At 47.5% G+C, this 144,179-nt stretch overlaps 6 protein-coding genes and 1 pseudogene across 8 annotated transcripts; 5 read left to right on the top strand and 2 right to left on the bottom strand.

Annotated features, from left to right (window-relative positions):
- The first annotated feature begins 34,190 nt into the window (after positions 1 to 34,190).
- Positions 34,191 to 35,473, top strand: LOC125521539 (putative F-box protein At2g02030; annotated as a pseudogene).
- Positions 35,474 to 36,081: 608 nt separating this feature from the next.
- LOC147991899 (uncharacterized) lies at positions 36,082 to 36,810 on the top strand. Its single transcript, XM_087538860.1, has one exon. The coding sequence runs from the start codon at positions 36,082 to 36,084 to the stop codon at positions 36,808 to 36,810; it is 729 nt and encodes a 242-aa protein (XP_087394986.1).
- A 6,569-nt stretch (positions 36,811 to 43,379) lies between these two features.
- On the bottom strand, positions 43,380 to 46,228 carry LOC125519659 (uncharacterized). Its single transcript, XM_087526521.1, has 6 exons — positions 46,172 to 46,228; positions 46,017 to 46,079; positions 45,843 to 45,935; positions 45,724 to 45,759; positions 43,517 to 43,682; positions 43,380 to 43,426 (listed from the first exon to the last, which is right to left on the bottom strand). Exons 1-6 carry the CDS (start codon positions 46,226 to 46,228, stop codon positions 43,380 to 43,382), a joined length of 462 nt encoding a protein of 153 aa, XP_087382647.1.
- A 1,681-nt stretch (positions 46,229 to 47,909) lies between these two features.
- On the top strand, positions 47,910 to 74,894 carry LOC125521549 (uncharacterized). Of its 3 annotated transcripts, XM_087526520.1 has the most exons (4): positions 47,910 to 48,637; positions 50,500 to 50,583; positions 70,113 to 70,358; positions 72,779 to 74,894. In XM_087526520.1, the coding sequence occupies exon 4, from the start codon at positions 72,935 to 72,937 to the stop codon at positions 74,621 to 74,623; it is 1,689 nt and encodes a 562-aa protein (XP_087382646.1). In that variant the 5' UTR covers positions 47,910 to 48,637; positions 50,500 to 50,583; positions 70,113 to 70,358; positions 72,779 to 72,934; the 3' UTR covers positions 74,624 to 74,894. The 3 variants fall into 3 exon arrangements, with proteins under 3 accessions (XP_087382646.1, XP_087382645.1, XP_048542571.2); XM_087526519.1 differs by lacking the exon at positions 47,910 to 48,637 and having other exon boundaries at positions 49,644 to 50,583; XM_048686614.2 differs by lacking the exons at positions 47,910 to 48,637; positions 50,500 to 50,583; positions 70,113 to 70,358 and adding an exon at positions 70,992 to 71,321.
- Positions 65,652 to 69,520, bottom strand: LOC147991898 (uncharacterized). Its single transcript, XM_087526518.1, has one exon. It carries the CDS (start codon positions 69,153 to 69,155, stop codon positions 66,132 to 66,134), a length of 3,024 nt encoding a protein of 1,007 aa, XP_087382644.1. The 5' UTR covers positions 69,156 to 69,520; the 3' UTR covers positions 65,652 to 66,131.
- Positions 74,895 to 77,480: 2,586 nt separating the features above from the next.
- On the top strand, positions 77,481 to 79,021 carry LOC125532955 (uncharacterized). Its single transcript, XM_087538859.1, has 4 exons — positions 77,481 to 77,568; positions 77,645 to 78,476; positions 78,566 to 78,692; positions 78,791 to 79,021. Exons 1-4 carry the CDS (start codon positions 77,481 to 77,483, stop codon positions 79,019 to 79,021), a joined length of 1,278 nt encoding a protein of 425 aa, XP_087394985.1.
- A 3,713-nt stretch (positions 79,022 to 82,734) lies between these two features.
- Positions 82,735 to 85,430, top strand: LOC125521534 (WRKY transcription factor WRKY24). The gene is made up of 4 exons (XM_048686592.2): positions 82,735 to 82,978; positions 83,105 to 83,314; positions 83,790 to 84,580; positions 84,682 to 85,430. Exons 1-4 carry the CDS (start codon positions 82,877 to 82,879, stop codon positions 85,106 to 85,108), a joined length of 1,530 nt encoding a protein of 509 aa, XP_048542549.2. The 5' UTR covers positions 82,735 to 82,876; the 3' UTR covers positions 85,109 to 85,430.
- The last annotated feature ends 58,749 nt before the right edge of the window (positions 85,431 to 144,179 follow it).

Below are 144,179 nucleotides of genomic sequence, written 5' to 3'. Positions count from 1 at the left end.
GAGGGAGAGGGAGGCGCCAGGGCTTAGGTGCGGCTGCCCTCCCTTTCCCCCACTATATATAGGGCCAAGGGAGAAGGGGGGGCGCAGCCTTGGCCCTTCCTCCAAGGAAGGGTGCGGCCAGGGAGGAGTCCCTCCTCCCCAAGGCACCTAGGAGGTGCCTTCCCCTTTTAGGACTCTTCCTTTCCCTTATCTCTTGGCACATGGGCCTCTTGGGGCTGGTGCCCTTGGCCCATATAGGCCAAGGCGCACACCACTACAGCCCATGTGGCCCCCCGGGGCAGGTGGACCCCCTTGGTGGACCCCCGGACCCCTTTCGGCACTCCCGGTACAATACCGATAATGCGTGAAACTTTTCCGGCGACCAAAACAAGACTTCCCATATATAAATATTTACCTTCGGACCATTTCGGAACTCCTCGTGACATCCGGGATCTCATCCGGGACTCCGAACAACTTTCGGGTTACCGCATACTAATATCTCTATAACCCTAGCGTCACCGAACCTTAAGTGTGTAGACCCTACGGGTTCGGGAGACATGCAGACATGACCGAGATGACTCTCCGGTCAATAACCAACAGCGGGATCTGGATACCCATGTTGGCTCCCACATGTTCCACGATGATCTCATCGGATGAACCACGATGTCAAGGACTTAATCAATCCCGTATACAATTCCCTTTGTCTAGCGGTACGATACTTGCCCGAGATTCGATCGTCGATATCCCGATACCTTGTTCAATCTCGTTACCGGCAAGTCTCTTTACTCGTTCTGTAACACATCATCCCGTGATAAACTCCTTGATCACATTGTGCACATTATGATGATGTCCTACCGAGTGGGCCCAGAGATACCTCTCCGTTTACACGGAGTGACAAATCCCAGTCTCGATTCGTGCCAACCCAACAGACACTTTCGGAGATACCTGTAGTGTACCTTTATAGCCACCCAGTTACGTTGTGACGTTTGGCACACCCAAAGCACTCCTACGGTATCCATGAGTTGCACAATCTCATGGTCTAAGGAAATGATACTTGACATTAGAAAAGCTTTAGCATACGAACTACATGGTCTTGTGCTAGGCTTAGGATTGGGTCTTTGTCCATCACATCATTCTCCTAATGATGTGATCCCGTTATCAATGACATCCAATGTCCATGGTCAGGAAACCGTAACCATCTATTGATCAACGAGCTAGTCAACTAGAGGCTTACTAGGGACATGGTGTTGTCTATGTATCCACACATGTATCTGAGTTTCCTATCAATACAATTCTAGCATGGATAATAAACGATTATCATGAACAAGGAAATATAATAATAACTAATTTATTATTGCCTCTAGGGCATATTTCCAACACAAGTGGACGGAGCCGAAGTGTTGCGTATTGCCGGGACCGAATATCTATCCAAAACCCCAAAGAAGACGTCCGAAGACTGGCCTTCAGAATGGTTTTATATAGAAGACGTCCCCCTCTCGGACCCTATTCGAATCGGCCTCCCTGAGTTCGACAACGCTCCTTTGAAGAAGCGCCGGAGCTGGCGTCCACGGAGCCCCTAGGAGGAAGATGACAGGGACGTTCTTTACCTGATGAGCCGGATAAGTTTGTTAGCTCGATCCGGATTGACCATGATCGAGGTCATGGCCACATGTATTATGCGGGGGGTGCAGCCGCTTTAGTATAGAGGCCACCCCATGTGGGATTTCAACGGGGAGGATGACGCCACCCGCTACGGCCGTAAAGGGCCGAATCGGTTGCTGCTCTAATAAAAATCTTATCCACTTTGTACAAGGGAGAAGAGGAGGAATTCCACCGCGTCAACCCGCAGGGCGGATTCTCTATGTACAATCCTCCGAGCTGGGTAAGCGGACACTTTTTCTCGCCCATCCATTTCATATTCCCATAGTTAAGTATTCAGTCTAGCGATTTCAACGCAGGAGCTGCGCCAGGCTGTAAGGGAGATAAACAGCCCTCCTCCACAACCCGAGGACCCGGAACGGTCCCTTGACCTGGCCTCCCAAGAGGATCCGGACATATCTGTGGAGCTGATCGATGGGGCATTTTACCAATTGAGCAATGACAACGCCTTGGTGGCCATTAGGGCCGATTACCCTGGGCTACTTCCAGCCTCACAGGTAACTGAGACCGAAGTCCCAGTACTTTGAAAAGGGATCCGTCCTTGCGTGTTTTTGATTACCGTATAACAACCGTGTTTCGCAGGGGAGGTCCTCGAGGCGGAAGGCCGAGCCTGCGGCGACTAGCCAACAAGGGGCCGCGAGGCCAGGCAGGCTAAAAAGACACGCAGTCCGGATTGAAACACCGGCGCAGCGGTACGGCGCGCCGTCTTTATTCCAAGACATTATTCTCAGAGGCATACTAATGCCCATGCCTTCTTTTTAGGAAAAAGAGCGCTCGTCGGACTATATCCGGGGAGGCTACTAATCGCGCCTCCACCAGCCAGTTTCCAAGGCCGGATTCGGAGGCGGGCATGAATACGAGGCGTGCGCCGGGCGCTCCTCCGCCAGAGGATGTGGATAGACTGTCCGCCACCAATTCCGAGGTGGAAAGTGCCATGAACCACAGGCGTCACAGGACTGTTCTTCGTGACGCTTGTTTCTCCCAAGAGGCATTGGATGCCTTCAACTCGGGAGATGCGTACCTCCGTGCCGCTCAAAATGGTCTAGCCAGAGCCACGGAGCAGTATGTAAAAGACATACGAGTGAGAAAATTTGGTGATTATATATATCAGTAGCCCCCGAGACTTGAAACAGTTAGAATAACTGATTTAAGGATCATTTGTTATGCAGGTTCTTACAGAAAAGAATACCCAACTGTCCCGGGAGCTGGAAGAGTGCAAAGCCCAACTTCAGGCCGCACTGGCCGCAGTAGGGGAGCCCAAAGAGACCCCCTCTGGTAATATATCCTTCAAATGATAAGTATCATATAAAGTGCGGCGTATATGCAGATCTGACGGTAAAATTGCAGATGACGCTGGAGTAAATCCGGAGAAGCAACAGCTCCTACGCCAGCTAAAGGCCGGTGATAGCGTGCTTACAAGGGTGAGGCGGGAGAAGAATGATCTCCTAGATGCCAACACCAAGCTGGGCGTGGAACTAAAGGATGTTTGTGCCCAACTGTCAGACTCCGTTAAGGAGAATCGGCAGCTTCGACGCGGCGTATTTAGTAAGTGCTTGAACGAACTTTGAAAAACAGTTCGGCGAGGAAGTTGGCTGACAGAATTATGTCTGTAGGTATGCTAGCAGGTCATCCTGCAGAGGAAATGCCCGGTTCTATAGGTGACCTTCTTCCCGAGCTCTCACAACTGCACGAACGAGTTCGGCAGGTGATGCAAGGCATCGCCCAGGCCTTGTGGCCATCCGTCTCCATGCCCAAAGGCCTTGGAGAGCTTGCAGAGAAGCTGAAGGGAGCGCGGCGGCGCTTCCGAATATGGAAGATATCGGCCTGCCGTCAGGGCGCCAGGGAAGCCTGGGCCATGGTGAAGATGCGGTACACGAAGGTCGACCCGATGGGAAGGAAATCCCTGTGAGCTTAGTGTACGGCCAAGTAGAATTGGCCGCAAAGTATTCCCAATAGGACTGTAAACTAGACAGCCTGTTGGATGGTATTGAAGAGGAATTTAACCAGTCGAATCGACTATGTAATTGAAGGTGACATGTATAATGCCTTCTAGCCGGATTGTAGATCGTTTGTCGTGGCGGACCTTTTCGCTTCAACCTCGGGACCCGACGGTCCAGAGTGTATCCGAATACCCTCTCAGTTATGTAAGAACCGAGGCATGCATGGAGGTCAGGCGTAGGGGTCATTAGTGCTTAAACAAACAAGTGCCCAACTAGTTATTTTATATTACATGGTTAGTAAGAAACATCTTCCAAGGACAATAGTTCTGTTAAGGGTTCCTTTCCCTCGGAGGCATGCCCTAAAGTGCATGTCCGGATTGCGAAAAGAGACGCAGAAAAAACATCTAGGGGCGCATAAGTAAATAAGTGAGAAATCATCTTTAGTTCACTGACCAAATATTCCCTTAAGAACGCTAGCTTTCGGCTTCACCCAGTCTGAGATACACATCCGGCTGACCCGGCAGTAACAATCGCAGAGGTGCTCCCTTTATGCCCTAGCCGAATTAACAGGAACGTAGGGCATAAATACAAGAGTCAGGCAACCCAGCTTGGCCAAAACTTAAGTCATATCGATGCATATAATGGTGAATAAAGGGTACATGTGGAAGGATAACACATGTGTTGGGCATAAAGCCCGTATGAATAAGCTTCTATTTAAATAAGCCCCCAGGTATGATGAGCGCGGATAGCGCGTCAGTTGCGTGCAAACAAGGCACGAATGGGCCTCTAAAGGCTGTGAGAGAAAAGAAAGGGAGAAGGAGAAAAATATAAGACAGATAGTGTATAAAATATGGACAGAGGAAGGAGACGAACACAGAGTCCGGCGTTAGGCGTAGAATCTTCGGAGTCGGGCTGCGTTCCATGGGTTCGGCTCGAGTCGATTATCCGACGCATCCCGCAGACGGTACGGTCCACCAGTCAGGACTTGGTCAATGATGAAGGGACCTTCCCATTTGGGCTTGAGTTTGTCCTTTTTCTTCTCCGACAGGCGTAGAACTAACTCGCCAACATTGTAAGTTTTGGCCCGTACTTCTCTGCTTTGGTATCTTCGAGCCTGCTATTGATAAAATGCAGAACGGGCTTTTGCCACGTCACGCTCCTCCTCCAAGGCGTCCAAACTGTCCTGCCGATCAAGCTCGGCTTCTCTTTCTTCGTACATGGGCACTCGAGGTGAGTCATGAATTATGTCGCAGGGCAGAACCGCCTCTGCGCCGTATACCATAAAGAATGGTGTGTATCCGGTAATGCGATTCGGCGTGGTCCGCAGCCCCCAGAGTACGGAGTCGAGCTCCTCTACCCAATGCGTGTTAGATTCCTTGAGGGACCACACTAATCTGGGTTTGATGCCTCTCATGATAAGACTATTTGCTCGCTCGACCTGACCGTTGGTTTGTGGGTGATAGACTGAAGCGTAATCGACTTGATGCCCATGTTTTTGCACCAGAGTTTTACCTTGTTGGCCATAAAGTTCGTGCCGTTATCAGTGATGATGCTGTGGGGGACGCTGTAACGATGTACGACCCCGGATATGAAGTCTATCACCGGTCCGGATTCGGCCGTTTTAACAGGCTTGGCCTCTATCCATTTGGTGAACTTATCCACCATGACCAGTAAGTATTTTTGCTTGTGGGTTCCTCCTTTAAGGGGTCCAACCATGTCAAGCCCCCAGACCGCGAAGGGCCAGGTGATGGGGATAGTTTGGAGGGCGGTGGGTGGCATATGGCTTTGGTTAGCAAAAAGCTGGCAACCAACGCATCGTTGGACTAAGTCCTGAGCGTCTTCCCGGGCCGTCGGCCAATAGAAGCCTGTACGGAAGGCCTTGCTTACAAGGGCCAGGGCTGCAGCGTGGTGACCGCCGAGTCCGGCATGAATTTCAGCCAGAAGATTCCGCCCTTCCTCTTCGGAGATGCACCTTTGAAGGACTCCGGTGGTGCTTTTCTTATAAAGCTCTCCCTCATGGACTTTATAGGCCTTAGATCGCCGCACTATGCAGCGTGCCTCGTTTTGGTCCATGGGGCGATGACTGCCATTATTACGTGGGCTGAAGATGTTATTTCGTTGGCAGAGCCTCCAATTATGTTAGAATGTTCGGTGTCGGGCAGTGCGGTTGGGCCCGGGCTGTTATTTCCGGGTTCCCCTTCCTATACTACGGATGGCTTGAACAGCCTCTCCAAGAAGATGTTGGGAGGGACGACATCGCGTTTTGCGCCGATGCGTGCCAGGACGTCTGCTGCCTGATTGTTTTCCCGGGCTATATGGTGAAATTTGAGCCACTCGAACCGAGCTGACATTTTTAGGACGGCGTTGCGATAAGCTGCCATTTTCGAATCCTTGGCATCAAAGTCTCCATTTATTTGAGATATCGCGAGGTTCGAATCCCCGCGCACCTCTAGGTGTTGAATGCCCATGGATACTGCCATCCGGAGACCATGTAGATGGGCCTCGTACTCGGCTGCGTTGTTGGAGTCCGTATACATTATCTGGAGTACATATTGAACTGTATATCATGTTGGGGACGTCAAAACGACGCTAGCCCCCAGACCAGCCAACATTTTGGAGCCGTCGAAGTGCATGATCCAGTTGGAATATGTGCCATACTCTTTAGGGAGTTCGGCTTCCGTCCATTCAGCGACGAAGTCGGCCAAAACTTGCGACTTAATAGCTCGCCGTGGCTTGTAAGTTATGTTGAATGGGAGGAGCTCAATGGCCCATTTGGCAATCCGGCCCATCGCGTCGCGGTTTTTTATAATATCGTTAAGTGGTACTTCCGAGGCTACCGTTATCGAACACTCTTGAAAGTAGTGTCGCAGCTTCTGGGATGCCATAAATACCGCGTACGCTATCTTTTGATAATGCGGGTACTGTGACTTGCATGGAGTAAGGACAGTGGACACATAGTAAACCGGCTTTTGAAGGGGGAATTTGTGTCTGTCCGTTTCTCGTTCGACGACGAGCACTGCGCTGACAACTTGATGAGTTGCCGCGATGTCTAATAGCATTGGTTCGCCAATGTTTGGCGCGGTCAGGACTGGGTTTGTTGCCAATATGGCTTTTTTTCGTCGAGTCCAGCCGTGGCGGCATCCGTCCACTCGAAGTGTTCGGCGTGCCGGAGGAGGCGATAAAGGGGTAATGCATTTTCTCCCAAGCGGGAGATAAAGCGTCTTAGAGCCACCACGCATCCGGTCAATTTTTGTATTTGTTTGAGGTCCTTTGGGATGTCCAATTGTGACAGAGCTCGGATCTTGGCTGGATTTGCTTCAATTCCTCTACCGGATACAATGAAGCCCAAGAGCTTTCCGGCTGGTACGCCGAGAACACATTTTTCCGGGTTGAGCTTGATGTTGTATGTTCGGAGGTTATCGAATGTGAGCCTCAAGTTGTCTACTAGATATTCGACATGCTTGGTTTTGACGACCACGTCATCTATGTATGCCTCCACTGTTTTGCCGATCTGGTTTGCTAGACATGTCTGAATCATGCGCTGATATGTTGCGCCGGCGTTTTTGAGCCCGAAGGGCATTGTGTTGAAGCAGAATGGGCCGTATGGTGTGATGAATGCCGTTGCGGCTTGGTCTAGCTCTGCCATCTTAATTTGATGGTAGCCGGAGTATGCGTCGAGGAAACACAATGAATCGTGTCATGCGGCAGCGTCGATAATTAGATCGATGCGGGGGAGGGGGAAGGGATCCTTTGGGCAAGCCTTGTTGAGGTCCTTAAAATCGACGCACAAGCGCCAGGATTTGTCCTTCTTTGGTACCATCACCAAGTTTGCTAGCCAGTCCGGATGTTTTATGTCTCTGATGAATCCGGCCTCCAATAGCTTGGCTAGTTCCTCTCCCATGGCTTGTCTCTTAGGTTCGGAGAAACGCCGAAGAGCCTGCTTGACTGGAGTGAATCCTTTCAGGATATTTAGGCTGTGCTCGGACAGCCTGCGTGGGATTCCTGGCATGTCTGAAGGGTGCCAGGCAAAAATGTCCCAGTTCTCGCGTAGGAACTCTCGTAGTGCGGCGTCTACATCAGGGTTTAATTGTGCCCCGATGGAAGCTGTTTTTGTAGGGTCCGTTGGATGGACTTGGAATTTGACTATTTCGTCCGCCGGTTTAAAGGAGGTGGACTTGGATCTTTTATCGAGTATCACGTCGTCCCTGTTCACCATGGAGCGCAGCGTAGTCAGTTCCTCGGCCGCTAGGGCTTCAGATAGTGCCTCAAGGGCCAGTGCGGGTGTCTTATTTTCCGTGCGGAGTGCTATGTCCGGATCACTAGCAAGAGTTATGATTCCGTTGGGCCCGGGCATTTTGAGCTTCATGTACCCGTAATGGGGTATGGCTTGGAAGATTGTAAATGCCTCCCGCCCTAATAGAGCGTGGTATCCGCTACTGAACGGGGCCACTTGGAACGTGACCTCTTCGGACCTGTAATTATCCGCGTGCCGAACACCACATCTAGTGTGATTTTTCCTGTACAGTGCACTTCCTGACTGGGGATTATTCCTCTAAAGGTTGTGCTGCTTCGCTCAATGCGGTTCCAGTCTATTTCCATTTTTCGAAGGGTTTCCTCGTAAATGAGGTTTAATCTGCTGCCACCGTCCATGAGTACCTTGGTGAGTCGAAAGCCGTCCACTATTGGACTGAGGACCAATGCGGCTGGTGCTCGAGCTGTTCAGAATTTAGGTTCGTCACTGGCATTAGAAGTAATAGCCGTGTCACTCCATGGGTTTATTGTTGCCATGTGGTAGACTTCGGCAAGGCTGCGGAGTGTTCGTTTTCGCATATTATTTGATGTGAAACTCTCGAAGACTGTTAATACCGTACTGGTATCCCTGGGCTGGTGCTCTGTGGCTTCTGGGGTTAGAAGATCTTCGCCACTTTTGGCTACCTGCCAGAGTATCCAACATGCTCTAAGGCTATGAGTTGGTGTGGCGCCCTCTGCACTGTGAATTTTACAGGGTCCATTGAGCCATCCCTCCAGTACGGTTCCATGCCCTGTAGAGGGTTTTTGCTTTTTGGTATTTAACCTGGGTGTCTGGCGATAATGCACCCTTTTATTTCGGACTGGGTTTGTATTCAGGGCCGGATTGTCCCAAAATTTTATTTCGGTTTTCCAGGCGCTTTCCATCGCACAGTACTTTCGTACTATGGACGCCAAGTCGGCAAAGCGTGTAATTTCACGGCGACTTATGGCGTTGAGGATTCCCTTGTCCGTGCAATTATTGCAGAAGAATGAAATTGCGTCTTCCTCGCGGTAGTCCTTTATCCTGTTCATGACCAGGAGGAATCTGGCCCAGTAATGGTGTGCTGTTTCTTCGGGCTCTTGCCTAATTTGGGATAGATCGCTTATGTTTGGGTGGGTGGGTGGGTGGAATTGAATCCGAAACCTCACCCAATCTGAGACTTAGGGGCCAAGGAGTTTCCGAACTCGGAAGTTTGGATTCTTGGATGTTTTCCACTGAATCTAGCCTGCTGCCTGACTCTAGGTTTAGGTCTTGAGTGACGTCCTCCCCTCCGCGGGTATCCGGCTTGGAGGGATTGGGAATCCGGACATAGCTAGTCCTTAAGATAGATGAAGGGTCGCCGCATTGTTCCTCCACCATCGCAACATGATGGGTGACCTGGGGACAGTTGATCTCTCTCAGATCGGGTTTAGGCCCAATCTGATTGTAGTCTGTAGCGACTCCCAGGGCAGCAATGCGATCCAAGAGCTCGTTTAGGGAAGAGAGATCCATTGGATCTAACTGCTCGGCGAGTTCCGAGTTGACGTGAAGATTGCTTTTGATGACCCGAGAAGTCATCGTCGGCGCAGCGGCCGAACAGGCGGTCATAAGAAAACCACCTAGCCGGAGAGTTTGGCCGACAACCAAAGCTCCCTTAGCAACAGTGCCGTCTTTAAAGACGGGATGAGGCATCCTTCCTGATGACGACGACACAGCGAAACTCTCAATGAAAGCACCAATGTCGGTGTCAAAACCGGCGGATCTTGGGTAGGGGGTCCCGCACTGTTCGTCTAGGCCGGATGGTAACAGGAGGCAGGGGACACAATGTTTTACCCAGGTTCGGGCCCTCTTGATGGAGGTAAAACCCTACGTCCTGCTTGATTAATTGATGATATGGGTAGTACAAGAGTAGATCTACCACGAGATCAGAGAGACTAAACCCTAGAAGCTAGCCTATGGTATGATTGTTGTTCGTCCTATGGACTAAAACCCCTCCGGTTTATATAGACACCGGAGAGGGCTAGGGTTACACAGAGTCGGTTACAATGAGAGGAGATCTACATATCCGTATTGCCAAGCTTGCCTTCCACGCCAAGGAAAGACCCATCCGGACACGGGACGAAGTATTCAATCTTGTATCTTCATAGTCCGAGAGTCCGGCCAAAGGTTATAGTCCGGCTATCCGGACACCCCCTAATCCAGGACTCCCTCACTCGGACTTCCCTGGAATACTCAAGTATTTCGCGTAAAAAAAATCAATACATACGTATATCCTAGAAGGAATAGGGCCACGGCAAAAAAGCTACGCACGGGAGCAGACACGACCGAGTCAGCATCTGGCTATAGGCGCGCGAGTGCCTCGTCTCGCTCCCTCGATTCAGTACTGTCCCGAGCGGCCGAGCCCACGATTCAATCGATCCCCTTTTCCCAAACCTAGCTCCCCCGATTCAACCTCCCTTGGAATCAGGTCCGGCTCCGGCGGCCAGGTCGGCCCTCACCTTCCTCCCCCGCCTCGCCCCTCGGTCCCCTCCCCTCCGGCGACCCTCTCCCTCTCCCTCCCCTGCTGGCCTGCCCTTGCCCTGATGCCCTCCGACCCTCTGCCGCTCGGCGTCGGCCTCTTCGGCGGAGCGGCTCCGCCAGTCGCCGGTCCGCGTCCGGCCTCCCGGCTGGCGGCTCCCCGGCCCAAGTACGCGCCCAACCCCTCCCGGCTCACCTCCACGGCTCCACCCTAGACATTCTGCATCCATCTACTGATCTACATCTAGTTTAGCATCCACCAAGGTATACTTTCTCTATGTTTTTCAAAGAAATCTGAAGATTTGCAGTGATTACATGTAAAACTGAAATTGAGTGGTCTGTTGTTTGGTTCATATACTATATTTGGAGCAAAACAAAATTTGGGTGAATACCCAACGTTCATTTCCTGGCGCCGCCACTGGCAGGAATAAAGTCTCCCACATTCTATCTCTGCCCCGATGATGCATCTAGCGTTGTCGGAGGGCGTGTGGAGGTGTGACGTCGTCGGATCTCGAGGGATTCGGTCGGTGTTGGTCTTTGGTGTCGGCGCTGCCACCGGTCTGTCCCATCTTCGTTGTCCTTTGCGGCATGGAGGTGCGAAGGACTTCGGCTCCCTGCTGGCGGGAGGGATTCTGTTTTCGTTTTTGTTAGGTTCAACGTCTTGGTTGGGGCTATATATCGAGCCCTCAGCAGGAATAATGTCTCCCACATTCTATCTCTGCCACGATGATGCATCTAGCGTTGTCGGAGGGCGTGTGGAGGTGCGACGTCATTGGATCTCTAGGGATTCGTTCGGTGTTGGTCTTTGGTGTCAGCGCTGCCACCGGTCTGCCCCATCTTCGTTGTCCTTTGCGGCATGGAGGTGTGGAGGACTTCGGCTCCCTGCTGGCGGGAGGGATTCTGTTTTCGTTTTCGTTAGGTTCAACATCTTGGTTGGGGCTATATATCGAGCCCTCAGCAGGAATAATGTCTCCCACATTCTATCTCCGCCTTGATGATGCATCTAGCGTTGCCAGAGGGCGTGTGGAGGTGCGACGTCGTCAGATCTCAAGGGATTCGGTCGTTGTTGGTCTTTGGTGTCGGCGCTGCCACTGGTCTGTCCCGTCTTCGTTGTCCTTTGCGGCATGGAGGTGCGGAGGACTTCGGCTCCCTGCTGGTGGGAGGGATTCTGTTTTCGTTTTTGTTAGGTTCAACGTCTTTGTTGGGGCTATATATCGAGCCCTCAGCAGGAATAATGTCTCCCACATTCTATCTCCGCCTCGATGCTGCATCTAGCGTTGTCGGAGGGCGTGTGGAGGTGCGACATCATCGGATCTTGAGGGATTCGGTTGGTGTTGGTCTTTGGTGTCGGCACTGCCACCGGTCTGCCCCATCTTCGTTGTCCTTTGCGGCATGGACGTGCGGAGGACTTCGGCTCTCTGCTGGTGGGAGGGATTCTGTTTTCATTTTTGTTAGGTTCAACGTCTTGGTTGGGGCTATATATCGAGCCCTCAGCTGGAATCAGTGGCGGCGCTGGGGTTATTCCTGGGACTTCCCTAGAATACTCAAGTATTTCGCGTAAAAAAAATTAATACATACGTATATCCTAGAAGGAATAGGGCCACGGCAGAAAAGCTACGCACGGGAGCAGACACGACCGACTCAGCGTCTGGCTACAGGCGCGCGAGTGACTCGTCTCCCTCCCTCGATTCAGTACTATTCCGAGCGGCCGAGCCCACGATTCAATCGATCCCCTTTTCCCAAACCTAGCTCCCCCGATTCAACCTCCCTTGGAATCAGGTCCGGCTCCGGCGGCCTGGTCGTCCCTCACCTTCCTCCCTCGCCTCGCCCCTCGGTCCCCTCCCCTCCGGCGGCCCTCTCCCTCTCCCTCCCCTGCTGGCATGCCCTTGCCCAGATGCCCTCCGACTCTCTGCCGCTCTGCGCCGGCCTCTTCGGCTGCGCGGCTCCGCCAGTCGCCGGTCCGCTTCCGGCCTCCCGGCTGGCGGCTCCCCGGCCCAAGTAGGCGCCCAACCCCTCCCGGCTCACCTCCACAGCTCCGCCCTGGACATTCTGCATCCATCTACTAATCTACATCTAGTTTAGCATCCACCAAGGTATACTTTCTCTCTGTTTTTTAAAGAAATCTGAAGATTTTGCAGTGATTACTTGTAAAACTGAAATTGAGTGGTCTGTTGTTTGGTTCATATACTATATTTGGAGCAAAAAAATTTTTGGTGAATACCCAGCGTTCATTTCCTGGCGCCGCCACTGGCAGGAATAATGTCTCCCACATTCTATCTCCTCCCCGATGATGCATCTAGCGTTGTCGGAGGGCGTGTGGAGGTGCAACGTCGTCGGATCTCGAGGGATTCGGTCGGTGTTGGTCTTTGGTGTCGGCGCTGCCACCGGTCTGTCCCATCTCCGTTGTCCTTTGCGGCATGGAGGTGTGGAGGACTTCGGCTCCCTGCTGGCGGGAGGGAGGGATTCTGTTTTCGTTTTTTTAGGTTCAACGTCTTGGTTGGGGCTATATATCGAGCCCTCAGCAGGAATAATGTCTCCCACATTCTATCTCCGCCACGATGATGCATGTAGCGTTGTCGGAGGGCGTGTGGAGGTGCGACGTCATCGGATCTCAAGGGATTCGTTCGGTGTTAGTCTTTGGTGTCGGCGCTGCCACCGGTCTGCCCCATCTTTGTTGTCCTTTGCGGCATGGAGGTGCGGAGGACTTCAGCTCCCTACTGGCGGGAGGGATTCTGTTTTTGTTTTTGTTAGGCTCAATGTCTTGGTTGGGGCTATATATCGAGCTCTCAGCAGGAATAATGTCTCCCACATTCTATCTCCGCCCTGATGATGCATCTAGCGTTGTCGGAGGGCGTGTGGAGGTGCGACGACGTCGGATCTCGATGGATTCGATCGGTGTTGGTCTTTGGTGTTGGCGCTGCCACTGGTTTGTCCCATCTTCGTTGTCCTTTGCGGCATGGAGGTGCGGAGGACTTCGGCTCCCTGCTGGCGGGAGGGATTCTGTTTTCGTTTTTGTTAGGTTCAACGTCTTTGAGGGAGTCCTAGATTAGGGGGTATCCGGACAGCCGGACTATATCCTTTGGCCGGACTGTTGGACTATGAAGATACAAGATTGAAGACTTCGTCTCGTGTCCGGATGGGACTCTACATGGTGTGGAAGGCAAGCTAGGCAATACGGATATGTATATCTCCTCCTTTGTAACCGACCTTGTGTAACCCTAGCCCCCTCCAGTGTCTATATAAACCGGAGGGTTTTAGTCCGTAGGACAACATACAATCATACCATAGGCTACCTTCTAGGGTTTAGCCTCTCCGATCTCGTGGTAGATCAACTCTTGTAATACTCATATCATCATGAATAAATCAAGCAGGACGTAGGGTTTTACCTCCATCAAGAGGGCCCGAACCTGGGTAAAACATCGTGTCCCCTGCCTCCTGTTACCATCCACCTTCGACGCACAGTTTGGGACCCCCTACTAGAGATCCGCCGGTTTTGACACCGACATTGGTGCTTTCATTGAGAGTTCCTCTATGACGTCGCCGTAAGGAAGGATGCATCATCTCGTTGTTTAAAGCAACATTACCACTGGGGGAGCTCTGGCTGTCGGGCAAACTCTCCGGCTAGGCAGTTTCGTCATGACTGCCCGTTCGGCCGCTGCACCGACGATGACTTCTCGGGTCATCAAAAACAGCCTCCACGTCGGCTCGGAAGTCGCCGAGCAGATGGATCCAATGGAGCTCTCTTCCCTAAACGAACTCTTGGATCGCATTGCCGCCTTGGGAGTCGCTGCGGACTATGATCGAATTGGGCTTAAACCCGATCAAAGGGAGATTAACTCTCCATCGATCACCCATCATGTTGCGGTGGTGGAGGAACAATGCGGCAACTCTTCCTCTGTTTTGAGGACTAATTATGTCCGGATTCCCGAGCTCTTCGAGCCGGATACCCGCTTACGGGAGGACATCACCCAAGCCCAGAACCTAGAATCAGGCAGCGGGCCAGACTTATCGGGTAACACTCCGGAACCCGAACTTCCAAGATTGGAAACTCCTCGACCCCTGGGTCTCAAATCGGGTAGGGGTTTGGACTCAAATCCACCCACCCACCCAGACATAAATGATCTTTCCCACATCAGGCAAGAGCCCCATGAAACAGTACATCATTATTGGGCCAGATTCCTCCTTGTGATGAACAAGGTTAAGGACTGTCGCGAGGAAGATGCAGTCTCACTGTTCTGCAATAATTGCACGGACAAGGGAATCCTTAACGCCTTAAGTCACCGTAACATATCACGCTTCGCTGACTTGGCGTCCATAGTATGAAAGTACTGTGCGATGGAAAACGCCTGGAAAACCGAAACAAAATTTTGGGATAATCCGGCTCCGAATACACACCCAATCCGAAGTAAAAGGGTGCACTATCGTAAGACACCCGAGCTAGTTGCAAAGAAACAAAAATCCTCTACAGGGCATGGAACCGTACTGGAGGGATGGCTTAACGGACCCTGCAAAATTCGTAGTACAATGGACACAATACCAACGCACAGCCTTAGAGCATGTTGGATACTCCGGCAGGTGGCCAAAAGTGGTGAGGATCTTCTTATCCCAAATGCCACAGAGCACCATCACATGGATAACAATACGGAGTTAACAGTCTTTGAGACCTTTGCGTCAAATAATAGGCGCAAGCAAACACTCCGCAGCATGGCCGAAATCTGCCACGTAGCAGCAATAAATCCATGGAGTGACGCGGCTATTACCTTCAATGCCAGTGATGAACCTAAATTCCGAACAGCCCGAGCACCAGTCGCACTGGTCCTCAGTCCAATTGTGGACGGCTTTCGACTCACCAAAGTACTCATGGACGGCGGCGGCGGATTAAACCTCATCTACAAGGAAACTCTTCAAAAAATGGAAATAGACTGGAACCGCATTGAGCAAAGTAGCACAACCTTCAGGGGAATCATACCCAGTCGGGAGGCACAATGCGCTGGGAAAATCACACTAGATGTGGTATTCGGTACGCCAGAGAATTATAGGTCCGAAGAAATTACATTTCAAGTGGCCCCGTTCAGCAGTGGATACCACGCCCTTTTAGGACGTGAGGCGTTCACGATCTTCCAAGTTGTACCCCATTATGGGTACATGAAGCTCAAAATGCCCGGGCCCAACAAAATCATCACCCTCGCCAGTGATCCGGACACAGCACTCCGCGCCGAAAACAAAATAGCCGCACTGGCCCTCAAGGCATTATCCGAAGCCCTCTCGGCCGAGGAATTAACCACGCTACGCTCCACAGTGGACAGGGACGACGTGATACTCGATAAGAGATCCAAGTCCACCTCTTTTAAACCAGTGGATGAAATAGTCAAATTCCAAGTCCACCCAACGGACCGTACAAAAACAGCCTCCATCGGGGCACAGTTAAACCCCACCGTGGACGCCGCACTACGAGAGTTCCTGCGCGAGAATTGGGACATATTCGCCTGGCACCCCTCAGACATGCCAGGAATCCCACGCAGGCTGGCCGAGCATAGCCTCAATATCCTAAATGGATTCAAGCCGGTCAAGCAAGCTCTTCGGCGTTTCTCCGAACCTAAGAGACAGGCCATGGGAGAGGAACTAGCCAAGTTATTGGAGGCCGGATTCATCAGAGAGATAAAACACCCGGACTGGCTAGCAAACCTGGTGATGGAACCAAAGAAGGATAAATCCTGGCGCCTTTGTGTCGATTTCAAGGACCTCAATAAAGCTTGCCCAAAGGATCCCTTCCCCCTCCCCCGCATCGATCAAATTATCGATGCTACCGGAGGACACGAGTCATTGTGTTTCCTCGACGCATACTCCGGTTACCACCAAATCAAGATGGCAGAGTCCGACCAAGCCGCAATGGCATTCATCAAACCATACGGTCCCTTCTGTTTCAACACAATGCCTTTTGGGCTCAAAAATGCTGGCGCAACATATCAGCGCATGATTCAGACATGTCTGGACAAACAAATCGGCAAAACAGTAGAGGCATACGTAGACGATGTGGTCGTCAAAACCAAGCACATCGACTCTTTGATAGACGACTTGAGGCTCACATTCGACAACCTCCGAACATACGACATCAAGTTCAATCCGGAAAAATGCGTTTTCAGCGTACCAGCCGGAAAGCTCCTGGGTTTCATTGTCTCCAGTAGAGGTATTGAAGCTAATCCGGCCAAAATCCGAGCTTTGTCACAGTTGGCTACCCCAACAGACCTCAAACAAATCCAGAAGTTAACTGGATGCGTGGCGGCTCTAAGTTGCTTTATCTCCTGCTTAGGAGAAACGGCTTTACCCCTTTATCGCCTCCTTCGGCGCACCAAACACTTTGAGTGGACGGACGCTGCCACAGCCGGATTGGAAAAAATAAAGGCCATTTTGGCAACCAACCCAATCCTGGCCGCGCCAAACATCAGCGAACCAATGATGTTGTACATTGCGGCAACTCATCAAGTTGTAAGCCCAGTGCTCGTCGTCGAACGAGAAGCTGACGAACATAAATTCCCTCTTCAAAAGCCGGTATACTATGTATCCACTGTCCTCACTCCATGCAAATCACGATACCCACATTATCAAAAGATAGCCTATGCGGTATTCATGGCATCCCGGAAGCTGCGACACTACTTTCAAGAGTGTTCGATTACAGTAGCCTCGGAAGTGCCACTTAATGATATTATAAACAACCGCGACGCTACGGGCCGGATTGCTAAATGGGCCATTGAGCTCCTCCCGTTTGACATAACATACAAACCTCGATGGGCCATTAAGTCGCAAGTATTGGCCGACTTTGTCGCCGAATGGACAGAGGCCGAACTCCCTAAAGAGTACGGCGCATACTCCAATTAGATCATGCACTTAGACGGTTCTAAAATGCTGGCTGGTCTAGGGCCTGGCGTCGTCCAGACGTCCCCAACCGGAGATACCGTTTAGTACATACTGCAAATATTGTATATAGACTCCAACAACGCAGCCGAATACGAAGCTCTGTTGCATGGTCTTCGAATGGCAGTCTCCATGGGCATTCAACGCCTGGAGGTGCGTGGGGATTCAAACCTTGCAATATCCCAAATAAATGGAGACTTTGACGCCAAGGATCCGAAAATGGTGGCCTACCAAAACGCCGTCCTAAAAATGTCAGCTCGGTTCGAGGGACTCGAATTTCACCATGTGGCTCGGGAAAACAATCAAGCGGCGGATATCCTCGCCCGCATCGGTGCAAAACACGATGCGGTCCCCCCAACATATTTTTGGAAAGGCTGTTCAAGCCATCCGTAGTATGAGAAGGGGACACCGGTAACAATAGTCCGGACCCGGCCAAAATGCCCGATATCGAACACTCTGACACAATCGGAGGCTCCGCCACCGAAATAACACCTTCAGCCCACGTAATAATGGCCATTATCGCCCTGTGGATAGAACCATTCCTGGCCTACCTAACTAGGCAGGAACTTCCGGAGGACCAAAATGAGGCATGCTGCATAGTGCGGCGATCTAAGGCCTACAGGGTCCACGAGGGAGAATTGTATAAAAAAGCACTACCGGAGTCCTTCAAAGGTGCATCTCCGAAGAGGAAGGGCGGAACCTTTTGGCAGAAATCCACGCCGGACTCGGCGGTCACCACGCAGCAGTCCAGGCTCTTGTAAGCAAGGCCTTCCGTACATGATTCTATTGGCCAACGGCCCGGGCAGATGCACAGGACTTGATCCAACGTTGCGCTGGTTGCCAGCTCTTTGCGAATCAAAGCCACATGCGACCCACCGCCCTCCAAACAATCCCCATTACATGGCCCTTTGTGGTCTGGGGGCTTGACATGGTTGGACCCCTTAAAGCGGGAACCCACAAGAAAAAATACTTACTGGTCATGGTGGATAAATTCACCAAATGGATAGAGACCAAACCTGTTAAAACAGCCGAATCCGGACCAGTGATAGACTTCATATCTGGGGTCGCACACCGTTATGGCGTCCCCCATAGCATCATCACTGACAATGGCACAAACTTCACAGCCGATGAGGTAAAACTCTGGTGCAGCAAAATGGGCATCAAGCTCGATTATGCTTCAGTCTATCACCCACAAACCAACGGCCAAGTCGAGCGAGCAAACGGTCTTATAATGAGCGGCATTAAACCCAAATTAGTGTGTTCCTTAACGGAGTCTAACACGCACTGGGTAGAGGAGCTCGACTCCATACTCTCGGGGCTGCGAACCACACCGAATCGTAGTACCGGATATACACCCTTCTTTATGGTGTACGGCGCAGAGGCAGTCTTGCCCTGTGACATAATTCATGACTCACCTCGAGTGCGCATGTACGAAGAAAGAGAAGCCGAGCTCGATCGGCAGGACAGTCTAGACACCCTAGAGGAGGAGCGCGACGTAGCCAAAGCCCGTTCCGCATTTTATCAGCAACATGCTCGAAGATACCAAAGCAGAGAAGTGTGGGCCAAAACTTATAACATTGGCAAACTAGTTCTACGCTTGCCGGATAAGAAAAAGAACAAGCTCGAGCCCAAATGGGAAGGTCCCTTCATTATTGACCAAGTTCTGACCGGTGGAGCGTACCGACTGCGGGATTGATGTCTACTACACAATCTTCTTCTTGTAGACGTTGTTGGGCCTCCAAGCGCAGAGGTTTGTAGGACAATGGAAAATTTCCCTCAAGTGGATGACCTAAGGTTTATCAATCCGTAGGAGGCGTAGGATGAAGACGGTCTCTCTCAAGCAACCCTGCAACCAAATAACAAAGAGTCTCTTGTGTCCCCAACACACCCAATACAATGGTAAATTGTATAGGTGCACTAGTTCGGCGAAGAGATGGTGATACAAGTGGTATATGGATGGTAGATAAAGGTTTTTGTAATCTGAAAATATAAAAACAGCAAGGTAACAAGTGATAAAAGTGAGCGTAAACGGTATTGCAATGCTAGGAAACAAGGCCTAGGGTTCATACTTTCACTAGTGTAAGTCCTCTCAACAATAATAACATAATTGGATCACATAACTATCCCTCAACATGCAACAAAGAGTCACTCCAAAGTCACTAATAGCGGAGAACGAACGAAGAGATTATGGTAGGGTACGAAACCACCTCAAAGTTATTCTTTCCAATCAATCCATTGGGCTATTCCTATAAGTGTCACAAACAGCCCTAGAGTTCGTACTAGAATAACACCTTAAGACACAAATCAACCAAAACCCTAATGTCACCTAGATACTCCAATGTCACCTCAAGTATCCGTGGGTATGATTATACGATATGCGTCACACAATCTCAGATTCATCTATTCAACCAACACAAAGGACCTCAAAGAGTGCCCCAAAGTTTCTACCGCAGAATCACAACGAAAACGTGTGCCAACCTCTATGCATAGGTTCATGGGCGGAACCCGCAAGTTGATCACCAAAACATACATCAAGTGAATCACGTGATATCCCATTGTCACCACAGATATCCACAGCAAGACATACATCAAGTGTTCTCAAATCTTTAAAGACTCAATCCGATAAGATAACTTCAAACGGCAAACTCAATTCATTACAAGAGAGTAGAGGGGGGAAGAAACATCATAGGATCCAACTATAACAGCAAAGCTCGCGATACATCAAGATCGTATCACCTCAAGAACATGAGAGAGAGAGATCAAACACATAGCTACTAGTACATACCCTCAGCCCCGAGGGAGAACTACTCCTTTCTCGTCATGGAGAGCACCGGGATGATGAAGATGGCCACCGGAGAAGGATTGCCCCCTCCGGCAGGGTGCCGGAACGGGTCTAGATTGGCTTTCGGTGGCTACGGAGGCTTCTGGCGGCGGAACTCCCGATCTATTGTGCTCTCGGATGTTTTTAGGGTATATGGAGATATATAGGCGGAAGAAGTACGTCAGGGGGGCCACGAGGGGCCCACGAGGGTGGAGGGCGAGCCTAGGGGGTGGGCGCGCCCCCCTTCCTCGTGGCCTCCTCGCAGGTTCCCCGTCGTGCACTCCAAGTCTTCTGGGCTTCTTTCCTTCCAAAAATGAGTTCCATGAAGTTTCAGGTCAATTGGACTCCGTTTGATTTTCCTTTTCTTCGAAACCCTAAAACAGGGTAAAAAAGAAACTGGCACTGGGCTCTGGGTTAATAGGTTAGTCCCCAAAATGATATAAAAGTGTATAATAAAGCCCATAAACATTCAAAACAGTAGATAATATAGCATGGAGCAATAAAAAATTATAGATACGTTGGAGACGTATCAGCATCCCCAAGCTTAACTCCTGCTCGTCCTCGAGTAGATAAATGATAAAAACATAATTTTTTATGCGGAGTGCTACTTGGCATAATTTCAATGTAATTCTCCTTAATTGTGGTATGAATATTCAGATCCGAAAGATTCAAGACAAAAGTTCATATTGACATAAAAATGATAATACTTCAAGCATACTAACTAAGCAATTATGTCTTCTCAAAATAACATGGCCAAAGAAAGTTCATCCCTACAAAATCATATAGTTTAGTCATGTTTCATTTTCGTCACACAAGAATGCTCTCATCATGCACAACCCCGATGATAAGCCAAGCAATTGATTCATACTTTAGTAATCTCAAACTCATAAACTCTCACGCAATACATGAGCACGAGCCATGGATATAGCACTATGGGTGGAATAGAATATAATGAGGGGGGTTATGGGGAGAAGACAAAAAGGAGAAAGTCTCACATCAACAAGGCTAATCAATGGGCTATGGAGATGCCCATCTATTGATGTTAATGCAAGGAGTAGGGATTGCCATGCAACGGATGCACTAGAGCTATAAATGTATGAAAGCTCAACAAAAGAAACTAGTGGGTGTGCATCCAACTTGCTTGCTCACGAAGACCTAGGGCACTTGAGGAGGCCCATTGTTGGAATATACAAGCCAAGTTCTATAATGAAAATTCCCACTAGTATATGAAAGTGATAACTCAAGAGACTCTCTATATAAAGAACATGGTGCAATTTGAAGCACAAGTGTGGAAAAAAGGATAGTAGCATTGCCCCTTTTTTGAGGGGGGGGCTTCTTTTTTTTCTTTGGCCTTTCTCTTTTTTGGGGGAATTTGAAGCACAAGTGTGGAAAAAAGGAAAGTTGCATGGCAATATATCTCGGAATGGCTATGGAAATGCCATAATAGGTAGGTATGGTGGCTGTTTTGAGGAAGATATAAGGAGGTTTATGTGTGAAAGAGCGTATCATATCACGGGGTTTCGATGCACCAGCGAAGTTTGCACCAACTCTCGATGTGAGAAAGGGCAATGCACGGTACCATAGAGGCTAGCTGTAACGCCCCGAGACCGTTGCGCCAGGTGTCTTCCAGTTATTCGTTGTTGTTGTCTTGTCATTTGCTTGTGTGTCGCATCTTCTCATGTCATCATGCGCATTTGCATCATCATGTTTTCTAAATTTTCATTCGTCCGGGTTCCCCCGTTCTCTCCGCTGTCCATTCTGAGCCCAGACACACTTGCACGCGCCCGCGGCACGTCCGAAATATTATTTTATAAGTGGCCGGAAAATGTTCTCGGAATGGGATGAGAGTTGGCGTGCGGTCTTGTTATAGTGTAGGTAGACCACCTGCCAAGTTTCATCGCAATCGGAGTTCGTTTGACGCCTCAACGATTAACTATAGCGGCAGTATAGCCGGTCTAACGTTGGACGTTTTCGGTCTCCGGAAACAGTCGCCGGGCCTACCTCTCTTCTCTTCTCTCAGCTCGAGACCGTCTACACAGCCCATGACCTACCGCCAGGTCCAACCTAACCTCTCTCGTCAGCCCGCGGCCCTCCTCGCGCGCGCGCCCGAAATCTGTCCCGGACCCGACCGGACTGTCGCCACTGTTGCGTCCAGATCATCCCCAAACATCTACAAAACGTCTCCGTTTTCTTTTTTGGACTCCCTAACTATTTTATTTGCGATCGTCCGATTACGGTCGGAGGGACGGATTAGCCCCTACCCAAAATTCTTATTGCTATATATAGATCAACCCCTAACCCTAGGCTTAGCCCGTCCAATCCTCCTAGCGCCGCCACCCACTGTTTTCTCCAACTAGTCTCCCCCCTTCCTCGGGATCTGTCTGATCTTTCCACACATCCCTCCTCGATTTTAGTCCCCGGCCAGTCGCCTTCGAACCTACCCAACCGGTGCCTCCCCTGGATCCCGTCGTCCACCACCGAAGCCACCAGGACCGGCCGCGTCCCTCTCCTTCCCTTCGTTCTCCTCCTCCTGTCGTCTCTCTGTCCCTCTCGCTCAATATTGCTCACTCTCTCTCTCCCAGGGACGTCCGTGCAGGAACCGCAAGGAGGAAGCCGCCATCGCCAAGTTCTTGCCGTACGCGTCTGGATCCGCCATGCCCGGCTCCTCCGCGCTCGATTTCCGCCGTCCTCTGCCCGTTCCCGCTGCTCCTTGTCGCCAGCGCGGTACCTCGCCATGGACGCCAGGTCCCAAGGTCTCCGTTGCCTCCGCTTTGATCCGGCAGGAAACGAGACCCGAAGGTTTCTCGCGCTTGGATCCGGACGCCACCGAGCTCCCACGCCGACCCCTCCTCATCCTGCATCTCGCCGGAGTCCTCAGCGCCGCCGTGCTTGCTGTTTGCTTCACCGAACCGGTCACCAAGTCCCACGCCGCTGCTTCCCATCGCCCGGATCGAGACCAGACGGGCCACCGTGCCGGATCCCTGCGCCCTAGACCTCCCCGGCTTCGCAGGGTCCAGCGCCGCCGCCGCTCGTCACGCCGCCTTCGACAAGTCCCGCCGCCGTGCCCTGCATCCTGGAAGTCGCTGCGCCAGGCCCCTCTGCCTCGCCTCTGTTTTCTTTCAAAGGAGGTAGACGACGCATCCGGCCGCCTTCGTTGACCGCCTCGTCGATTCGGCCTTCTTTGCCTCGCCAAGATCCAGCGCCCGAGTGGCCGGCCTGCCAGCGCCCGAGGCCCAGCTGCACCCCCACTATGGGCCTCACCTCACCACTGGATTGGGCTGAAGCCCGTGGTGAGCAGCCCAGTTCCATCGGTTTCGGCCGTGATGTGTTTTTTTCCACAGGACAAATTTCTCTATTTACAGTAAACTGCATATTTACAATATAGCCCCTAAACATCATGCATTTTATAACTCTCCAACCGTGCATCGGATTAAAACAAACTTAATATGAAACTTGCTTAGATTTTCATCTAGTTTAATAATATGTCACTTTCACCCATGTTCAAAATGTTTAAAATGATGTTTGTTTAAATTTGCCCCTATGCCATGCCAAAATGGTTTAATTCATAACTAAATAACCGTAACTCCGAATTTAACAAACTTTATATGTAAATGGGGTGGAATTTTGCATAGTTTAACATGGTGGCATCTCTTTGCATGTTTAACAACTCTAAAATTGTGTTTAGGGCAGAACAGTACCAAATCATTAAATTGCACATGAGGATTCTTCGAGACTTGTTGCTTGTCGTTGTTTGGGCCTCACTTAAACTTGCCTAGAAAGGTAGTTTTCATTTGCTTCACCCTCTTGCCATGTTTAACAACATTTAATATTGTTGGGTACATAAACGAGATCAAACTAAATAACTTGAACGTGGTGTTTCGTCAATATGCAGCGGAGTTGCATATTGAGCTCCACTTAATTTGTAGGATTGCTTGTGCACTTTGCCATGCCATGCCCTCTTTAAACCGGACATGCATCATACTTGGTTGTGCATCATGCCATGTTCATGTGTTGGTTGTTTATTATGCTGTGTGCTTCTTTCCGGTGTTGTTTCTTCGGGTGGATTCCGATAACGTCGCGTTTGTGAGGACCCGTTCAACTACGTCCGTTTGTCTTCTTCATGGACTCGTTCTTCTCCCTTGCGGGATCTTAGGCAAGATGACCATACCCTCGAAATCACTTCTATCTTTGCTTGCTAGCTGCTCGCTCTTTTGCTATGCCTATGCTGCGATGCCTACCACTTGCTTATCATGCCTCCCATATTGTTGAACCAAGCCTCTAACCCACCTTGTCCTAGCAAACCGTTGTTTGGCTATGTTACCGCTTTGCTCAGCCCCTCTTATAGCGTTGTTAGTTGCAGGTGAAGATTGGAGCTTGTTCCTTGTTGGAACATGGATACTTTGTTGGGATATCACAATATCTCTTATTTAATTAATGCATCTATATACTTGGTAAAGGGTGGAAGGCTCGGCCTTATGCCTGGTGTTTTGTTCCACTCTTGCCGCCCTAGTTTCCGTCATATCGGTGTTATGTTCCCAGATTTTGCGTTCCTTACGCGGTTGGGTTATAATGGGAACCCCTTGACAGTTCGCCTTGAATAAAACTCCTCCAGCAATGCCCAACATTGGTTTTACCATTCGCCACCTAGCCTTTTCTTTCCCTTGGGTTCTGCAGACTCAAGGGTCATCTTTATTTTAAACCCCCGGGCCAGTGCTCCTCTGAGTGTTGGTCCAAACTGAGCGATGTCCGAGGCTACCAGGGGCAACTCTGGGCTGGCTTACCCGATGTCTTGCTCATCCGGTGTGCCCTGAGAACGAGATATGTGCAGCTCCTATCAGGATTTGTCGGCACATCTGGGTGGCTTTGCTGGTCTTGTTTTACCATTGTGGAAATGTCTTGTAACCGGGATTTCGAGCCTGATCGGGTCTTCCCGCTAGAAGGAATATCCTTCATTGACCGTGAGAGCTTGTTATGGGCTAAGTTGGGACACCCCTGCAGGGTATTTGAACTTTCAAAAGCCGTGCCTGCGGTTATGGGCAGATGGGAATTTGTTAATGTCCGGTTGTAGAAAACCTGAAGTTGACCTTAATTAAAATACATCAACCGCGTGTGTAACCGTGATGGTCTCTTTCCGGCGGAGTCCGGGAAGTGAACACGGTGTTGGAGTTATGCTTGACGTAGGTTGTTCTAGGATCACTTCTTGATCATACTTTTATTGACCGTGCTTTGCCTTCTCTTCTCGCTCTCATTTGCGTATGTTAGCCACCATATATGCTAGTCACTTGCTGCAGCTCCACCTTATACCTTTTACCTTACCCATAAGCTTAAATAGTCTTGATCGTGAGGGTGTGAGATTGCTGAGTTCCCGTGACTCACAGATACTTCCAAAACCAGTTTGCAGGTGCCGATGATACCGTGCAGGTGACGCCACTGAGCTCAAGGAGGAGCTCGATGAAGATCTTGTCCTTTGTGTTGATTCGTTTTAGTTGATCAGTAGTGGAGCCCAGTTGGGGTCGATCGGGGATCTGTGTAGCATTTGGGGTAGTCTTCTTTTATTTTGGCTCCGTAGTCGGGCCTTGATTGTAACTGGTTGATGTAATGCATTATTCATGTAATTGTGTGAAGTGGCGATTGTAAGCCAACTATGTATCTCTTTCCCTTATGTATTACATGGGTTGTGTGAAGATTACATCACGTGCGACATTGCTTTCAATGCGGTTATGCCTCTAAGTCATGCTTCGACACGTGGGCGATATAGCCGCATCGAGGGCGTTACACTAGCAATGATGGAAGGGTGAGAGTGCGTATAATCCATGGACTCAACATTAGTCATAAAGAACTCACATACTTATTGCAAAAATCTACAAGTCATCAAAAACCTCGGCACTACGCGCATGCTCCTAGGGGGATAGATTGGTAGGAAAAGACCATCGCTCGTCCCCAACCGCCACTCATAAGGAGGACAATTAAATAACACCTCACGTTTCAAATTTGTTACACAACGTTTACCGTACGTGCATGTTGCGGGACTTGCAAACTTCAACACAAGCATTTCTCAAATTCACAACTACTCAAGTAGCACGACTTTGATATTATTACCTCCATATCTCAAAACAATCATCAAGCATCAAACTTCTCTTAGTATTCAAAACACTCATAAGAAAGATTTTACTAATCTTGGATACCTAGCATATTAGGATTTTAAGCAAATTACCATGCTATTTAAGACTCTCAAAATAATCTAAGTGAAGCATGAGATATCAATAGTTTCTTACTACCTGGAAGATGTTTCTTACTACCCATGTAATATAACATAACTAGTTGGGCACTTGTCTGTTCAAGCACTAATGACCCCTATGCCTGGTCTCCACGCATACCCCGGTCCTTATATAACTGAGCGGGTATTCGGATACACTACGGACTATCGGGTCCCGAGGTTGAAGCGAAAAGGTCCGCCAAGACAAATGATCTACAATCCGGCTAGAAGGCATTATACATGTCACTTTAATTACATAGTCATGCAGACTGACTAAATTCCTCTTCTATACCATCCAACAGGCGGTCTAGCTTACAATCTTGTTGGGAATACTTTGCGGCTAATTCTACTTGCCCATAAACTAAGCTAACAGGGATCTCTTTTCCGTCGGGCCCCACAGGTCCGACCTCGGCCATGTGATTTGGGTCTGCCTTGGTATACCGCGTCTTCACCATGGCCGAGGCTTCTCTGGCACCCTGTCGGCAGGACGATATCTTCCATAATCGGAAGCGCCGCCGTGCTCCCTTGAGCTTCTCCGTAAGCTCTGCAACGCCCTCTGGCAGTGAGACGGATGGCCACAAGGCCTGGGCAACACCTTGCATCACCTGCCGAACTTGTTCGTGCAGATGTGAGAGCTCGGATAGAAGAACACCTGCAGACCCGGGCATTTCCTCCGCGGGACGACCCGTCAGCATACCTACAGACATAACGTTGTTAGTCGGCTTCTTCGCCGAACTCCTTTAAAAGGATTCGTTCAAGCACTTATTGAAAATGCCGCTTCGAAGCCGCTTATTCTCCTTCTCGGAGTCTGCAAGCTGGGCTCGAACGTCTTTTAGTTCCACGCTCAGCTTGATATTGGCGTCTTGGAGATTGTTTTTCTCCCGCCTAACCTCAGTCAGCACGCGTTTGCCAGCCTCTAGCTGTCGCATAACATGCTGGTCCTCCGGATTTTCTCCGGATTCATCTGCAACATCTATTGTTAGATCTGCAGCCACGCCGCACACTATATGGTAACTATCATTCTTTAAAGTAAATGTTACCAACGGGTGACTTTTTCGGTTCCTGCAATGCGGCAACAGCGGCCCGCAGTTGGGTCTTGCATTCCTCTAGCTCCTGTGACAGCCTAGTATTCTTCTCTGTAAGAACCTGCACAATAAAGATGATCCATAAATCAGTTCTGCTAACTGTTTCAAGTCTCAGGGGCTACTGATACATATAAATCGTCAGATTTACTTACCCATACATCCTTTACATACTGATCTGTGGCTCTGGCTAGACCATCTTGAGCAGCTCGGAGGTACACCTCTCCAGAATTGAAGGCATCAAATGTCTCTGGTGAGAAACAAGCGTCACGGAGTATGGCCCGGCGGCGCCTATGATTCATGGCGCTTTCCACTTCTGAGTTTGTAGTGGATAATCTATCCGCATCCTCTGTAGGGGGATTATCCGGCGCCCGCCCCATATCGGTTTCCGCCTCTATGTCCGGTCCTGGCGCCCGACTGGTGGAAGCGTGAATAGTAACATCGCCGGACATATTCCAGCAAGCGTTTTTTCTGTTAAGGAAACACGGGCGTCATTATATTTCGAGAAAGACGACAACCACGGAGCGGGGTTCTTTGTCATACCTTTGCGCCGGCATCTCTGTCCTGACCGCCTTCCTTTTTGGCCTACCCGGCCTCGGTGCCTCTTGTTGGCGAGTTGCTGCGGGTTCGGTAGGGCGTCCCGAGTGCCTTCCCAGTAAAAATGCCATGTGTATATGGTGGGTGAAGTGTCTAAAAGGGGATCCTAGTTTTTGGAGTTGGGATTTTTGGTTTTTCTTACGGAGAAAGTATGTCCTGGAAACCCGAGTTTCAGTGGGAACATGGAAACCAAGACATGGGCCGTTGGATTTATGATCTGAGGGCTGTTTCTTCCACCAACCCATTGCGTGCATTTTATAGAAACACTCCGGGAATCTGTGCAAAATAATAACCAGTCCTGCAGGCAGTTTTATGTAAAAATACGAGGTTTGATCAACAACACAAGTTTCAAATCCAACAGCCCACGTTTTAGTTTCCATGTTTCCACTGAGTGAGTGGTTTCCAGGAGATACTTTCTCTTTCTTACGTGCGATGCAGGGAGCAGTCCGGGATAGTCGGCCGTAATGGCCACCATGGCATCATCGCAGCTTAACTGATAGAACTGCCGGTCTATCAGCTCCACGAATATAACCGGATCTTCTTCAAGTCCGGAGTCGAGGGCCCGGTCAGGGTCCTCTGGTTGTGGAGAAGGGCTGCCGACCTCCTTTATGGCTTTTCGCAGTTCCTGCGCAAAATGGCAAGGTGAATACTTACGACAAAGAATGTGGGAGAAATGGGAGTAGGGAGATATAACTTACCCAGCTTGGAGGATTGTACATGGAGAATCCATCCCGTGGCTTGATGCGGGTGAACTCCTCTTCCTCACCCTTGAACAATTCGGACAGAATTTTCGCTAAAGCGGCAGCATTGTCCGGACCCTTACGCCCGCAGCGGGTGGCATCATCTGCCCTATTAAAACACCACAAGGGGTGCCCATGATATTGAAGTGGTTGCACTCCCCGCATTATGCAAATCGACATAACTTCGATTACGGTCAATCTTGATCGAGCCAGTGCTTTAATCCGGTTCATCAGATAGAGGACTTCTCCATTGTCTTCCACCTGGGGGCTCCGTGGGCGCCAACTTCGGCGTTTCTTCAGAGGAGCATTGTTGAACTCAGGAAGACCCCGCCGAACAGGGTCCGGAAGGGGAGCGTCCTCCATATAAAACCATTCTGAAGGCCAGTCTTCGGACGACTTCTTCGGGGTACCGGACAGGTATCCGGTATCAGTGATGTGCCATATTTCGGCTCCGCCCACTTGATAAAGTGACCCCCTCTGTGTGCGAGGGACGAGGCAAAATAGCCTTTTCCACAGCTCGAAGTGAGCCTCGCAGCCCAGGAACAACTCGCAGAGAGCAACATAGCCGACGATATGTAGGATGGAGGCGGGGGTGAAATTGTGTAATTGGAGGCCGTAGAACTCCAGGAGCCCGCGGAGGAACGGATGAATTGGAAATCCGAGTCCTCTTAATAAATAGGGAACAAGGCAGACCCGTTCCCCCATAGAGGGGCAGGGAAAGCTCTCCGCTTGCTCCCCGCCATTGTAGGTGGCAAGCCCGGCTTGAACGGGCACCATATACGCCGGAGGGAGAAATCCCTTAGTCTGCAGTTCGACTAATCGACTGTGCGGGACTGAACACCTCTCCCAATCACCGGGCTTAGGGCTACGGGGGCGGGAGGAGGAGTTGCGGAGGTCGGCCATGCTGGAATGGATCTTTCCGAAACGCGCTCTGATGGATTCTCGCTGGGGGAGGATGGTCTGGATTGGATCTAAGGATCCCCATCCCTTTAATAGGCAATTTATTTATCTGGCTAGGGGGTGAATGTGAAAACACCCTGGCGCCTCGTATTCATTCGACGCATGGGAGATAGCCCTTATTGGGCACAAAAGCCAAGAGGTCCAAACATTTATGGGACCGGACACTGCTTTACAAACGTTCGGAAGATGGAGAAGAACCCGCCTTGCAATGCCGAAGACAACTGTGCGCCGGACTCATCGTCATTGAAGCCTGGTTCAGGGGCTACTGAGGGAGTCCTGGATTAGGGGGTATCCGGACAGCCGGACTATATCCTTTGGCCGGACTGTTGGACTATGAAGATACAAGATTGAAGACTTCGTCTCGTGTCCGGATGGGACTCTACTTGGCGTGGAAGGCAAGCTAGGCAATACGGATATGTATATCTCCTCCTTTGTAACCGACCTTGTGTAACCCTAGCCCCCTCCGGTGTCTATATAAACCGGAGGGTTTTAGTCCGTAGGACAACATACAATCATACCATAGGCTAGCTTCTAGGGTTTAGCCTCTCTGATCTCGTGGTAGATCAACTCTTGTAATACTCATATCATCAAGAATAAATTAAGCAGGACGTAGGGTTTTACCTCCATCAAGAGGGACCGAACCTGGGTAAAACATCGTGTCCCCTACCCCCTGTTACCATCCGCCTTAGACGCACAGTTTGGGACCCCCTACCCAAGATCCGCTGGTTTTGACACCGACAGTCTTGGTTGGGGCAATATATCGAGCCCTCGGCAGGAATAATGTCTCCCAAATTCTATCTCCGCCCCGATGATGCATCTAGCATTGTCGGTGGGCGTGTGGAGGTGCGACATCATCGGATCTCGAGGGATTCGGTCGGTGTTGGTCTTTGGTGTCGGCGCTGCCACCGGTCTGCCCCATCTTCGTTGTCCTTTGCGGCATGGAGGTGCGGAGGACTTCGACTCCCTGCTGGCGGGAGGGATTCTGTTTTCGTTTTTGTTAGGTTCAACGTCTTGGTTGGGGCTATATATCGAACCCTCAGCAGGAATAATGTCTCCCACATTCTATCTCCGCCCCGATGATGCATCTAGCATTGTCGGAGGGTGTGTTGAGGTACGACGTTGTCGGATCTCGAGGGATTCGGTCGGTGTTGGTCTTTGGTGTATCTGTTTGGATCCGGTCATTGTTCGCCTCCGTTTGAGTGTTTACAGGTTTGATCTTTTTGATGTACGACTTTCTTCAGCCGCGATGATTTCTGCTCAGGTGTGTTGGTCCTATGGGGCCTTAGCATTACGACTTCTCTATTGTCTACTACAAAAAGATTTGCCTGGCTCCGGCAAGGGAGGGGCGATGACGGCGGCATGCCTTAGGCTCGCTTCAGTGCTTGTAATCGTCGCTAGGTGGTCCACAGACTTGGTTGTAATTTTTATTACCTCTCATGTTCTTTGTACTACCATGATTGAAGATAAATAGACTGAAAGTTTCTTACTCGAAAAAATGATGAAAAGTATCCAATTTTAATAATAGAGGGACTAGATTTCCATGATTCCTGAGTTGAGGAACTATTTATAAACTATCGTTAAAGTTGAGGGACAAAAGATATATCTTCCTCTTTTTTGACAGTAGGAATAACAAGATCTTTATATCGCTCAAAGTAGGACTGCATTCAGCTCAACTCCCCTCCCACCACTCCTCTCCATCGATCGAGTAACCCCCATTGATGAGTAATTATGATAACGACTAGTAATTAGCAATAACAACATGTGCTAGCCCCCCTGCTCCTCAAGCAAAAGGCTCACACGAAATCCCACTCAAGTCCATAAGGAAGGCCTGCGGCCGCATCCTCCATTATTTTGGAGGAGCCGGTGTCGGCAGCCCCTCAGGTCGAGGGCCATAGTCTCCGAGGAAGAGCGGGCGCGGTACGACCGGCGTAACATCGATCGTCGCTCCTCATTCCCAAGACCGACGAGACGCCAGAATTGGTCCGCAACGACGCGGACCTCACTGCCGCGTGGGCCCTTGACCGTTTCATCACCACCAATGAGACGGATGCTAGACACTACCATCAACAGCGAGACCGCCAAGTACACTGAGGAGTGGTCTCTTATGGACACCATCGATGCCGGCAAGGGCAAGACCGCCGCCAGGGCTTCGCCCGCGCCGTCGGCACTCCACACGGCGCAGCAGGAGGCAGAGCGGCAGGCAGCAGCCCGACAAGGCTGTCGCGGCCCTCCGAAGGCCTTGCGTCACTGGAGGGACGACGATGGCAGCGGCGTGGACGGCGACGACGGTGCGGCAGGACGAGGTGACCACATGTACGAGGCTGTCGTTCGATATAGAGTTTATTTTTTTAGTTTTTAGTTAAACAGTCGAAATATCAATCCCTTTATGTAAATTATGTCTGAAATTTAATGAAATCCATCGTGTTTGCACAAATTTCATCATGTTAATTTAAAAAGTGATTGAAATATATGCGTACGGCGTTGGATGGTTGGCTCCCGCATCTGTGTCTGTGGACTGGTCCACCCTATCCGCGGACAGATGCGGAAGGAAATTGACGGATCACCGTTGAAGATGCCCTAAGCACGATCTCACGCAGACCCATACCTCTTGATCTCCCTGATGATATGACCCATGTATGAGACATCCTCGTCGATGCTACTTATTCTATTTTGTTTTGAGAATTTAGTCGATGCTACTTAGTGTGGTAATAAGAGATGCACAATCCACTGTAACACTAAGTTTCCAGGTTTTAAAGAGCCCATATTCAATTAAGGTTTCTAATTAAAATTGGGTCATCCGATTTTGAACGGATCAACAATTTCTGGAAGCCTTTTTATTCAGTTCTTTTATATACACTATGCTTCCTAATTTTCAAGGCCTCACAATTAATTGAGGTCTTCAATTTAGATTTGTGTCACCTAATTTTAACCGGGTCAACAAATTTCTCAAGGAGTTCTCCCATTCAATTTTTTAATTTCCGATGTTCCCTAATTTTGAAACTATTTCATTCAATTGAGATATTCAATTTTGAATTTGGTTTACTGTTTTAGTTGCGCCAATGATTTTTCAAATCAATCAGCAGCAGCCGGCCTATAAAAACATTATCAATACCGCACACCCTTCTACCACCTAGAAAAAAGAAGTGTCACCATGTGATACTGTAGCACCAATATAGTACATGATGCCATCGCCGCAGAAATTCCAAACATAAATATATGTTGGTTAGCAGATAACACAAATATAACCACACCGCGAAGGGCAGATCAAATCACCGCATTAATAAAAATAAAAATAAAACACGGTTCATCGTCTGCCCCACCTACCAAACTAAATATTCCAAATGTTCCAAAGTATAAAGGGTATCAGTTTTTGAAAAGTCAAAATTATTTAACTTTGACCAAGTTCACAACAAAGAATATCAAATTCTTTAACTTTGACCATGTTCACAACAAAAGATATTGACATCGATGATATTAAACAAAAGAAATATGCAAACTCATTTCATGATGAACCTAATCATAATTTCTCTATAAATTTGATCAAACTTAACAGGTTTGACTTTACAAATAAGTAATATACCTTATATTTGAAAATAGAGTGAGTGATTTTTTTAAAGAAACCCATGAACACCAACAGCGCACCATAGCGCGCCCAACTCTTCTAGTACTTTTGAAACACAACCGGTTTGTTGACCCTTTCCAAGATGTCATTTTAGCTTTTCGGCTCGAGGCGGTATACATTTTTTCTTCTAAAAACATATTTACTTCGTACTGTTTAACTTCATTTGTAAATTGTTGTGTGAATACATATAGATGTTTTCTATGTGTTCTTAATATATTATTTCTATATTTTTTGGGACTTATATATTATTTCTAAATAACATGTTGATTTGCAGGCTGCGCAAAATAACAAGTTTCTGGCCCAACGACAACAAAAGGAAACCCTGTTTTGATCCTTATAATTTTTTTGCGCACACATATAAAAATATGCTGATAAAATTCCTATTCCTATAGTAGACACCTATATCTACATGTAAAATTTTGTTTACAATACTTTTAGGGTCTACCAATTTTTTTTCTTGAGACAATTTAGGGTCTACAATTTTTTTCTTGAGACAATTTAGGGTCTACAAGTTTTTTTAGACAAGTTTAGGGTCTACAAGTAATGTTTACGATATATCTTTTTGGAAAACTAATCCTCTTTTTTTCAGATTTTTTTTGAGAAATCTCTTTTTTTTAGATAGTATACTAATCCTATCTATGGCCCAGCCATGAAGCAACAGAAGTGGGCCGGCCCGCAAGCTCGCTCGGTTTCGTAGTGTAGACTGCTTCCTCGCCCAGTTTTGTGGGGAAACCGAGCGTTTGCCTGCGCCGCCGAACACTCTTCGTCACGGAAGAATTTATCCCGTGGAGAAGATCGGAGGTTGAAGATGATGCGTAGGAGCAACCTGGAGGACATGCCTACGGAGGCCAACAAGAGGAGGATGATCAACAAGGCGGCGTCGCTTCCGGACGAGATGATCACGGAGGTGCTGCAGTGGCTCCCCGTCAAATCCGTCCTCCGCTTCCGGGCCGTCTGCCGCTCCTGGGACGCGCTACTCTCCTCCGATGAGTTCCGCAGCCTCCACATGGCCGCACGGAGGGCACCACAGAAGCTGCTCTACATCTCACCCACCGCCAGATTTCTCTCCACCGCGGTGTACGCTCGCCCCTTCACGCCGTCGTCATCAGGCGGCAGCACCGGAGATTGGGGGCACCTTTTGTTCACCATTGACGGCGCCCGTGGCAACTGTGTGGAGGTAGTGACGCCGGTGCCGTGCCGCGGCCTCACCCTTCTGTACGACGGTCTCTCCACGGCCTACTACATCTGCAACGCGGCCACACGGGCAGCCACGCGTCTGCCGCCTTCAACGGACATAGCATCAAGGTCCACTACTGGGCTGGGGTTTGATGCCCTCACGAAGGAGCACAAGGTGGTGAGGCTGATCAACGGTATGTGCCATGACAAGGTCGGGGTTAGGTGCGAGGTGTACACGCCCGGGGGTCGCCATGGCGATCGCTGGAGGCATGTCGCCGGTGGAGTGCCCTCCAGCTTACGCGAATTAGTAAGTTCCGCCGTTACCAATGCATCACTGAACAAATTACCACCTGTGTTTGCAAACGGTTGCCTGCACTGGTTGATGGATCCTACAACACCAAGAGTTGCCATCATATGCTTTTCGATCACAGGAAACCTTCACATGCGTCCGGTCACCACCCTTCTGGGCACGAGCAGCACCACGCCCGACTTCCAGGCCCTGGTCATCAGGAGAGCACCTAGTGGAGATGGATGGCCAACTGTGTATGGTCCGAGACCTTCGCAACCGAGCCCCTCATGCTTGCTCATTGGAGATTTGGAAACTGCTGGATTATGGCTCAGGCGGATGGTCACTGCATCATCAAATCGATTTCTCTGGACAGTTGGCAAGAGATTTACGTGAGCCACAAATTTTCAGAGTTATTGGGTCTTTCGGCGATTGCAGGTCATCAAGGAAGAAGATAATCATCGCTACCAGTAAGCACAAGATTGACAACAAGTATGAGAAGAAGGTTCACACCTATGACCCTAGGTCTGAAGCTCTAGAGACCATTCTTTCAGTCATGGAGACACACTCATCCCCTCGATACGAGCGCCCTAGTTCAAGATTCAGTTTATTTGAAGAGACCTTATCTCCAGTGCATAAAACAGATGAAGAGATAACCTTGTCATCCACCCAGGCTAAGGCGATCCGAGAGACACTTCTTGTTCGGTACAACCCCCTAGACACATCAACGGTTCCGATCGTCTTATACCCCTTCATGTAAAAACTTAAAAAAAAGGATAGGATGCTCATTCCCCATCACCCCCCAGCCCCGCTTTTTCTTTTACACTCGCGCAAAGACGGCGTATTTTTGTACAGTGGGGCGACGGCTTTTTTTTTACACTCGCGCAAGGACGGCATATTTTTGTACAGTGGGGCGACGTACGTACGCGCCCATCGGTGGTCAAACAGCGTCGGTGGTCAATCCGCGACGCGTCGCCCGCGGAAAACGCGTCGTGGCGCGTGGATAGCGGCCCCGCTGTCCCGTCCCGTCCGTCCCCTCGACTGCCGCAACGCCGCCCTCGACTGTCGTCCCACCGCCTGCCGCCCCGTCGTATCATGTGCGCATCAATGCCGTCGACCCACCCGCCCGCCGCCATTACTGCCCGTCCGCCCGCCGCCCCCGTCGTCTGCCCTATAAAAACCACCCCCGTCCGCCCGTCGCCGCTCACACCATTCCTTCCCCCGACCCGTCGTCACATCCACCTCTGAAAAGCTCGCCGGCGAGATGTCGTTCCACCGCGGCAGCAGCTCCGGCACCGGCGGCGGCGACGGACCGAGCGCGTGGCCGTCGAGCCTGAGCACGCCGGAGACAGAGGAGTTGTACCGGTTTGGGCTCCTCGTGCCGCCGGGTTGCCGTCTACCGCACGACTGGAAGCTCGACAAGGACGGCTACCCGAGGTGCGGGCCCGGCGCCACCGCGGAGGAGAAGCGGACCGGCGGCCGCAAAAACATCGCCGGCCGTCACGCGTTCTGGGACGGCAAAGACTACGCCGCCGTCATTCACGCGTGCCGGCTCGCGGAGTCCGGCGGCACGGCAGACCTCGTTCCGCGCCCCCGTCCAGAATCACGCGGCCGTCGGGCCCCTCCACCACCTGCGCCGGCGACCGCCGATCCCCCCGCCCCGCCGGAGGTGGAACTGCCGCCGGAGCAGTTGGTTCTTCGGGAGGACGGCGATCCCGACGATACGCCGGGTTACCTCGTCGCCCTGCGGCCGTCGGTGGCTGCAGCGGCGGCTGCGAGGGAGGCCGCCGAGCAGGCGGCAGCGATCCAGGCGGCGGCGGCGATTCCGCCGGTGGTCCCGCAGGCGGAGGTGGAGACGGCAGAGTCGTCGGACGAAGACGACATCGACTGGGAGCGGCTAGCCCAGGTCAGCGACGACGACGACGACGACGGCGGCGGTGACGGCGGTGACGATGCGGTCATCGATCTGCTAGGTAGCGACGACGAGGAGTAGTTGTATTTTTTTTAAAATGTTCTAAGTATGAACTATGAATCGTTTATGTTCAGATGAACTCGTTTTGTTTCCGTAGTGTTTAATGGACTATGTAAAATATATCTATGTTCAATCAAGTTTTTTCGAATGTTGTTTTAATTTGTCTTCAAAGTTTGTTCAAAAAATTAGCAAAATATTGAATGCTTATTTTGACAAAAATTTGAAAATTTTCCGACCCATGCATAAAAATGTTCACAATATATTTAAAAAATTTCCATCGAATATACATAGCACAAAACAAGGTATGCAATTATCTAAAAATTGTAGCAAAAAAATCGTGAAAACACATAAAATATAAAAGAAAACTGAATAAAAAGTCAAAAGTGTTTCTAAATGTTTATAAAGTGTTTTAGAAATGTTCAGATGTTGTTAAAATATGTGCATATAGTAAAGCCCGGTGGATGAAAAAATGAAAATTAAGAAATAAAAAATTTAACAAATTAAAAAATAATCAAAAAGGTGAGATATTTTAATTCATTAATTTACATTTTCTGAAATATTTTTAAATTCATTAACATTTATGAATCCGAGAATTTTTAAATTCATTAACATTATCTGAAATAGTTTTAAATTCATTAACATTTATGAATTTTCTGGAAACGCGAGACGTGATAAAATTTTAGGGGTTTTCGGCCTGGAAAATCGTAGAAAATCCATACGGACTCGAAACGCGGCAAATTTCTGCGTGCGTGCCCTGCATGGTCACTGTGGCCCGTGAAAAAAAATTGGGCACGTTTGGCGGATGCGAAGCGGAGACGTGCGACCGAGGGTCCCCTCCGGCCATACCGCAACCACCCCCTTCCACAGCAAGTACCTGAGCGGTTTCACGGAATGCACCCAACTTTTGGCAGCGCGTGTGGGGCCCCACCCGCGCACCCCACGGCCAAAATGAACGAAATCCGACAACGAACGCAAGTTGCATCACGCCCGGGCAGTATTTTAGGGGTTTTTGGTCCGGAAAATCATAGAAAATCCATACGGACTCGAAACGCGGCAAATTTTGCGTGCGTGCCCTACATGGCCACTGTGGCCCGTGAAAAAAAATTGGACACATTTGGCGGATGCGAAGCGGAGACGTGCGACCGAGGGTCCCCTCCGGCCATACCGCAACCACCCCCTTCCACAGCAAGTACCTGAGCGGTTTCACGGAATGCACCCAACTTTTGGCAGCGCGTGTGGGGCCCCACCCAGGCACCCCACGGCCAAAATGAACGAAATCCGACAACGAACGCAAGTTGCATCACGTCCGGGCAGTATTTTAGGGGTTTTCGGCCCGGAAAATCATAGAAAATCTATACGGACTCGAAACACGGCAAATTTTTGCATGCGTGCCCTGCATGGTCACTGTGGCCCATGAAAAAAAATTGGGCACGTTTGGCGGATGCGAAGCGGAGACGTGCGACCGAGGGTCCCCTCCGGCCATACCGCAATCACCCCCTTCCACAGCAAGTACCTGAGCGGTTTCACGGAATGCACCCAACTTTTGGCAGCGCGTGTGGGGCCCCACCCGGGCACCCCACGGCCAAAATGAACGAAATCCGACAACGAACGCAAGTTGCGTCACGTCCGGACAGTATTTTAGGGGTTTTCGGCCCGGAAAATCGTAGAAAATCCATACAGACTCAAAACGCGGCAAATTTTTACGTGCGTGCCCTGCATGGTCACTATGGCCTGTGAAAAAAAATTGGGCACAAAACATGTTTGTTTTTCATGCAAAGTTTATAAAAAATACACTAAATGACAAAATTATACAAATAAATAAATAAATACATATTCAATATTGTAGACTGGTCGTCGCCCACTTAATAATCGCCGCGGGCCTGACGCAGCAAAATATCTACCCAATATCTGCACGAGCCGTCGCTATCCGAGGGAATATTCCTGACAAACGCGCACGTCGCCCAATCACGTCGCCCAATCACGTCGCGCATGCCCTTTTTGCGTCGTACGTGCCGACGACACGCCCGATCTGATCCCCGTCGCCCGCCGCCCACACTGTCGTTCCCCGCCCGACAGCGTCGCGCCGCCGTCAGCCCGTACTAGTCGACGTCACCACCCGCCGTCAGTGTCGGTCGTCAACGCCCGTTGTCACCCAGCAATAGTCGATGTCAGCACCCTCCGTCAGCGCCGGTCGTCATCGGCCGACGTCACCACTCGCCGTCAGCGCCGGTTGTGAACACGCCGTCAGACGCCGCCGTCAGACGCTGTGATCGCCGTCGCCCGCTGTAGTCGCCGTCGGGCAGGTATATATTTTAAAATTTTCAACATTATATAACACATTAGCTGCGTGCAACGTCACATAGATATTTTTATATGCAGTATGGACATCGATGGTGTGATTGCATGTTCTGTAGAAAAATGGGTTACTCTTGTTAATAAATTAACATCAAGTCAGCGATTTACGTTTTACGAAACGGAGATGGAGGGCATGTTACGAATACCTTCGGTCAAGATGCGTGATAATTTGCTTGCGCTTATGATTCAAGGTTACAATCCTAGTAGTAAAAAATTCATGGTGCAAGAGGCAGCCGGAAAAAAAGGGTTGGTTTCATTGAGGCCTGATGATGTGTTTGCTATATTTGGTTTGAAGAATGAAGGAGTTGATGTTTCTAGTTTTTTGAGTATGGACCAAGGCAAAGCAATAAAAAAAATTCCAGCTAGTTTTGTTAACAAGAAGAATGGTAAAATATTGATTGATGATCTTATTGAGAAGATTGTGAGAAATAAAAATGCGGACGATGAATTTGTTCGGATGACGTTTCTCGTCCTGTTAGGGACTATAATTGCACCAGTGTCTGATGAGTACATTCCGAAGAATTATTATGCACTAGTGCAAGATGTCAGGCAAATAAAAAAGTTCAACTGGAACGCATTCACTTTGCGGTTTTGTTTGTCGGAGATTGGTACGGTCTTGCAGCCCGGTCGTGTTAGGGAATGGCCACGTGGCAACCTAGCACTTCTGCAGGTATGATTTATTTTTAAAATTGAATAGTTGTATTATGTAATAATAGTGTAACACATGCTAAATGGTTGTGTGTTTGTTTTGCAGTATCTATATTGGGAGAAGGTGCAGCCAAGCACCGGTCCAAAGTATGATCCTTTAGCGTTGTTGAGCCCCTTGATGAGGAATTGGACAGAAGCGGCAGCGGAGAAAAGAGACAAGTACGACTTTCGAAATGGTCGTGGTGTTGGAATGGTAATACGTTAAATATTTATTTTTCCATTTAAAGTCTGCAATTAATTATTAATTAAATATGATTGTATGATTCTTTATGTTGTAGATCGATGACACCATTACTGAAGAGTACCGCTTAAACAAAATAAGAATGGAACAGGCTGAAAAGAACAAGAAATCCAGTACGAGAAAGTCTAACATTACTGGAAGGAGAACAGGCGTGAGTACATCTGAGGCTTCAGCTACCCAGAACCCTATTATGGATCGGATTTTGACTGAGCTGAAGCACATTCGTAAGGATATGCTTCGTATGCCGGAGCTACGCACCCAGGTACAAGTTTTCTGATTTTGCCGTTCACAATGGTTTTCGATGTGTCACATAACTAATTACAACTAATTTTTAATCACAGAGGGTCATAGAGAAATTGAACAAAAGCGTTGTATTTTACAAAGCCGGTGATAGTGAAAAAGAAGAAGAGAATGAGTATGGTGAAAATAGTGAAAGTAGAAACTATGGTGGAAAACCTCGTAAGGAATTTGTATATAATCCTGACGTGGACAATTTCGAAACACCGGAAAAAAATAATGTGCAAGAGGATGATGAAGATGATATTAATGATTCTGAAGAGAAGACACCTTATTATTGCACACCTGAATATTTCGATAGTTTCAAGGGTGATGAAGAAGATCCTATCGAAGTTCCTGAGGTATCTGATGAGAAATCCGTTACATCTTTAGGAACAGATGAAATCACATCACGTGGATCGGTATTTGTATTGGAGAAGATGAGGTAGAGGAGAAGGGTGTAGGCAAACGGAAGCGGAGACGATCAAACCTTATAAAGTCTCCTTATATTCTCGTTATACCTACAAAGCGTGCAAAACGTTCAGCAAAAGCAAGTGAGTTTTATCATATTATTTTCGAGCTGAAATTACTACTTATCATTGAATTATTAACATATTACCGTCATGTATTGTAGAACTATTCGAGAAAGAAGTTTTTGAAGAAGAATACGGTGTGATTAAAGCTAGTGTTAAGTTTGTTCGTGCTTATCAGCGGTCAGCAAAACATAGAAAGAAGGAAATATTCAATGATGGCATGCGCGAAGGTCTGAATGCAGAGAGGGCTTGTAAGATTCTTGACCATGAATGGCTATCCGGTGATGTAAGTTATTGTTCTGTTTTCTATTAGCATTCAATGCAAATTGGAATTGTTATACATCATTTAAATTATTTTCAGGTTATCAATGCTTATTCGCCGTATTTGTTGGGAGTTGTTGGTGAAGATCGTCATATAATGCCGACCTGGCTGGTCAATTGGTTACTTGAATTTAGACCGGACACCCAGGGAGGAAAAAATAACAACGAAGTTGTGGCGAAGAAGAATGGACCCTTGAATAGATGCACCGATGAGTATTTTAAAAAAGATAAGGTAAGCTCAACTGCCTTAAAGTATGCATATATGGGATATAAATAATAAGATAGTATATGTTGATTGCATCATATTTTCGTTGTGATGCAGCTTTATATTCCTCTTAATAAGGGAAATACCCACTGGGTTTCGGTTGTCATGCATCGCCCGAAGGAAGAGTTCCAGGGTTCTTGATTCTTTGATGGGACCCGAACTTGACAGTGAAATTACAGAAAAAGTTGAGGAGCTGGTACGGCATAAATTTACACGAGCATATTGAAATTATCATTTAGTAACTGAACTATGTTAAATTCTTTTCGTGCTATTATGTATATGAACAGAAAAATCAACTTGGATATGACATACGTGATGCGAATGCGAGCGGTGCTGTGAATTTTCCGGATGTGTCTACCTGACCTATCAAAACGTATAACATCCCACAACAAGAAGACGGGTGAGTAAATACTTTCATATTGTTTTAATATCTTACCTCAAATGCGAATTTATGAACTGTTGTTTGTACGGACCAGCAATTCATGTGGAATATTTGTTCTTCGATGCTTTCAATATTGGAACGGTGAAAAATGGACAAGCCATTTTTCTTAGGTCTGGTTTTTTCAAATGCTTATATTCAATTAAATTCATTATGTAATACTATTTGAATTGTACTAATATGAAGTTCTAACAGGGGTCAATTGATAAATCGAGGGACTTAATGATTGCGCAGCTTATTTTTTCGGAGAGAAATACGCTCAACGATGTGAAGGACAAAGTTACCCGGCTTGCAAAGAAGAAATAAATGTGCCAAAATTTTTGTAAAAGAAAATTTTGTAGGCTCAAATAATGTTTACATTTATTTCGACTATCATGTCTTGTGATGAAGAAGACACTACTATTTTGAATATTTAAGTCGAGAATGACATTTGGATTATTATGTTGTCTTCATGCCGTTGTCTTTACATTTGAAATCTTCATATTTATAGTTGTGCAGTCGTCAAGTTGTTTTCCTGTACTGCTGAATGTTAAAAAAATGTACATGTATTTATTATGCACTTTAAAGCACTGTCGATGTCGCTTATGATAACACCGACGTTCTTAATTTCCTTTTCTACAAAAAAAAATTGCCGACAAGTGCACCGGCCAGTCTGATGTCAGACAGGACCGACGGCACTGTCCAACAGGGCAGCGTCGAACGATGGGTAGCATAACTAATCAAAGACGCTCGACTGCAAGTGCGCCGCCGGGTATATAAGCTGGTCGTCACGCGCTCCGTCGGGCGAGGTGGGACTAAAACTTAGCTATCGCAGCCGCCGTGCCTGCAGCGACGTGCGTGACCGCGTGGGCCGGCCCAATATCATTGTTTCCGCCCACGACGCGACGACGGCCCAAGTTCCACGCGGGGCGACTTGGGATGTTTAGTCCCACCTTGGCCGACGGAGCGCGCGACGACCGGCTTATATACCCAGCGGCACATAGGCTATCGAACTCCTTTCGTTGCCTTGTACTGCTGCCGCCGTCCGACTCTGCCCTGTGGGACAGTGCCGCCGGCCGACGCTGCCACTGTGGGACAGTGCCGCCGGCGCACTTGTCGGGTGTTTTTTTTAAATGACGGCGTTCTAAGCGATGGCGACCGTGCAATGCAGAAAATATACAGTAAACAGCGACGGCAGTACTATGCAAAAATGAGCACGTCAAAATAAACAACAGCGACTTGCACAAAATTAACAGTAAAAATTAACACATCAAAATAAACAAAGTAAAACTCCTTCTTGCATTACATAGTCTGTCATCAAAACAAAATAGTCTGACATCAACGAAGTAAAATAAGTTCATATAACATATTATAACAATTATTAAAGATCAAATGTATAGAACATTAAAAAACTGTCTTCAATAAAAGGGTGGAACGATCTTCCATAGCCATCCATAATAAAACTGTCTTCAATCAAAGGGTGAACCAAACTTCCATACTCCACAAGTTAAGCAAAGTTCCTACATAACAATAAGATATGTGTTAATTCACAATGAACAAATAAATTCGGTTTGAACAATAACATATACAATAACATAAGAAAATCATACTTAGGATTTTGAGGCCACGTGGACTTATAATGACCCGTAACACCGCACAGTCCACATTGACGTTTGCTTTTCTCATCAAAAGCTTTTGGTCGCCCATTTTTAGTGACATCAGGACCATCCTTACCGCGGCCTTTAACATTCTGTTTTGGTGCGCCTTTGGTGTTAACTTTTGCGGGATCACGAACAAGACCATGATCTTGATTAGGCTCGAATGCATCGTCGTTCACAAACTGTACCTCCGCACCAGGCTCATCCTCCTCAGTGTAATCATTATCTATTATGTCCCTCAGAGCCGCCTTCAACTTGTCGAATAAAAATGGTTTATGACATGCTTTATGAGTTGCTTCAGCAGATAAGATAGTCAACTCGTTGTACCTAGCTCTGTCCCCTGCACCTGCCCATCCCCATGCAAACAGATCGCTAGTGTGCTTCACGGGAAGTCCACCCCTTGCAACTTGGCTCAACCTTCGCAGTACTAAACACTTCGGTATCTCACGTAAGCGTAGCTGAATCAGAACGTGAAGAATATGTTTGCAAGGAAGTCCTTTGCGATACATGCTTCTGCAACTGCACTTCACAGTTTCTTCTAAGTTACCTGGGGTGTAGTCCACAGTGAATCTGATATCTCTATTTTCCTTCCATGTCAGTATGAATCTGTGAGTGTCTGCTCCTCTCAGTCTCTCAAGAACCTCTAGCTCCCGTGCCTTCTTCATATCTTCCTGCAAGATATAAAAGTTTGCCGCAGTGAACTCACGGGCAGCTGATTTCTCAATATCTTTACACTCATCCAATACTGGTACTGGAACTGTCTGTGAGTTTGTGCAATCGTCATGCGCCTCATTCTCACGGAGACGAACTATGCAGTTCTCATAGTGCACAATCATATCAACAATAGTCATACCGGAGTCTAGATGCAAGTGAAGGCATGAATTCAGACTCTCACTTCGCTGGTTACTTCGCATACCTAAGAAAAACCCACCTGACAGATATGATGCGGCCCAAAGCCTTTTCTTCTTGTACATCCTACGTAACCATGTCTTTGTTTTCTCCGACTGCCATTTGGCGGTAAACGCTGCCCATCTCTCCTCAAATACCTTTTTTGAAGTGGCATAATAAAGTAGAGACCTGAACTCCTTTAGAGACTTATGATGAAGGTGTTTCTGCATGTTCTTCTCAATATGCCACGAGCAAAGACGATGCCAAACCTCCGAAAGTACCTTTCTTATGGCCTTAATCATAGCTGCATCTCCATCAGTAATTACTGACCTGGGCCTCTTCTGACAGTGAGCCCTCAAAAACGTCTGAAGCAGCCAGACATATGTATCTTCCGTCTCGTCAGACACAAGAGCACAACCGAATACGGTGGTGCAACGGTGGTTGTTCAGACCTACAAAAGGTATAAATGGCATGCCATACCTATTCATCCTATATGTGCTGGCGAAGACTGTCACATCACCGTAGTCAACATAGTCTCGACGTGATTGAGAATCACACTAGAATATGTTTTTCAGCCTTCCTTCATCATCGACGGTGTGCTCAAAGAAGAAATCTGGATCTCTCTCTTTTCTGGTCATCATGGTCCCAATGGCAGTGTCTGCATCACCTTGTGCAAGCAACTTCATTTTTTCTCTATAACACATGTTATAAAGCTTCTTCCTCCCAAAACCAGCCTTTGCATATGACCCGGAGCGCGCAACGAGTTGATCATAAATCATATGTTTCCTGATTCCAGCACCTGCCATGGTTAAGATCTCAGCCTTCTGATATTCTTTTATCTGATTGTGAGACCGAAGAAACGTGACTTCATCCGGTCTAGCTAGAACGTGACTGTGATCATCATTGAAACTGCTGACATACCAAACGTCACGCTCTTTATCAAGTTTCAAAGTTATACGCGCATCGCAGAAGCAACGAGTCTCCCCTCTCAGCCTGCGGGTCCTGCCTTCCATTGTACAACGTTTTGCCTGTCGTTTCCCAGATCTCACACACACATACTTTCTCAAGCGCTTAGTTGCCTCAGGACCTTTCAAATATTTCAGTGAGTCCTTTCTTACGCTGAAACCACGCTCGTACGCATACTGATTATAAAAATTGTAAGCATCTCCTAGTGACTTGAACGTCTTCCTCATGACCTTCCAATGCATGTCCAATGATTCTTGCTGATATTCATCAAATCCGATGTCAAAATTAAACAGATCATCATCAACATGCTCATCATTCCCGCTTGTACCATCTACATCTCCCTGTAAATTAATGCATTAAACCATTTATGTCAGTCAGTTATAATTTTAAAATGTACTTTAGTGATGTAAGTTTCAAAACTTACTTTGCTGGAGCTGTCATCATGAGATGCATCAACGTGCGATTTGTCACTTTCATCGTCCACAATATTCCTCACAAAGTCCCCGTCCTCGTCCATCTGTGCGCATTGCAAAAAAAAACATGTAAGCGCTGATATGGTTATTATGTCATTTCTTCTCTGATTTTATTAATAACATACCCGGAGTGCACTTTCAGCAAATGAATCATCTATATCCATATCATCATCATCATCGCCATGTCGCTGCATCATGTAAAAAAATATTAAATTTTCCGTGCGGTCTATCATATTTACCCCCTCATATTTATTGTTTTATCAACATTGATCACACTTACATTGCCACTATAAGATTCATCCAAACTCATGTAGTTCTCCTCACGAGGTTCATCCATATTCCGTGACGAGGTTTCGTTGTCCTCGCCGTAATCATCGCCATCATAATCTCCCTCCTCCTCTAACTATATATAGTTAAAAAAAATTGTACGATGAATCAAACGCCGTGTAACATCATCCCTAAAACAACTATCTTATCAAGCACAACAATGTCTCAAACCAACCTCTTGCACGGCGGCGAGGATTTCAGCCGGATCCATTTCCTCCGATGACGAACGTGATGACGGCGTGACGTTGCTGGCCGGCGGAGGCAGGTGTCGACGGCGTGAGGACGATGGCTGGTCGTAGTAGGCGTAGTGCGCGGAGGGAGGCGGCGACGTAGATCGCGGGTGGGCGGCCATCTGGGCGACGGGAATGGAATGCGGCGGCGGGCACGCGCGCCGGCAGCGGTAAAGGCGCCGGGGCACGCGCGGCGGCCTGTTTGGGCCGCGACTCGGGCGACGGCGACTTCGTGCAGATGGGGGCCAACGTGGAGACGGCGTGGATGCATTAGGGTTCAGGGTTTCGACGGCGGGCGTCGACGACTACCGTGTCTTTTTTTTCCTCCAACAACTGTCCACGCCAACGTCGAGACGTGAGGGCGTACGGCGACGGGTGCGGGTACGCGGGCGGGCGGGCGTACAGCGACGGGTGCGGCATACGCGGGCGGGCGTACGACGTCACGCGCGACGTACGGCGTCGGGTGGGTATTCCTATGCGTAATGTGAAATTATCATACTACCCACTGTATGTTTTAGGGAGGGAGGGGGGGGGGGTGTTGTACCCAAGCACTCCCCTTAGAGAGATCCTACTCTGCCTCCCAGCTAAATCAGCAATACACTCTAAATTGGTCTGCAAGCAGTGGCTCAGATTGATTGAGAATGAAAATTTTATCGAGTCGTACTTTAAGCATAAGAACATCGACAGAAGGCCCAAGGTCATGCTTGTGGGCAAGGGCACTGGACAATTGGGCTTCAGTTTTGCTCCTTTGATTGGATGTCTCCCAGGAACGCCTAGTCACAGTCGATTGCTTGATACGAAGGTGGTTTGCTCCAAGCCTTGCCATGGGCTGAACCTGGTGAGCACCGAGACAAAGGACTATCTGCAACCCATGTACAGGTTTTTTCTGGTGCTACTCTAACTTGGGGCCAACTTTGGGCCTACACTGGAGGATGCTTCAAGCAGAAGAGCATGCTTTTACCGTCGGCAACAAGAATGTCGGCTTGACTTTTGACCCCTTGATTCGTGAACATGTTATTGTGGAAATCTTCTATCACCAAAAGGACTTCAAATCTCGTCAGTATCACTTGACATGCGCGCTACGGTGGTGCGGCTCCCGGGATCCTGCCCGTCAGAACTGGGTACCACCTCTACCCGTGAGTGTATGCCGCCTGCCTATCTTGATGGGGTGCTGTACTGGAGAGTAAATTACAAAAAACCATTCAATTTTTTTTCAAAAAATCATCAACATTGTGCTGATAGTTTTCAAAAAACGCTGATCGCATAGATAAACACTTGCTGACTCTAAAACTGAGATATCGGCCCGACTGTAAGCAATGATGTGGCAACCAAAACTGACGGCGTTTGACTAGAGATTAGTTGACCTTAAAATAGACATGGGCCCACATGTCGGTGTCATCTTTTTCTCCTCTAAAAAAATACAGTCATAGCCGTCCTACTCCCCCGTGATCTTTTTCTCCACACGACAGCCCTCGCAGTCCCCATCTGCACAGCCGCCGCCGCCGCCCCGATCCACTCAACAGCCGCCGCCGTCCCGATCCGTAAGGATCCCGCGCCGAACCTCCGACCGGCTCCGGCGAGGCGAGGCAAGCCGCCGGCGCCCTGTCGTTCTTTCTCCGCTCTCTGCTGCGGCAGCGGAGCAGCCGGTGGCGACGGCCGGAGGGAGCAGCGGGTGGCGGCTGGATGGAGTAGCAGGTGGCGGCGGCTTGAGAACGCTCCGCCGCCTCGTCCAGAGCGCCTCACCGCGCCTCCTCGTCTCCTCTAACTCCGACGAGATGCACCTCCACATCTCTGACATGGCGACGTCGACCATATGAGCTGAGATCAAGGAGGATGGCGACGACGACTCGGGCGACCTCCGTGACCAGCCGCGCTTCTGGTCAGCTGCGCCAGGAGCCCGTGCAGGAGCTGCCTCGCGGCCGGCTAGATGCTGCTCCGTTGCGCCACGAGCACGAGGGAGCAGCGTCGCGGGAAGAGAAGGGAGGGCCGGAGGCGGCGGCGCTGTGAGGCTCATGCGCTAGGGGTCCGGCTGGACGGAGCCAGCGCGGATCGTGCGTGTAACGGAGGTGTGAGTCGCTCCACCTCTCCTGACGACTGCAGGTGGAGAAAGGTCAGGGGAGACGTGGTTGACCAGTAGCGCCGTCTCGCCCAGGGACACGTGGCACCTCACAGCAGGCCCCAGGTGTCAGGTTTCCACTTAAACTTTCCTAATCGAGCTATCAGCGTTTTTTGAAAACTGTCAGCATAATATTGGTGGTTTTTTTAAAAAAAATTAAATGGTGATGGTTTTATGAATTAGGGTCCGTAATTGTGGTGGTTTTTTGCAATTTACTCTGTACTGGATGAGTGAACCAAGGTTGGGACAGAGCTGGGAATGGGCCGTTGTCTCTTTCGACATCACTACAAAAATGTTTCAGGTCGTCCCTTGCCCTTCATGGTTTGCGAGATGGCATAGCAGAAACCATTGCCGTGCGTTTTTGGTTGAGCTCGCCGAGTGTTGTGTGCTGTTCTAGCAGACCCGGCAGCAGACACTCTAGATGTGTGGAAGCTAGAGCATGGCCAATGGAGCAGAGCATGCATAATTCACTTGAAAGCATGTCCTGGCTACTCCCTGGAGACAAATGTTGTGGTGCCATTGGCTATTGACCCCGATGATGGGAGGATCATGCTCAACACCGGGAGGAAAATCGGTCTGTATGATCCAGTGGAGCAAACAATTGAAACTTTGCATTCTCTTGACCAGGTACCGGTTGTCAGCAATAGACCCGGTATGCTTTCAACTTCATCAGAGAATAGTTTGATATGCTCCAAAGAGCAGACAGGGGAAGAGATGGATACAGCGGACACTAGTATTATCCCTTTCGTTCCCATGTTATATGAGGAGAGCTTAGCCTTTTACCCCCGTGTGAACAAAGTAAAATTCTTGTGGTGAATTGGTGATGCATTCTCAAGGCACGTTCTTCTCTTCATAAATGTGTGCTGATAAAAGCTTGCTTCCGTGTTGGTGAACTGAAACCCGTTTTTTGATAATGTGATCGTACACCATTTTGAAAAAATAATAATGTGATAGTATGAACCATGTATCTGGTGTTCCTTGTAGTTTAGTGCTTATTTATATCTGCAAAATAGGTGTGTTCTAAACGCTCTTATATTTCTTTACAGAGGGAGTAAGAGATAACGATCACAATTATCCTTACATTAGGTGTATTTTTTCACAAATTTTTGTTATATTTTCTGTTTATCCGATCTGCTATTTTGTGTTCAGTAACCATTGCATTGCTTAACAAAACAATGGGCAGCAATTGTTGAATGTAGAACTAACTGCACAAACTCTGACAGATTTCTCGCGGTTAAGTTAGAAGTGAAGAGCAGGAGAGTCTTGGCGCAGTGGTAAAGCTGCTGCCTTGTGACCATGAGGTCACGGGTTCAAGTCCTGGAAACAGCCTCCTACCGAAACAGAAATGTAGGAAAAGTCTGCGTAATATAGACTCAAAGTGGTCGAACCCTTCCCCGGATCCTGCACAACACACACACACACACACATTATCTTTATGTAAGACGTGTCAAAAATTCAACACCTCAATCTGTTTGCTCTTAGTTGTCAAGTTAGTTACGATGACTGCAATTGTGCCGTATGACAAATATCCATGTCACCTCGAAATTTTGTAAATTATATATCTCCTATGAGGAAAGTCATCATCCAATGCTTTGAAATGCCTATTAGGGTGTGACTTAGTGAAATAATTTGACGTACAATTGCTCTTTTCCGATGAAGGTCTGTACTCCACATATCCTTCCAGTTTTTAATCTAATTTTAATTGCTAAATCTAAATTTGTTGCAGTAAATTTTTGAATGACAAAGAACTTCAGATTTGACTGAGTTAGACCATCCTATGTTAATTAATATGCAAATTTCTTGCTCCTCTGTAGATACTAAGGTGACATAGTTATTTAGTGTTTTATTTCAGATTACCTCCATTCTAAGTTTCTGTAGTAGAACAGAAATTTAATAAGATATCACGTGATGAAGATTGCTGTGTGTTGCATGAAGCTGCACCGAGGTGGGAGGTAGCACAAGTCAAGGAGCAGTACTCCGGCTGGTAGCTGCTATGAAGCTTACCATCTCATGGCTGAGGTGGGTTAGATTAAATTCATGATTTCCTTCTCTTTCTCATGCTCAGATCTGCCTTTGTGCTGTCTAATGTGGTGCGTCATTTATTTACCTTTTGAGTAAAAATAAACAACATGATAAGATTAGCAGAAGGCAGGCCAATTGATTGGTTTATGGTCAGATCTACAGAATTACCCTAGATATACAACTTAAAACAACACAAGTAGATTGGCAGAAAGCAGGCCAAAATTGATTGGTTTTATAAATAAATAAGGATTATATAGAGCTTACAACTAAAGTTACTGAACTGTATAAACTAAACATCAGGAAAGTGGTAATTTAGTGGACATGCTCCAAAGACCAGACAGGGGAAGAGATGAATATAGTGGACACTAGCATTATCCCTTTCGTTCCCATGTTATATGAGGAGAGCTTAGCCTTGTACCCCTCCCCCCCCCCCCCCCCCCCCGTTTTTTGATAATGTGATAGTTCCCCTTCGTCCCTCTCCCCCCCCCCCCCCCCCCCCGCGGGCGACCGAGGGGCTCCAACACTAGCCGCCGATTCACCGCTCCTTCCTCTTCCTCCCCTCCGTCGCCGGCGTGGTTGGCGCCGGACATAGCCTGTGCGTGCGACTGCGGCGGCGGAGGCACTCCTCCTCTCGCGGGTCATAGGGTGATGCGGGGCCCCATGGCTCAAGGGTGTGACCCCGATCTAGACTGCGGCGGCGCGGATCTGGTTCCTGACGGCCCAGATCTGGACTATGGAGGCATGGCGGCCGGCCGACGTCCTAATGGCGGCTGTGGTGGCAGTGTTGCCGACGACGATGGCTGTGGCGCGGCGGCGTCGAAGGCAGCGCAGGTTGCGGGCGCGGCGGCCTGCCCTGTTCGGGCGGCGGCGGCGCGCCATCTGCCTTTGGATTGGCGGCGACGTGGAGGGACTGGTGGTCGCGTTGGTGGCACCTCCGGTTAGATCTGTTCCGACCGATGCATCCGGCGATGGTGGTCATCTCTTTCGTCAGAGGTGGCCGGCCTGCGGCTGGGTTGTCGGATCTCGAGATTCATCATCTAGTACTGGCTACGAGTCGGGGAGACAGTTGCCGGTGAAAACCGAGCCGTTGGCGGGTGATGGCGGCGTTTTGCGTTGTTATCTTGATGAAGGCATCGTCGTGTAACTGTTGTCGACCCACTCGTGCTACTTCGGGGGAAACCCTAGGATCTGGTCTTCCAGATCGGACAATGACGGTACTACGGGGCCGTTTCTCTCTTGGAAGCATCGTTTGTGGAGCAGCGCTGGAAGACAGAGGCAGGAGGAGGAGCGGCTTCGTCTTGCACGGAGCTTCGGTGGAGATGTCAAGTCATGCTTGGCCAACAGGTGCTACCTCGGAGTCGGATTCACTTCCCGCCATGCAGAAGAAGGTTGAAGTTCACTGGACAGGAGCTTGGAAATGGAGGGGGTGAAGTGAAGTGGCTAGGGTTTGGTTGGAGGTGCAGATAGGGATGAATATATGTGAGGTCAAAATGGGCCAGAGTGGGTCGGCGTCGATGTGGCGCGCGTTCGGGCGCCCCATATCTATCCTACATATGGGGTAGATATGAGGTTGCCGGTCAGCCCAGACGTTTGGGCTGCATTTGGGGCAGACGAGTGGGTGGCTTGTTTCTATCCAGGCAGGCCGCCCGAGCGTTTCGACGGATATGGGACCTCTGGTTGTAGATTCTCTAAGGAGGAACTACTCGCTGGGTTCGCAACCGAAGGAGGCAGGAAGCAAAGCAGGTTATACTGGGAGTAGGTTAGAGTGGCACACACCAGAGAAAGAGGAGGACAAGGCGGGTTGGTGAGCTGAGCCATTGCGGGGAAGGACATCGACAATGACATCGGGAGCTATGAATGAAAAGTACACAACATGCGTGAGCAACAATGAAGGTTTGGGAAGGAAGAAATAGAGAGAGAGAATGAGAGATGGGGAGAGGGGATCTCACCGCCTCCAGCTCGAGCTTCCCGTTCAAGACTGCTCCTTCTGCAATAGACTTTCGCTCATCATGCTTCACCTGCTTTCAGCCCGGCCTTTGTTACATGTGTGTAGTCGTCGTTGTCATCACAGGTGGGGCTCTTCTTTGTATGTTTCATTTTTTTTTGAAAAAGGGGGATTCCCCGGCCTCTGCATCAAAAAGATGCATACGGCCATCTTATTAACCAAATAAAGAAGTACCAACATGGTTTCAAAGGTCTCCAAAAGTAATTAAAAAAGTACAGAAAGCTCACACAGAGCCAAATAAAGGCTAGAAACACCAACTAGCCAAGACAAGATGCCACATCCGGCCGGCTCAAACTAGATAGGGAAACTAAATACCTATCCTATTACATGACCGCCATCCAAACCGGTTGAAGATATCCCGAGCTACCATCTCCCAGCGGAAAGACCCAGTAACCAAATGCTCCCTGGCCTCCGTCTGGGTGAGTAGCGACCACGAACGGATCACTGTCGTAGTTCGGAATATGACCTGCAAAAAATGTATACATGATATTCTGTTAAAGACCAAATCATTTTTGCAAGTCCAGATGGTCCACAGCAAAGCACAAACTCCAACCCGAATATGTCTCGCTAAGCCAGGCTCAATCCCATTAAGCCAAGTCCCAAATAAAGCATTAACAGAATTCGGTGGATTGATATTAAAAGCAATGTGGACTGTCTGCCAAAGTACCTTGGCCAACGGGCAATCAAAAAAGAGGTGTTTGATAGTCTCATCCCGATCGCAGAAACTACACCTAGTAGGTCCTGTCCAATTACGCTTTATCAAGTTGTCCTTAGTTAAAATAACTTGTTTATGGACAAACCACATAAACACTTTTATTTTTAAAGAAACTTTGACATCCCAAACATGCTTAGACGTAGGAATGGAGTTCGGATTAATAACATCAATATACATTGATTTAACCGTGAATACTCCAGACTTAGTCAATTTCCAGCGTAATTCATCGGGTTGTTGTGAAAGCTGGACGTCCATCAGTCTCCTAACTAGACGGAGCCATTCTTCCCAACGATTGCCCGCTAGCGTTCGTCGGAACTGGATATTAAGGGGGGTAGATTGAAAGATCGATGCGACGGATACCTCACGTCGTTGAACAATGTGGTACAAAGACGGATATTGGATGGCCAAGGGTGTCTCGCCGAGCCAAGTATCCTCCCAGAAACGTGTACTCGAGCCGTTTCCAATAACAAACTTCGTCCTATTAAATAAGGCCTGTTTGACTTTCATCAGGCCTTTCCAGAAAGGCGAATCGGTCGGCCTGACTGTAACCTGGGACAGAGTTTTTGTCTGGAGGTACTTGCTGCGAAGGATTTGAGCCCATATAGCATCAGTCTCCGATGAGAGCTTCCACAGCCACTTGCTAAGAAGGCATTTATTCTTAACTTCTAGATTCTCAATACCTAGACCCCCTTGGTCTCTTGGTCTACAGATGATATCCCATTTAGCAAGCCGATATTTTCTTTTAAGCTCATCACCCTGCCAAAAGAAACGCGATCGATAGAAGTCCAGTCTCTTCCTAACACCAACTGGGACCTCAAAGAACAATAGGAGAAACATTGGCATACTCGTGAGCACCGAATTAATCAGGATTAATCGGCCTCCGTATGACATGAGCTTACCCTTCCAGCAGCTCAGTTTCTTCTCAAATCGGTCCTCGATGCACTTCCACTCTCTGTTTGTTAGCCTACGATGGTGGATTGGAATCCCCAGGTAGGAGAAGGGTAACTCTCCCAACTCGCACCCAAACAATTGCCTATAAGCATCCTGTTCATCTTTGGCCCTACCAAAACAGAACAGCTCGCTCTTATGAAAGTTAATCTTTAACCCGGTCAATTGTTCGAAAAGGCATAACACAAGCTTCATATTTCTAGCCTTGGCCAAGTCATGCTCCATGAAGATGATTGTATCATCAACGTACTGAAGGATGGATACACCTCCATCAATAAGATGAGGTACCAATCCACCTACTTGACCATTTTCCTTAGCCCTTCCTATCAAGATTGCTAACATATCCACCACAATGTTAAACAAGATAGGGGACATCGGATCTCCTTGTCTGAGGCCTTTATGTGTCTGGAAGTAATGACCTATGTCATCATTAACTTTAATTCCCACACTACCTTTTTGCGTAAATGATTCAACCTGTCGGCGCCAGGTTTGATCAAAACCTTTCATACGCAATGACTGTTGGAGGAATGGCCATTTGACCTTATCGTACGCTTTCTCGAAATCCACCTTAAAAATTACTCCATCTAATTTTTTGGAATGGATTTCATGGAGTGTTTCATGCAGGACGACCACCCCTTGAAGGATATTTCTGTCCGGCATGAAAGCAGTTTGGGACTGTTGCACCACAGAATGCGCAATCTGTGTGAGTCTGTTAGTCCCGACCTTGGTGAAAATTTTGAAACTAACATTGAGGAGACAGATCGGCCTGAATTGCTCAATTCTCACAGCATCCGTCTTCGTAGGAAGCAGTGTGATAGTCCCAAAATTCAAGTGAAATAATTGAAGTTGTCCAGAGAACAGATCATGGAACATAGGTAGTAAATCCCCCTTAATAATGTGCCAGCACTTTTTATAGAACTCTGCCGGGAATCCATCCGGTCCGGGAGCCTTATTGTTTTTCATCTGTGCAATAGCATCAAAAACCTCCTTCTCCGAAAACGGGGCAACCAGAATATCATTATCAGCAGCTGATAGCTGAGGCACGTCCTCAGTCCTGGACTCATTGAGGGACACACAATTATCCTCCGGAGGTCCAAATAACTGCTTATAATAGTCGGTAATGTATGTTTTTAGGTTATCCTGACCTAAAATAGTGCCCTCGTCTTGCTCAAGCTGAAAGATACGCTTCTTTCTGTGCTTGCCATTAGCTATCAAATGGAAGAACTGAGTGTTCGCATCCCCTTGGACCACTTTGTGGACTTTAGCACGCAAAGCCCACTTCAATTCTTCTTCGCAAAGCAGTTCTTTCAGCCTCTTCTTCGCCTCATTTTTAACCTGAAGCTGAGCTGGCGACAAGATATTCACTTCGGCCTGTATGTCCAGGGCCTGTATAAGAGTAAGGAGTCTATCCTTTTCAATCTTATACACACCATTGAGGTGCTTAGCCCAACCCCGTAAGAAACTTCTTAAATGCCTAATCTTATTCTGCCAACGCTCTATCGCATTCTTGCCTCCTACACCTCTATCCCATTCCCTGGCGATCAAGTCCAAGAACCCCTCACGTTCAAACCAAGACATCTCGAAGGAGAAGGTATTCTTGTTCCCCACATGGTTCGGCTCCCCTGAGTCCACGAATAATGGGGTGTGATCAGATATTCCCCTTGAAAGAGCTTGCACCGTAACCAGAGGGAACTTTTGTTCCCACTCCACGCTCGCAAGTGCTCAATCAAGTTTTTCATAGGTTGGGTTTGGTAGAGCATTAGCCCAGGTGAACTTTCTACCAGAAAGCTCTATCTCTCTCAGATCCAAGCTTTCAATAATGGTATTGAACATAAACGACCATCTGCCGTCAAAGTTATCATTGTTCTTCTCCTCTCTCCTCCTGATGATATTGAAATCACCTCCAACTAAAATTGGAAGCTGTTCTGACCCACAGATTCGAACAAGGTCCGCCAGAAACTCCGCTTTAAGCTCAGGCTGTGCGGCACCATAAACCGCCACCAAAGCCCAGTTAAAACCATCTACCCTAGACCTGACTCGAAACTTCACCGCGAAGTCTCCCATCACGACACTTCGGACTTCAAGCGAATCGCATCTCACACCTAGTAAGATACCACCCGATCTTCCTCGCGGAGGGAGGCAATGCCAATCGAAATCAATACCATCCACAAGAGAAGAGAGAAACTGGGGCGCAAAGTTATCTCTACCCATCTCCGATAGAGCAACAAAATCTAACCTCTGCTCTAGAGCTGCCTCAGCTAGGAATCTTCTTTTAGCCAAGTCCTTCAGACCTCTGCTATTCCAAAAAATTCCTCTCATAGATCATCATGGAATTTTTTAGTAACTCGAATCCTAGCACTCCTACGAACTACGGAATCGGGATAGATCTTCCGTTTCCACTTACGCTTAGGTTTACTAGGCTCAGTCGCCCGGTCCTCATAACTGGGTTCACATATATTACTAGCCTCATTCTCTAGGGGTACATCATCTTCCTCAGAGTCATGATTGGGGGGTGCTAGATCCGCACACAGATTATCGAGCACTCTAACCCCTAACGCATCAATCTCATCATCATTCATTGGTTTAACTGCTGCAAGATTACGAATAGCCTCTAAGGCACGTTCCGCCTCCAAATCTAATAGATCATTCACCGAATTGGTAATCTCACTATCCGTAGCACCTAGTGAAACCCCTAATTGGTTTGCATTATTTATAATCTCCTCATTAGAAAAATGCAATAGGGAATTAGATAAGTTGACGGACATACCAGAAGATAAAGCAGCTTCCTGAAGCTTGGCCGCCCTCATAGCGCACCGCTGCTGCATATCATCAACCTCGGGGATGTCGAGGATGCGAGCACTCATCCGTCTCCCCGCGGAGATAGGGTCCGGGATCCCGCCAAACGCGACAACCTCCTCCCTAGTGAAACCTGGCACAGAGTCCCTCAAAAGGGTCTACCGAGGTTACCAGAGAAGGCGTCGGCGGGCTCCCGATCCCCTCAGACGGGTGCCCCACACCAGGGCCCCCGGCCATGGGTGCGAGCGAAGAGGGGATAATGGGGGCCACCTGCCCGCGCCCTCCTCCCACCCCAGTCGCCGGCTCAGACGGCTGAGCCATCGGCGAGGGAGAAGCAGTCCTCCTGACCGTCGGGGAAGAAGGAGGAGCCAGGGCCTCCTGCCCCAGCACCCCCCCAACGCAGCTGCTGCCGCGGTGGTTACCGTGAAGGAAATATTCCCTAGAGGCAATAATAAAGTTATTATTTATTTCCTTATATCATGATAAATGTTTATTATTCATGCTAGAATTGTATTAACCGGAAACATAATACATGTGTGAATACATAGACAAACAGAGTGTCACTAGTATGCCTCTACTTGACTAGCTCGTTAATCAAAGATGGTTATGTTTCCTAACCATGAACAAGGAGTTGTTATTTGATTAACGGGATCACATCATTAGGTGAATGATCTGATTGACATGACCCATTCCATTAGCTTAGCACCCGATCGTTTAGTATGTTGCTATTGCTTTCTTCATGACTTATACATGTTCCTATAACTATGAGATTATGCAACTCCCGTTTGCCGGAGGAACACTTTGTGTGCTACCAAACGTCACAACGTAAATGGGTGATTATAAAGGTGCTCTAGGTGTTTCCAAAGGTACATGTTGGGTTGGCGTATTTCGAGATTAGGATTTGTCACTCCGATTGTTGGAGAGGTATCTCTGGGCCCTCTCGGTAATGCACATCACATAAGCCTTGCAAGCATTGCAACTAATGAGTTAGTTGCGAGATGATGTATTACGGAACGAGTAAAGAGACTTGCCGGTAACGAGATTGAACTAGGTATTGAGATACCGACGATCGAATCTCGGGCAAGTAACATACCGATGACAAAGGGAACAACGTATGTTGTTATGCGGTCTGACCGATAAAGATCTTCGTAGAATATGTAGGAGCCAATATGAGCATCCAACTTCCGCTATTGGTTATTGACCGGAGACATGTCTCGGTCATGTCTACATTGTTCTCGAACCCGTAGGGTCCGCACGCTTAAGGTTTCGATGACAGTTATATTATGAGTTTATGAGTTTTGATGTACCGAAGTTAGTTCGGAGTCCCGGATGTGATCACGGACATGACGAGGAGTCTCGAAATGGTCGAGACATAAAGATTGATATATTGGACGGCTTTATTCGGACACCGGAAGTGTTCCGGGTGATTTCGGAGAAAACCGGAGAGCCGGAGGGTTACCGGAACCCCCCGGGAGAAGTAATGGGCCATATGGGCCTTAGTGGAGAGAGAGAGGGGCAGCCAAAGGTGGGCCGCGCGCCTCCTCCCCCCTGGTCCGAATTGGACTAGGAGAGGGGGGGCGGCGCCCCCCTTTCCCTCTCCCTCCCCACTTCTTTCCCCCTCCTAGTAGGAGTCCTACTCCTACTAGGAGGAGGACTCCTCCTTGGCGCGCCATAGAGGGCCGGCCGGCCTCCTCCCCTTGATCCTTTATATACGGGGGCAGGGGGCACCCCTTGACACACAAGTTGATCCACGTGATCATATTCTTAGCCGTGTGCGGTGCCCCCTTCCACCATAGTCCTCGATAATATTGTAGCGGTGCTTAGGCAAAGCCCTGCGACGGTAGTGCATCAAGATCGTCACCACGCTGTCGTGCTGATGGAACTCTTCCCCGAGACTTTGCTGGATCGGAGTCCGGGGATCGTCATCGAGCTGAACGTGTGCTAAAACTCGGAGGTGCCGTAGTTTCGGTGCTTGATCGGTCGGGCCGTGAAGACGTACGACTACATCAACCAAACGCTTCCGTTGTCGATCTACAAGGGTACGTAGATCACACTCTCCCCTCTCGTTGCTATGCATCACCATGATCTTGCGTGTGCGTAGGAATTTTTTTGAAATTACTACGTTACCCTACAGTGGCATCCGAGCCTAGGTTTATATGTTGATGTTATATGCACGAGTAGAACACAAGTGAGTTGTGGGCGATATAAGTCATACTGCTTACCAGCATGTCATACTTTGGTTCGGTGGTATTGTTGGACGAAGCGGCCCGGACCGACATTACGCGTACGCTTACGCGAGACCGGTTCTCCCGACGTGCTTTGCACATAGGTGGCTTGCGGGTGACAGTTTCTCCAACTTTAGTTGAACCGAGTATGGCTACGCCCGGTCCTTGCGAAGGTTAAAACAGCACCAACTTGACAAACTATCGTTGTGGTTTTGATGCGTAGGTAAGATTGGTTCTTGCTTAAGCCCGTAGCAGCCACGTAAAACTTGCAACAACAAAGTAGAGGACGTCTAACTTGTTTTTGCAGGGCATGTTGTGATGTGATATGGTCAAGACATGATGCTAAATTTTATTGTATGAGATGATCATGTTTTGTAACCGAGTTATCGGCAACTGGCAGGAGCCATATGGTTGTCGCTTTATTGTATGCAATGCAATCGCGATGTAATGCTTTACTTTATCACTAAGTGGTAGCGATAGTCGTGGAAGCATAAGATTGGCGAGACGACAACGATGCTATGATGGAGATCAAGGTGTCGCGCCGGTGACGATGGTGATCACGACGGTGCTTCGAAGATGGAGATCACAAGCATAAGATGATGATGGCCATATCATATCACTTATATTGATTGCATGTGATGTTTATCTTTTATGCATCTTATCTTGCTTTGATTAACGGTAGCATTATAAGATGATCTCTCACTAATTATCAAGAAGTGTTCTCCCTGAGTATGCACCGTTGCGAAAGTTCTTCGTGCTGAGACACCACGTGATGATCGGGTGTGATAGGCTCTACGTTCAAATACAACGGGTGCAAAACAGTTGCACACGCGGAATACTCAGGTTATACTTGACGAGCCAAGCATATACAAATATGGCCTCGGAACACGGAGACCGAAAGGTCGAGCGTGAATCATATAGTAGATATGATCAACATAGTGATGTTCACCAATGAAACTACTCCATCTCACGTGATGATCGGACATGGTTTAGTTGATTTGGATCACGTAATCACTTAGAGGATTAGAGGGATGTCTATCTAAGTGGGAGTTCTTTAAGTAAATTAATTGAACCTAAATTTATCATGAAACTTAGTACCTGATAGTATCTTGCTTGTTTATGCTTGATTGTAGATAGATGGCTCGTGCTGTTGTTCCGTTGAATTTTAATGCGTTCCTTGAGAAAGCAAAGTTGAAAGATGATGGTAGCAATTACACGGACTGGGTCCGTAACTTGAGGATTATCCTCATTGCTGCACAGAAGAATTACGTCCTGGAAGCACCGCTGGGTGCCAGGCCTGCTGCTGGAGCAACACCAGATGTTATGAACGTATGGCAGAGCAAAGCTGATGACTACTCGATAGTTCAGTGTGCCATGCTTTACGGCTTAGAATCGGGACTTCAACGACGTTTTGAACGTCATGGAGCATATGAGATGTTTCAGGAGTTGAAATTAATATTTCAAGCAAATGCCCGGATTGAGAGATATGAAGTCTCCAATAAGTTCTATAGCTGCAAAATGGAGGAGAACAGTTCTGTCAGTGAGCATATACTCAAAATGTCTGGGTATAATAATCACTTGATTCAATTGGGAGTTAATCTTCCAGATGATTGCGTCATTGACAGAATTCTCCAATCACTGCCACCAAGCTACAAAAGCTTCGTGATGAACTATAATATGTAAGGGATGAATAAGACTATTCCCGAGCTCTTCGCAATGCTGAAAGCTGCGGAGGTAGAAATCAAGAAGGAGCATCAAGTGTTGATGGTCAACAAGACCACTAGTTTCAAGAAAAAGGGCAAAGGGAAGAAGAAGGGGAACTTCAAAAAGAACGGCAAGCAAGTTGCTGCTCAAGAGAAGAAACCCAAACCTGGACCTAAGCCTGAAACTGAGTGCTTCTACTGCAAGCAGACTGGTCACTGGAAGCGGAACTACCCCAAGTATTTGGCGGATAAGAAGGATGGCAAGGTGAACAAAGGTATATGTGATATACATGTTATTGATGTGTACCTTACTAATGCTCGCAGTAGCACCTGGGTATTTGATACTGGTTCTGTTGCTAATATTTGCAACTCGAAATAGGGACTACGGATTAAGCGAAGATTGGCTAAGGACGAGGTGATAATGCGCGTGGGAAACGGTTCCAAAGTCGATGTGATCGCGGTCGGCACGCTACCTCTACATCTACCTTCGGGATTAATATTAGACCTAAATAATTGTTATTTGGTGCCAGCGTTAAGCATGAACATTATATCTGGATCTTGTTTGATGCGAGATAGTTATTCATTTAAATCCGAGAATAATGGTTGTTCTATTTATATGAGTGATATCTTTTATGGTCATGCACCCTTAAAGAGTGGTCTATTTTTGTTGAATCTCGATAGTAGTGACACACATATTCATAGTGTTGAAGCCAAAAGATGCAGAGTTGATAATGATAGTGCAACTTATTTGTGGCACTGCCGTTTAGGTCATATCGGTGTAAAGCGCATGAAGAAACTCCATACTGATGGACTTTTGGAACCACTTGATTATGAATCACTTGGTACTTGCGAACCGTGCCTCATGGGCAAGATGACTAAAACACCATTCTCCGGTACTATGGAGAGAGCAACAGATTTGTTGGAAATCATACATATAGATGTATGTGGTCCAATGAATATTGAGGCTCGTGGCGGATATCGTTATTTTCTCACCTTCACAGATGACTTAAGCAGATATGGGTATATCTACTTAATGAAACATAAGTCTGAAACGTTTGAAAAGTTCAAAGAATTTCAGAGTGAAGTTGAAAATCATCATAACAAGAAAATAAAGTTTCTACGATCTGATCGTGGAGGAGAATATTTGAGTTACGAGTTTGGTGTACATTTGAAACAATGCGGAATAGTTTCGCAACTCACGCCACCCGGAACACCACAGCGCAATGGTGTGTCCGAACGTCGTAATCGTACTTTACTAGATATGGTGCGATCTATGATGTCTCTTACCGATTTACCGCTATCGTTTTGGGGTTATGCTTTGGAGACGGCCACATTCACGTTAAATAGGGCACCATCAAAATCCGTTGAGACGACGCCTTATGAACTATGGTTTGGCAAGAAACCAAAGTTGTTGTTTCTGAAAGTTTGGGGCTGCGATGCTTATGTGAAAAAGCTTCAACCTGATAAGCTTGAACCCAAATCGGAGAAGTGTGTCTTCATAGGATATCCAAAGGAGACTATTGGATACACCTTCTATCACAGATCCGAAGGCAAGACTGTTGTTGCTAAGTTCGGAAACTTTCTAGAGAAGGAGTTTCTCTCGAAAGAAGTGAGTGGGAGGAAAGTAGAACTTGATGAGGTAATTGTACCTGCTCCCTTATTGGAAAGTAGTGCATCACAGAAAACTGTTTCAGTGACACCTACACTAGTCAGTGAGGAAGCTAATGATAATGATCATGAAACTTCAGAACAAGATACTACTGAACCTCGTAGATCAACCAGAGTGAGATCCGCGCCAGAGTGGTACGGTAATCCTGTTCTGGAAGTCATGCTACTAGATCATGATGAACCTATGAACTATGAAGAAGCGATGGTGAGCCCAGATTCCGCAAAATGGCTTGAAGCCATGAAATCTGAGATGGGATCCATGTATGAGAACAAAGTATGGACTTTGGTTGACTTGCCCGATGATCGGCAAGCAATTGAGAATAAATGGATCTTCAAGAAGAAGACTGACGCTGACGGTAATATTACTGTCTACAAAGCTCGACTTGTCGCAAAAGGTTTTCGGCAAGTTCAAGGAATTGACTACGATGAGACCTTCTCACCTGTAGCGATGCTTAAGTCTGTCCGAATCATGTTAGCAATTGCCGCATTTTATGATTATGAAATTTGGCGGATGGATGTCAAAACTGCATTCCTGAATGGATTTCTGGAAGAAGATTTGTATATGATGCAACCAGAAGGTTTTGTCGATCCAAAGGGAGCTAACAAAGTGTGCAAGCTCCAGCGATCCATTTATGGACTGGTGCAAGCCTCTCGGAGTTGGAATAAACGCTTTGATAGTGTGATCAAAGCATTTGGTTTTATACAGACTTTTGGAGAAGCCTGTATTTACAAGAAAGTGAGTGGGAGCTCTGTAGCATTTCTGATATTATATGTGGATGACATATTACTAATTGGAAATGATATAGAATTTCTGGATAGCATAAAGGGATACTTGAATAAGAGTTTTTCAATGAAAGACCTCGGTGAAGCTGCTTACATATTAGGCATTAAGATCTATAGAGATAGATCAAGACGCTTAATTGGACTTTCACAAAGCACATACCTTGAGAAAGTTTTGAAGAAGTTCAAAATGGATCAAGCAAAGAAAGGGTTCTTGCCTGTGTTACAAGGTGTGAAGTTGAGCAAGACTCAGTGCCCGACCACTGCAGAAGATAGAGAGAAAATAAAAGATGTTCCCTATGCTTCAGCCATAGGCTCTATCATGTATGCAATGTTGTGTACCAGACCTGATGTGTGCCTTGCTATAAGTCTAGCGGGGAGGTACCAAAGTGATCCAGGAGTGGATCACTGGACAGCGGTCAAGAACATCCTGAAATACCTGAAAAGGACTAAGGATATGTTTCTCATATATGGAGGTGACAAAGAGCTCATCGTAAAATGTTACGTTGATGCAAGCTTTGACACTGATCCGGATGATTCTAAATCGCAAACCGGATACGTGTTTACATTAAACGGTGGAGCTGTCAGTTGGTGCAGTTCTAAACAAAGCGTTGTAGCGGGATCTACATGTGAAGCGGAGTACATAGCAGCTTCGGAAGCAGCAAATGAAGGAGTCTGGATGAAGGAGTTCATATCCGATCTATGTGTCATACCTAGTGCATCGGGTCCAATGAAAATCTTTTGTGACAATACTGGTGCAATTGCCTTGGCAAAGGAATCCAGATTTCACAAGAGAACCAAGCACATCAAGAGACGCTTCAATTTCATCCGGGATCTAGTCCAGGTGGGAGACATAGAGATTTGCAAGATACATACGGATCTGAATGTTGCAGACCCGTTGACTAAGCCTCTTCCACGAGCAAAACATGATCAGCACCAAGGCTCCATGGGTGTTAGAATCATTACTGTGTAATCTAGATTATTGACTCTAGTGCAAGTGGGAGACTGAAGGAAATATGCCCTAGAGGCAATAATAAAGTTATTATTTATTTCCTTATATCATGATAAATGTTTATTATTCATGCTAGAATTGTATTAACCGGAAACATAATACATGTGTGAATACATAGACAAACAGAGTGTCACTAGTATGCCTCTACTTGACTAGCTCGTTAATCAAAGATGGTTATGTTTCCTAACCATGAACAAGGAGTTGTTATTTGATTAACGGGATCACATCATTAGGTGAATGATCTGATTGACATGACCCATTCCATTAGCTTAGCACCCGATCGTTTAGTATGTTGCTATTGCTTTCTTCATGACTTATACATGTTCCTATAACTATGAGATTATGCAACTCCCGTTTGCCGGAGGAACACTTTGTGTGCTACCAAACGTCACAACGTAAATGGGTGATTATAAAGGTGCTCTAGGTGTCTCCAAAGGTACATGTTGGGTTGGCGTATTTCGAGATTAGGATTTGTCACTCCGATTGTCGGAGAGGTATCTCTGGGCCCTCTCGGTAATGCACATCACATAAGCCTTGCAAGCATTGCAACTAATGAGTTAATTGCGAGATGATGTATTACGGAACGAGTAAAGAGACTTGCCGGTAACGAGATTGAACTAGGTATTGAGATACCGACGATCGAATCTCGGGCAAGTAACATACCGATGACAAAGGGAACAACGTATGTTGTTATGCGGTCTGACCGATAAAGATCTTCGTAGAATATGTAGGAGCCAATATGAGCATCCAGGTTCCGCTATTGGTTATTGACCGGAGACGTGTCTCGGTCATGTCTACATTGTTCTCGAACCCATAGGGTCCGCACGCTTAAGGTTTCGATGACAGTTATATTATGAGTTTATGAGTTTTGATGTACCGAAGTTAGTTCGGAGTCCCGGATGTGATCACGGACATGACGAGGAGTCTCGAAATGGTCGAGACATAAAGATTGATATATTGGACGGCTTTATTCGGACACCGAAAGTGTTCCGGGTGATTTCGGAGAAAACCGGAGAGCCGGAGGGTTACCGGAACCCCCCCGGGAGAAGTAATGGGCCATATGGGCCTTAGTGGAGAGAGAGAGGGGCAGCCAAAGGTGGGCCACGCGCCTCCTCCCTCCTGGTCCGAATTGGACTAGGAGAGGGGGGGGGGGCGGCGCCCCCCTTTCCCTCTCCCTCCCCACTTCTTTCCCCCTCCTAGTAGGAGTCCTACTCCTACTAGGAGGAGGACTCCTCCTTGGCGCGCCATAGAGGGCCGGCCGGCCTCCTCCCCTTGATCCTTTATATACGGGGGCAGGGGGCACCCCTTGACACACAAGTTGATCCACGTGATCATATTCTTAGCCGTGTGCGGTGCCCCCTTCCACCATAGTCCTCGATAATATTGTAGCGGTGCTTAGGCGAAGCCTTGCGACGGTAGTGCATCAAGATCGTCACCACGCCGTCGTGCTGACGGAACTCTTCCCCGACACTTTGCTGGATCGGAGTCCGGGGATCGTCATCGAGCTGAACGTGTGCTAAAACTCGGAGGTGTCGTAGTTTCGGTGCTTGATCGGTCGGGCCGTGAAGACGTACGACTACATCAACCAAACGCTTCCGTTGTCGATCTACAAGGGTACGTAGATCACACTCTCCCCTCTCGTTGCTATGCATCACCATGATCTTGCGTGTGCGTAGGAATTTTTTTGAAATTACTACGTTACCCTACATACCGCCACCATCGGAGAAGCAGGAGCCGAGGCCGCCTGCCTCGGGCTCCCTCTCCCAGCACCGGCCGACCTCCTCGGGGCCGGCGTCACCGACGCCACCGAGGTCGGGATGGGGATGGGAGAAGACGGGGCCACCTGCCCCGAACCCCCTCCCCCACAACTCATCGCGCACGTAGTCGCCGACACCGGAGTCGCGTCCACGTGAGGCGCCAGGACAAGAGAAGCACCCACCGGCCTCCTCACCGTAGCCCCGACCAAAGTCCTTGTCGGTCGTCCAGCAGACAAGCAAGCATCCCCCTCGAACTCCAACAGAGGGAGCGTGTGCTCAAGGTAATCATCAGAATCTACCCGGTCACTCCATAGTCTGGGAGGTGCCGAGGCTGGCTCAAAGGACCCAAAACGCATAGTAGTCATGGGCACCGCTGGTGATGCTGCAGGCTCAACCCCGGTCCCATCCCCAGGCGACTGAGCTGGGTGAGAACCGTTAGACCCCTCTCGCGTGGGCTCATCTGACGGTGACCCCTTGTCCCCCGCATTGCCATCTCTGTCGTGCATGTCAACATCGTTACCATTAACCGCATCAGCAAAAAAGTCAGCGTCCTCAAACTCGATCTCAAGCGGGAACACCTCTCCCCTATAGGTCCAGTTGACCTTATCAGGCACGAACTCAATATCCAGAACACTCACTAAAATCCGGGCCACCCCCTGGGCACGTGTGAAAGCCATATCCACTTTTTCTGTCTTCCCAACCATGATGCCCATACTAGCCACCACTCGAGCATCCTGCAGAGGCTTAGATGGAGCCCCTAAAAACCGCAACCAGACCTGCGTGAGCGGCTTTCCCTTAGGCTCAACCTGCTTCCACTCGTGGAACTCCAGGATACACTTAGTACCGGGGACTCTACACAAGCCAAAGCTCAACAAAGTAGGGAAATCAACCTTGAAAACCCTATCCTCGATAGGCACCAATTCCCATCTAAAATTCCCGGGAGCCAGCTCCTGAAGCCTCCTTACAATCTGTGTCTCAGTCACCGCGCCCTGGGTCGCTTTCACAATCCCGGTAGTCAAACTCTGGGTATCTTCCGGGACCTCTCTCGCCGCCGGGGACTCAAAAAACATGAGCTCAGCACAATAGACTCCATAAATATTCAGCGTCGGGGGTAGGTCACGCAACAACGGGCACTCCCCGGAGTCATGTGCAGGCTTGCCACACGACTCACACAGCTGGGCCACACACTCAGCAATGAAGTGGCCCTTCTCACCACAATGGTAGCAAATCATCCTCTCCTTCTTACGTGCATATTTGGACGCCCTCTCGGCATCAGACCTATCGGTAGTCTCATCCACCGTCCCAGTCTCAGGAACCTCAACACTGGCCAAGGCATTCACCACCTCCATCGCCTGGGGAGGAAGCTCAGTGGCAGTATGGCCAGGCTCCACTGTAGACGCCGCAAGATCAACTGCCCGGGGCGGGGACGGTCGGCGAAATCTCCCACGGCCCCCGGCCCGACCACCACGATGGCCACGAAAGCCTCCTCTCTGACGGTGATCCGGGCCGGAGGCCCCCTCGACAAAACCACCTGCCGGGCCGAGAAACGGTCTCTCAGCCGACCCGTCTCTTTGCCAGGCATATCCACGACCTCCTCCCGTAGAAGAAGATCCTCGGTGTTGTTCGTCACCATACGCATCATACCCATCATCCCCCCACTGGCCTCGGGGCGGATCCTTGGACTCTCTATTATTTGTCTGAGACGGACCGGTCCGGTATTGCGCCGGCCTCGCAACGTAATGGGGTGGAGGAGTAGCCCGAGGTTGATTGCCCGAGGGCGCCGGCAAGCCCCCAACAGGCCGAGGCCCTCCACCGCGGCCAGCCGGAGCCACACTGGACGCGCCCGGCACAACAGGCCGAAGCCCTCCGCGACCCGCAACCGGCAGAGCAGGAAGTGCAGCGCCCGGCGCCGGGGGCCTCAAGCCGCCCCGACCAGGGGCCGACTGGACGGGCACTTGCCCCGGAGGCCTCGCGCCCACGGGGCCAGCACCTCGCCCCGGGTTGCCCTGAGTAGCGCCCTCGCCCGCCGGCGGCCTCTGGGCAGACGACGTCGGGACTCCTCGTCCAGCGGCCACCGTCGGTGGCGGAGCTGTCCCGCCCCGTCCCACAGGACCGGAAGCGGCCTTCTTGGCTGGCGGCGGCGCCGCCCCGCGGCCGGCCATGTCAGGCAGCGGGCAGATCCTCCTAGCTCGACGTAGACCAGAGGCAGGAAAACCTCTCGTGCCGTGCCTACGAACCCTAGGGCGAAGAGGCGGCTGCGCACGATCGAGAGAACAATCACGCTCGTACGTGCATGGCAACGCAATAGGTGGAGGAGAGTGGCCCGGTCCAGCATGGGCCTCATACCCATCTTTCTCCGGCCCAACATCTCGCGGACCCGGTCCACACCGAACCGGCCCAAATCCACCTAGCAGCTGAGTCAATCGCTGTGATCTCGCGAGCGAGATCATGGTCATCGTCGTTGCCGTCACGGGCGCCGCCGTTGCCGGACTACCTGCACGCCGCCTCGCGTTCTTCTTGTTCTTAACAGTGATCCAAGACTCTGGCCTGATCATATCGAATAACATGAGATTCGGAAGACTCACCTTAGGTATGGGTCCCTTCCACGGTCCGAGCGCCGACGTCGCCGTCTTCTGATGAACTACGCGTTGGATCATCTCATTCTTCTCGCCCGCGTGAAGACCGATACGTGCCGGATCGTCCAGTGGCAGAACCTGATCGATCGTCATGGCCACTTCATCTTCGCAATAACCTGCATGGAATAAATCGCAAACGAGATCTGAAGGTGTCGGTGAGGGCGGCGCCTCCGCCGGGGATGCATCCCCATCGTCGTCCGCGTCTTCTTCGTCGGACTCGGTGAGAGCCCAGAATCGCCCGCCGACGCGCCGGCGATCACCGGCGGCGGACGGCGCCATCGCGGTCGGGTGCACGGACACCTTCAGTCGCCCGCCCAGTTGCATTCGGTCACCGGCGGAAAACACCTCATGTAATGCTGCTTGGGTGGCTTAAGAACCCTTATATCGTTCGGTTGTTGTGGCCTTCTCTCTAAATATTTGCACACACACAAAAGACACGAGAAATATGGGCTCCCAACAGGGCCGGCCCTGGGGGTATGGCGGCGGGGCGACGGCCCAGGGCCCAGGCGAGGAGGGGGGCCCATGACAGAGTATATATCTGTATTATAGCCCAGCAAAAAATAGGTAAAAATAATACAAAAGAACTAGAGAAAAGAAATAAGATGGGCTAGACCCATCAGATAGCTAGCAAGCCATCGCTGATCGATTAACGAACGCGAAGTCGCGAAGCGACACCGTGACTCACGCCAGTTGGCAGACAGACGTCTGCTCGTTTTCCTTTTCCTTCGTAGGTTAGGTTCGTCAGGCGCCGTGACGCCCGTCGGCCTCCTCGCTCCGTCGCTCGGCGCCTTGCCGTGTCATCCTGGCCTCGCCTGCCGCTGGCCCGCTGCCCGCTGGAGCTGCACGCGCGGCACGCCGCACGACAGTCCAGCAACCCAGCGGCCCGGCCATCCGGCATCCGGCAAGGCGGCACCGCGGCAATACGTATACAAGTATACATCCGACTGGCGATTACAAGTCTTGAAGTCTGCAACGCGGCCGTCCCCAATCCCTAAAGTACGTTTGAATGTTTCCATCCATGTTCCTCAGTTCCAGTCCATCCCCCAAACCCTAATTTGACAATTTCAGTACTTTATTTATTCTTTATTTAGTATTTAATTACGTATTCAACTATACATCCATGATCCATCCTCCAATTTCAGTATGCATGAAGTTTTAAAATTTCTAATTCAATCAATCATTTTTTTTGTCATTCTATGTACATGTCTAGGGTTCCAATCATCCGATGTATAAATTCCTAATTCTTTGTATCCTCTTTTGATCTTTTCTTTATGATTTTAGGACATTAGCCTGCCATGTTACCTAAGAAGATGCAATTGTCGGGTGCTGAAACAAGAAGGAAAAAGAAAGAAAGTGATCCGAAAATTCTACCATTGAAGGATTCTTTGAATAAGTTCTTTACATCTTCAAGCAATGTTGATGTCATTGAAGAACAGGGGCAAGAAACTACTCCCGAAGAAACCTTTTTTGAAGCACTGAAGTATTATTGTTGTCGATGGAGTCAGTCTAATTTGGTTCTCATTTGAGGTAATTAATCATGTCATGTTAGTTTCATTTTGCGATTTTTTAGTATTATTGTTGTTGATGAAATCAGTTCGAATTTGGTTATTATTGTTCTCGATGAAGTCATTTGAATTATTATAGTCAAATTTTAAACTAAAGATGTGTGACTAAAAGTTACTCTTAATAAGTCATATATATAACAGACACGCATACATATATATGGTCTTAGGACTTAGGATATAGGGGCCCATGTTGTCGAGTTCGCCTAGGGCCTCCCAAAACATAGGGCCGGCCCTAGCTCCCAAAATTATAATTTGTACCACCTATCAAACTGATGTCGAACAGAATGTACCAATAGTTTGACCACCAAAACGCCTAGACTCGCCCGTTCGATCACCGTTCCGGTTTTTTAAACTATGCTCCCACGAGCCCTTAGCACTTTCTCCGCCATAACCTAACTTTTCCTAGCCCTAAAGAAATAACTTTTCCTCGACGTACTGCATGAGCACAGGACATCAATAACCGAAAGAAATGGAACAGCTGAACGGTTTACACCTAACCCATCGATAAAGCCTAGAGAGAGAGAGAGACAGCCGGCAAAAAAAATCCAGAGAGATAATGTGGCTTACGCGTCCCGTCGGCGTCGCTGGAGGAGCGAGTTCCCACGACAGGCGTTGAACGGCTCTTTTCTCGCCGTTACGCTCGCCGTCGCCGTGCCGCGGCTGGGCCTCAACGGCAGCCAGCGGAAAAGCGCGGGCGTAACGGCGAGTCGAACGGAGAGATGCGCCCTCCGTCCACAGCGACTCTTCCCTCCCTCCCCTCGGCGGCTACGCGTCCCTCCCCAACCTCCCTATCCCCCACGACTCCACGAGCACACCACAGGGGGCTGCACCAACCTTCCGCGCTGTCTTTTCTCCCAGCCTAGCCGACACGGCGGCGGCGGCGGCGGGAGGAAGGCAAGGATCTCGACCTTTGCTTGAGCGCCAGGTGAGCGTCCCTCCCCCCTCTCCTCTGCTCCCTGCCGCTCTCATGGATCTGGGCCAATCGGACGCGCCGTCACTCTGATTTGGCCGCGCCTGTTTGCTTGCTCCCACGGCTTCCGCTTTCGCCGTAGCAGCAACCCGGTGCTGCTCCCGCGGTCCTGCCGTCTCCCCATCCCCGCTAGGCAACCCCGAGCCGAGCACGCGGGCTGCGCCCGCTGGCGCCGCCGCGGAGCTACCCCTAGCAGCCAGCCAGGTCGGTTCGTTGGAGAAGTACTGGTGGTATTGACTTATCTGATAGTAGTGCTGTTTAGCATTCGACTTGGCGTGGTTCAGGAGCTTGCACGAGCTAGCTATTTTCCCTTTGTCAATTCAGTCATTCACTAAATAGTTAGGTTTTCTTGTGCGTTGTACTAATGTTTAGACGTCCCTGTGTTTCTGGCATGTGAGCATCTTCTGGTTGTCTGTGGTATACCAAGTTTGTATCAGTCTGCTCTTACTCATTCCGACGTTCTAATAGATCCAAGGGCCGAGTTATTTAACCCTGTTACAGCTTTCGGTTGAGTCACATAGATTTAATATGTATGAGTTTTGATAGCAACAGCTGTTTGAAACATGCGTTCTTTAAGATTTCCCCATTGTAAGCGGTACCAAAAGCATGTCAGATGTCACAAGATTAAGATGTTAGGATTCATCATAATGCATTCAACAGTATGAACTCAAAGATGTCACACATAGACACAAGCTATTGGGAGAGTTGTATCCGCACAACTACTTAAAGCATCTCGAATTCTAGATACAGCTATAAATCCGAGCCAATGGGGGTACCTACCTACTGCACTCATAAAACTGCAATATTGTAGAATGATGTGGGTGGTGTTTATAGAAAAGCTTATGCAGAGTAAGTAATGCTTCTATTGATTTTTTTTCTTCATGCTGCTTGAACTCTATCGATAGCCGATTTGTGATGTATCTGCCTAGTGCCTACTGTACTTGCTACATGTGTTTGCTGTTGCTGTTAGCAGCTGAAATTTTATATACTAGCACAAAAATCTTTTCGGAAAGCAATTCGGATTTCATGGAGGTTTCAGATGTTGATTTTTATGTGTTCGCCTTAGATAGACAATGCCAATAATGATGGACCATGGCTGTGCTGTTGGTAATCGACCCCTCTTATTCTTCCCTTCAGGGACATGTTTTCATGTTTATGCCCTTTGGTTTCACTGTATAGCTATAGCCAGTGATTGGTGGATTGTCTGATTGAGAATTTGAGATGCTTATGTACAAGTTGTCAAAAAATAATTCCCAGAATAGCTGAAAGATCGAAACAGGATAAGATGATAAGAGTCTTATACCTTTGTCTATCTTTTTGTCTAAATTTGAGATGCTTATGTACGGATGAGTTTTGCCTAAATTTGCGTAATGATCATCTGCTTTCTTTTGGACCTGTTTCTGTTTGTGCAGAATTTGGTGGCCAATGCCCAGTTCATATAAAGATTACAGTACAGCAACCGATCCTGTGGAACATGGAACTTCAAGTCCGATAGTAAAATAGCTTGCTCTTGTTTCGCGAAGGAGGTTAAGACTGCTTCTACATTCTGAAGACTCCTACTGAACAAAATGGTCCCTAATGGTAATGGAAACCTCAAAGCTGATACTCAACAAGTAGAGTCAAAGACATCAGAAAATGATCCCGGAGTCACAGATGTCAACAGTCTTTCCACTCAAAATGTTTCAAAACAGGGAAATCAACGGAGTGGGTGCCTCAACTTTGTGAATCGCTTTTCTAGTGGTGCCCACTTTAAGAAGCTGGGTCCTTCTCCTTCAGTCAAGTTTCGACAGCTTGCACTTCAGCGTGATGATTTTTCACGTTCAATCCATTCTGACAACCATGACAATCACGAACATTTTCGATTAATCAGGAAAATTAACTGGGGTCATCTGTGGGCAATGGGCAAGGATTGGATAAGGCAGCCTCTTAACATGGCCCTTTTTGTCTGGATTGCTGTTGTTTCTGTATCTGGTGCAATACTCTTCATGGTTATGACCGGGATGCTGAATCATGCTTTGCCTAGCAAATCAGAAAGAGACGCCTGGTTTGAAGTGAACAACCAAATTTTGAATGCATTATTCACACTCATGTGCCTTTACCAACACCCGATGCGGATCTATAACTTTGTGCTCTTGTGTCGATGGGACCAAAAGGACATTTTAAGGCTTAGGAAAGAATACTGCAAAAATGGGACATATAAGCCTAATGAGTGGATGCACATGATGGTGGTTGTGGTCTTTCTTAATCTGAACTGCTTCGCCCAGTATGCCTTGTGTGGTCTCAACATAGGGTACCGCAGATCTGAAAGGCCTCCCCTTGGTGTCGCCGTGACTATTTCTTTTGCATTTGGGGCTGCGTTATTCGCTAGTGTGTATAACATTGTGAGTCCTCTTGGGAAGGATTATGATGCAGAGCTGAGAGAAGGTGATCCAGAAGCACAAGCCGGGGTCACATCAACTGAAGGCGCCAGGCCAGCAACTTCAGGGAGGTCACTTGAGAGAAGATACTCTTTTCTTCAAAGCGACGAGCGCCGTTTCGTGGAGAGCAGGCCTGAGTGGGTCGGCGGGCTATCAGATTTCTGGGACAGCATAACCATTGCATACTTGTCAATTTTCTGCAGCTGCTGTGTTTTCGGGTGGAATGTTCAGAGGCTTGGGTTCGGCAACATGTACGTCCACATTGCAACATTCCTGCTCTTTTGCCTGGCTCCGTTCTTCATCTTCAACCTGGCAGCAGTCAACATCAACAACGAAACCCTGCGAGAGGCGCTGGGGCTCACCGGCATCGCGCTGTGCTTCTTCGGTTTGCTGTACGGCGGCTTCTGGAGAATACAGATGAGGAAGAGATTCAACCTCCCTGGGAACCCCTTCTGCTGCCGTAACCCCGACGTCACGGACTGCTTCCAGTGGCTGTGCTGCTGCTCGTGCTCTCTCGCTCAGGAGGTGAGGACCGCTGATTACTATGACATTGCAGAGGAGAGGTCGTACAGAGGGCAGGTAAATGGGGAGAGTCAGCGTGTGATGTCCCCATTGGCTCGTGAAGACGGTCTGCCGCTTTTCAAGTCAACTCCAGCCTCGCCGTACAGGAGCAGCGCAGGCACGGCTGGTCAGTCCATTTTCATCATGGAGAGCCCATCAGCTCCGCGGAGGTCGTCCGGTGCGACCCCTCCCGGTTCTTCTCCGGCAAACGGCGGCGACAGGGCGATGAAGGCGCCTGCTCCATCTGTCTTACACAGAGAAGGTGAAGATGAATCGTAGCATGTGGCGGCCCAACAATTGGCTTGTCATGAGGGGTCACGAATCTTGCTCAGTCCATGGAGGTGGACTTGTATATTTGTTGTAAAGAAAATTTACCACGCCTCTCTTCATCCGTGGCTGAGCTTTTCTTTTTCTTTTCGGGTGCCGATCGCTCTTCCGTGAGATGCATAGAGTATTCAGTTCTGTCCTGTTCTGTTGTGTAATTCTGTAGATTTCTGCAGTGCAAACTCTCTTTTGAGATGGAATGGCGTGGTTGGTCTCCGTGTGTTTATTACTGTATCCGGCTGGAGGCGTCATGGCTAACAGCTGAACGTGACGCTGCTATCGGTATGTTCTAGTAGAACCTTGGAAAAGAAGTTGTTTCAGCTCACTGTTTTCTTGCGCAGGAGGCTGTTGTGCTCAACCCTGCCCTCAAAGTACATACTGTATGTGTGGTGATGAGCCCATTTCTTGCTCACCAATCAGGAATCGGACGACCATTTCACGTCCATCGAACTCCTCCATCCGGCGGGACGCACGCCACGTACGTACGTACGTTTGACAGCTTCAGCACCGTCAGTCCATATCATTTCATCATCTGACGCACAGAAGAAAATCGACACATCTCCACGCCCTGCCGGGTCAACGAAAGCCACACTCCAGCATGCATCAGACCAAAGATGGCTAGCATTGCACAAGTGTGATTCACTTCACCCGGACCGGTTCCTTCTCGTTCTCGCCCTTGTCGATCGGTTCAACCGTTTTGACACGAGAGAGAGAGCAGCGTAGCGTCTCCTCCTTTCACAGTCCACCTCCAACGTGCAGTGCAGTGCAGAGCGGCCTGCTCGCTCCTCCTGCTTCCCCGCGGGAGGCAGCTTCCCAGAAAGTTTTTACCCGGTGAGGTGAGGGCCACACTGACCGGCGACCGTCGTGCTGGCACGCACCCAGGCTGGCTGGTTGATTTCTCTCCGACGACTCCTCCTCGTCGTAGAGCTCCATCTCTCGTGAACGAACCGTGCGTTGATTTTCCCTGCAATGTCTCGTCTCGTGAGGCTACACACACATCCACGGACGGAGTTTTTCTTGGACATGAAACATTCAAAGCCTCTCCGGGCACGTCAACCATGCACGTCGATCACGCGTCTATACCTACTTCGCCGTGCATCTTGGAGAGATTTGTCACGCATCACGAGTCTGACGTGGACGGGGTGTGCCGGGTAAAACCGCTGGCTTGTAAACTAAGCAGGGCCGGCCCTATGTTTTGGGAGGCCCTAGGCGAACTCGACAACATGGGCCCCTATATCCTAAGTCCTAAGACCATATATATGTATGCGTGTCTGTTATATATATGACTTATTAAGAGTAACTTTTAGTCACACATCTTTAGTTTAAAATTTGACTATAATAATTCAAATGACTTCATCGAGAACACTAATAACCAAATTCGAACTGATTCCACCAACAACAATAATACTAAAAAATCGCAAAATGAAACTAACATGACATGATTAATTACCTCAAATAAGAATCAAATTAAACCGACTCCATCGACAACAATAATACTTCAGTGCTTCAAAAAAGGTTTCTTCGGGAGTAGTTTCTTGCCCCTGTTCTTCAATGACATCAACATTGCTTGAAGATGTAAAGAACTTATTCAAAGAATCCTTCAATGGTAGAATTTTCGGATCACTTTCTTTCTTTTTCCTTCTTGTTTCAGCACCCGACAATTGCTTCTTCTTAGGTAACATGGCAGGCTAATGTCCTAAAATTATGAAGAAAAGATCAAAAGAGGATACAAAGAATTAGGAATTTATACATCGGATGATTGAAACCCTAGACATGTACATAGAATGACAAAAAAATGATTGATTGAATTAGAAAATTTAAAACTTCGTGCATACTGAAATTGGAGGATGGATCATGGATGTATAGTTGAATACGTAATTAAATACTAAATAAAGAATAAATAAAGTACTGAAATTGTCAAATTAGGGTTTGGGGGATGGACTGGAACTGAGGAACATGGATGGAAACATTCAAACGTACTTTAGGGATTGGGGACGGCCGCGTTGCAGACTTCAAGACTTGTAGTCACCAGTCGGATGTATACTTGTATACGTATTGCCGCGGTGCCGCCTTGCCGGATGTCGGATGGCCGGGCCGCTGGGTTGCTGGACTGTCGTGCGGCGTGCCGCGCGTGCAGCTCCAGCGGGCAGCGGGCCAGCGGCAGGCGAGGCGAGGATGACACGGCAAGGCGCCGAGCGACGGAGCGAGGAGGCCGACGGGCGTCACGGCGCCTGACGAACCTGGCGCCGTCTGCCAACTGGCGTGAGTCACGGTGTCGCTTTGCGACTTCGCGTTCGTTAATCGATCAGCGATGGCTTGCTAGCTATCTGATGGGTCTAGCCCATCTTATTTCTTTTCTCTAGTTCTTTTGTATTATTTTTACCTATTTTTTGCTGGGCTATAATACAGATATATACTCTGTCATGGGCCCCCCTCCTCACCTGGGCCCTGGGCCGTCGCCCCGCCACCATACCCCCAGGGCCGGCCCTGAAACTAAGCCTCAAGTGTGTCTGGGCAAATTCGGCGAGTAAAGTTTGCAAGGCTACTTAGAGCAACTCCAACGGGGCGACTCATTTCGTCCGCTGGCGTCCGTTTGAATCGGCGCGGACACAAAAGTCGGCCTAACGCGCCGATCCAAATGGACGCAAACCCATTCCCGGTCCATTTTTGAGCCGGAGTTGCGTCGGTGCGAACATAAAACGGACGTGCGCGCGGGCCTCCTCCTCTCCCGGGCCCGCTGGTCGGTGGCAGCCTCCACCATTTCCCTCCATCCGCCCCCTCCCGCCCGCGCGCTCCCGTCCCACCCCCTGCCATGGACGACGACGTGCTCGACCTCGACGCCGCCACCGGACTCGCCTTCCTCGCCTCGTCCAGCATGACGACCGCCCCCTCCGGCAAAGGCAAGCCTCGCGCCTCCCGCAAGACCGCCGCTGCGCCCAAGCCGAAGAAGGTGCTGACGCACGAACAACGGGCAAGGGAATCGGCCAAGAGGAAGGGCCGGAGGCACGAGGGACGAAGCCATCGCAGCGGCCGCCGTCGCCGCCGCCGCGCAGCAGGAGGTCACCAACGCCCGTGTCGTGGCGGCAACGAGGGAGGCGCTCTATATGCTAGGGTTAAACCCTAGTCTGCACGACCTCGTCAACGCCGTCATGGCCGCGACCAGCACCGGCTCGTCTGCGTTCCCTCGGATGGTGCTGCCTGACTCGCCCCACGCGTCGGCTTGCACCCCGATGCCCGGCTTCCACGTCTACCTGCAGGCGTCCCGCCTCTCCGGGGAGTGCTCGCCCGAGGTGAGCGTGGTGGCGCCTTCCACGCCCGCGCCGGCGCCCATCGACCTCAACGCCACACCAGTGGCCGGTGGCTCGTCATCCGAAGGCGCGAGGAAACGCGCGCGGCAGATGCCGGCCGACGTGCAGCCGGGCGCACACAACCTGTTCGACGGAATGTCGGCCGCCGGCGACGAGGACTACATGCAGAACCTGATCTTCGAGGCTGGTGCGCCGGGCGAGACACAAAGCCAGGATGGCCGAGGGGCGTTCACGCCGTTCCCTGGCTACGATCAAGATCAGGCGGCCTTCATGCGTGATCAGGTCGGTATGGACCTGGACGGCTTCCCACTTGACCACGAGTTTCCGGAGGACTACAGGCAAGAGGAAGAGGACGCGTGCGACATCGAAGAGGTGCCTTTGTTCGAGGACGAGCTCGCCAACCAAGCCGTCGGGCCGAAGCCGAAGCGCAAGAGCAAGCGGACCAAGGCATACACGACGGCCGAGGACAAACTTCTTTGCGAGTGTTGGAGAGACATTGGGCAAGACCCCAAGACGGGCGCCGAACAAAAGCATTTTGTGCCCACCGTGAGTTTCACGAGCTCAATAAGTTTCCGCCTTTACCAAATAGTGAGCACGCGCGGGTGGTGTCCATTTTGAAGCGATGGAGGGTGATACAACAAGAGTGCAACAAGTTTTGTGCCACTCTTAAGAGCGTCAAGGCCCGCCCCGTGAGCGGCATCGGCATGCAAGACATGGTATGCTAGCAAGCCGCCCTCTTTTGTGTCTTCAAGTTTATGCTTGGTGTTCATTTGCATACCATTTGCCAATATGCTTGCATGAAATGCATTTGTAGGCATTTCAAGCTTTGGAGGCATTCAAGGTCCAAAACAATGGCAGGAGCTTCAACCTCTCCCATTGCTTTAGGGTCATCAAAGACGAGGAGAAGTTCAAGGCGCAATATGCCGCCCTCAAGTCGCGTGGGGAGAAGCAAGCTGTGGAGGAGGTTGGGGATGGCGAGAAGGCACGGCCGCGGGGGAAGACCAACTCCAAGAAGGAGGACAAGTGGGATGCGGAGGAGGCTTGAGATGGACGCGGAGAAGCAAGCCAGGATGCTTAAGATAGAGGCGGAGAAGCAAGCCAAGATGCTAGAGATTGAGGCCGCCAACACCAAGACCAAGGTGAAAGAAGTGGCTCTCGCGAGCATGATGACCGGGGTGGAGATTATGAAGGTGGATCTCAACACCGTGTCGCCAGGAAGAGGCCGTGGTTCGAAAAGATGCAGGCCGACATGCTCAGGTTCAACGACGAGTGATCTCGGGGCGGCGAGCGCCGTCCTTTTTTGTATGCCGGCAGGTGTGCTGGCATGACCACGGGGCCGCGTTGGCGTGGTCGAACTCAAGTTCCATCCCTTTTTGTGTGTTGGCATGTGTGCCGGCCGCTGGCGAGTGCGCCAGCATGAACTGTGTGGTGATATTTTTTTGAAGCTGGCATGATGCTGGCATGAGACATGGCCGCTGACATGATATATGACCACGGGCCTTTTTAAAAAATTGAGTGCGGACATGAAATTGGTCAGCGCGTTGGACGCACTGCCGATCCAAATCTAAAACAGGACGGCTGTTGGACGGGCGACCGACCCAAACAAACAAAAAACGAACAGACGTGTCGTCCGTTTGGATCGACCCATTGGAGTTCTCTTACTTCCTAGCTTCAATCCGCAGTAACTGAGCAGTCAGAGAAGGGGTCAAGCCCTCACCATAGCTCCATACATACCTCATTCCATCCAGAATAATTGGCCATTGTGACTTTCCCCTTGAAAACAAAAATTCAGGATATACCGGGAGTGCAGTTTTGTCAATCCGAATCGTGGAACCAGTCATCAACTGATAGTACAAAATTCATATCATCGGCTACACGAGGGGCATAAGTTTAAGCATCCGAATACCGTATTACTCGATAGCTTTGCTAAGTTAGCCAACAATTATTGGCCGAAAATAAATTTATCCGACCATCGCCACGGTTTAGCTAAGGCTTGTCTATTTCTAAATTGCCCGTAGTTTTCTTAAATCGCAATCACCTTTCTAATCTTTGGGATCAATTTCAGTCCATTCTTCTGGATTTCAGTACATGTATAACCTAGAGACTTAATGTTGCAAAGCACAGCTCCTTGTACGGAGAGAACTCGTAATTTGACCTCCAACGGTCAGATCCAGCAGCTACATATTTGCGTTGCCCCTTTTGCTAAAGGCATCACCATCATGCTTAGCTCTGACCTCCGCTGCTTAGATTTGGCAACAAGGGTTGATATCCTCCGGGATGAAAATGTCGGAACTAGCTTTCACTTGTTGGATGCACTCTTTCCGGGTGGAAACCCATGATCCAGTCGGATAGGCAGTGTCGACGTCCACCCGTCGTTGCCTAGTTGAAGCCGTTGGTTCGAGGATTGCTTTGGGGTTGATAGCCCTTGTTCTGACATCTAGCTGGACCAGCTAGTATGGGCGTGCGAGCGGTGATTTTTTCTGGAAGGCGTTGTCTTGGAGCGCTGCACCCTTTGTTTGTGACTGTATAGCTTCTAAATTTTGTAGTAGGATTTGGATATGTTGTCGCAAGGCTTGTCCTAGGCAGATGGCCTCGGATTTTCTTCTTTTATTTTTGTTCACGCCGAGTTGATCGGCCTTAGTGCTTAGCTTTGCTTGCCATTGTTTCAATAATTAATAATATATTATCGTGTGCATAATCTGACACAAAGGCTGAGGTATTTCCTCCCTTTTTGAGAAAAAACATTGATATGGATGCACAATCTCCTTCTTAAAGACCGCGCTTCGAAAGATGTGATTTATAGGGTCATAGACAAGGCAATACCATGTATAGTCAGACCTAAGGGTTAGCCTAACTCAATTGTTCTGCTCATTTGTCCCTTTTGTATCACCAAACAAGAATTTTAGGAGAGTTTCTAGCCTAGGTCAGACCTGGTTACACCAATGCAAGTTTCCAAATTGATAAAGACGGTTATTATTCTCAACCTAGTTATTCATTCTGAACTGATGGGCGGTCAGCTGGAAAAGTTTAGAGAGTTTTAAGCCTAGGCTAGGCATGTGGCTAAATACCTATATTTGCGCCCTTTCCTCTCACCCATCCCCAATTGCAAGATGTTTATTGTCCTTTTATTTTGAAACCAAAGCCCTAAGGGTTATATCCATTCAATGAGAAGGGGATTGCCCGGTCAATTAACAAAAAACCGGTACAATACACCCACAAGATAGGCACCCATGCGACCTGGTTGTCCAGTAAGAGACGGATACACCATCTAAGAGATAACCTTCGCCGAGGTTGCCAGAAATCCTCATCGTCATCACTTCTTTCCGACCAAGCAACTTCGACTTCACCGTAGAAGACAAACCAAGAGCGTTCAACGTGATCTCAAGAGATCCACGCTGACTTATGCCATATAAACGACTAGAGGCGTTGAGGATGATGAAGCTCAGACTTCGATGACAAGCCTTGAAGGGGGACAGAAGACATCTTGCACCTACATTGGCAGGCATGACCATTAAAGATTCCTGAATCAAACCTACCTTTTGTACGGCATCATTGCCACTATGTCACCTCTCCAGATGCATCTCCGACTTCACCTCTAACAAGAAGGCGTGAGAACAAACCCATGGACATGCCAGGCAGTCGACAACAAAGAACATGCCACTACCTAGCCCCTCTCTCCACCATCTTCATTTCACACGGGTAGCAATGCCAACCACCCGCATCATTGGTCTGGCACCTGCCAACCATGATATCATGCATGTACAACTCTGGGAAAGCATGGAAGGGACCGACGCTCCAGGGAGGGAAGCGATATGGGAACGATGCGGTCGCCCGACCGTGCGACAAGACCATAGGGTTTCACTCAAAGACACATCCCCAAGAGTTGGAAAAGGTCGGAGAGCTCCATGATGACGCCCGCGGGCAACGCGTCGTCGACCGATTTATATTCAACTAAAGGTTTCTGGTGTCATTTTGTAGTCATGGTTTTATCATATATTTCACTTTATATACTCTTCTACTAATAACTCATGGTTTTGTGTGTCGTCTAGATTAATAATAGGTTGGAAGAATGAATTTCTCCCTTTCCATAGAAAAAGGAGACAAAGATGTTGTAGTAACATTTTGGTCAAATTGCATCGGTGCTACAGTATTTCTTTTGGGTGCCAAATGTTTGAAAACCGAGAATGAACCGACTTATTTTGGAAACAAAGTGTTCAGTTAACAATTTTTAGCTCCCAGCAAAAAATTTATATTTAACAAAACTTTATATTTAACTAAACTTAATTAACTCCCAGCAAAAAATGAGCTTAATGAACACTGTCAAGACAAGTCTCCCGGTCGCCGCAAAGCGATACTGAGATGTGGCTTAATTTAACTAATCAACGAGCGCATTGTGGTTGGCCCAGGCCATGATCCCAGTCGACAAGAACTAGTCAGACAAACGATCCACGGCCGTCACTCCCTCCGCCCACCCAAAACTGTACCCGCCTCCGCACAGCCCCCTCCAAAGAGGTCCCGCAACCCGCCACGTGAGCCACCAAGCGCACTCCCATTGGTGGGTATCCCATCCTTCTAACCATCGCGCTGGTCGTAGCCGCCAGTCAAAGAAGCATTGCTTTGACCAGTCAACGGTCAAATATTCAAACCTCTATATAGGCCTCGGCCGGTCCTGTCCGGAGAGTCATCTCATCACCGTCGATCGATCCCATTCCCAGCTGCGCGCGCTCTTTGCTCCCCTTCTCCCTCTCCGGCCGTCTCCCTCGCCGCCGGTGACCTCGACGGCTGCAAGCTAGCTAGCTCCGGCGCTGCGCTGGCCAACTCGGGACCTGTCGCGCTCGCCTTCGCAACGAACACCTCGTTCTCTGCTGGCGGCAGAGGTGGATCAAGGCTGTCGATACCCATGGCCATGACGCCGCCGTCCTCCTTCCCGCCGGCGTCCCCGTCGTCGTACTTCAACATGTCCTCCGGGTTCCTCGACTCGCCGGTCCTCCTCACCCCCAGCGTAAGCACCGATCGAGCAGTTCATCGTAATCATCCCTCCCGCCGTGCCGCGCATGCGTGCACTGCAACGGTGCAAGTGGCTTATTTCAAACATGGAAGCTGACAGATGTGGGTGTGCTTGTTTCAGCTATTCGCATCGCCGACGACGGGCGCATTCCCCTCGCACCAGTTCAACTGGATGGGGACGCCGGAGAACGACGGCCTGCAGGGAAGCACCAGCCAGGACGAGCAGCGGCAGTACTCCGGCTTCACGTTCCAGACGACGGCGCCGCTGCCGGCGGTGACCACCACGACCGCGTCCTCCTTCCTGCAGTCGGCCATGCCCATGGCTCAACTGGTAAGACCGAATGATCAACTACATGCAAAGTCACTCGTTAAGAGAACGACATTTTGACAGTTGACTGGAAGATAGACGACCCCGGCTTCTTACTTGGAATATTCAGGCCCACTCATAATATTTTCTTTGTACTTCTAGCCCACATAATTTAAGCCTACTCAGAACATTGAGGCCCGCTCAGCGTTTGCCACACTTCTACTGTAGGAGTACTTCTACCCCACATACTATTTTTTCTGATTTCCTAAGAAAAAAACTAATGTCATCTCCTGACTTGTTCACAATATGTGACTTGTCTTCACATGCCTTCATGCTTATCAGGTCAAAAAAATGCACACACGCATTATCTCTTAATATCATTTGGAAATTAAAACACTGTAGTCAACGCTGTCACACTCTAAGCTCAAGTCAAAACCATTGTACCAATTGTGCCCGTGCACTTGTACTACATGATCTCTAATATATTGTGCTACTGTAGGTGGGAGACTCGTACGAGCAGCAGCAGCAGCAGCAGCAGCAACCGTGGAGCTACCAAGACACGGGCATGAACGGGGGCGCGAGGCCGGCCGAGTTCACCACGCAATTCGAGCCGCCGACCACGTCGACCATCATGGCGACGACGGCGCCCGACGTGCTCGGGAACGGCGCCTACAGCGTCCCGGTGCCGTCGGGGACGGCCGGGTACCGCGTGCAGAGCCGGCGGCCGTCGTCGGACGACGGCTACAACTGGCGCAAGTACGGGCAGAAGCAGATGAAGGGGAGCGAGAACCCGCGCAGCTACTACAAGTGCTCCTTCGCCGGCTGCCCCACCAAGAAGAAGGTGGAGCAGGCGCCCGACGGTCAGGTCACCGAGATCGTCTACAAGGGCACGCACAACCACCCCAAGCCGCAGAACCCGCGCCGGGGCTCCGGCTCGGCGGTGTCGTCGTCGTACGCGCTGCAGTGCCACGGGGCCAACGACGCGTCGAGCGACGCGCTCTCCGGCACGCCCGAGAACTCCTCGGCGTCCTACGGGGAGGACGAGATGAACGGCGTGAGCTCGAGGCTGGCCGGAGCCGTCGGCGGCGGTGATGATCAGTTCGACGACGAGGAGCCTGACTGCAAGAGATGGAGGAGCGACGGCGAGGCGACGATTATGGGCGTCGGCAACCGGACGGTGCGGGAGCCGAGGGTCGTCGTCCAGACGATGAGCGACATCGACATCCTCGACGATGGCTACCGGTGGCGCAAGTACGGGCAGAAGGTGGTCAAGGGCAACCCAAACCCGAGGTACGTTCGAGCTGAAGGTTTACCGAACTTCTTGAGATGAAGCACGAATGTTGGACACGTGTGAGCTGACATGCACGGCTTTGCCTTTCTCTTCTCGGCAGGAGCTACTACAAGTGCACGACGCCCAACTGCCCGGTGCGGAAGCACGTGGAGCGCGCGTCGCAGGACCTGCGGGCCGTGGTCACCACGTACGAGGGCAAGCACAACCACGACGTGCCGGCTGCGCGCGGGAGTGCCGCCGCAGCAGCACGGTACCGCGCCGCGACGCTGCAACCGGCCGCGAGCTACCTGCAGGGCGCCGGCGGCTATTCCAGCCTTCGCCCCGACGGGTTCGGCGGCGTCGACGGCGGCGGCGCGCCCGCGGAGATGAGCGGGTTCGCGCTGTCCGGGTTCGGCAACCCCTCGTACTCGTACCCGAGCATGCAGGAGCAGCAGCAGCAACAGAGCGACGCGATGTACTACGACACCTCGAGGACCAAGGACGAGCCGAGGGACGACATGTTCTTCGGCCACTCGTCGATGTTCTGACCGGAAAATTCTCAACGACACCCATCGAAATCAAGGAGTAGGATTGTTCATTTTTATCTTTTTTTGGACTGTGTGTGCATAGGTCTCCGGTCAGGTTAGTTCATTTTTTTGGAGGCCCGGACAAGGACATGACTGCCAGAATGGTGGTGGCACATGGCCTCCATTTAACACCTTGCACAAGGAAGATTAGTAGCATAGGGAATAAAGTAGAGGATCCATTTAAGTTTTTTTCGGCAGTTTGACTGCCTTTTATTCTCGGTGAAAATTCGTTGTAATCATATTAATTTTACCCTTAATTTTAACACAAGCTTGAATGATCTCAGTCTAATGTACTACTACTATGTATCCGCGTTATTTTATGGACAAAATAAATATACTCTAAATGATCGCCGCCCGTGGCGGAGTCCATGCCCCACGTCTTGTTTTCCCCATGTCTGGCAAACTCACCAGCCATGAGCCCCGGGAAATGAAACCGCAGGAGGGGAAGAGTAGAGTGGCCTTCCTGGGACCAAGCCACGGTGGTGTCCCATGTGCTACTCTTCCTCACCGGAGTCCGCTGTATTGACGGCGCCATACGTGGATGGGTCAACCTTGTGGTCGTCACGGTCGCCTGCGCCTCCTCTTCGACCACCTCCGTGTCGATCTCCATGAACAGGGTGTCCCTCTCCTCCCTCTCCTAAGAAGAGATTTGCCTCTCATCCCAAGAACACGCCATGGCTTCTCTGCACAAAAACTCGATAAAGGTCTAAAGAGATTTGGTTTTGTTATTTGTGAGAAGAAGGAAGGCCTTAGAGCGGTATATAAGAGGGTTAGGTCGCAAGATTTCGCAAGCTAAAGGCAGTTGGAAAAGATTAGGAAACAAACTGAACGAAACCGGATCAAATTAGCACAAGATCATGCCTTCCGAGCGAAGGAGGGCGCACGGTACAAGTGCTTGTGACCGCACCGCCTCCTTTTGCCAGCGTTCAAATCATCTAAAACGAAAGACAGCCGATGGTATGAGCGCTAGCGCTCGTACCAGGGGTCGTATTGCTTCTCGGTACCTGCAAAACAAGATTTTTTTAATGAAAAGGGGTTTTGTATCCAGAACGAAAGACGGCCTATGGTGCGAGTGTTGGTGCTTGTACCGCCGGTCGTACCTCATTCGAGCATGACTAACCGAAAGTCCCAAAAACCGAGGCAGCGCATGGTACGACCGGCGCAGTCCTACAAGCGGTTGTACTACCTGGAAAAACCTTAATTTTGCACATAATTTTTAGCCCAAGTCAAAGAGATGGAAATTTTTAGCTTTAGGGAAACATGTACATGTGGCAAGGGCTACTTTTGTGCTTCTCGCAAGACTTGTTCTTTAGAAATGCTTTGGTTCCAACTTTCTTTTCCCTTTTCGGCGGATTCTTTGATGAATTTGTCCTGAACAACTTATTGGGGCATAAACCGTTAGGATGATTATTTGTATCAAAGTCATGTACCTTTTCGCACTAACTTTTGAAGTAGATGTCCTTGTATAGCTTGCAAGAGGGGGGCGGGGGGGGGGGGGGGGGGGGTCCCCATGCGTTCGTGTCGTGATCCCATCAGGAGATATGGTTGAACCATGAGGAATGCATACATTGTCTTCCTGTCCCTTTGCTTCATTTTGCGTTGTCAATGAGACATCCATCTTCTTAGCATCTATCGCAATCCGGTTTAGTATCTTCATATAGAATTCCTATAAAAGGGGAGCCCGCTGGATCTCTTGGCTTCGAGTCTTTTTTTGTGAGTACATCTTTTACTGCCTCACTATTCGTGTAGACTACAACTTTTGTATCAATAATGTAAGATATGAATTTTTCCAAAGAAAATATCACATCATATAATTCTCTATCATCAATAACATAATTCCTTTGGACATCATTTAGAGTATGGCTTTCATAATAAATAAGATCAAGTTTGTCACCTTTGTGTTGTGCTAACACGACACTTACTTTATTGTCGTTGATCTGACAAATTACCTCAAAAGGCTGATCCCATTTAAGCGGTTTGATGATTGGTCCTTTGATCAAAGATCGCTTTAGTTGTTCGAAAACCAAGATGCACTTTTCGTTGAAGTTGAAAGGATGTTTTTCTACATAATATTAGCCAACTGTTTCGAAATACTAGAGAAAATTTTAATGAAGCGTCTATAAGAGCATGTATGCCCTAGCAAACTCCATATCACTTTTACGTCACATGGATATATGGTAGCTTTTCTATGGCATCACTCTTAACTCCGTCGACTTCAATGCCCCTTCTGGATATCTTGTGGCCTAACACAATTCCTTCATTCCTTGAAATGACATTTCTCGTAGTTCAAGACTAAATTTGTGTCTTCACACCTATGCAAAAACTTTGTTAAGATTGTGAATACAATCATCAAATGAAGTTCCATGGATGGAAAACCGTCCATTAATACTTCCATAATGTCTTCAACAAAGTCAACAAATATTGTAGTCATGCACTGCTGAAAGGTAGCACATCCATTAGACAGTCCAAATGGCATAAAACGGTAAGCATACATGGCGAAAGGTCAAGTAAATACCGTTTTCTCTTGATCATCAGGGTGAACAACAATTTGTGAAAGTCCAGAATATCTAGGTAACTGCCGGTGTCAAAACCGGCGGATCTCGAGTAGGAGGTCCCGAACTGTGCGTCTAAGGCGGATGGTAACAGGAGGCGGGGGACACAATGTTTACCCAGGTTCGGGCCCTCTCGATGGAGGTAATACCCTACTTCCTGCTTGATTGATCTTGATGATATGAGTATTACAAGAGTTGATCTATCACGAGATCAAAGAGGCTAAACCCTAGAAGCTAGCCTATGGTATGATTGTTGTTGTCCTATGGACTAAACCCTCCGGTTTATATAGACACCGGAGGGGGCTAGGGTTACACAGAGTCGGTTACAAGGGAGGAGATCTACATATCCAAATTGCCAAGCTTGCCTTCCACGCAAAGGAGAGTCCCACCCGGACACGGGACGAAGTCTTCAATCTCGTATCTTCATAGTCCAACAGTCCGGCCAAGGGATATAGTCCGGCTGTCCGAGGACCCCCTAATCCAGGACTCCCTCAGTAGCCCCTGAACCAGGCTTCAATGACGACGAGTCCGGCGCGCAGATTGTCTTCGGCATTGCAAGGCGGGTTCCTCCTTTGAATACTCCATAGAAGATTTTGAACACAAGGATAGTGTCCCGCTCTGCAAAACAAATTCCACATACCACCGTAGAGAGTATAATATTTCCACAAATCTAATTTGCTGACAACTTTTCATAACGTGACATCACGCCATGGCCCGGTCATTATTCGAACCGTTTTTCTCAACCAGCTACTGCACATATTGTGAGACGGTTTTCTTGGCACGTCTTGTCGAAGCAGAGATCGTGTCCCCTTATCACGGGATTCTCATCAATACGGGTGTGGGTAACCCAACCACGCCATTAATCACGGTGCTTGGGGAATAAGAGAATTTACCAGGCAGGTGGGGAGGCGCATAGTTTCTTCCGCCCTTATAAAGGGATAAGGGTTCCACCGTAGACGTCCCTGAGTGCACGCTTCCGTTCCCGCTTGGGGATATGGGTTGCGTATATCATGTTCACCGTTTTCACTTGGGGAGGAAATTTCTTCTGTCCTCATGTGTTCGGCGGCCAGGGCTCCTCCTCGTCGTCGCTATGCAGCCCCTTTTCCTTGCTTTCGGCATTCAACTTGCTGGCCTATTTGAACACCCAGCATTCTTTGTTGGTGTGGTTGGCTAGCTTATCGGGGGTGCCATGAATTTGACACGAGCGGTCGAGTATGCGGTCCAAACTGGACGGGCCCAGATTGTTTCTTTTGAACGACTTTTTCCGCTGACCAGATTTAGAGCCACTGAATCCTGCATTGACTGTCGTGTCTTCAGCGTTATCGCCGTCGTTGCGGCGCTTGTATCTGTTGCGACGTGGCTTGCCGTTGCTGTCTCTGGCCTCCGATGTGCCAAGGTTGCTTGCTGTGTTGTTGCTACGGGCCAACCAGCTATCCTTGCCCGCGCAGAAACGGGTCATGAGTGTCGTGAGGGCTGCCATGGACTTTGGCTTCTCTTGGCCGAGATGTCGGGCGAGCCACTCGTCACGGATGTTGTGTTTAAAGGCCGCTAGGGCTTCAGCATCCGGACAGTCCACAATTTGGTTCTTTTTGGTTAGGAACCGAGTCCAAAATTTCCCGGCTGACTCTCCGGGCTGTTGTGTTATGTGACTTAAATCATCAGCATCCGGTGGTCGCACATAAGTGACCTGGAAGTTGTCCAGGAATGCGTTTGCCAGGTGCTCCCAACTTCCGATGGAGTTTGCTGGCAAGCTATTTAGCCAATGCCGAGCTGGTCCTTTGAGTTTTAACGGGAGGTACTTGATGGCGTGTAGATCATCCCCGCGGGCCATGTGAATGTGGAGGAAGAAATCCTCTATCCATACCACGGGGTCATTAGTACCATCGTATGATTCAATGTTCACGGGTTTAAACCCTTTTGGGAATTCATGATCCATTACTTCATCAGTAAAGCATAGGGGGTGTGCGGCGCCTCTGTGCCGGGCTATGTCATGACACAGTTGTACGAGTCTTGTCTGTTGTGTTTGGCCCGGCCGGATTTGCTTTTGGTATATCCGGCATGACGGTCGTCGTCATGTGTTGGGGCGCGCCCTCGTGATCCGAAGATCGATCTTTTGTGTCCTGCTTTGTTTTCCAATACGTCTCGCAGGTCCTGCGTGTTACCCTGGGCCTTGCTGTTTTTGTTTGACTAGCGACGGGGTGCAGGCTGGACTTCGGGCTTATATGCCACTTTGTCCCGGCCACGAGGTGGCCGGTCTACCGCATCATACGCTGGAAGCGCAGGCTTTAATGCTTCCTCTTCAAGTTGGGGTAGCAACCTGCGCTTTGGGAAACTTTTGATTGGGCGCTCGAGTTCGTGTTCCTCGGCTGCCAGGACCTCAGTCCATCTATCCGCTAGCAGATCTTGCTCAGCTTGAAGCTGTTGTTGCTTTTTCTTCAGGCTTTTTGCTGTGGCAATAAGCCGGCGCTTGAAGCACTCCTGTTCGACAGGATCCTCAGGCACGATAAATTCTTCGTCGCCGAGGCTCACCTCGTCTTTGGAGAGAGGCATGTAATTGTCATCCTTTGATTCTCTGTCTGCTGCCTATTCCTTAGGGCTGGCTTGCCCATCCTCCTGCTCAAAGCCTGGCTGGAGGGGATTGTCTTCGTCTTCGGCACTATTTGCAGTGTTATTGTCTCCTGTGCCGGTATCGCTGTTTTTTCTATGGCGGGGCTTAGAGCGGCGCCGATGATGCCGGTTCTTGGATTGTTTCTCGGGGGATTATCCTCTGTTGCCTTATTGCCATCGCTTTCTTTGGGGGTGTCCACCATGTATATATATCATACGATGAGGTGGCAGTCCAGCGCCCTGTGGGCGGTGGTTCCTGTTCGTCTCCCGCATCGTCGTCCATACCGTCGATGTCTTCGGAGTCGAAATCGAGCATGTCGGTTAAGTCGTCGACAGTGGCTACTAAGTGGGTGGTGGGTGGGGAACAAATTTCTTCGCCGTCCGCTTCCCACTCGAGCCGGACATAGTTCGGCCAAGGGCCTCCTGACAAGGAGAGAGACCATAATGAGTTTAGCACGTCGCCCAAGGGCGAGTGCTGAAAGATATCCACGGAGGTAAACTCCATGATTGGTGCCCAATCGGATTCGATAGGCATGGACGCAGGCGGTTCGGAGATCATGGCCGGGGACGAATCCAAGGGTCCGGCAACACATGTCGCGTAGGAGGTGAAGTCAGTATTCGGCTCTATCGCCGCTGAGTGTTCGGTCTCCGGGGTGGGGTCCATCCACCCGTCCTCGAACGACGCGATCTGCTCCGGATCAAGGGCCGGAGTTGCCTCAGGTGTGATCTCCCGAACACTGTCCGGCGGCAGAGCTAAGTCATGCCCGTCGTGACTGTGCGGCGCACCTGACGCGGGCTCGAATCCGTCGAAGATCAAGTCTCTGCGGATGTCAGCAGTATAGTTCAATCTTCCAAACCTGACCTGATGGCCAGGGGCGTAGCTCTCGATCTGCTTCAGATGGCCAAGCGAGTTGGCCCGCAGTGCGAAGCCGCCGAATACGAAGATCTGTCCGGGGAGAAAAACCTCACCCTGGATTGCATCATTGCCAATGATCGAAGGAGCCATCAAGCCTTATGGTGACTACACAGTGGAACTCTCAATGGAAGCACCAATGTCGGTGTCAAAACCGGCGGATCTCGGGTAGGGGGTCCCGAACTATGCGTCTAAGGTGGATGGTAACAGGAGGCGGGGGACACAATGTTTACCTAGGTCCGGGCCCTCTTGATGGAGGTAATACCCTACTTCCTGCTTGATTGATCTTGATGATATGAGTATTACAAGAGTTGATCTACCACGAGATCAAAGAGGCTAAACCCTAGAAGCTAGCCTATGGTATGATTGTTGTTGTCCTACGGACTAAACCCTTCAGTTTATATAGACACCGGAGGGGGCTAGGGTTACACAGAGTCGGTTACAAGGGAGGAGATCTACATATCCGAATTGCCAAGCTTGCCTTCCACGCAAAGCAGAGTCCCACCCGGACACGGGACGAAGTCTTCAATCTCGTATCTTCATAGTCCAACAGTCCGTCCAAGGGATATAGTCCGGCTGTCCGAGGACCCCCTAATCCAGGACTCCCTGAGTAACAAAAGTGAGTGTGAGTGGCCAACCTTTCAAGTAATTGGTTGATGAAGGGTAGTGGGTAATGGTCCTTCCGCGTCTATTTATTCAACTTCCTGAAGTCAATGCACATTATACCATAATATACCACCCATCCGGGGCTCCAGTCCTGGTTGCCACCACAACCCTCTGCGCCGAGCCTAGCTTTCACACACTAGCCGCATGCTGCCAAATCCACTACTACAGTGTCGTACAAGGGAGGGGGCACACCGCCGCCAGCTCGTAAGGAGCACGAGGGGGATATTTCCTGTTGCTGACGGTGAAGGGAGGAGGTGGAGGAGGGATGTGTTTGATAATGACTAGGGTTCACCTCCCATGTTAGAATTCGGTTGTCATTCCTACTTGTTTTTTAAGATGAAACCTAGAAGAAGAGTGGAATTATTTTCTACTAATACAAGTACGACAACATCAAAATGATTATATACATTATATTGTGTTCCTCTAGATCATTTGGTTCTTCCAAGTTGTCTCAAAGTGTCAAAAAATTTAACAAGATATATTGAACAGTGACCACTTAAGCTGAGAATTGCTTTCACATGTATTTCTCAAGATAACATCATGTATACATTCTTTTTGCTAAATATGGTGGGCTTGCTTCTTTTCTTTTTATGATTGTGTGGCAGGTGTTGGGGTGTCCTTTGTTAGTTGAACCTGACTAAGGGCATCTCTAGCCGATCTCCTAAGAAATAGTGGAGTAAACCGCCGAGTAAACTTTAGTGAAGTAAATTTACTCCACTCAGTTTTGGCTGCACCTAGCCAAACTCCTAAATTTAGTGGAGTAAATATATTTTTTCATCAAATTCATTTAATTTCCAGCCACCGAAATAAATTGAACTATTTTTTTATTTTATTGAACGACATCTTTATACACCGGAGTACATAATTCACCAATTCTTCACTAAGAGAACTGATCCAAAGAAAATCACAAGAAAAATTACAGTTTTAAAAGAAATCCAACCTCCATAACACTCCCAGTAGTTGGATTAATATTTTCTCTATGTCTTCATTTTTAGCATTGTTGATATTCTCAACTAGCTTCTCAAGCATTACGTAGTCTCTAGTTCCATCTCTAGTCTCTACTATAGCAAGGAGTGCACAAACATCCAGCAACTTTCTCGTTTTCAATAGATTGATGTTCTCTTCTTCCCAATACCAAAACTTGTGTCCATCCTACACATAATTTTGAGCAAACAATAAGCTACAAATTGCGATGAATCTGAAAACATTCGTACAAACAAGTACTCACCCCATCCTTTTGTTGGGGAATGTAGTAATTTAAAAAAAATCCTACGCACACGCAAGATCCATCTAGGTGATGCATAGAAACAAGAGGGGAAGAGTATGTCTACGTACCCTCGTAGACCAAAAGCGGAAGCGTTATAACAACGCGGTTGATGTAGTCGTACGTCTTCACGATTCGACTGATCTCGACATCGAACGTACGGCACCTCCGTGTTCAGCCCACGTTCAGCTCGATGACGTCCCTCGTACTCTTGATCCAGTTGAGGCCGAGGGAGAGTTTCTTCAGCACGACGGCGTGATGACGGTGATGATGAAGTTGCCGGCATAGGGCTTCGCCTAAGCACTACGACGATATGACCGAGGTGGAATATGGTGGAGGGGGCACCGCACACGGCTAAGACAACTGTCAACTCGTGTGTTCTAGGGTGCCCCCTGCCCCCGTATATAAAGGAGCAAGGGGGAGGCCGTCCGGCCCTATAGGGGCGCGCCCCAAGTAGGATTCCTACTAGGAATAGGAATCCTATTCCTAGTAGGTTTCCAACAAGGAAGAGAGGGGGAAGGTAGGAGAGGGAGAGAGGGAGAAGGAAAGGGGGGCGCCGCCCCCCTTCCCTAGTCCAATTCGGATCCAAGGGGAGGGGACGTGCGGCCTGCCCTAGCCGCCCCTCTCTCTCTCCACTAAGGCCCATGAGGCCCATTAGTTCCTCCGGGGGGTTTCGGTAACCCTCCGGCACTCCGGTTTTATCCGAAACTTCTCCGGAACATTTCCGATGTCCGAATATAGTCATCCAATATATCAATCTTTATGTCTCGACCATTTTGAGACTCTTCGTCATGTCCGTGATCACATCCAGGACTCTGAACTACCTTTGGTACATCAAAACAGATAAACTCATAATACCGATCGTCATCGAACGTTAAGCGTGCGGACCCTATGGGTTCGAGAACTATGTAGACATTACCAAGACACTTCTCCGGTCAATAACCTATAGCGGAACCTGGATGCTCATATCGGCTCCTACATATTCTACGAAGATCTTTATCGGTCAAATCGCATAACAACATACGTTGTTCCCTTTGTCATCGGTATGTTACTTGCCTGAGATTCGATTGTCGGTATCTCAATGCCTAGTTCAATCTCGTTACCGGCAAGTCTCTTTACTCATTCCGTAATACATCATTCCGCAACTAACTCATTAGTCATATTGCTTGCAAGGCTTATAGTGATGTGCATTACCGAGAGGGCCCAGAGATACCTCTCCGATACTCGGAGTGACAAATCCTAATCTCGATCTATGCCAACTCAACAAACACCAGCGGAGACACCTGTAGAGCATCTTTATACTCACCTAGTTACGTTGTGATGTTTGATAGCACACTAAGTGTTCCTCCGGTATTCGGGAGTTGCATAATCTCATAGTCATAGGAACATGTATAAGTTATGGAGAAAGAAATAACAATAAACTAAACGATCATAGTGCTAAGCTAACGGATGGGTCTAGTCCATCACATCATTCTCTAATGATGTGATCCCATTTATCAAATGACACGCATGTCTATGGTTAGGAAAATTAACCATCTTTGATTAACGAGCTAGTCAAGTAGAGGCATACTAGTGACACTCAGTTTGTCTATGTATTCACACATGTACTATGTTTTCGGTTAATACAATTCTAGCATGAATAATAAACATTCATCATGATATAAGGAAATATAAATAACTACTTTATTATTGCCTCTAGGGCATATTTCCTTTAGTCTCCCACTTGCACTAGAGTCAATAATCTATATTACAAAGTATTGATTCTAACACCCATGGAGTCTTGGTGTTGATCATGTTTTTCTTGTGAGAGAGGCTTAGTCAACGGGTGTGTAACATTAAGATCCATATGTATCTTGCAAATCTCTATGTCTCCCTCCTTGACTTGATCGTGGATGGAATTGAAGCGTCTCTTGATGTGCTTGGTTCCCTTGTGAAATCTGGATTCCTTTGCTAAGGAAATTGCACCAGTATTGTCACAAAAGATTTTCATTGGACCCGATGCACTAGGTATGACATCTAGATCAGATATGAACTCCTACATCCAGACTCCTTCATTTGCTGCTTCCGAAGTAGCTATGTACTCCGCTTCACACGTAGATCCCACCATGACGCTCTGCTTGGAACTTCACCAACTGACAGCTCCACCATTCAATAAAAATACGTATCCGGTTTGTGACTTAGAGTCATCCTGATCAGTGTCAAAGCTTGCATCGACGTAACCATTTACAACGAGCTCTTTGTCACCTCCATAAACGAGAAACATATCCTTAGTCCTTTTCAGGTATTTCAGGATGTTCTTGACCGTTGTCCAGTGATCCACTCCTGGATTACTTTGGCACCTCCCTGCTAAACTAATAGCAAGGCACACATCAGATCTAGTACACAGCATTGCATACATGATAGAACCTATGGATGAAGCATAGGGAATGATTTTCATTTTCTCTCTATCTTCTGCAGTGGTCGGGCATTGAGTCTGACTCAACTTCACACCTTGTAACACAGGCAAGAACCCTTTCTTTGCTTGATCCATTTTGAACTTCTTCAAAACTTTATCAAGGTATGTGCTTTGTGAAAGTCCAATTAAGCATCTTGATCTATTTCTATAGATCTTGATGCCCAATATATAAGCAACTTCACCGAGGTCTTTCATTGAAAAATTCTTATTCAAGTATCCTTTTATGCTATTCAGAAATTCAGTATCATTTCCGATTAACAATATGTCATCCACATATAATATCAGAAATGCTACAGAGCTGCCACTCACTTTCTTGTAAATACAGGCTTCTCCAAAAGTCTGTATAAAACCATATGCTTTGATCACACTATCAAAGCGTATATTCCAACTCCGAGATGCATGCACCCGTCCATAAATTGATCGCTGGAGCTTACACACTTTGTTAGCACCTTTTGGATCGACAAAACCTTCTGGTTGCATCATATACAACTCTTCTTTAAGATATCCATTAAGGAATGCAGTTTTGACATCCATTTGCCAAATTTCATAATCATAAAATGCGGCAATCGCTAACATGATTCGGACAGACTTAAGCATCACTACGGGTGAGAAGGTCTCATCATAGTCAACTCCTTGAACTTGTCGAAAACCTTTCGCAACAAGTCGAGCTTTGTAGACAATAACATTACCGGCAACATCAGTCTTCTTCTTGAAGATCCATTTATTCTCTATGGCTTGCCGATCATCGGGCAAGTCAACCAAAGTCCACACTTTGTTGTCATAGATGGATCCCATATCAGATTTCATGGCCTCAAGCCATTTTGCGGAATCTGGGCTCATCATCGCTTCCTCATAGTTCGTAGGTTCATCATGGTGAAGTAACATGACTTCCAGAACAGGATTACTGTACCACTCTAGTGCGGATCTTACTCTGGTTGACCTACGAGGTTTGGTGGTAACTTGATCAAAAGTTTCATGATCATCATCATTAGCTTCCTCACTTACTAGTGTAGGAATCACTGGAACTGATTTCTGTGATGAACTACTTTCCAATAAGGGAGCAGGTACTGATGAAGCTATGTACCTAGGGTAGGATCATGGACCTGTCCTAACCACCCTACCCAAGGACATCTCTAGAATAAACCACCTTTCAATTGACTTGGAGGTGTTCCACTTGACAGACCCGAAGACGCTCGACCAAGAAGCAATCACTCGACCAAGATCCAACCACTCGACGGCCAGGAGACCTGAAGTCACTCCGCACGCTAACGGTCGGTCATTAAGTAGCTTTTATGGTCATCATAGCACTTTATTACTAGCGTTACCAGTAATGCCCTGCCTTAATGTACATTGAACCCTTTGTAACATGGGCTGGCTGGGGTCCTGGCGCACTCTATATAAGCCACCCCCTCCTCCGAGACAAGGGTTCGCACCTCTATAACCCATATTCATATAATCTAGTCGACTGCCTCCGGGCTCCGAGACGTAGGGCTATTACTTCCTCCGAGAAGGGCCTGGACTCGTAAACCTTGCGTTCTTACAACTTCTCCACAGCTAAGATCTTGCCTCTCCATACTTACCCCCCTACACTACTGTCAGACTTAGAACCACGACAGTTGGCGCCCACCGTGGGGCAGGTGTTTTAGCGTTTGTTGGAGAAGTTGCGACTTTTTTCCGACCCGAATCATCATGGTTTTCGGCGGAGTTTCGGTGGAGGGCCGCGAGATCCGTCTCGGCGCGCTCACGTTCATCGTCGACGACTCTGCTTGGCTCCAGGAGGCTCCGCTCGACGTGGACGCACTCCCTGCTCGCAGGGCAACGCACTTTAGCGCGTGCGTCTGCGGCGTTCTCCTGCGGCAACCGTCGACCCCCTATCGGTCGGCTCCTGTGTTGTCCTCACTCCCCGTTTCCCGCCGGCGCAAGCATTCCGGTCGGTCGAGACTTCAGCGGTGGGTGAGGCACGCGGTGGCGCGTCAGTCGGCCACCCCCCAGGTCGTGGCGATCGAGCCCGACGAATCCCTCTATGGCCTGTTCGACCTGTCGACTGGCTCTGCAGAGACCGCATCCGAGTGCGACAACAGCGATCCGGCGGCGGAGGTTCTGATGGTCGATGGACCGCCCAGTCCTCCCGGTTTTCCCCGTACCGACGGAGGCGCGGGTGGAGGCGACCCGTCGCGTCTCCATGAGGAGTATCTTCCCGAGCCTCCCACGTCGCTGCAGAGAGAAGAACTTCGCCGCCGGAACATGGATGCACTGCACACTCCTATCGTTGGAGAGACCCCCGAGGCTCGCGCCTTGGAGGACGCGCGCCTGGCAAACTTGGCCGAGCGCACTCGACTGGAAAACCTCCAGCGAGCACTCGACGAGCGTGCACGACAACGGGTTCCCAAATCCAGTCGACGTCAGCTCTTCCCGCCCCCGCAGGTATATCAAACTTCGATTCAGAATTTAGCAGCTGCGGTCCGTATAGCGGAGTCGATTCAGCCTTCCCAGTCGGAGGCTGGCAGAGGCTTGTTGCAGATCAGAGCGTTACTCTGGGCAGCAGGAGATCAGAATTCCGCTGTTTCTCAGTCGCGGAACAGGATTCACAGCAGATCCGTTGCCGCGGACACAGTCCAGTCGGCTCACAGCCCGAGATCGCCCCCGAGGCGTGAGGGACGTGGAGACCGGCATGACCAGTATGGGAACCATGAGCAGTATGATCACCGAGTCGATCGTGACGGTCGACGTCGAGTGCCCACGCCTCCCCCGAGGAGCGGGTCGTATGTGCCTCGCCAGCAGGATGACGGGCGCCCTCATAGTGGTGGGCGAAGGATTCCAGTCGACCCCAGAGGGCCAGGCTTTGACGCGAGATCCATTCTTGTCCAGGGTTTGGTCGACAGGAACAGGGCTCACCGAGAAGGTCACGACAGAGATGCACCTACCAGCAATAGAGTACATGTTTCGGGGCCAGAGTGCTTTAGTAGAGCCATCAGGGCCGTTGTGATTCCTCCCAACTTCAGGTTGGCGACTGGAGTCAGTAAGTTCACTGGCGAGTCCAAGACCGATACTTGGCTTGAAGATTACCGAGTGGCCGTCCAGATCGGCGGCGGCAATGATGAAGTGGCCATGAAGCACCTCCCTCTCATGTTGGAGGGCTCGGCCAGAGCGTGGCTGAACCAGTTAGCACCTAGCAGCATTTACACTTGGGAGGATCTCTCCCGAGTGTTCGTCACCACATTTGAAGGTACGTGCAAGCGACCAGCAGGGCTGATGGAACTGCGGTCTTGTGTACAGAAGCCAAATGAAACTTTGAGGGATTACATCTAGAGGTGGATCACGTTACATCACTCGATGGAGAATGTGCCTGACCACCAAGCAGTTTGTGCCTTCAAGGAAGGCGTCAAGTACAGAGAACTGAATTTGAAATTCGGTCGAATCGGGGATATGTCCCTGAATCGGATGATGGAGATTGCCACCAAGTACGCTAATGGCGAAGATGAAGATCGGCTCAGGAGTGGCAAACTCAAGTCAGTCGCCCAAGAACCCGGAGGTAATTCCAATCGGAAACAGAAGCGGAAAGCCGAGCCAGCGGCTCCCGGGGAGGCCTTGGCTTTAACCCAAGGAAAGTTTAAAGGGAAACCTAAAGGGCCTTGGAACCCTAAAAAGGTTAAAGACCAGGACGAAAATGATGTGTTGGACTTGCCATGTCTCGTCCACACAAAGAAAGATGAAGAGGGTAATTTCATTTACACGAAACATACCACTCGACAGTGTCGACTCTTGATCCAGCAGTTCCAGGGCAAACAGCCCAAAGGTAAGGAAAAGGAGTCGGACAAGGTCGAGGACAAAGAGGACAGTGACGACGGATACCCTCAAGTCAATTCCACCTTGATGATTTTTGCTGATGTTGAGAGCAAAAGTCGATTGAAAGTCATCAACCGAGAGGTGAATATGGTTGCTCCGGCGACACCAAGTTATTTGAAATGGTCCCAGACTGCCATCACGTTCGACCAGTCCGATCACCCAACGCATATTGCCACCCCTGGGAGGCAAGCTCTGGTGGTCGACCCAGTGGTTGAAGGCACTCGACTGACCAAAGTCTTGATGCACGGTGGCAGTGGTTTGAACATATTGTATGCTGAGACGTTGAAAGGGATGGGCATTCCGATTTCCAGACTCAGTGCCAACAACATGAGTTTCCACGGAGTCATTCCTGGGAAGAAGGCTGAATCACTCGGCCAGATTGCTCTTGATGTGGTTTTCGGTGATTCCAAGAATTGCCGCAAAGAAAAGTTGACATTTGAAGTTGTAGACTTCCAGAGTGCCTACCATGCTATTTTGGGCAGGCCGGGTTATGCACGCTTCATGGCCCGACCGTGTTATGTGTATCTAAAATTGAAGATGCCTGGCCCCAAAGGTGTGATCACTATTACGGGCAATCAGAAGAAAGCGGAAGAATCTTTTCAGAAAGGTTCGAAGATCGCCGACGCTCAGATGGCAGTGGTGGAGTTGCGGGAATACCAGAAGACTACAGACCCGAGTGATTTGTTGCGAGCCAAGAAGCCCGCTACAGAGTCAGCTTTTCAGTCGACTGGCGATACAAAGGCAGCTCATATCCACCCGACCGACCCCAGCACTGCTCCAACTCATATCTCGACAACACTCGACTCCAAATAGGAAGAAGCGCTCATCCAGTTCCTCCGTGAGAACTAGGACATTTTCGCATGGAAGCCCTCTGACATGCCGGGTGTTCCCAGGGAGCTGGCTGAGCACCGCCTAAGAGTCGACTCAAAAATAAAACCTGTCAAGGAACATCTCCGACGGTCCGCCATCCAGAAGAGAAAGGCCATTGGCGAAGAGGTAGCTCGGCTCTTAGCGGCAGAGTTCATCCAAGAAATCTACCACTCCGAGTGGCTCGCCAATGTTGTCATGGTCCCCAAAAAGGACAAGTCACTTCGCATGTGCATTGACTTTCAACATATCAATCGGGCCTGCCTGAAAGACCATTTTCCTCTCCCCCGCATCGACCAGATAGTCGACTCGACTGTGGGATGTGAGCGACTGTCTTTTTTAGACGCCTATTCCGGGTACCATCAGATCCGTCTGTATGGACCTGACGAGATCAAAACAGCTTTCATCACTCCATTCGGGTGCTTCTGTTATGTTACCATGCCATTCGGCCTCAAGAATGCCGGAGCCACATTCATGAGGATGATTCAGAAGTGTTTGCTCACCCAAATCAGTCGGAATGTGGAGGCGTACATGGATGATATTGTGGTCAAGTCACAGAAGGGTTCCGACCTGCTGGCTGACCTTGCTGAAACCTTTGCCAACCTCAGAAGGTTTGATATCAAGCTTAATCCATCAAAATGCACATTCGGGGTTCCTGGCGGAAAGTTACTTGGTTTTCTCGTTTTCGAACGGGGAATTGACGCCAATCCAGAAAAAGTTGGTACTATACTCCGAATGAAAAGTCCTGTGCGAGTGCACGATGTTCAGAAGCTTACTGGTTGCTTGGCCGCCCTAAGTCGATTCATATCTCATCTCGGTGAAAAGGCATTACCTCTTTACCGATTGATGAAGAAGTATGACAAGTTCGAGTGGACTCCTGAAGCTGACGCAGCGTTCGCAGAACTCAAAGCTCTGCTCTCCACCCAGCCGGTGCTTGCTGCCCCAATCAGCAAGGAGCCTTTGCTGCTTTACATTGCAGCCACAGGACAAGTCGTCAGTACGGTACTCACGGTCGAGCGGGAAGAAGAAGGGAAAACCTTCAAAGTTCAGCGCCCAGTGTATTATATTTCTGAAGTCTTGACCCCATCGAAGCAAAGATATCCTCATTATCAGAAGCTCGTATATGGGATTTATATGACCATAAAGAAAGTTGCCCACTACTTCTCTGATCATTCCATTACAGTCGTCAGCGACGCTCCATTGTCAGAGATCTTGCATAACAGGGACGCAACTGGTCGAGTGGCAAAATGGGCGATTGAACTCCTTCCTCTAGATATCAAGTTTGAGGCAAAGAAAGCTATCAAGTCCCAGGCAATCGCGGATTTCGTCGCCGAGTGGATTGAACAGCAACTGCCGACTCAGGTCCACTCGGAGCATTGGACCATGTTCTTTGACGGTTCCAAGATGCTAAATGGTTCCGGAGCTGGAGTGGTGTTGGTCTCCCCTAGAGGAGATAAACTCAGATATGTTCTTCAAATCCACTTTGATTCCTCTAACAACGAGGCAGAATACGAAGCACTTTTATATGGGTTGCGCATGGCCATTTCACTCAGCGTCCGTCGCCTCATGGTCTATGGCGACTCAGATTTGGTGGTCAATCAAGTGATGAAGGAATGGGATGTCAGAAGTCCAGCCATGACTGGTTATTGCAATGCAGTGAGAAAACTGGAGAAGAAATTCGAGGGGTTAGAGCTTCATCACATACCCCGACTGAAAAATCAAGCAACTGATGATCTGGCAAAAATAGGTTCCAAAAGAGAAGCCATTCCCAGCAATGTGTTTCTGGAACACATCCACACACCATCAGTCCAGGAGGATCCCTTCACTGAAGAGGCCCCACAGCCAAAAAGTGCCACGGATCCGACTGAAGTTGAAGTGCCAGCTGTGGTCGACTTGATCATGGAAGTCCTGGTTATCACTCCCGTCTGGACAGAACCGTACATCGCGTACATCCTAAGGAAAGAACTCCCAGAAGACGAAGAAGAAGCTCGACAGATTGTCCGTCGATCCAAGGCCTTTACAGTCATAAAGGGGCAGTTATATAGAGAAAGCGCGACTGGGGTCGGCCAGAAGTGTATTACACCAGAAGAAGGTCAGATGATCCTTAACGATATCCACTCGGGGACCTGTGGTCATCATGCGTCCTCTCGGACCATTGTGGCTAAAGCATACCAAGCGGGGTTCTACTGGCCAAGAGCCAATGAGATGGCCAAAGAGATAGTCGACAAATGTGAAGGATGTCAGTATTACTCCAACATGCCACACAAGCCCGCGTCGGCCCTGAAAACCATTCCACTCGTCTGGCCCTTCGCTGTTTGGGGGTTGGACATGGTTGGACCACTGAGAACAGGCAGGAGCGGCTTCACTCATGTGCTGGTAGCAGTCGACAAGTTCACCAAATGGATTGAGGCCAAGCCTATCAAGAATCTTGATGCTTGCACCGCTATCAGTTTCATCAGAGAGTTGATATTCAGATATGGAGTTTCGCACAACATCATCACCTACAACGGGTCAAACTTCGATTCCGACAAATTTAGGGCCTTTTGCGCCTCTCAGGGCACTCGGGTTGACTATGCTTCGGTCACTCACCCTCAGTCGAATGGGCAAGCAGAAAGGGCAAACGGCCTAATTCTCAAAGGACTGAAACCCCGATTGATGCGTGATCTCAAGCATGCAGCAGGTGCATGGGTCGACGAGCTTCCATTAGTCCTTTGGGGATTGAGGACAACCCCGAATCGATCAACTGGAAGAACCCCATTCTTTCTGGTCTATGGAGCCGAGGCAGTCTTACCAAGTGACCTGCTTCACAACGCTCCCAGAGTCGAGCTCTACTCAGAAGATGAAGCAGAGCAAGCCCGGCAGGACACAGTCGACCTCCTAGAAGAAGAAAGAGAAATGGCCTTGATTCGATCGACCATCTATCAGCAAGACTTGCGTCGATTCCATGCCAGAAACGTGAAGAGCCGAGCCTTCCAAGAAGGAGACTTAGTCCTCCGAGTGGATCAACAGAAACCACACAAGCTCGCTCCTACTTGGGAAGGCCCCTTCATAGTCACCAGAGTCCTCCACAATGGAGCATACCACCTCTACAATGTCGATCGCCAGATTGATGAGCCACGAGCCTGGAATGCGGAGCTACTCCGCCCCTTTTATACTTAAATTCTCACTCGGATGAGATGTAATAAGAAAAACTCCTGTAGTTTATTTATCAAAGACAAGAGCGTTATAATTTTCCCAGTGATTATTATTGTTTTTTTGTTTGCGTAAGAAATCCCCCAGTGGGTGGATTAGCTGCGAATCCGCTTTGCCCAAGTTTGTAAAAACAGTTTCCTACCGAGTGGCGAGCCAGTCTCCCACTCGGGGGCTTAGCTGCGAATCCGTTTCGCCTAAGTTTGAAAAAAATCCTACCGAGTGGAGAGCAATCCTCCCACTCGGGGGCTTAGCTGCAGTCCAGCACTCGCCTAAGTTCTCTCACTTAGAGACTTAGCTGCAGTCCGGCACTCGCCTAAGTTTGAAAAAATCCTACCGAGTGGAGAGCAATCCTCCCACTCGGGGGCTTAGCTGCAGTCCAGCACTCGCCTAAGTTCTCTCACTTAGAGACTTAGCTGCAATCCGGCACTCGCCTAAGTTTGGAAAAAATCCTACCGAGTGGAGAGCAATCCTCCCACTCGGGGGCTTAGCTGCAGTCCAGTACTCGCCTAAGTTCTCTCACTTAGAGACTTAGCTGCAGTCCGGCACTCGCCTAAGTTTGAAAAAAAAATCCTACCGAGTGGAGAGCAATCCTCCCACTCGGGGGCTTAGCTGCAGTCTAGCACTCGCCTAAGTTCTCTCACTTAGAGACTTAGCTGCAGTCCGGCACTCGCCTAAGTTTGAAAAAATCCTACCGAGTGGAGAGCAATTCTCCCACTCGGGGGCTTAGCTGCAGTCCAGTACTCGCCTAAGTTCTCTCACTTAGAGACTTAGCTGCAGTCCGGCACTCGCCTAAGTTTGAAAAAAAAATCCTACCGAGTGGAGAGCAATCCTCCCACTCGGGGGCTTAGCTGCAGTCCAGTACTCGCCTAAGTTCTCTCACTTAGAGACTTAGCTGCAGTCCGGCACTCGCCTAAGTTTGAAAAAAAAATCCTACCGAGTGGAGAGCAATCCTCCCACTCGGGGCTTAGCTATAGTCCAGAACTCGCCTAAATACGAGACACATCTCATTCCTCAAGGACGACGAGGGGCAGGTCGACTGCCACCTTCTCCTAGGGAGCTTCGCCACAAATACAATGTGCGCTCCGTCCCACTCTGCAGTAACAGGGTGTGGGTCGACCGCCGCCTTCCCCTGGGGAGCTTCGCCACAAATACAAGACATAGGTCGACTGCTTCCCTCTCCTTTGGAGCTGCGCTACGAATGCAAAATATGTCTCGAATGAAGAATGGGTTCACTCAGCAGGAGATTCATAAAGATATTCAACGGTAAACCAAGTTCGGGTAAATTCCAAAGGTTCCAAATCACAGATCGAAGTACTCGGACATGCAGCCCGAAAAAGTTTAACGGTTACAAAAACCACTCGGCATTCCGAGGCAAATTTAAGGTGGGACATAAGAGTTTGTTCACTCCGCGGGAGGAGGGCTGGCGGGCTCGACGAACTCATCCAGGTCGACGCCGTCGGCTATCCGAGTGGCTGCAACGATGAAAGTCTCCATAAAGGTTCGGAAGTCATGCTTCTGGGTGTTGGCGACCTTGATTGCTGCCAGTTTGTCCTGTCGCACCTCCTTGCAGTGGAAACGAACCAAAGACAGAGCCACGTCAACGCCACACCGAGCAGCAGACTTCTTCCACTCCTGCACTCGGTCGGGGATTTCATTTAGTTGAGTCATCAGGGACTCAATATCATTTTGGAGCACAGCCTCTGGCCAAAGTGCCGGGTTAATCCGCGACATGGCGACCTTCAGTCGAGCCAAGTAGTCCACGGCACTGTCGATGCGAGATTCCAGACGGAGCAGATTCATGGCAGTTTCATCTTTCACGGGAGAGTTGATTGGATCCAAACCAGGCTCGATCCGCCCAGTCTCCTCTTCAAAGTTCTGGCAAAACTCTGCATTCACGATCCAAGGATAAGTCCATTTTCGTACACTGAGTCGACTAAAAAAAAGTCAGTCGGAACAGAATGTGCACCTTCAAGCTTGATGAACAGCTTCTTGGCAAGACTTCTCAGATAACTCTCCAGATCATCCCTCCTGCGAGCAATGCCTTCCATTTTCTCGCCCTGGACAAGATTCGCTTTCTTCCAGCGCGAGCATTCCTTGTTGGAGTCATTCAGAGCGGTCTTCAGCCTGGTATTCTCTTCTTCCAACTGGTCGACCGAAGCCAGCTTCTGTTCAGCCAGAGCGGTCTTGTCTTCAGCCTCCTTACGAGCAGCGGCCAAATCCTGATCCTTCTTTGCCAGAGCTTCTCTTAGTTTTTCTGCAAAGAAATGATGATTGATTCAGAAATAGCAGAAGGGTACCCAAGCCTAAAACTGACCAGTCGACAAACTCGTCTTACCTGTGGCGCCGTCTCTGACCTTTTGCAGCTCTGTCCTGGCCAGCTCCAAGTCAAGGTTCAGTTGAATCTGCTGCTTCTCCAAGTCAGCAAAGCGAGCTCCAAGATCACAAGATTTCTGAAATCAAAGGGGAGAAGTTATTTTTACAGCAAAAAACAACAAAGGCAATAAATACTAAGACTACGGTCAACTGCCCGCAGTCCACCATAGTCTCGGGGACTACACCCAGTGGGTGCACTTAGCGTGCCCCCACCGGTTCTGATCCCACTCGACCGGCCCGCCGGAGTCGAGTGCAGGGAGTAAAAAAAAGAAAAAAAGAGAGAAAGTAGAACTCAGACCACAATCGACTGCCAGCAGTCGACCGCGGTCTCGGGGACTACACCCAGTGGGTGCACTTGGCGTGCCCCCACCGGTTCTGATCCCACTCGACCAGATCGAGTGGAAGAGACAAACTACCAGTTCGATTTATACATTCGGCAAAATACAAAGCCTACAGTCGACTGCCAGCAGTCCACCGTAGTCTCGGGGACTACACCCAGTGGGTGCACTCAGCGTGCCCCCACTAGTCCAAAAATTCAATTGACGCACCCAGTGGGTGTACAGATGCAAAGGTTTTCGGAAAGAATCTTCAGGTAGCATATCCTAACAGAACAAGCAGCGACCAACTAACCTGAACGTTACTCTGGAGAGTCGAGCTGGCATCATAGGCGGCTTGGCTGGCGTCCCGCACCGTCTTCATCTTCTCCATCATAATGCCCGCTTGGCGTATGGCTTCCTTAACAGCATTCACCTCGTCCTCTGGGACATGATGGGTCGCAAAAACGGAAGGCGGGTCGACAGGGGCCTGAGCAGTCGACGAAGAAGGCAAGGCACTCGACAGCGTCTCAGCGAAGGTAATAGAACCCCGATTGACGTTGCCAGTGTCCTGAACAACTGGTTCCGCCCTCGGCGTCATCTGTAGCGCCTCGCTTACAGGAGCTCGCCTATTTTTCCTCGTCGAAGGCCTCTCGGGATCTTCATTATCATCAGGGAGGTCAATAACATTGGGAGCTATGCAAAGTTCAATCGTCAAAATCACGTCACCCAATGGTACGCGTTGCAGTTGAATCGACCAAAATAAAGACAGTATGGCAGGGATCATACCCGGATTAGAAGTGACCGCATCCTCCATCACCTCATCTTCGTCCCTGTAAGCTGAGGTCCCGGAGGTAGCAGCGCTGACAGTTCCAAAGTTCGTCCAGTTAAAACAAGAAAAACAAACAACACGGAGCGTCGAGTGAATGCAAAGAGAGGCACTCACACGGAAGCGATGGGGATATCAATCTTGATTTTCGGCAACGCCTTCCGAGTCTTCGGCTCTGCAACTCTGGGGTGCTTTGGCGCCTTCTCAGTCGGGGTTGGTGAAGAGATCCGCGGGCGCTTCGAAGACTGACCAGCCGGAGCAGTTGCCTTGTCACGAGCACTCGGCCGTTCTTGGTCAAGCTTGGATCGCCTCTCCCTGCGAGGAGGCGACTCGGCTTCTTCTCCACCACTTGAGTCGTCGCTTCCTCCATCCCCTTCACCATCGGAAGTCCATTCGCCACTTTCGCCGCCACTCGCCTCGCCTTCCAGAGCTTGCTCTTGCTCCCCGTTGGGCATTGAATACATTTCAATAATGGCCTGAAAGAAAGCAGGTAGATCAAAGTCAGTCAACGCGATATAGGCAGCTACGCGAGTGAATTCAGATTACAAGCAAAAACTCAGAATCAGACCTGCTCTGGTGCGTGAGACTGGTCGAATGGAGGGACTCTCCTGGCTCCCCTGGGATTGTCCTTATTCCCGGTAATGCCAGACAGCCACTTCTCCAGTGTGTCGTCGTCGACCTACTCCGGGTGGATCCGAGTGGAGTCTTCAAGACCCGAATACATACACATCGGATGGTCTCGGGCTTGGAGAGGCTGGATGCACCGCTGAAGGAAGACCTCCAAGAGATCCATACCAGGGACCCCGTCACGAATAAGCTGGACCACTCGGTTGACCAATACCTTCACATGCGCCTTCTCCTCCGGGAGCACCTTCAAAGGGGAGAGTTTTTCCACTCGGTCCATGGTAAAGGGAGGAAGGCCAGTCGATTGCCCTGGTGTCGACTGGTCTTTACAGTAAAACCAGGTCGACTGCCATCCGCGAACTGAGTCGGGAAGAATCATGGCCGGAAAGGAGCTTTTTCCTCCCGTTTGGATGCCAAGACCCCCACACATCTGGATCACTTGGGTCCTCTCATCACTCAGATTAGCCTTTTTCACTGTCTGGGAGCGACAAGTGAAAATATGCTTGAAGAGACCCCAGTGAGGCCGGCAACCCAGGAAGTTCTCACACAAAGAAATGAAAGCGGCAAGATAAACGATTGAGTTGGGGGTAAAATGATGGAGTTGTGCCCCAAAGAAGTTCAGAAACCCTCGGAAGAAGGGGTGAGGGGGCAAGGAAAATCCACGGTCGACGTGGGTGGCAAGAAGGACACTCTCACCCTCCCGAGGCTGCGGCTCAGATTCCTTCCCCAGAAGCCGTGCCGAGTCGTAGGGGATCAGCCCCCCTTCGGCCAAGTCGTCGAGGTCTTCTTGGGAGATCCACGAGTGGATCCAGTCGCCCTGGATCTAGCCCCTCGGCAGGCCGGACCGCGAGGAAGATCCGCCCCGGCTGGTCGCCTTCCCCTTCGACCTCGCTGTTGCCTTCTTTGCCCGCTCCAGAGCCGCTGTCTTCTCCTTCCCCATTGTCGCCGGCGAGACGCGTACGGTGCGGTGGCGCTGGGGCGAGAGCGAGCGCAGCGGAGGGGCGTGAGGAAGAGAAGAGGTAATGAGATGCACTGTTCGAGAGACTCCGGTCCGGCGCTTTATATCAGGCCGCTTCCGAGTGGCTGACGGGTAGGCCCAGGTGGCTCTGTCAAATCCCGTAATGACCGCACGTGCGATACGTGGAGAAAAAGGTGGCGCGGGGATCGAGGCGGCTCCGCTCTATCCCATCCGATTACTGTGGCTTCCCCCGTCCCGCGCGCTTCCCAAAATTCGGATCCCGTGAAATCTGCGCGCAGCAAACAACTGGTCAGACCAAAGATCTCCTCTGCACCATCACTCGGAGCCTTACAAGTAAAGAAACCCACTCGACGAAGAATTAAGTATGGATCAAGGCGACTGAAAAGGAAGTTGCTGTCATCACTCAGGTCCGTTGATCTGAAACAAGATATGCTCACGGCATGAAAAACGAGTCATAGAAGTTCTCAACTCCTTCCCCACTCAAACCTCGATCCATTCGGGGGCTAATGATGAAGCTATGTACCTAGGGTAGGAGCATGGACCTGTCCTAACTGCCCTACCCAAGGACATCTCTAGAAGAAACCACCTTTCAATCGACTTGGAGGTGTTCCACTCGACAGACCCGAAGACGCTCGACCAAGAAGCAATCACTCGACCAAGATCCAACCACCCGACGGCTAGGAGACCTGAAGTCACTCCGCACGCTAACGGTCGTCATTAAGTAGCTTTTATGGTCATCATAGCACTTTATTACTAGCGTTACCAGTAACGCCCTGCCTTAATGTACATTGAACCCTTTGTAACGTGGGCTGGCCGGGGTCCTGGCGCACTCTATATAAGCCACCCCCTCCTCCGAGACAAGGGTTCGCACCTCTGTAACCCATATTCATATAATCCAGTCGGCTGCCTCCGGGCTCCGAGACGTAGGGCTATTACTTCCTCCGAGAAGGGCCTGAACTCATAAACCTTGCGTGCTTACAACTTCTCCACGGCTAAGATCTTGCCTCTCCATACTTACCCCCCTACACTACTGTCAGACTTAGAACCACGACAGGTACCGTTACCTCATCAAGTTCTACTTTCCTCCCACTCACTTCTTTCAAGAGAAACTCCTCTAGAAAGGATCCATTATTAGCAACGAATATCTTTCCTTCGGATCTGTGATAGAAGGTGTACCTGATACGTATCCGTCGTATCTACTTTTCCAAACACTTTTGCCTTTGTTTTGGACTCTAACTTGCATGATTTGAATGGAACTAACCCGGACTGACGCTATTTTCAGCAGAATTACCATGGTGTTATTTATGTGCAGAAACAAACGTTCTCGGAATGACCTGAAACTTCACGAAGCCACTTTTTGGAAAATATAAAAAATACCTGCCCAAGATGAAGGCCAGGGGCCCACCACCTGTCCACGAGGGTGGGGGCGCGCCTGCCCTCCTAGGGCGCGCCCCCTACCTCGTGGGCCCCCTGGTGCCTCTCCGACTCCAACTCCAACTCTATATATTATGTTTCGGGGAGAAAAAATCAGAGAGAAGAAATCATCACGTTTTACAATACGGAGCCGCCGCCAAGCCCTAAAACCTCTCGGGAGGGCTGATCTGGAGTCCGTTCGGGGCTCCGGAGAGGGGAATCCGTCGCCATCGTCATCATCAACCATCCTCCATCACCAATTTCATGATGCTCACCGCCGTGCGTGAGTAATTCCATCGTAGGCTTGCTAGACGGTGATGTGTTGGATGAGATTTATCATGTAATCGAGTTAGTTTTGTTAGGGTTTGATCCCCAGTATCCACTATGTTCTGCGATTGATGTTGCTATGACTTTGCTATGTTTAATGCTTGTCACTAGGGCCCAAGTGCCATGATTTCAGATCTGAACCAATTATGTTTTCATCAATATATGAGAGTTCTTGATCCTATCTTGCAAGTCTATAGTCACCTATTATGTGTTATGATCCGTTAACCCCGAAGTGACAATAATCGGGATACTTACCAGTGATGACCGTAGTTTGAGGAGTTCATGTATTCACTATGTGTTAATGCTTTGTTCCGGTTCTCTATTAAAAGGAGGCCTTAATATCCCTTAGTTTCCGTAAGGACCCCGCTGCCACGGGAGGGTAGGACAAAAGATGCCATGCAAGTTCTTTTCCATAAGCACGTGTGACTATATTCGGAATACATGCCTACATTACATTGATGAACTGGAGCTAGTTCTATGTCACCCTAGGTTATGACTGTTACATGATGAACTGCATCCGGCATAATTCTCCATCACTGATCCATTGCCTACAAGCTTTCCATATATTGTTCTTCGCTTATTTACTTTTCCGTTGCTATTGCTATCATCACTAAAAAATACCAAAAACATTACTTTTACTACTGTTACCTTTTGCTACCGTTACCACTACTATCATATTACTTTGCTACTAAACACTTTGCTACAGATATTAAATTTCCAGGTGTGGTTGAATTGACAACTCAGCTGCTAATACTTGAGAATATTATTTGGCTCCCCTTGTGTCGAATCAATAAATTTGGGTTGAATACTCTACCCTCGAAAACTGTTGCGATCCCCTATACTTGTGGGTTATCAAGACTATTTTCTGGCGCCGTTGCCGGGGAGCATAGCTCTATTATTTGAGTCACTTGGGATATATATCTTCTTATCATTATTAAGAGCTTGAGAGATCCAAAAACCAAGATCTATCCCTCAACTACGAGGGGAGGTAAGGAACTGCCATCTAGCTCTGCAGTTGATTCACCTTCTGTTTTGAGTAAGCTTGTGACACCTACACCTTCTTCTGCTATTCGTTCCGATATGTCGCATGTTATTGATGATGCCACTTCTGCTATGCATGATACTTATGATGAAACTACTTCTTTGCCTGATACTACTGTGCCACTTAGTGATTTTCTTGATGAACAAATTGCTAGGGCTAGAGAGATTGAGAATATTGAATCTGATAATACTGATGAAATTGATGATGAAGACTTTCCTGTTATTCCTGAGGGTTATGTTTTTGATCAAGAAGCTTCATTTGCTATTTTAGCTTGCAAAGATAGTTATGAACTCAAAAGGTTATTAGCTAAATGGAATAAGCAATCCCTAAATGCTAGAATGAGACCTGACCCTGCTTTTGCTACTTCACCAATCTGTGTTACTGATAAGGATTATGAATTCTCTGTTGATCCTGATATAATTACTTTGGTTGAATCTGATCCTTTTCATGGTTATGAATCTGAAACTGTTGTGGCACATCTTTACTAAACTGAATGATATAGCCACCCTGTTCACTAAAGATGAGAGAACTCATTACTTTTACATCCTTAAAATATTTCCATTCTCATTAAAGGCTGATGCTAAGATATGGTTTAATTCTCTTGATCCTGGTTGTGTGCGTAGTCCCCGGGATATGATTTATTACTTCTCTGCTAAATATTTCCCTACTCATAAGAAACAAGCTGCTTTAAGGGATATATATAATTTTGTGCAAATTGAAGAAGAGAGTCTCCCACAAGCTTGGGGGAGGCTTCTCCAATTACTTAATGCTTTTCCTGATCATCCTCTTAAGAAAAATGAAATACTTGATATCTTTTATAATGGACTAACCGATGCCTCCAGAGATTACCTGGATAGTTGTGCTGGTTTTGTTTTCAGGGAAAGAACACTGGATGAAGCTGAAATTCTATTAAATAATATGTTGGCAAATGAAAATAATTGGACACCTCCGGAGCCAGTTCCTGAGCCTATTCCTAAACCAACTCCAAAGAAGAGGGGTATTCTATTTCTCAGTCCTGAAGATATGCAAGAGGCAAAGAAATCTATGAAAGAAAAAGGTATTAAAGCTAAAGATGTTAAGAATTTACCTCCTATTGAAGAAATACACGGTCTTAATTTACCGCCTGTTGAAGAAATATATGATATTAATCCTTTACCTACTGAAGAAACTCATGGTCTTGATAACCTGACACAGGTAGTGAAGGTAAATTCTCTTTATAGATATGATAAAGCTGAAATCCCATTTACTAAGTTTGCTAGCCCATGCTTAGATGAGTTTGATAAATGTATGGCTAAGCAAGAAGATTTTAATGCTTATTTTGGTAGACAATTGAAATACAATTCAAATATGCTTGAACACTTGGGTGATTATATGGCTAATGTCAAAGGTGAACTTAAGCTTATTAGTAAACATGCTTGTATGGTTACCACTCAAGTAGAACAAGTACTTAAGGCTCAAAATGATTTGCTCAATGAATTGAATAGTAAGAAAAATGATAATTCTGTTAGAGTTATGACTAGAGGTGGTAGAATGACTCAGGAACCTTTGTATCTTGAAGGCCATCCTAAAAGAATTGAGCAAGATTCTCAGAGAAATAATATAAATGCACCTAGTTCTTCTAAAAAGAAGAAAAAGAAAAATGATAGGACTTTGCATGCTTCTAGTGAACCTATTACTGAAACACCTGAGAATCCAAATGATATTTCTATTTCTGATGCTGAAACACAATCTGGTAATGAACCTGAAACTAGTGATAATGTTAATGATAATGTTATTGATGATGCTCAACCTAGTAATGATAATGATATAGAAATTGAACCTGCTGTTGATCTGGATAACCCACAATCAAAGAATCAATGTTATGATAAAAAAAGACTTTGTTGCTAGCAAACATGGTAAAGAAAGAGAGCCTTGGGTTCATAAACCCATGCCTTTTCCTCCCAAATCATCCAAGAAAAAGGATGATGAGGATTTCGAGCGCTTTGCTGAAATGATTAGACCTATCTTTTTGCGTATGCGATTAACTGATATGCTCAAAACAAATCCTTATGCTAAGTACATGAAAGATATTATTACAAATAAAAGAAAGATACCGGAAGCTGAAATTTCCACCATGCTTGCTAATTATACTTTTAAAGGTGGAATACCAAAGAAACTTGGTGATCCAGGAGTACCCACTATACCATGCTCTATTAAAAGAAACTATGTTAAAACAGCTTTATGTGATCTTGGAGCCGGTGTTAGTGTTATGCCTCTCTCTTTATACCATAGACTTGATTTGAATAAGTTGACACCTACTGAAAAATATTTACAAATGGCTGATAAATCAACTGTTATACCTGTCAGTATTTGTGAGGACGTGCCTGTTGTAGTTGCAAACGTTACTATTTTAACGGACTTTGTTATTCTTGATATTCCCGATGACGATAGTATGTCTATTATTCTTGGAAGACCCTTTTTGAATACTGCAGGGGCTGTTATTGATTGCACTAAAGGCAATGTCACTTTTCATGTTAATGGTAATGAGCATACGGTACACTTTCCGAGGAAACAACCTCAAGTTCATAGTATCAACTCTATTGGAAAAATTCCATTGATTATATTTGGAGGTTTTGAATTTCCTCTTCCTACTATCAAGAAGAAATATGATATTCTTATTATTCGGGATGTGCATATCCCCGTTGAGGTAACATAGTGTTATTCGAAATTTCTCCGGTTTCATGTTATTCGTAATGAGTTCGTTAACAAGACTTGATCAACCTTGTCAGTGGATTCCTTTTGATGATCATGAGATGGATGAAACTAGAAGGCACAACCTTCTGTACCCCACTTTTACTTTCTGTTATCTATATTAAATAAAAAAATAATACTTTTCCTTCTGTTATCTGATTATCCGTGCAATATAAAAATACCTCGAAAATAAAAGTTCTCCAAATGCCCTGAAATTTAAATATGATTTTTTCTAGAATATTTGAGAATATTTGGCACTGAGAACACAGCAGGGGGTCAACCACCTGCCCACGAGGGTGGAGGGTGCGCCCTACCTCCCTGGGCGCGCCCCCTGCCTCATGGGCCGACGGTGGCCCTCCTCCACTTATCCTTTCACCCATACACTTCTTCTTCCTCCCCCAAACACGAATAACCAGCTCAAACCTGAGTCCAAGCTCGTTTTGCTGCCATTTTCGATCTCCTTGCTCAAAGCACCTCTCACAAAACTGCTTGGGGAGATTGTTCCTTGGTATGTGACTCCTCTATTGGTCCAATTAGTTTTTGTTCTAGCGCTTTATTCATTGTAATTTGCTGCTTAGGTGACCCTGTTCTTGAGCTTGCATGTCAAATTTAGATGGTCAAAAGTAGTTTTGATGCATGATATAGGCTCTAGGCACTTGTATGAGTAGTTGCTATCAATATTATTGAGTTTGGTTTACTTTTATTTTGAAGTTACTAAAAATTTCAAAAAATTTCATAAAATGATAAAGAGATTTTTGAGGGGCTCATCAAGCCGAAGCTCAAGGGAAAAGCAAAATGAAGAGGCACAGAAGCCTAAATATAATTTTCCTCGCATCACGGAGGTTAGACCGTGTGAATGGCACTCCGATGAATTATTGAGAGCAACCGGGATTTATGAGGATTTTTATGAATTGGCAAAGAATGCAGGCCTCACCGACTTCCTCCACGACCAACGTGAACATTATCTCTTACTCACCAATACTTTTGTGCAAAACTTCTACTATTATCCTAGGGAATCACCCCCTTCAGTAGAGTTTCATTTATATGATGTGGTTAAGAAGATGTCACTTTATGATTTTTGTCAGGTTTGTTTGATCCCTTTTGAGGGTAGTTTAGAGGAACTACATCGAAAGGATGTGTAAGGTTTTATTGATACTATCACTTTAGGGGAAACTAGGAAGATTTCTGATGCACGAATCACTAGCATACATTTTCCTGTTTGACGCTACTTTGCAATATTTGCTAGTCGTTGCTTAATTGGTCGCGGAAACTGTGGAAACCTTAGTGTCCCTAATATTTTTATTCTGTTCCATGGTTTATATGCTGACAACTCTGTTAGTATGGGCGGTATTATTGCTAAACAGTTAAGTCTTAACCGTACCAAAGGACCCATCTTTGGTGGTATTTATGCTTCACACCTTGCTGCACATTATAATATACCTATTAGGCACTATGAAAAAGAAGAAAAATTGATGCCTCATGTTTATTTAGATTATAAGAGTATGGTAGCACATGACTTTGTTACAAAGAATAGAGAAGGGGAGCTGAAATATAAACTGTTCTTTGATAAACATCACCCTGAGACTATCACCTTGCCTGCTCCTTCCTTGTTTAATTTATCTTCAGGCAAGTACCTCGTCTCGCCGAAGGACATTCACGCCTACCGGAACCCTACATCAGCCACAGAGCCAGAGGCGGAACCACAAGTTGATCCTCCGTGACAGTCTAATTACCTATGGGATCTGGAGATGATTGCCAACCAGTGGCAATCGGAGCCTTCTTCATCACAGTATGACCCCGACTATTACTATGGATATCAGCCAGGCCAACCGTGGCCATAGACCAACTTAGGCCAAAAGCCTAAGCTTGGGGGAGTACGTATTTCCCACCGACATTACATTTATGTTCACACACTCATTGCTAGATGTCGGTGCTCATACTTTTTCATTGTATCATCCATGCTAGTTTATTTTCCTTTTTATGCTTTCTTCTTGTGTGTTTAATAAACCTTAAGAAAAACCAAAAAAATTTAGTTGTAGCTTTTAATTAATTCACTTTCCATGCTTGTAGCAGTAATTAAAAAGAAAACCCAAAAAGATTTCCTATTCTCCTTTTGCGTGTTGGGAGCTTTCCCGTGTAAATAGTTTTATTTCTTTTCTTTTCTTTGGGGGTCGATAGGAGAAAACCATAATGAAATTGTTGAAGTAGCTCTTATATGCATTATTGTTGATCTGACAAAAGAGCCCATATTGCCTTGTCTTCTCCTATTTATTGAATGCTTGCAGATTCCAGCTTAGTCCAATGCACGTGCACTATTATTATTATTCACATCATTCGATTGTGCAAGTGAAAGGCAATTATGATGTTTTATGATGGACTAACTGAGATAGGAAAAACTGGTATGAACTCGACCTCTTTTTTTTTGTAAATATGATTAGTTCATCATTCCTGATTTAGCCTATTATGGATAAACATGTTTGCAATGACAACTAGAGATCATAGTTTCTTGTGCCATGCTTGATTAGCTATGAGTTATAATGGTTTACCTTGCTTGCCAACATGCTATTAAAATGGTTATGATGTGGTATGATAGGGTGGTATCCTCCTCTGAATGATTTAAGTGACTTGACTTGGCGCATGTTCACGCATGTAGTTGAAACAAAATCAACATAGCCTTCACGATATTTATGTTCTTGGTGGATTATATCCTACTCATGCTTGCATTCGGTGTTGATTAATTTTAATGCATGTTCATGACTGTTGTTGCTCTCTAGCTGGTCGCTTCCCAGTCTTTTGCTAGCCTTCACCTGTACTAAGCGGGAATACTGCTTGTACATCCAATCCCATAAACCCCAAAGTTATTCCACATGAGTCCACTATACCTTCCGACATGCGGTATCTACCTCCCGTTCCAAGTAAATTTGTATGTGCCAAACTCTAAACCTTCAAATAAATATCATGTTTTGTATGCTCGAATAGCTCATGTATCAACTGGGGCTGTCCGTATCTTCCATGTTAGGCGGGTTATTCTCAAGAGGAGTGGACTCCGCTCCTCACTCACGAGATAAATGGCTGGTCACCGGGATGCCCAGTCCCATGCTTTATGCAAACTAAATCAAAATAATTGCAAACAAAACTCCCCTTGGGACTCTTGTTAGTTGGAGGCACTTGTTGTTTCGAGCAAGCCATGGATTGATGCTTGTTGGTGGAAGGGGGAGTATAAACTTTACCATTCTGTTTGGGAACCGCCTATAATGTGTGTAGCATGGAAGATATTGCCATCTCTTGGTTGTTATGTTGACAATGAAAGTATACCGCTCAAAATATTATTCACCTCTGTTTCAAAACCGAGCTCTGGCACCTCTACAAATCACTGCTTCCCTCTGCGAAGGGCCTATCTATTTACTTTTATGCTGATTCATCCTCCTCTTATTAAAAAGCACCAGTTGGAGAGCACCGCTGTCATTTGCATACATTATTGTTAGTTTACATTGAGTATGACTTGACTGGATCTCTTTTACCATGAATTACAATGTCTAGTCAGTCCTTGATCTTTAAATGTGCTCTGCATTTATGTTTTGCGGTCTCAGAAAGGGCTAGCGAGATACCATCTTGTTATATCATATTATGATTGTTTTGAGAAAGTGTTGTCATCCGAGATTTATTATTATTGCTCACTAGTTGATTATGCTATTGATATGAGTAAACTTGAGACCTATGCATTATTGTGAATGTGGTTAGTTATAATCTTTGCTAAAAACTAGAATGCTCGCTTTACATATTTACAACAACAAGAGCAAACAGAGTTTGTAAAAGTTTTTCTTTGTCACTTTCAGTTTATCAACTGAATTGCTTGAGGACAAGCAAGGGTTTAAGCTTGGGGGAGTTGATACTTCTCCGTCGTATCTACTTTTCCATACACTTTTTCCCTTGTTTTGGACTCTAACTTGCATGATTTGAATGGAACTAACCCAGACTGACGCTGTTTTCAGCAGAATTACCATGGTGTTATTTATGTGCAGAAACAAACGTTCTCGGAATGACCTGAAACTTCACGGAGCCAGTTTTTGGAAAATATAAAAAATAACTGCCAAAGATGAAGGCCATGGGGCCCACCACCTGTCCACGAGGGTGGGGGGCGCGCCTGCCCTCCTAGGGCGAGCCACCCTACCTCGTGGCCCCCCTGGTGCCTCTCCGACTCCAACTCCAACTCTATATATTGTGTTTCGGGGAGAAAAAAATCAGAGAGAAGAAATCATCACGTTTTACGATACAGAGCCGCCGCCAAGCCCTAAAACCTCTCGGGAGGGCTGATCTGGAGTCCGTTTGAGGCTCCAGAGAGGGGAATCCGTCGCCATCGTCATCATCAACCATCCTCCATCACCAATTTCATGATGCTCACTTCCGTGCGTGAGTAATTCCATCGTAGGCTTGCTGGACGGTGATGGGTTGGATGAGATTTATCATGTAATCGAGTTAGTTTTGTTAGGGTTTGATCCCTAGTATCCACTATGTTCTGAGATTGATGTTGCTATGACTTTGCTATGCTTAATGCTTGTCACTAGGGCCCGAGTGCCATGATTTTAGATTTGAACCTATTATGTTTTCATCAATATATGAGAGTTCTTGATCCTATCTTGCAAGTCTATAGTCAGCTATTATGTGTTATGATCCATTAACCCCGAAGTGACAATAATCGGGATACTTACCGGTGATGACCGTAGTTTGAAGAGTTCATGTATTCACTATGTGTTAATGCTTTGTTCCGGTTCTCTATTAAAAGGAGGCCTTAATATCCCTTAGTTTCCGCAAGGACCCCGCTGCCACGGGAGGGTAGGACAAAAGATGTCATGCAAGTTCCTTTCCATAAGCACGTATGACTATATTCAGAATACATGCCTACATTACATTGATGAACTAGAGCTAGTTGTGTGTCACCCTAGGTTATGACTGTTACATGATGAACTGCATCCGGCATAATTCTCCATCACTAATCCATTGCCTACGAGCTTTCCATATATTGTTCTTCGCTTATTTACTTTTCCGTTGCTAGTGCTATCATCACTACAAAATACAAAAAACATTACTTTTACTACTGTTACCTTTTGCTACCGTTACCAGTACTATCGTATTACCTTGCTACTAAACACTTTGATGCAGATATTAAATTTCCAGGTGTGGTTGAATTGACAACTCAGCTGCTAATACTTGAGAATATTCTTTGGCTCCCCTTGTGTCAAATCAATAAATTTGGGTTGAATACTCTACCCTCGAAAACTGTTGCGATCCCCTATACTTGTGGGTTATCAGTACCCAACATTCTCCTTTCAGTATCCTATGAAGACACATTTCTCCGATTTAGGTTCGAGCTTATCAGGTTGAAGCTTTTTCACATAAGCATCGCAGCCCCAAACTTTAAGAAACGACAACTTGTGTTTCTCGCCAAACCACAGTTCATATGGTGTCATCTCAATGGATTTCGATGGTGCCCTATTTAACGTGAATGCAGTCATCTCTAATGCATGACCCCAAAATGATAGTGATAAATCAGTAAGATACATCATAGATCGCACGATATCTAATAAAGTGTGGTTACGATGTTCGGACACACCATTACGTTGTGGTGTTACGGGTGGCGTGAGTTGCCAAACTATTCTGCATTTTTTCAAATGAAGACCAAACTCACAACTCCAATATTCTCCTCCATGATCAGATCGTAGAAACTTTATTTTCTTGTTACGATGATTTTCCACTTCACTATGAAATCATTTGAACTTTTCAAATATTTCAGACTTATGTTTCATCAAGTAGATATACCCATATATGCTCAAATCATTTGTGAAGGTCAGAAAATAACGATACCCGCCGCAAGCATCAACACTCATTGCACCGCATACATTAATATGTATTATTTCCAATAAGTCTGTTGCTCGCTCCATTGTTCCGGAGAACGGAGTCTTAGTCATCTTGCCCATGTGGCATGGTTCGCAAGCATCAAGTGATTCATAATCAAGTGATTCCAAAAGCCCATCAGCATGGAGTTTCTTCATGCGCTTTACACCAATATGACCTAAACGACAGTGCCACAAATAAATTGTACCACTACTATCAAGATTTAGTAAAAAATAGACCACTCATCAAGGGTGCATGACCATAAAAGATATTACTCATATAAATAGAACAACCATTATTCTCTGTTTAAATGAATAACCGTCTCGCATCAAACAAGATCTAGATATAATGTTCATGCTTAATGCTGGCACCAAATAACAATTATTCAGGTCTAAAACTAATCCCGAAGGTAGATGTAGAGGTAGCGTGCCGACGGCGATCACATCGACTTTGGTACCATTTCCCACGCACGTCGTCACCTCGTCCTTAGGCAATCTTCGCTTAATTCGTAGCCCCTGTTTCGAGTTGCAAATATTAGCAACAGAACCAGTATCAAATACCCAGGCGCTACTACGAGCACTAGTAAGGTACACATCAATAACATGTATATCAAATATACCTTTCACTTTGCCATCGTTCTTATCCGCTAAATACTTGGGACAGTTCCGCTTCTAGTGACCAGTCCTTTTTAAGTAGAAGCACTTAGTCTCAGGCTTAGGTCCAGACTTGGGCTTCTTCACTTGAGAAACAACTCGATTGTTGTTCTTCTTGAAGTTCCCCTTCTTCCCTTTGCCCTTCTTCTTGAAACTAGTGGTCTTGTTGACCATCAACACTTGTTCCTCCTTCTAGATTTCTACCTTCGCAGCCTTTAGCATTGCGAAGAGCTCGGGAATTGTCTTATCCATCCCTTGCATATTATAGTTCATCAGAAGCTCTTGTAGCTTGGTGGCAGTGATTGAAGAACCGTGTCAAATGACACTATCATCAGGAAGATTAACTCCCAGCTGAGTCAAGTGGTTGTGGTACCCAGACATTCTGAGTATATGTTCACTAACAGAACTATTCTCCTCCATTTTGTAGCTGTAGAACTTATTGGAGACTTCATATCTCTCAATCTGGGCATTTGCTTGAAATATTAACTTCAACTCCTGGAACATCTCATATGCTCCATGACGTTCAAAACGTCGTTGAAGTCCCGGTTCTAAGCCGTAAAGCATGGCACACTGAACTATCGAGTAGTCATCAGCTTTTCTTTGCCATACATTCTTAACGTCCTCAGCAGCATCTGCAGCAGGTTTGTCACTCAACGGTGCTTCCAGGACGTAATTCTTCTGTGGAGCAATGAGGTTAATCCTCAAGTTACGGACACAGTCCATGTAGTTGCTACCATCATCTTTAAACTTAGCTTTCTCTAGGAACGCATTAAAATTCAATGGAACAACAGCACGGGCCATCTATCTACAACAACATAGACATGCAAAATACTATCATGTACTAAGTTCATGATAAATTAAAGTTCAATTAATCATATTACTTAAGAACTCCCACTTTGATAGACATCCCTCTAATCATCTAAGCGATCACGTGATCCATATCAACTAAACCATGTCCGATCATCACGTGAGATGGAGTAGTTTTCAACGGTGAACATCAATATGTTGATCATATCTACTATATGATTCACGCTCGACCTTTCGGTCTTAGTGTTTGGAGGCCATATCTGCACATGCTAGGCTTGTCAAGTTTAACCCGAGTATTCCGCGTGTGCAAAACAGGCTTGCACCCATTGTATGTGAACGCAGAGCTTATCACATCCGATCGTTGATACGTCTCCAACGTATCTATAATTTTTAATTGTTCCATGCTATTATATTATCTGTTTTGGATGTTTAATGGGCTTTGATATACCTATTATTATTATTTTTGGGACTAACCTACTAACCAAAGGCCTAGTGCAAATTGATGTTTTTTTTGCCTATTTTAGTGTTTCGTAGAAAAGGAATATCAAACGAAATCCAAACAGAATGAAACCTTCGGGAGAGTTATTTTTTTGGAAAAAACGTGATCCAGGAGACTTGGAGTCTACGTCAAGAAATAAATGAGGGAGCCACGAGGCAGGAGGGTGTGCCAGGGGGGTAGGCGCGCCCCCACCCTCGTGGGTCCCTCATAGCTCCACCGACGTACTTCTTCCTCCTATATATACCCATATATCCTGAAAACATCAAGGAGCATCACGAAACCCTATTTCCACCACCGCAACCTTCTGTACCCGTGAGATCCCATCTTGGGGCCTTTTTCGATGCTCCACCGGAGGGGGAATCGATCACGGAGGGCTTCTACATCAACACCATAGCCTCTCCGATGATGTGTGGGTTGTTTACCATAGACCTTTGGGTCCATAGTTATTAGCTAGATGGCTTCTTCTCTCTCTTTGGATCTCAATACAAAGTTCTCCGCGATTCTCTTGGAGATCTATTCGATGTAACTCTTTTTGCGGTGTGTTTGTCGAGATCCGATGAATTGTGAGTTTATGGTCAAGATTATCTATGAACAATATTTGATTCTCCTCTAAAATCTCTTATGCATGATTTAATATCTTTGCAAGTCTCTTCGAATTATCAGTTTGGTTTGGCCTACTAGATTGATCTTTCTTGCAATGGGAGTAGTGCTTAGCTTTCGGTTCAATCTTGCGGTGTCCTTTCCTAGTGACAGCAGGGGCAAAAAGGCACGTATTGTATTGTTGCCATCGAGGATAAAAGGATGGGGTTTATATCATATTGCTTGAGTTTATCCCTCTACATCATGTCATCTTGCTTAATGTGTTACTCTGTTCTTATGAACTTAATACTCTAGATGCATGTTGGATAGCGGTCGATGTGTGGAGTAGTAGTAGTAGATGCAGAATCGTTTCGGTCTACTTGTCGCTGACGTGTTGCCTATATACATGATCATGCCTAGATATTCTCATAATTATTTGCTTTTCTATCAATTACTCAACAGTAATTTGTTCACCCGCCGTAGTATATGCTATCTTGAGAGAAGCCTCTAGTGAAACCTATGCCCCCCGGGTCTATCTTCCATCATATTGTTTTACTATCTATTTGCTATTTCCATAGTTGTTTACTTTGCAATCTTTATTTTCCAATCTATACCATAAAAATACCAAAAATATTTATCTTATTATCTCTATCAGATCTCACTTCTGTAAGTGACCGTGAAGGGATTGACAACCCCTTTATCGCGTTGGTTGCGAAGTTATTGTTTGTTTGTGTAGGTACTAGGTGACTTGCATGTTACCTCCTACTGGATTGATACCTTGGTTCTCAAAACTAAGGGAAATACTTACGCTACTTTGCTGCATCACCCTTTCCTCTTCAAGGGAAAAACCAACGCAAGCTCAAGAGGTAGCAAGAAGGATTTCTGGCGCCGTTGCTGGGGACGTTTGCGCACAAGTCAAGACATACCAAGTACCCATCACAAACTCTTATCCCTCGCATTACATTATTTGCCATTTGCCTCTCGTTTTCCCCTCCCCCACTTCACCTTTGTCATTTTATTCGCCCTCTTCCGTTCGTCCTTCTGTTTGCTCATGTTACCATGTGCCTTATATTTGCTTGCATCTTTGCTTGCTAAAAATCTAGTGTTATGGATCCTCATCCTCTGGCTAATCTTTTTAAAAGATCCAGTTATGATGAACTAATTGCGAGTGAGTTTTGTGCACTAGATTATCTTTATGAGATTTTGCTTGAAATTCGTGAATCTGAAAATTGTGATGAAGTGTTGAAAGAAGAAACTTATGAAGTGATTCTCAATAGCTCCTTGAATGAAAAGCATCATTGCAATGATATTATTATAAATTCTATTGATGTAAATTGTGCTAATAATATGCAAAACCCTAAGCTTGGTGATGCTAGTTTTGCTATGTCCTCTACTTGTTGCAATGATCATGATTGGGGTGATTCTTATTATGATCTTGAACATTTATTTAAGCCCTATGATGAATATGAGATTGATAATAATGTTTGCAATAATATTGAAAGTGGGTTTGGAAGAGTGTCAACTTTAGATCCCACATATTTGGATAATGTTCAATCTTATGAAGTTTTTGATAAAAGTGGGTTTGGAGAGTGTCAACTTTGCATGCATGTGGATCGTGTTGAAAATATTTTATGTGATAGATATTTTGTTGAATATTTTCTTATGAAACCACATATAATTATTATGAGAGAGGAAAATATGATTGTAGAAATTTTCATGTTACTAAATCACCTCTCGTTATGTTGAGATTGTTATTGTTTCTTTTCGCTTCCTTGCATATCCTAGTTTTTGCCTACTACAATAATTTGTTTGCCTATAAGGTGCCTATGCACAGGAAGTATGTTAGACTTAGATGTGTTTGTCACGTGTTTCATGATGTTCTCTTTGTCTTCAATTCTTGTCTTTCATGTGAGCATCATTGAAATTATCAATGCCTAGCTAGGGGCGTTAAACGATAGCGCTTGTTGTGAGGCAACCCAATTTTATTTTTGTTTCTTGTTCCTGTTTAGTAATAAATAATTCATCTAGATTCTGTTATGATTGTGTTTTTTATGTTTTAGTTAGTGTTTGTGCCAAGTAGAACCTTTGGGAAGACTTGGGGGAAGTCTTTGCGATCTTGCTGTAAAAAACAGAAACTTTAGTGCTCACGAGATTAGCTGTCATTGTTTACTGGAGAGTGCGATTAGGTTGATTCTTTTTTCAGATGATTAATAGACAAATTCCTCACGCACACCAATTTATTTCAGAATTATCGGAGTTACATAAGTATGCGAAACCTACAGATTACTACAGACTGTTCTGTTTTTGACAGATTCTGTTTTTCGTGTGTTCTTTGCTTATTTTGATGAATCTATGGCTAGTATCGGTGGGTATGAGCCATAGAGAAGTTTTAATACAGTAGGTTTAACACCAATATAAATAAATAATGAGTTAATTACAGTACCTTGAAGTGGTGGTTTGTTTTCTTATACTAACGGAGCTCATGAGATTTTCTGTTGAGTTTTGTGTTGTGAAGTTTTCAAGTTTTGGGTAAAGATTTGATGGATTTTGGAATAAGGAGTGGCAAGAGCCCAAGCTTGGGGATGCCCAAGGCACCCCAAGGTAAAATACAAGGACAACCAAAATCCTAATCTTGGGGATGCCCCGTAAGGCATCCCCTCTTTCGTCTTCTTCTATCGGTAACTTTACTTGAGGCTATATTTTTATTCACCACATGATATGTGTTTTGCTTGGAGCGTCTTGTATGATTTGAGTCTTTGCTTTTTATTTTACCACAATCATCCTTGCTGTACACACCTTTTGGGAGAACACACATGAATTGGAATTTATTAGAATACTCTATGTGCTTCACTTATATCTTTTGAGCTAGATAGTTTTGCTCTAGTGCTTCACTTATATCTTTTAGAGCACGGTGGTGGTTTTATTTTATAGAAATTATTGATCTCTCATGCTTAACTTATATTATTTTGATAGTATTTTAGAACAGCATGGTAATTTGCTTTGGCTATAAAATTAGTCCTAATATGATAGGCATCCAAGATGGGTATAATAAAAACTTTCATAATAAGTGTATTGAATACTATGAGAAGTTTGATACTTGATGATTGTTTTGAGATATGAAGATGTGATATTAGAGTCATGCTCGTTGAGTAGTTGTGAATTTGATAAATACTTGTTATAAAGTTTGTGGTTCCCGTAGCATGCACGTATGGTGAACCGTTATGTGATGAAGTCAGAGCATGATTTATTTATTGATTGTCTTCCTTATGAGTGGCAGTCGGGGACGAGTGATGGTCTTTTCCTACCAATCTATCCCCCTAGGAGCATGCACGTAGTAATTTGTTTCGATAACTAATAGATTTTTGAAATAAGTATGTGAGTTCTTTATGACTAATGTTGAGTCCATGGATTATACGCGCTCTCACCCTTCCACCATTGCTAGCCTCTTTAGTATCGCGCAAATTTCACCGGTACCATAAACCCACCATATACCTTCCTCAAAACAGCCACCATACCTACCTATTATGGCATTTCCATAGCCATTCCGAGATATATTGCCATGCAACTTTCCACCGTTCCGTTTATTATGACATGCTTCATCATTGTCATATTGCTTTTCATGATCATGTAGTTGACATCGTATTTGTGGCAAAGCCACCGTTCATAATTGTTTCATACATGTCACTCATGAGTCATTGCACATCCCGGTACACCGCCGGAGGCATTCACACAGAGTCATATTTTATTCTAAGAATCGAGTTGTAATTTTTGAGTTGTAAGTAAATAAAGTGTGATGATCATCATTATTAGAGCATTGTCCCATGTGAGGAAAGGATGATGGAGACTATGATTCCCCCACAAGTCGGGATGAGACTCCGGACGAAAAATAAAAAAATAAAAATAAAAAAAGAGAAAAGGCCCAAATAAAAAAAAGAGAGAAGGGACAATGTTACTATCCTTTTACTACACTTGTGTTTTAAAGTAGCACCATGATCTTCATGATAGAGAGTCTCCTATGTTGTCACTTTCATATACTAATGGGAATTTTACATTATAGAACTTGGCTTGTATATTCCAATGATGGGCTTCCTCAAAATGCCCTAGGTCTTCGTGAGCAAGCAAGTTGGATGCACACCCACTTAGTTTCTTTTGTTGAGCTTTCATACACTTATAGCTCTAGTGCATCCGTTGCATGGCAATCCCTACTCACTCACATTGATATCTATTGATGGGCATCTCCATAGCCCGTTGATACGCCTATTTGATGTGAGACTATCTTCTCCTTTTTGTCTTCTCCACAACCACCATTCTATTCCACCTATAGTGCTATGTCCATGGCTCACGCTCATGTATTGCGTGAAGATTGAAAAAGTTTGAGAACTTCAATATTATGAAACAATTTCTTGGCTTGTCATCGGGGTTGTGCATGATTTAAATATTTTTTGTGGTGAGGATAGAGCATAGCCATACTATATGATTTTGTAGAGATAACTTTCTTTAGCCATGTCATTTTGAGAAGACATGATTGCTTTGTTAGTATGCTTGAAGTATTATTATTTTTATGTCAATATTAAACTTTTGTCTTGAATCCTTCGGATCTGAACATTCATGCCACAATAAATAAAATTACATTGAGAATTATGCTAGGTAGCATTCCACATCAAAAATTCTGTTTTTATCATTTACCTACTCGAGGACGAGCACTAGTGCAAAACCAGGCTTTAGCGCCGGTTCTTAAGGGGCTTTAGTGCCGGTCCCACAACTGGCACTAAAGAGTGGGGACTAAAGGTCCCCCCTTTAGTACTGGTTCATCACGAACCGGCGCTAAAGTGTCACCACGTGGCACGAGCCAGGCCCGGGTGCGCGTAGGACATTAGTACCGGTTGGTAACACCAACCGGTACTAAATGTTTGGGTGTGTTTTGGTTTTATTTTTTATTTTTACTTTAATTTTGTGTTTTCAATTTAATTTAGTGATTGTTTTACTTTATAATGAGTTGTTAAATCATTAGGTGAGAGTACCGCAGATTAGTTTGACTGGATGCATGTGGATCCTAGCTAAGTCATCAAGTATATGCCATATCCATATTATACTTGATCACCTAATTAAGTCATCGAGGTAATATGGATATGGCATATACTTGATCACTTAGCTATAATCCATCCAGTTGAAACTAATCCGTGGTTTCTTTCATAAATGATATAATAACTCATCATCATCATCATCATCGCCATCATCATCATCATCATCACAATCATATTAATATAAAACTCTTACAACAGTTTTCATAGCTAGCTAAAAATCATCATATATAGTCGTCTCATTACCACTACTTAATCATCATATAGTCATTACCGCTATCTAATCACCACCAACACTAGATTAAAGAAGACACATTCACTTGTACCGGAAGCAAAGATATCATCGAGTTCAACATGGTAATGATATTATAAGTGTTCATAACACCACAAAAGCAAATCACTCTTTGAGATTAAGTTCAGGACGAAGAACACAGACATGAGAGGACAAGTACTAAGAGCATGAACAAGCTAATCACTCCTGCTGCTCTCTCTCAGGTAAAATAGCATAGAACATGTATAGCTTTCCTGATTCATCATATTGGAGCATGCAAATGAACCTGTCTCCTAATCGTGGGTTGCGCTTCTGATTGCTGCCCCTAGTACTTCTCTGCGATCATTCACAATTTTGCTCTAGTTGAGGGAGTCCTGGATTAGGGGGTATCCGGACAGCCGGACTATATCTTTTGGCCGGACTATTGGACTATGAAGATACAAGATTGAAGACTTCGTCCCATGTCTGGATGGGACTCTCCTTGGCGTGGAAGGCAAGCTAGGCAATACGGATATGTATATCTCCTCCTTTGTAACCGACCTTGTGTAACCCTAGCCCCCTCTGGTGTCTATATAAACCGGAGGGCTTTAGTCCGTAGGACAATATACAATCATACCATAGGCTAGCTTCTAGGGTTTAGCCTCTCTGATCTCAAGATAGATCTACTCTTGTACTACTCGTATTATCAAGAACAATCAAGCAGGACGTAGGGTTTTACCTCCATCAAGAGGGCCCGAACCTGGGTAAAACATCGTGTTCCCTGCCTCCTGTTACCATCCGCCTTAGACGCACAGTTCAGGACCCCCTACCCGAGATCCGCCGGTTTTGACACCGACATTGGTGCTTTCAATGAGAGTTCCACTGTGCCATCGCCGTAAGGAAGGATGCCTCGTCTTGTTGTTAAAAACAACATTACCGCCGGGGGAGCCCTGGCTGTCAGCCAAACTCTCCGGCTAGGCAGTTTCATCATGACTGCCCGTTCGGCTGCTGCACCGACGATGACTTCTCAGGTCATCGAAAACTGCCTCCACGTCGGCTCGGAATTCGCCGAGCAGATGGATCCAATGGAGCTCTCCTCCATAAACAAGCTCTTGGATCACATCGCCGCCTTGGGAGTCGCTAGAGACTATGATCTGATTGGGCTTAAACCCAATCTAAGGGAGATTAACTCTCCACCGATCACCCATCATATTGCGGTGGTGGAGGAACAATGCGGCGACTCTTCCTCTATCTTGAGGACTAACTATGTCCGGATTCCTGAGCTCTCCGAGCCGGATACCCGTTTACGGGAGGACATCACCTAAGCTCTGAACCTAGAGTCATGCAGCGGGCCAGACTTATCGGGCAACATCCCAGAACCCGAACTTCCAAGATTGGAAACTCCTCGGCCCCTGGGTCTCAGATCGGGTAAGGGTTCGGACTCAAATCCACCCACCCACCCAAGCATAGACGATCTCTCCCACATCAGGAAAGAGCCCCAGGAAGCAGTACATCATTATTGGGCCAGATTCCTTCTTGTGATGAACAAGGTTAAGGACTGTCGCGAGGAAGACACAGTCTCATTTTTCTGCAATAATTGCACGGACAAGGGAATCCTTAACGACATAAGTCGCCGTGACATATCACGCTTTGCTGACTTGGCGTCCATTGTACGAAAGTACTGTGCGATGGAAAGTGCCTGGAAAACCGAAACAAAATTTTGGGATAATCCAGCTCCGAATACACACTCAGTCCGAAGCAAAAGGGTGCACTATCATAAGACACCCAAGTTAATGGCAAAGAAGCAAAAACCCTCTACAGGGTGTGGAACCGTATTGGAGGGATGGCTCAACGGACCCTGCAAAATTCATAGTACAGCAGATACCATATCAACACACAACCTTCACTACAAAAAAATACACTTCCATGATGATACGTGTTTGTCACAGTAGGTCGTGTTTTTTTCATGCATGTACATCCATGACAAATTTATGAAAGAATCAAGATAGTCATACCTGTGCTATCGTAGAAGTGTTCCATGACATTACCAAAATTATCATCACGGAAGTGTCCACTTCCATGACGATAAATCGCGCGTCACATAAGTGCTTTCGTCAAGGGTGACCGACACGTGGCATCCACCGTAACGGAACGCCGTTAAGCTATCGGGTCGGGTTTTGGATCCGATAACCCGTTAACAGCCCCGACCAATGGGAAATTTCCACGTGTAAAATTCTTATTGGCCGGACGAAACACGTGTCAGCTCGTCAGTGGGTCAGATAGGCGCCTATGATACGTCGACACGTGGCACGGCCCAACAGAGGCCCATTCCTGTGAAAAGGCCGGCCCGTTTGACTTGGTCAAAAGGTGGCGGGCCGGCCCATGTAAAGCCTGTTAATGGCCTGTTCGCATATAGCCCATTTATAGCCCGCTAATCCAAGGCCCGTTACGCCCTATCCGAATTAGGCCCAATAGCGTCATCTGGGCCACCCAATATGATTCCAGCCCGTTTTCACTTCTGGCCCATGTATGGCCCATGACATCTTTCGGCCCATATGAGGCCCTATGTAACTCTTGGCCTATTAATGGCCCGTGGTGAAACTGGCCCGTAATGAACAGTGTATCACTTTACACCCATTAACGGCCCGTGGTGAAACTGGCCCGTAATGAAGAGTGTATCACTTTATACCCATTAATGGCCCGTTATTCCGTTGGGCCGTTTCCAACCCATGTTATCTTTCGGCCTTCTTAGAGCCCATTTATTCTTGGGCTCATTTCCAGCATTCGTTTACTTACGGCCCGTTACTGTCATTTTCTGCTTGTGGGCCAAATTCAGCCCGTGGTTACAGTCGGCCCGTTTGTGGTCCGTTAATACGTTGGGCCGTTTTCATAGCGTCATCAAATACGGCCTATTAACGATGGCCCATTATGGTCGGCCCATGAACAGACGATTCCAACTCTAGCCCGTTTACGGCCATAATGCGGCCTGTTATTGGCCCATGTTTGGCCATCGATCATACTGCCCGTATAAGGCCCATTGATGATACGGCCCGTAGAAGGCCCATTGTTTCTACGGCCCGTAGAAGGCCCATTGTTTCTATGGCCCGTAGAAGGCCCACTGTTTCTACGGCCCGTAGGAGGCCCAGTGTCACTACAGTAAATATTAGCCCATGGTTATTGTGGCCTAGTTTTAAAAAATAGGTTATTGCAGCCACTAGCAAACCGTGGAAAAAGAACTGCAATGACTAGAAGCAAACAAATAAACAAGACAAAAAGGAAATAAATAAGCAAGCAACTTACACTAGGCTATCACGGCTATCACACATATTACATCCACTGGGCATCAAAGGTCGCCACCAGTGTAAATAAACGCGCCGACAAAAGAATATACAAAACTGAGAGCACTTCAGAAGGCACTAGGCCTGGCCAGGTTGGGCCCCCCCAAACAGCTGAAGAAGCTGAGTAGACCTCAGTTGTGTCAACGATAGATGCATCAACACTAGATTTAAGGCATGATGGTGCGCACAGCAGTCCTGTGACATCTTCGTTGCATCTTTGACTTCAAGTCGGAGCTGAGCTGAAGCAAGCCTTTCCGCTTTAAGTTGAGACTGAAGAAGTTGAACTAATTGAGGCAGAGACTGCACAGAGGTTGTCTCACACCTGCTGGTGAGTAGCTTCAACTCACTGTCTTCATCAAGACAGGACCTTGGGGTCATCTCGCTGTCCTCAAGATGGTTTGGCTCACTATCTTCACTAAAGTTCTGCCTGGCGTAAGAGATACGAGTCTGAAAGAGAAACAAGGAGACACGTAACAGGTTTCACAATTATATAAGCAAATAAATGGATATGTTTTGCATAAGGAACATGTTTTCACAACTACAATTTGAAACCAGTAGTTGTTGCAAACATCCAATCAGATGTAAACAGCAAAGCAAACAATAGTGGAGGAAATGATGCCTATCCAAATCTATACTAGAACAAAGTTTGAAGGCTTGAGAAGGATGAACTTACATTACATGTTAACACGGGCAGGACAAAGCCCTTCTCCATGTTGATGGAAGGATAATTCAATAATTTCCCCAAAGAAAATTCTTTATAAGCGTTGCCATTATTCTACATTTTCCAAAGAGTAAATATAGATCAAATAATATTGGAAGAAACAGAGGATATGAAGCTCAGGTGCAGACTGATGATACATAATCAAATGGCAATTAATTAAGTACAGCGTTACAAGGCAAAAGGGAGAGAGGTACTAACAAGAGCAATGCAGAGCCCATTATTATTTTGAGATCGTATGATCCTTTGAGCAAGGAGATTCATCTAAAATTAGTTTTCATACAAGAGAGAAGGTAAGGTACAAGCAGAAATTTAGGAGTTCAAATTTTGAATTGATATCATAGACAGTACCTGACGCTGGGCTCCCAGCAGTTCTAATAGGGGTTTGGCCACTGGAGTAGGGGTAAAGTGTGGTACCATTGGGACTGTGTTTTATGTGGCTGCCGATCTATCTGATTTAACAGGTATCACTACCTTTTCCAAATACCTAGTTTGTACTCCTTGATGACCTGCACTCACCCTCTTCCTTTTGGACACCTATTACGAAAGAACAACATTTGACTGAAAAAACATAGTGTGACGACACATGGAATAGGTACCAAAAATGGATAGGTATGGCATATACTCATATATGATGCTTAAACTAAGCAGATGGTGTAACAAAGTAGAAGTAATGCAAGAGGTCAGAAGCAAAATATGTGCGACCAATACAACTTTGCATAGTTAGAGCAAGCACCTTGATGGGTGAATAAGATAGGCCATCCTCCACCATGCCAAGTTTGTTAGGCAGTGGATCATTCCGCAATATTCCTCTCGTGCACCCATTCTCATATTCATTTTGATAATGTTCAATATCTGACATGCATGAAAACATAAAAACAAGTGAGATTTTCTTTGTAATGCAGAAGTGATTCTAATCCAATACTGCCTCCCTGTAAACCCCTTTGTGCTATCTCTGCAATTCTTTTAAAAGATGCCATGCATGCTGTAATTTGTTGTGTGCATTAATATAATGTGGCCTACTACTCAAAATATGAGAGCTCCAGAAGTGATGACACTTCGCAGATGATAGCTTCAACATATAGTAAAGAAGAACAAGTCGACCTGACCTGACAGATTCAAAATATACTAAGGGAGAACAACTCGACTTGACCAGGTGACCACAAGAGAAGAGTATCATCTTAAAGAAGAGCAGAAGAGCAAGCAGATTGAAGATATTACAAGTCTTTTAATACAATGTTAGTTGGCCACCCATGATGAACCAGAGCGCACAGAGAAATACTATTCTTTCCGGTCTCTCCATATGTGGCTCACATGCATTTCGAAACTAAAGTAGGAACATTTAGCTAACCAATTAAACATCTCTCAGTTTTACTAATATCAGCAATAATATCAGATATGAATTTGTACAACTAAGCTTGTTTAGCTCGATGGGTGGAGCAGTGCTATTACGACACGAACCACGTAGGCTGATTGTGGTCATCATAAAATGGGGAAAACATAAGCATGATGAGTACAGTGTTGACCGTGGCAGTGGGATGGCAGATCTAAAGCTGCAAACCGCGTAAAGGGTAGTTAGCAACCGATGTTTGCTTTGAAATAACAACTAAGATTTGGTATGGACAAGAAAGTACGGTCAACAAGTGACAAAGAAATGCAATTATGTTGTCTCTCTATATGTCGCGACATGCATTTGGAAACTCAATGTGTCGGTTAACTAATATCAGTATCATATCACAATCATATTTGAACAGCTAAGCTTTCGAATTCTGAGTGTTGTGTTGTTTAGATTGAAGGGTGGAGTAATGCTAGTACGACAGAAAGCACCTACGCAGATCATAGTAGAGTAGATAAAAGGGGAAAACCCTAAGCATCAAGAGAAAAATCAGGAAAGTGGAACTAGCTGGACCAGTGGGTGGCGCACATGCTTTTCGAAATGAATATATGAACATTAGGTGACCAATTAAACGTTCTCTGTTTTAGTGATATGAGCATCATATCATATTCATATTTCAACACGTAAGCTTTGGGTTGAGGTCTTGAGGAGCAGTGCTAGCACGACACGAAGCACCTACGATGATGGTAGTGAATATAAAGGGGGGAAACCATAAGCTTTATGAGTATAGTGCCCGTGCCATGGCGGATCTGAAGGTGCAAACCGGACATAGCTACTTCGCAACCAATGTTTGTTTTCAACTAGACACTATGATTTGGTACGGACAAGAAAAGTATAGTAAACAAATTACGATCTATTCTCCGAGTGAGATCAATAACTTAAGCACATATGGAAGAGTGCCACCTCTCTTGCGACGCCGTGTAGTCCTATGCTGATACATTGAGGGTGCTGCGGGTGCGATGGCTGTCGGCGGCGGGGAAGAAGACTTTAGACGGCAGACGGTCGGGTCGGGGGATATATCCTATTGCCGTGGGCGAGGCGGTCGTAGGAGCGGCAATGACAAGGTGGACGACGACACTGATGAAGCGAGAGGAGGCGATGAAAGGATCCTGGTCCAGCGCCGTGGATGAGAGATGTCCATCTTTTGCAGTGGACGATGGGGTAGGGGTAGCGGCTCCGAAAAGGTGGAGGATTTGGTGGCGGATGGAGGAGGCTGGCCGCAGTGCGGAGGTTGTCGTGCCGCCGATGGTGTATGAATGGGGAAATGGAGGGGAGGGGGATCTCAAACTTTGGGACGCGCTTCTCGGAAATGGGGGAAAGTTACGAACTTATCCCCCGTTTAAAATTTTGGACATTGCGTCGGTTGGGGATAGGACGGTAATCTCGCATCTCCCAAATATTTGTCGGTAACTATTTCGGGCGAGGAGAGGGTGTTTTGCCGCCCACGGTGTATGAACGGGGCTGACAGGTAGGGCGGTTGTGTCACGTCTGATGGAAGTTACACATCTGCCCCTATTTAAAATATTAGCCTACATCGCTTTCGGGTGAGGAGAGGGTGTTTTTCCGCCCACGTTTGGCGCCCATGGTGTATGAACGGGGCTGACAGGTAGGGCGGTTGTGTCACGTCTGATGGAAGTTACACATCTGCCCCTATTTAAAATATAAGCCTACATCGATTTTGGACGAGGAGAGTTTGTTTTGCCGCCCACCATGTATGAATGGGGAAATGGAGGAAGAGACACATATCTTTCTGACGAGCTTTAATCAAATGTGTTTTGCCGCCCACGTTTGGCGCCCACCGTGTCTGAATGGGCTCAGAGGCTGTCGTGTCACGTCTGATTGAAGTTACTAGTCTACCCCTATCGACAGCAGTGTAAATCCTGTCGATAACGATGTCAAGTGTCAGGGGTAGATAGTAATTTCCATCTCGCAAACACTTGCTTCGAGCAGCCCACAAATTATAGTGGGTGTTTAGCCGCTTCGTTCAAAACTTGGGAGAATTAGCATTCATGTTTGCCCTGGGACCTGGCAAACTAAATTCAAATCCAATTTGTATTCGATTACGAATATCCACATATAATTATATGTTTTGTTATTTATTTCTTCAAAACCACAACAAAGATTTATTCCACCTTTATATATGATTATGATTTAGAAATCCCGTGATCTTCGAATTCAGTAGGTTCGATACACTCTGAGTCAAATAGTTATTTCATCCAATACAATATGCTCACACGACAAACAGTTCACCTTATGTCAATCATACAAGTATTGAGGATTACCTCGCCTAAAAAATTCGGATCATTACAACACATGGACAACATAGGGGGTCTTGCAACATAATCCATTCAGAGACATGACACAACATGCAAGTACAGTAATCTAATGAAAATTTCAACTGGTATCTAAAGAAGAACCGGGATTATCTTGGGCTTCAGATAGCAGAAACAGAAGGACCTCCTCCGTCTTCAAATGCAACATTCTTACTTCCTCCAATTCTTGGGTTGCTTGCATAATGCGTGCCACTAATTCCGTAATTTCCAGACTCAAGATAAATATTACCTCATTCATGGCAGCCACACCATCTCTTTCTGCCTCTAGTAGAGCCTCAAGCACTATAATATCTGTGCTCAGACTGCTCTCCGGCGGTGTTGCCTCTGAACTGCTATCATCTGGTAACATGGATGGCGCACTGCTTCCACAAATAGATTCTGGGGTTGTACATTGTGTCCTAGTGTGAATGGCATCCTGAAAGGTTTCCGCTAGACATCAGTAAGAGATAGTTATCGTATGATCCAGGCAGTAAGCTTACATGGTAAACGACAGACGAATTATTGCCGAGCATGGCAAACTATATTTAAATGGTCCGAAGCAGCATCAGCCAAAAAGAAATTAAAATGGTAAGATGAAACTAGGGACGTAAGTGGCAAATAAAAAAATCCGCCAGTCCCATCTAGTTAGTTTTTGCTACCTCCCTAGTTCATTTTCCTCAAAAAAACAAAAACTCTTTTGAACTATCATACCACCAGTGGACTTTAATCGGGATTAAACCGGACCCAGTTGACATCCCTAGTTGAAAGGGAGTGCACAACCGCTATATTTAAGTTGCCAAGGCATCTAAGCAGTTGAAATAATCTGAGAAAGCACTTAACAGTGTGGCCTCATATAAACTACGAAGACAGTCTTGTGATGAAGTTGAGAGGAGAAGTTAAGGACTCAAATGAAATAGGCATGCATTTCTTTACGATAGTACAGTAGGCACTGCTGACATATTGGCCAACTCGGGTATAGCGTAACAACAAATAAGCATTCGAATCAAGCAATACAGCAAAGCAGACAACTGAACTATTTGTAATTCGGTAGGATTACACGTTGAGGGCACAAGCCAAGAAAGCAGCCCACTTGCATTACATTTCACATGTACTAAAACACACTGGCTTACCATATGTTGTTGTGAAGCCTAGCTGCTGTTGCAATGTTCTTTGAAGATATCGTCAGCATCCCGTGGTTGCAAATCTAGTTGTTGTAGTCTATTCTGCACCATCTATTTAGGTAAAATTAATTTTAATCGCATGCACTGATCCGAATTGATCATCAATGGTTCATCTAAACTAATGAAAGAAGGGTGTGTGCATACACGACAATACTCCCTCCGATTCTTTTTACTTTACGTATAACTTTTTCTCAGTTTTCTCGTATTAGTCTGCGCGTTGCCGATTCCTAGCGCTGGTTTCCTTTTGTACCCCGCCCCATCCGCCTCTGCCCTAATTAATTGGCAAATTAGTCCAGAAATATTAAACCAGTGCCCTCCTTGGTATGCGGGTCAAGAGTTATGCGCAGAGTAAATAGAATCGGAGGGAGTATATCTGCTTCCCTCTATTTTTATGCTTGTTTGAGGTGCCAGCTCCAAAAGAACAAATATTTTGCTTGATGGGGTTGGCAGATCCATAATTAATAGAAGCATCAAATTAGTCATGCCACTTGGGAAGATCAAGAACACACAAACAAGTAATGAACAGAGGCTCAGAGCAGTGATGTAATAGCTAGCATCAGAAAATGTAGGGTAAAACAAACAAAAAGCAGCGGAACCACATGCTAATTTGCTGATGTGTAATTAAGCATAGAGAACATTAAGCAGTCTGATGGAACCAACAGGTGGCATCAGAACAAATCGAAAGCATATTAACTATATGTGCACTGGTATGTAATTTAGCACATGTAACATGTCCACTGCTAGAAGTATGGCCCTACAGGTGCAAGAAGAATAATGCATCTCATGAAAAACTGAATCATGCCCTGAAGAAATTCAAAGGTGCGGTGCTTATGCTAGGAAAGTGAACGTAGGCGCCGACCGTTGGATAATAGTACCTGATTCTCGGTGGTGTATGGGTATCGTTGTCATACTTGATAGCTAAGGATCGTCGATGGTGCTCGTGTTGCGGTTGAGTTTGGGCCGGCTGTCACCGTCGCTGAAGCGGCTCCGGTGCTACTGTTGCGGCGCCTGTCGACATACAAGAAAGCTCATATGTGGTAACTGAACAGTTGCACGATAAAGAGAAAAACCGAAGGAGTACAAATTGAAATAACCTGATGAGGTTGCGGCGTCGGTAAAGAAGGGCCGGTGGAGTTGAATATGGCGTCCGTGGAGCGGGTCCGGTGTAGTGGACGAAGGCGTCGGTGGGCGTGTTGTACAGTGCTTTCAGTGAGGCGGATCTGTTGCGGCGGACGAGGGCTTGTATGAAGGGCCAGCGAAGGCGCGGACGAGGGAGTCAGTGAAGGGCCTACGTTGTGGTGGACGAGGGCGCCGGTTAAGCAGATCTGGTGCGGTGGACCATGATGGCGGTCAAGGAGATCTGGAGCGATGGACAAGCCAGTCGCTGAAGCGGCTCTGGTGAAGTGGTGAGTTGGCAGTTGGGGGTTCCAAGGTGCGGAAGGTAGATCCGGCGGGGTGTGAGGTCCACCGCTGCGGCGGAGGACTAGATTCGGCGGCTTGCCGTGGTTGGGGGGGTCAGGGAGGGGCTCTGGGGAAGAATGTTGGGGGCAAAGAGAGGAAAACAATGGAGTTACCAAAGCATCCCTTTTCCGTTCATGTGCCAGGGGTAAAACAGGAATATCGCAGGGCTAAACTTTTAGGCGCGTGATATTTCGATGTGAGCGGGAAGTTTGAAAGCTTTTGGCGCCTAAAATTATAAGTATTCTGCTCTCGTACGGCCGACTATGATATCATGGCCGACAATTTGTTTGTTTTGCATGCAAAACAATGTGCAAGTTTTGAAAATCAATGTCTCCAACTCGAAACTTAGATTGTCCATTCAATTCAAATATGGATCATTGAGCTACTACAAGCAAATACCATCATACGGTCCAATTCAAATGAAATTCCAAATGTGTTTATCCTAAATATGATGACGAAAGCAAAAATGTGTATGTGTGTGTATGAATAAAGTGGATGATTATAAAGTTTGAGCATGCCCGTATGTGTATATCTCTAGGTTTGATATATGAATTTGAAATCACGAAATCCCGGCTTAAAAATGTACCTCCATTTAAATGAATTACAAAAGCTAATGATGGAGCCGAATTCCAAAATTCCAATCTTAGGTTTGTAATTCTGGTACATCAAGGTATATCACGCATGTTCAAAAGTATCGTTATCTCATAGTACAAACTGTGAAACAAATTGATCAACCATGAGTGCACAATATCTCAATTACGCTAAAGTCCCTCAAATATAGACACCTCACTCTTTATCTGAAGTCAACCCCCCCCCACCACACACACACACACATAGAGAGAGAGAGAAGTCGTTCTCTCCCCCAAACACCAACACACGAGCACATTAACACCCCTCTCTCTTGTAAAGTCCGGACCCCAACATAGGTCTCTATCACTTTGTCTCTCGGGCATGCACACATCTCTTCCCTCACTCTCTAGGTCTCCCGCTATCTCTCTTACCCAAGCACACGCACTATGTAGAGTGTATATTTCCCATACACACAAAACGTCGCCCCCAAACGTCTATCTCCCTAGTTATGTGGTTCTCGCGCACTCACCTCACACACCACCCCCACTGCAAACAAGCACACTTTGTCTCCTTGTGCACCACTCTCCTCTTTCTATCTCTCCCACATGCGGACCCACCCCAGCTCCTTCCTTGTATACATATATGTCATGACTCTTTGCATAGCTCCCTAATGTATAATCATTCTCGATTTCGCACATTGTTCTCTACACCATCTATTCTAGATCTCTCATGAAGTCCCTATCACACACACGATGACTCGCTTCCCTTGCGTCTCCGTTCATAGGCCAATTTCGGACAACATCAACATTGTCTCCCTATCTATACGCCATTTATGGACACAGACGACCCCTCTCGCCCCCCCCCTCTCTCTCTCTCTCTCCGTCGCTAGCTCTCTCTTTCTCTCGCTCTCACTCCGCTCTCCCACACACACACTCGATGTCTCTTCCAAATAGTCTGCTCCCCCCGCACCCGTGCTATCTCGCTACTACACATGTCACACCATTCCCCCTTCCCTTATACTAGGTTTACATCATCAGTGGTCTCTCTACCCCACATACACTCTCTCCCTCTCACACACAAACGCGTGCACAAACACACACAGACACACACAAACACCCATTTACCTGGATCATCATCTCTCCTCATGTCCGCATGTGTATCTCACACACTCACTCTCTAATTATGTATATGTGTCTCCATGTTACAAAACACAAAGCCCCATGTACATGTCTCTCTCTATCCTCCATACACATAGACACAAAGAATCATCATTGCCTCAGTCTCTAACATATCACACACGCACACACACACACACACACACTCTATCGCAAACACGCTCAACAAGGGTTTCCCCATGAATAACTTACCGTCTATTCATGAACAGTCGTGGCAGTATGGCGAACACGAGACGTGAAAAAGAATAAATCTACACGTGCTTAGACCACCTAGTATGACTACTAGGACTAGAGCAAGCCAAAAAGCGCGCCGCCGTCACCCCCTGCTTGTCAGCGACGGGAAAATCTTCGTTTTACACAGTCGAGAAGTCATTGTGCTAAGGCCCCACATGCCGAGGCGTTGAGTAGAATGTAGATGCTAGTTTACGGAAGCAAGTACCGATAATACGTTTGTATCTCCATACTTATATTTCTTCTCTTATAAAAAACCGAGTTGGTGATGATGGTACGTGTGCCATCTTGCAATATAGACCATCCGATCTATATCTGACGGATGGAAATTAAACTAAAAGATACCCGCACCCCTCTCCACATTTGCAGACAAGGCCTTCCCTTGTTCATCCTTATCTGCAACAAACCTCATTGTTGAGCAATTAAGAAAGGAAGCCTCTGGAACAAACTGGCCTGGTGGCCGCTGTCGGCATCGTCAATCCCCATGCCTCCGCTTAGTTCGACCACAAATCACCACCAAACCCCAGTCCTCTTCACCTTATCTCATATTTCTCGAGATATCATTAGTTTTTACACATGGGATTACTCCCGCAAGGGTCAATCACAACAAGTGTTTTATAAAAAATGCATCTTGATGTTCCGTGCAATCTACGGATCTTGCTAGTACTCCTACACAAGACTAAGTTGGTGATGCTGGTGTGTCTGCCATCCGTCGTTTCTGACCATTAGATCTACATCTAACGATTGTGAGGTAAGTTGTTGCCTTTTCTCACCAACATCCCATTTGTCTACCAATTTGCAGAAAAACCCATAATTAGTATCTTAAAACCAACCACATCCCTCCCTGACCTCACCAAAACAGCCCAAGGAATATATTCTAATTGAAACATAATATATCTCTAGTGACATATGTATATCAAAATCAGAGTGTTTTGTACCAAGTTTGTGAATAAGTATTATTCTAATTATGATTTGTTGCAATGGACATGAACATTGCTAGTATTTCCAACCATGCATTTCTTTTCCTAGTATTCCATAGTTTCGAGTTTTCCATCAAGATATTAGTCACTCATGGTTGATATTTACTTTCAGTCATGTACACATATGCACTATGTAACTAGCCTTGCTTATTGGCTTACAAAGCTTAACTTTCACTCCTACTTACAATATGTAGAGTATTTAACAAAAAACTACCACTTTCAACCAGCCCTAGGAGGAATCTATTGTACAAAAAATAGCAAAAACATACCAAAAATTTCTTAATCCATGCCAAAAACTACCTAGTACTCCTACCGATTAGGTTCGTTTAAACCCATTTAAGACAGGGTTGGCGCACATGTCCGTGCTGATGAGGCAGCTTAAACCAACACATTTTGTTTGACCGTTGACACAAGGGACCCACATCTGACCTTCTATCCTGTTATTCCCCCTCAAATCATTATTTTTCCTGAACATTACTTCAAACAGTACTGATGCGTGTTCGTCGGTGGCGCCGGTGATGAGCAAGTTGGCCGCCGCTCTACCGGACGGGCCGGACGCCGCGCTGGCCTCCGCACGGGTTGGCAGGCTGGCCCGAGCGTGACTCACGAGCGAGCAAGCCGCCGCGCCGGCCTTCGCTTGAGCCAGATGGCTGGCCTTAGCGCGGCGCGCGTGAGCAAGCCGCCGCGCTGCCTTGCCAATCTAGCTAGCAAACCTTACAGACAAGCAGCTGGACAGAGCTATCTTGGCTAGCTAGCGGCCGCGAGCGCTGGACGGAGCTGGCACCCGGGCTGCCGCAACATGGGCTCCGCACCGTCGGCGGTTTTGAGCTCTCCTTCTGCCGGGGGCAGTAGATGCGTCCCATGGCCGAGGAAGACTAGGTGGACGGGCCAGAGGTAGGAGGTCACTCCAGGATTTTTGTTGGTAAGAGCATGTACAATGGTTGATAAGGTAGTCTTATCTTAAGTCTGCCACGTATGCAAGTGGTAGTAGTTTCTTGGCATTTTAGTGGTTTCTTGCATTATTAGAGCAAGTACAATAGAGCCGAGTCAGCGGGCTATAAGAAATATACTACTACTACATGTTGGCTATAAGATGGGCTGTAGATGACATGGCACTGGCTTATAGCCAGCAGCTGGCTATACTATTAACCATGCTCTTAGGGGTTTCTTGTAAGGAACAATGTACGTACTACTACTGACAAAAGGCGATTCTAGGTTGCGTTGTACTCCAACGAGTACTACTAGTGGTCGCGGGAGTGTATACCTCGTCTTGTGGGTTCGATCTCGGCCGAACGCATGGCGGCCTTTTTTTTAAAATAGTACTACTACACTTCGCTGCGAGCCAATATTTTATAGGGGTAGTTTGAGTTTTGAAGTCAAACGGACGTGCGGCCCCACAATCTGGGTGCACTGGATAGCCTAGCCACGTGAACGGGTTTTCCTTCCCAGCATCCCTGGCTCGCACGCTCGCCCTAGCTGCACCTCGCTTGCAGCTTCCAGCTAGTAGCATATTTAAACTAGTGCCTCCCAATTAAGCCCGAGGAGCCGGAAAAGCCTGGCAGGGCATTGGGAACTGTGCAATATGGCTCTGTACGTAAAGTGTTCTACTACTACTCTGTAGCTTGTGGCGTTGCATGCATGGACTTCACTCCATTATCGGCTCTACTATAAAAGAAATTCCTCTTGCCGTGTTTTTTTTGAAACGGAGGCAAAAGCTTTGCTTCATCTCATTCATAAAGAAGGAACTACTAACAAAGTTCGATGAGATCCATTACACCTCCACAAATGGAAGCGAAAAGCCTAGTCTCGCTGTATCAAATAACTCAAATGTTCTGCCCCCGCAGTAACCGTCGCTGATAAACAGGCTGCTAGTGTGTGCGTGAGAGGAGCGGCTGAGTAGGCCAGCTACGTGAGAGGAGCGGCTGAATAGAGCACTGAGAGTACCCACTAGGCCACTACGCAGGTGTACTTCCCCTGCATTGATAGTACAACGATGGTTCTAGAGAACAGTAGTACCCTCCACTTCCAACTGTAGCTCCTTAGCCCTGAGATTTAAGAGTTCAAAACTGGTGCACTATACAAGACTAGACTAGAAGTACAGTACATCGCACTACTAGTTGAGAAAAGTAGTACTAGTACCGCTACAGTACGAGTACGTACTCCTCCGTCACATAATGTACGACATTTTTTGACACTAGTTGGCGTGTACAAAAAATGGCAAAAACATACCCAAAATTTCTTAATCCACGCCAAAAACTACTACCTAGTGCCAAAAATTTCTTACTAGTGCTATTATTTATAGTATAATGCAATCCCATAACGTTCCATAATGCTAGTACTAGTACTCCATGGTACCAAAAACTACTACCTAGTGCCAAAAATTTCTTACTAGTGCTATTATTTAGAGTAGTAAATAATAGCCTCACCCCTTCGCTGAGGAACGATCTACAGTTGGAAGGGACGAGGCCCTGCGGTTACTACGCTCTTATCTCCTCCTCGCTAGTTCCCCTCCACCCAAAGAGAAGGCAGTTCGTCACTGCTCCCATTGATTCGCTAGGCGGTTCTCCTCCCCGTCGGGGCTAGGAGACCTTGGACGACGATTCTCTGGGAGAAATCGCATGCCGTTCCGATGTCCTCACCGCCGCAAGACTCGGGGCTTCCTGCACCAACTTTTTCAAGACGCTGCTTAAATAGGCTTGGGAAAAGCCCATGCTTGTTGGTCTTCCATGCGTTCTCGAGGAGAAGGTTCTTCTATGGGACAATTCTTCAAACAGTCCACCGCTCCAAGGCCATGGTTGCACGTTGACTCCGCTAGAGTTGACTACGTTGAGAGGTAGTCGGATTTTGTCCGATGAGCAGGTCAGTAATGGAGTTTGATCATGTAGTACTTAGTTATTCCATTTCCATCCCGTAATT

This window comes from Triticum urartu, chromosome 1A, assembly GCF_056163025.1.
Source record: "Triticum urartu cultivar PI428250 chromosome 1A, HENAU_Tu73, whole genome shotgun sequence".
Classification (NCBI taxonomy): Eukaryota; Viridiplantae; Streptophyta; class Magnoliopsida; order Poales; family Poaceae; genus Triticum; species Triticum urartu.
Note: the sequence above shows the minus strand (reverse complement) of the source record. Positions and strands in the feature narration are given on the sequence as shown.

Bases quoted from the DNA above. Each gene is read 5' to 3' on its own strand.
- LOC147991898 (XM_087526518.1), bottom strand. From the start codon at position 69,155: ATGCAACTGGGCGGGCGACTGAAGGTGTCCGTGCACCCGACCGCGATG.
- LOC147991899 (XM_087538860.1), top strand. From the start codon at position 36,082: ATGTCGTTCCACCGCGGCAGCAGCTCCGGCACCGGCGGCGGCGACGGA.
- LOC125521534 (XM_048686592.2), top strand. From the start codon at position 82,877: ATGGCCATGACGCCGCCGTCCTCCTTCCCGCCGGCGTCCCCGTCGTCG. The intron at 83,315-83,789 runs GTAAGACCGAAT...GTGCTACTGTAG, and splicing joins CCATGCCCATGGCTCAACTG to GTGGGAGACTCGTACGAGCA. The intron at 84,581-84,681 runs GTACGTTCGAGC...TCTTCTCGGCAG, and splicing joins AAGGGCAACCCAAACCCGAG to GAGCTACTACAAGTGCACGA.
- LOC125532955 (XM_087538859.1), top strand. From the start codon at position 77,481: ATGGACGACGACGTGCTCGACCTCGACGCCGCCACCGGACTCGCCTTC. The intron at 78,477-78,565 runs GCAAGACCCCAA...TTTACCAAATAG, and splicing joins GAGTGTTGGAGAGACATTGG to TGAGCACGCGCGGGTGGTGT. The intron at 78,693-78,790 runs GTATGCTAGCAA...ATGCATTTGTAG, and splicing joins GCATCGGCATGCAAGACATG to GCATTTCAAGCTTTGGAGGC.
- LOC125521549 (XM_087526520.1), top strand. From the start codon at position 72,935: ATGGTCCCTAATGGTAATGGAAACCTCAAAGCTGATACTCAACAAGTA.
- LOC125519659 (XM_087526521.1), bottom strand. From the start codon at position 46,228: ATGGATGAACCTCGTGAGGAGAACTACATGAGTTTGGATGAATCTTAT. The intron at 45,936-46,016 runs GTATGTTATTAA...CAATGCGCACAG, and splicing joins TTGCTGAAAGTGCACTCCGG to ATGGACGAGGACGGGGACTT. The intron at 45,760-45,842 runs GTAAGTTTTGAA...ATTAATTTACAG, and splicing joins ATGATGACAGCTCCAGCAAA to GGAGATGTAGATGGTACAAG.